The sequence below is a fragment of the Salarias fasciatus genome, assembly GCF_902148845.1.
Source record: "Salarias fasciatus chromosome 7 unlocalized genomic scaffold, fSalaFa1.1 super_scaffold_4, whole genome shotgun sequence".
Taxonomy (NCBI): domain Eukaryota; kingdom Metazoa; phylum Chordata; class Actinopteri; order Blenniiformes; family Blenniidae; genus Salarias; species Salarias fasciatus.
The window spans coordinates 18,144,580-18,288,758 of NW_021941229.1; the positions used below are offsets into that span (position 1 = coordinate 18,144,580).

Consider the following 144,179-nt stretch of genomic DNA (forward strand, 5'->3'; position numbering starts at 1 on the left):
TCACCCTTCGCGCCTGGCCCTCCGCCAGCTAATGTCATGCGAAGCGTGGCTCCGGGGCCGAGGTAAAGAAAGTTCGTTTTTAATGATTTAGCATTGAGTGCCTTTCTCTTTTATATTCCATCATCTCATTTCCATGATTTGTAACTACTTGGTGGCTGGAATTATTCCTCGGGGAGAATAATTCCTTGGCACAGAAGCAGACACTCAAATGAAAATACACACTGGCCAATTTTAATTTGAGAGGATACTGAAAAATGACCCATTTATTAAGCCTATTTGATAATCAAAGCTAATGGATCATTTCAATTTTCTTAACTCTGCAAATGCTAAAAGGCTGCTTGTGTCTTGTAATTTGGAAATATGAAGTGAGGTGATTTATAATTAAATGAAAGTCTGCGTTTTGTAATTAGAAAGTAAAATAGTCTCTGTTCTCTTACTTAAAAAGGAGCTTTTTTTGGTCGTAATAATTTAAATCGCTCCTGTCGTTATTGCACGTGTGCGTTTGTGCACAAAGGGACGGACGCGAAGCCAAAAGATCCGAATCTCTCGCAAAAATGTCTCAAATCTGGAGCGAACGCCGAGGGACCCCAAGGGCATTACAGGTGCATCGCGATGACGCACGCCACTCATCAATGTCCTAGTCCTCCACAATGTCATTCTAAAGTGAGGGAAAAAAAGGCCGCTTGTGGAATCTGCTCAGCGAGGCGTGCTTGTTTACGTTCTCCCTTTTCTTCCTCCTCCTAATTCTTTCTGGCATTCGTTTTCCTCTCGCTCCTTTGTTTTGATGGAAGCCGGCCGCCCATTGGCCGACGCAAAAAGACAAGTTGATTGATCAGGCTGGGGGGTATTGATCAATCTGATCCTCTGCCGTGACCCTTGACCTTCCGATTGACAGCAGCCTCTATAATGAGGCCTCAGCAAAGAGACCGTAGGCTAGGGGGGTTTGGGAAGGGCATCTGTGGGGGGAAAAAAAGAAACCCAAGGGGATGGGTAGTGTTTGCACACATAGCCCAATCAACTTGGTGCCATTGTTACATTGCAGTGCCCTCGATAACCCCAATTTGCATAATCGGCTTTTGCATTGTTTGGCCCAGACACATTAAGGTGCGGCGTTGCATTGTTGACTGCAAATCAGCACGTGCCTATTGTTTGCTCATCTCGATGTAGCATTATGCATTGTTGACTTATGCTGCAGCATGTGTTTTTCTGCTTACTGACTTTAGCATTGTCCGGAGCGCATTGTGCTGAACGCATTATGTTTCCTTTCCCAGCGTCGGGAGTGTTTACCAAACTGCAGCGCTTGTTGACGTAGTCCACAAGACGCTTTGATTGCTTACAACACACGCGAGGAGCACAAGGTATACGTGCTCTTTACGGAGCCTGGCACATTTTTGTTAGCGCTTGTTTACCAACCGCATTCTACACATTCCTGCCATTTTCTCTCGTTTATAGTCCACTCAGGGTCTCACATCCACTTTGAAATATCTCACTTTGGTTTTTTTTTTTGGCACTTTTTGTGTTGGTTCGCCCATAAACAGTCAAAGGTAATCAATAACATTTAATCATTTGAAGCTAGTTATGATCAGTTGCATCCGATAGCGCTCTGGATGTTTGCATGTTCTTAAACACACCACAAGTCAGGCATCTATTGAAAAGCTGGTCCTGCAGACAGGAGCGTTCATACAGCGCCGGCGCTGGCGTCACCGCGAGGAAAACAGCACCCAGTTTTTTTTTTTTTCTTTTATGTTCACCTCACTGTAAATATTGCCCTGCCAATGAAACACACAGCCTCAAAGGTGGTGAGTAACGGGGCTTGGTTGTATTAATGAAGTGAAATGTCTGATAGGCGTGAAGCTTTGAGGGCTGCACAAAGGGAGGTGTTGACTTTGTTGAAAAGTCTTTGTGTGGGACTCGTGCAGACTATGACCACTTTGTGCGTGTGGTTCTAATATTATATAATTCTACATTTTAAGTGTTGTGCAAGTTAGAAATGTACAGTAGTCATTGAATAAAATGATGATGTTAGTATTGCGAGAAAGAAACCCCAACAATAACTGGCATGAACTTCTAGCAGACAGTTCCTCCTAAAGGTAAAGCTCATTTTGACTTAAAGGTGTTAATATACATCACAGGTAGCGTGCGTGCCAGTTAATGCACACGCAGCTTACTGTCTTTCATGTTGCTGTCTGGAGGACGGAGTTTGTTCGTGGTTAATGAGGCATTCCGAGGAAACAGGAGTCAATATGTTTTAAAGCGGCGCAGCTTTTGGGCTAATGAAGTGTTGGCCTGTGAGCAGGAAACCGAGACAGCAGCTCCGCAACTGCTTCCAGAAATTTGAAGCGTTTTTTTTTTTTTTTCCCCTCCATCTAGAAAACATTGAGTATATATTTCTGTTTTCTCCTTAGTGGTTGTAAACTTTTTGGTTGTTGTAGTTGTTGAAGCTAAGTATCTTCACAACTCTTACTGTGTTTTGAGCAGATTTGGGAAATTTCAATTACATACTTGATACATTTTGTTCGAGTCACTTTTTTGTGACCATATTGCAATTTTCAAAACTGTTAAACCATTGAACAAACATCCAGTATTCGTCTGGCATAATACACCTTATAAGAAACTTTTTTTAAGCCCAAATAGCTCCAGTAAATTAGAATTTTTGTTTTCTAAATGAGTTGATCGCTGCTGGACAGGAACAAATTGTCCATTCAGTGCTTGTTTCCTGAAGTTATTTTCCTGTTCAGAGACCAACAGTAAAATTGTGGACTTTAAAAGCTAAATAATGATTTAAAACCATCTGTTGGTTTATCGTTCTTAAAGGTGATCTGATTCCATAAATAATCTGAAGAAGAATTTTGAGAATTTGGATGAGATATGTTACATTACTACCAAAACGTAATTAAAGTCGGTGTTGTACGTCAAATTTATATCTTAGAAAAGTGATTTATGCACCGAGTTTGAAGCACAATCATGAAAAACAACTTTCCCATTTGGGCTATTAGTTACAATTTTCTCACAGTATCAGGTTTCCCCAATTATCCTAAATCAGGCCCGGTCCGACCTCCGCTTGACCGCACAGGTGTTGAAAGGACTTACTGTAATGTGCTTTAATCTGCGGCTCTCCAAACGCCGTGCGTGCCCGCACAATACACACTCTATTTATTGCAGCTAAATGGAGGAGCGCTTGAGTTTTAGTTCAGCGAGTTCAACGTGTAAAATCTCACGCTACGAATTCAAGTGGCGAGAAACGGGGAATGGGTGTTGCGTCGATTCGGTCTTACCCTCGCCTTGCCTGAAAGCCAGTCTTTGGTCACCCTAAATGTTTTTTTAATAAGACCGAGCCATTTTTCTTCCAATGGGCCATATCCCATTCACCTTACCAGACATTTTTCCAGTCTTCCTCACCCAGATGGATCAGACTACCTCGTGCAAACAGTTGCAGAAATCTTCCAAGAAAATAATTTCCCTCCCTTATTCCTTTCTTGGAAAGCGTTCAGCTTCAGCCATCGTTTGGTAAACCGGAGGGGGGGGGGGGGGGGGGGGGGGGGGGGGGGCTCGCGCCAAATTGTTGTCAGTCCTGAGGGCTTGATGCCTCAACCTGGTTAATACCCGCTGCAGAAACCAGTCTACTTTGTGTTTTTATGGACAAGCGTCACTGCAACTGTATTTCAAGTAGGCAGGCTAATGAGCTTTTTAACCATCTCCATATGGAGGTGCTCTAAAGTCTAGACGGAGGGGCAGTAGTGGTGGTAAGCGGTGGTGTGCTGACTGCGCCGTACTCTGCACCCCTGCACGTATAATTCCTCCCCACAAGCGGCAGAGTTAAACCAAGGGCAAGTCTTGGTTGCCATTGGGGACCCGTAATGGGTTATTGTTTACCACGCAGCTCACAGCAGCGGCTAAAAATCCAGGATGCGACGATGATGAAGGAGCACGCTGCTCGTGCGCATTTACATATGTGATGCATGAGTCTGTATTTCCTGAAATGCCCAACTGAGGCGTGCAGTTTTAACTGTGGGAGACTTCTTAAGACAGAAGGATCAATTATTTTTAAGAAGACGAACAGTGCTCAGTGTAAAATAGTTCAAGAGTGTCAGAGTGTCCGCATGAAAAGAGACAATTTAATGATAAATTATTGTCCTGACCGGACTATATCATGCTTGGCACCCTTCCACCGGAGTTGCAATAAACTTGTACGTCTTACTCAATAAAATTTATTGGACGGCCTCATCAGTGGGAGCAATGCATCACGGCAGATAAAGTTCTTAAAAGCTTTTACAAACCCGAACAGTGCACTTCCACTCGTCAGCCAGAGACCAACTGTCTGCCACCTCTAATTCTCTAATCCATTCGTTTTTTTTTTTTTTTGCCTCGCGCTCGTGCGGCCTGACATCTGCGAGAGCGGGACAACGCCGCCGGACGACGACACCCTGGTAGTTTTTACCAGGTACAGCGGGGGGACACGGCACGGAGAAAGTCACAGTTAAAGCTTTTACCAGGAAAACCCGAATGACGTACGTTTGTCAGATGAATCTGGCCGTTCGACCACACAGCGTACCAGATGGTGGTGGGGAAGGCGCATTTCACTGCCAGCCAATGATTGAGTTTAATTGTAATGAAGACGAAGAGAGAGAGAGAGAGAGAGAGAAAAAAAAAAGGAAATATCTTTGGTTTGTTTTTTGGCATCGTAGTGAAGGCGGCAAACATTTCCATGATTATCTAAACATGTGAGAGGAAAACCTCCCAGATTGAAACTGTGCTTTCAGTCACATTTGTGTCCTTTTGTCTTAGTTGTGCAGAAAACCAGAGATAATCAGGAAATTACAACGAGGACGTGAGTCCTCCTAATTTAGTTTACCTCAGAGATGTCAAACTCGTTTTAGTCCGGCGGCCACATACAACCCAGTTTGACCTTACATGGACCGAACATTTAATAACATTTTAATACAATATTTTTGGTGACAAATACAGACATTTTCCTTTGTTTTAGTACAGAATGGTTCAACTAACTAATCAAGGAATTTACATCCATTGCAAAAAAAAAAAAAAAAATCTAAACAAGTTGAAGATGTTTAATCAAATAAATGCAATTATTTCAGTATTATTTCCTCCTTGACAATACTTCCTGAACAAAACACAGTAAAATGGCGAAAGAAACAAGTCCTCCATCTGTGGCATCTTACATGTTCAGCATGCATGTGATTACAAATCTACTCAGATTATATGACTTTATTGTTCATGCTAATTTATCACTGAGATACTAACTTTACCTGCTCTATCAGTTCAGTTGACCCTCCAGTACTACATATGAATATACTGATAAGAAGCAATAGTTACTTTGGAAAGGCTTAATTCTTAATAGCCGTCTCGAGACAATGTAAGGCTGAGTCAGTTGTATGATTAAGTTTGACTTAAGCACATCTCTTGGAAAAAAAAATGTGTGATTAAAATTGTTTAAAAATCGTGATTAATTACATTTTTCTATAGTTAATTGTGATTAATCGCATTTTGCATTGCGTGATTAAAATTTTGCTGTTTTGCATTTCTAGGTCGTTTCCAGTCCATAGCGTGAAGCATTCATCCGTTTAACAGTTGATCAGTTCATCAGTTGAATTTAAGGCGATTGTGTCTTGTTTGGGAATCGAACACGGAGAGAGAACTTCCTTTTTTACCCTGATTGATTTTCTTTCAAAATAAAGTCCTTGTAGACCAACTCAATGCAAAATACAGTTTTCAAACGGAAAAAAAACACCTTAACAGTAATTATGTGATTAAAAATGAATCTTTAGTCAGCCTTAATAAGAATTTTTGCTTTGGTAGAGTTTTTTTTTTTCTTTTTTCAACTGTGAAGTTGTGAAATACAATGTCCTTTTGATGAGAAATAACATTTGCTTTTTAGGATTTCCACTAAAAAGTCACAAAAAGAAGTTTAAGCGACACGTGTGAGTTGAAATCCTCCATTTGTAAATACTTTCTCGCTGCTGAACAGGGAAAATATTAAAACTGCAGACGGACAAATTATATGACAAGATTACAGAGGCCGGATTCTCTGTGCTAAATAAAGCTACCAGTATGTGTTCCTCGCTCCTTCGGTTGTCTGGAAGCTCTGACAGACTGTTAGTTTTGCACCAGTTTGACAGACAGGCGTGTTTTGCAGGACGGGGATGACATACATGGAAAAGTAAGACTGGAACGTCATATAGCACGCTGATGCAAATGCCCTCCGGAGCGCCGATTAAATTACGGATACAAAATTAGGATACAACCATGTGCCTGTGTTATTTTGTGAGTCCATGTGACCGTCTGATATTTCTGTTGTAATCAACATACAGCGGTATCAGAATGTATTATCCTTACGTATCGCACCAGATCGTAATCTGACCGCTCTCGGCTATAAATAGCACTTCATATGCCTTTCCCCCCCCCCCAATACTCTGATTATGTTTTCATTACCAAACCACGACACAATAGCGCTCTTTTCTGTGTCCATATACAGCCTGGCCCGGCCTTCGATGCTAAGCGCATATAAATGACAGCTGTCATCAGCATTAGGAGAGATTAAACCTGATTTATGCGAGAATATACATTTTCTGTAATCTTCGCGTAAAAGTAACAAACAACACCTCCGTCTCGTTTGGCACGTCTCTTCATTGGGAAGTGCTTCCCCCTTCAACCGGAAAAGCGTGTGCGTGCCAGTTTTCGTTGGATCTCTGGAAATTCGACCTGCTATGTGTTTGTAAGGTAGCGTGGGATTATACTCTTAATGGCTTTAATGGGGATTCTGTAACGGCATTACATTCAGAAAAAGCCGTCACCTTAGAAGGTTCTGCACTCCATCGTGGCGTCCCACTGTTGCTTCATCTTTTATTTCCGCCTCTTTCGACCTCTCAGGATTTCCCCCAATATTTACTGCAAACCCAATATTCCTTCCTGTGTCGAGTGTGTGTGTATCTATCAGTATTCTTCACATTTCATCTGCGAAATCTGAGGCAACAGCATTTAGGTTTGCACTTTAGAAGAGCCACAGTCACAGATTAAGCTGGATGCATTAATGGATTAGAGACAATGTTTTTTTTTTTTTTTTCCCGTTTGACTTCCACTTCTCTGCAGTCGCTCAGATGACATAGTGGGATTATTGTACAATGCTGCAACCACTTTTATCCAAACAGAAGTCGGCGAGGGCCGGCGAGATGGCGAACGGCGGGCGAAGTTTGAGGAAGGCAAGCATTTGCAAAAGCCGAGAAAAAGTTGCAGACGTTTCTTTTGAGCGTCGGCCTCTGTGCTCATATTTTACCCGCCTCACCAGGCTGTTGCTTTCAGACTTTGCAGATTTATTCTCGCAGGGTCAACAGTGAGTGGCAAGTGAGGCAGAAAAAGCCAAATACCATTTGACTGAATGTAGATCATCTTAACAGGCTGGCTGTTCCAGATTTATATCCTATAAACCTTCTGTGTATTGTAAATATCACAAATTAAATAAATTTATGTGTTTGTTTATCAGTATTTAGGAGGCTGTTGCATTACTTTTTAGTCTTAAACTTAAAAAAAATATGCAACGTTATAATCATCTAAAGAAAATGTTCTTTTCATGTGGCCATTTATGCACCGGTTCTTCTTTCCCGCTAATTTGACATGACAGTGCCAAAGGTCTGTGTTTCAGTCACAGTTGACCCCGGCTGATCTAAGCATGATGCCTCTCTGAGAACGCCACAATGGTTCCTACTTTATGGACTAGCTGAGATTTTCTGTGGGATTTGCACAATAGCGCAGGGCCTCTGTGACACGAACCATCACAGGTCATTAGGTTAAGATGGGATGTTGCCTTTCTGGACCGTCAAATCCAGGAATGACAGGGAATCCGCCTGTTTTGAAAAGGAGAGCTATTGTGGCGCTCTTTCCCCTTGACAAATGGCAGATCCGGGGAGGCACTCGGTTTGAACTTAGGGAGCCGCGATTGGCCCGTTTCCCGCGGGGGTCGAGCTGGCGGGTACAAGCCTATACTAAAACAATTCAAGTCGATCTTCTTGCATAACTGAGGAACGGTGAATGACCTTTATGCGAGCAGGTTTCACACATAAAGGTCATTCGGCATCTCCCTTCCTCCAAAAAAAAAAAAAAAAAAAAAAAAAAAAACCTCCTCCAGTAGTCTGTACATAGTGTGCCGACCACAAAGGACGCAGACTAGAAGACATTTAGGTCATCTCTTCGAGCTTCAGCACTCATGTTCCTTTAGAGAAAAAGGAGGGAGGGAAGTGAGGAATGTAATTACAGGAAGTCTTTCACCTTCTGATATGATACATTGGTGATGGGGAAGGGGGCTTGCTTCATCATTTCATTTTTTTCCTCAGCTTTAACTCGTCGCTTTTTGCATTTTATGCAAATCCGCCCATATTGCAGCAATTTTGTTGTGCTTTACGTGGTCGACTAAGTCTGCTGCAGGAGAAACAGGTGCAGGTTTATAACAAGTTTACACAAACTGTATCAGAACTTTGCAGCCTCGTGGGAAAAACAAGTTTTTCAGGCAACCTACCGGGCAACACCCCCCCACCCCCCTCAAGAAAAAAAACAAACAAAGAAAAGAAAAAGTTGCCATACAACCAAGTCTGACCAAAGAATGTGTCGTAACAAAGTGTTGGACCCTGAGTTATCTGCTGTCTCCTCTGAAAAAGTTTCAGATTTTTAGGTCCATGTGAAACTCGGGCTTGCAGCAACTTTCAAGGTCAAATGCCTTTCAATATGTCATCCCCCCCCCACCTCCGACAGCTCAGGGCACAAAGGGAAATATGTGACCCGCAGTCGCAGCACCATCTGAAGAAGAGAGCAAATATTTAATGTTTGTTCCCTCTCCTCTTTATGGTAGGTGGCAAGTTTTGGCCGTCTAAACACACATTTACAACAAACAAGCGGAGGAGGATGGAGGAGGAAACGCCGGCATTCCAGCTGACTGTCTCTATGGAAAGACGTCCGACGGTAGAGTCCGTCGCTGTGTCAGAATGTTCTCGCAGTAACCGTAACGCTGACCAGAGGATTGTTTTCATTTCACTCGGCTAAAGACTTACGAAGCACCGAAGGCTGACAAATCTCAGCCGAGTGTGTGGTTTTGAAATTCACATCCATCAAACGCGACGGTCAGTAAACATTAGTATGTGTGAGTCAACTTGAAACCTGCAAATCCCTTAAAGTTTTTTTTTTCTTCTTCTCACATCAATCCTGACCCAGAAAAGAAAAGAAAAAAAATCCTTGTGTGGTGGAGGTAATTTGGGGGGAAAAAGACTTAAAAAGAAGTGAGCTGAGTTGGTGGTATCTTAATAAACATCATAAAGCGGAGTCACATCAGTGCACTTATCGTCACTTTGCAGCCGAAAACATTAAACTGTGGCTTCAACATCAGAAGAGGAGCAGACACATGATCCATCAAATTAAGTTAAGTAAATATGGAAGGAGAACTGCAGTGGCTCAGCCATTGTTCTCCCATTACTACTTTGATGTATCGCTTACTTTATTTTGGAATTGCCTTAATGGGAGACACGACTTTGACAGGACAGTAACGTTTATAAAATCCATCATCTTTTCGCCAAAGTTACGACGGAGGACTTTCCCAAGTGACTCCGCAAGATGCCAAACAGTAGTAAATTTCTTTTATTTTTTTAGCACTTCATATCATTTTATATATGGGTCTTTTTTTTTTTTGCACTCAATATACACACTCACCACTCATCCACTTCATTAAGTGATCCAGAGCAACAGCTCCATCATAAATTCTGCCTTCACAAATGCCATAATGTCCAGCCTTCCTAGAGATCATCGAAGAAGTTTTAATGTACTCTGTTTGAACACATTAAATTAAATTATAAAGTTGCACTTTATTTCACTGTTGATTTTTTTTTTTTCAGTTATTGCACTGTTAAATTCTCAATAGATATTAACTTGAACGGCAAAATGTTTAATTTCTGTTTACTTTCAGGAGGAGTTTCAGTCATTATTAATTGTCATGATTAACTTTTTTCTTTTCAGGTTTGGGTTTTGCAGGGCTGCTTTGGGCGGAGAGGTGTTTCTAACATCTCTCCCATGACTCCAGACTTGCCTGCTTATGGTCCTGTGTTGTGGACTCGTGGAAGTGTGGGATTGTTTTAAACAGTAACCGCTAGAGGGATACACATATACGGCTTCCAAACTCCCGCAAACACCATCATCCTATCACTGCGTGCCATGGAGAGAATTACCGTCAGCGAGAGTTGCCTACCTGTGTGTGTGACTTCCCCACTATGAAAAAAAAAAAAAAAAAACCACGCACACACACTCGCTCTCACACACGCACGCACAGCCCCGGAACATTTGAAACATGACTTGTTCTTTAAAAGACTTTGAGAGTAACTGCCTCTGAAGGGGGGGTGGAGGGGGGTGGGGGGTGGAGGTGGAGGGGGGGGGGGGGGGGACGCCGAGCTCCGACTTCTCCAAGTGTGTGTGTGTGTGTCTGCTGCTCCAGGCAATCAATGAGGACCGCGATGCTTACTTCTGCAGCGCCCTGTCCCTCTGCCCGTCTCTCGCCTCTCCAGATATTAGAGTGCATTTTCAACTTTTGTGCAGGCACACAGGGCTAAAGAAAAAAGGAAAAAAAAAAAAGAGGGAGAGAGGGAGAGAGAGAGAGAGAGAGAGAGAGAGAAAGAGAGAGAGAGAGAGAGGGGGGAGAGAGAAAAAAAAGAGAGAGGCAAGTTTTTTGGATTTTATTCTGGATCACAGCTCACCTCTTGCTCTCTGTAATAAATATGAGAGGTCGGTTTGCTGTCACTTTTCTTTGGAATTTAATAGGCTGTGTGCCATTTCTTATGCTGTTTTACGGGTAGGATAAAGGAAACAACAGCAAGGTAATGACAAGAGCCTGGCGGACAACTGTGGATTTCTGCGAGTAACTCCTACCGTCCAGAGGGGATGAGGGGGGCATCGGCCGGACCCCCCTCTTGATTGATTACTTATTAGTCATCCCTTTGGCTAAATGGGACCCATTGAAAAGGCACCGTGGAACACATACATGAATCAAATATTCCTGTGTCCCCTGAATGTCTCCAGAGTAGTTTTGCTTAAGAGAGGGGGTCGTGGCTTAGCATAATAAAGAGGGAAAAACAGCATAGCTTTATGGGTTTATTTAGACAGTTTCTACGCTTTGACATTCTACCGCTGTAAAAAGAGAGAAGGAAAAAACTCGAGAAGATCCCAAAGAGAAGAACATTGTGGACATATTTTTTTCTACTTATTCCGTTGTTTCTTTTATTTTTATTTTTCATTTTTCCTCTCCTATTTCAAATATTTTTTTTTCTTTTTTTTTTTTTTTTTTTTTTTTTTTTGCCATTTCCTCTACCGAAAAATGAAACTTTGGACATCACCCTGGGTGTCTTGCCTGGTTATTCTAATCTTGTGTTTTGGATCAGAGTGCGGGACAGTCCGGAGAAAGGGGAGATCCAAGAGGGAGTTGGTGCGCATTAGGGAGGCGAAAGCCACCATCCCAGGGGCTTGTGCCACACGTCTGCCCCGGGGCAAACGCTCTTTGCCCGGCTTGGAGCGGCGGGTGCTCCGCCAGCGCCGGCGCTCCTCTCATGCGGAGGAAAACTCTCCAGACCGGGGGAAAGCTGTCTATTTTACCGGCAGGGGAGACCAGCTCCGGCTGAAGCCCGGCGTGGAGATACCCAGGGGGAATTTCACTCTAGAGATGTGGATCAAACCGGAGGGAGGTCAACGATCGCCCACAGTGATTGCAGGTAGGAAGATCTGTGCATCCTCCATCCTTTTTGTCAACACAAACTCCTTTTATTAGTCTAACTCCAGAATGGGGGAGATAACGAGAGCCAAAGCATGAATAAAAAACAACAATAATCCGTTCATTATTTCATGTCAGTGATGTGCAGTGTGTCAAACAAAGCAACATGCAGTTTCAACGAGTTGAAAACGAGTTCATCTATCAGACTAGACAATGATGTAATGCTCTGAAAAGTACAGCGGATATTTTAGGTAGTGCAACCATAGGGTCACTGAAGATTTTGATCACATTTAAGTTTGCCACCTTGCAGGGAAGGGGGGAAGAGATGATCGCTGCGCATAAAATAAATGGAAATATTCACGTGCCGGTTTAATTCATCCACACACTTTTTATAAAGACGATCCATCTGAGTTCTAATCACATCATCTAAGTGGGGGATGTGGGCAGCGGATGAAGGCTCCTGCATCACTTGAACGGCAGCTGATGTCACCGTGCGTAAAATGTAATTTCTCTGAACCGACTTGGCTATTTTAAAGCTATGATGTAATGGCCAAAACTTTGTGCGCGAGCACGTCACGTCAGGCACAAAAAGCGGGAGAGAGAGAGAGAGATCCGCTGTATATGTGGAGGCGCTCAAAGCTCGCAGCTCAAGTCGCGAGCTGAGTGCCCCCCCCCCACCCTCCCAAATCCCCCTTCCTTAAAAAAAAAAAAAAAAAAAAAAAAATCGACACCTTTGGATTGGCTACTGGAGTTACGAGACAGGAGAGATCCAGGGTTTCCCCTCTCGCGCGGAAATGTGCTGCTTGTGTTTGTGCGCTTTTCAATGGCGCTCGGTTCAGTCCCTCCAAAACGCAGACGCTTCTCAGTCGCCGCCGCCGCCGCCGGTGGCGGCTTCCTAATTGAAGGCGCAATCAGATATAGTGGTGATGCGACTCTGTCTGAGCCACATGCACGCTCACTCCATCCCCCAGGAAGGCTGGAGACTTTGGCGTCTATGCGCACTGCTTTTTTGTCCTGCCCGATCTGCAGCCATGCGTAAAAGGAGCTCCAGAAAGGCGTCAAAACTGCATCATGCGTTTTGACCAATAGCGCCTTTTTGTGCATTACACTACGAGATGCCTCCCCTGCTTGTTTGTTGCTTTTTCTTGCCGATAGGGAGCGTTGCATACACTACCCATTGCTTACTACACTACTTTAGATGCCTGCCTTTGAACTGAATTGAACTCAGTTGTACTCGCTTCTTGTATGCCAGCCTCCACGTTTTGGGGGGACTTTGCTTAACAATATAAGTCGATTTACTTGTTTCGGTGTTTTTCTATCTGCCGGAGTCTCTGAAAACTGCCCCATCCCTCCACACACATAAATAATCACTTGTATGCGTGTGTGTCCAGATACAGTGCTCTTTGAGGTAGTGCTCGCCAGTTGGCAGCCGGACACGCTCTGCAAAGCCAATCCCTTGTAAGAGTCTCAGACAGGAGGAGATGGGGGTGAGAGGGTCTGTCGTGACCTGAGTGACTCTTAAAAATTCAAAGGATGGACACAATAACAGAAACATCTGTACAATATAACGCGATCTAGTACGACAACAACACAAACGACAAGCTCCGGTGACCGCACAGTTGAATAAACACATGTCAGACTCAATCCCCGCAACAGATGAACAGTCCAGCTTTTCACGTGTCTTATGGGATCACATTTTCCAAAGGTGTTGTTGTTGTTGTTGTGGTCAGGACCCTTCCTCGCGCTGCCTCTGGAAGATTAGTGCTCTTGCATAATCTTATTTGATTCTTATTCAAGATTTCCTCCCATCAGTGTCGCAGGGAATGAATGTAAAGACAACAAATATGACGATCAAACAAATTCACTTGAGCCTAATCTTTTAAATCCAATTCAGACCTCAGAAAATCCCAGTGCCTCTAAAAATGCTCCATCCCCTTGTTTTGATCCCAGCAGTGTTGTTTGCAGCAGTTGTTTTTTTTTTTTCTCTGCTCTCCTTACTGTGTTGTTTTGGTCATTTCTCTTTATCTCGTTTGGTGTTCTTCATGCATTCTTTCTTTCAGCTCTAATCTGTTATTTCATGAGGTGCTGCTTTTCAGTTTTAATGTCCTAATTAAGAATGCCTGATGAATAAGAACTAGGGTCCCACGTTTGCATTCAAGTATAGTCCAGTTTTGATGTGTAATTTTGAGCGCTCACTCCCTACTGGGTTGTTGGACCAAACATCCCAATTTAGGAAAAACAGATGCAGCTTCCTAAAATTAAATCAATATGGTATAAGGGAAAGCTTCAATTTGCTGGCAAATATTCCTGCATTTATCCAATTTTTTTTGATTTGACAAAGTAAAGCTTGTTTATTTTTATTTTTCTAAGAAACAGGACAATTTTCCATGAGTGCCGTTTATTCTTATTCTTTCAACTTCTCATAGATGAAACATAAACACCGAAAACATAGTTATCACGCATATGGTTTTCCCCTGGTACTCCGGTTTCTTCCCATTGTGCAAAAACATGCAATTCAAGGTTATTTGATGACTCTAGATTGGATGTAAATGTGAGAGTGAGTGTTTGAGATTGTCTTTGATGCATTGATGATCTATGTGCAATCTGGGGTCCCTGCTTTAGTCAGCTGGTATTGACTCAAGTGCCCCGCAGTCATAAGCTGAATAAGGCAGTATAGAAAACGGATGGATGTTTTTCGAGGAAACCATGGGTACCTTGGACATGCCTGTGCATTTTCCAGGCCTCAGTTGACCCAGAAGGCTCCTGCAGAAAACAGGGCTGTCATATTGTTGCCCTTTTTCCAAGTTGGAGAGGCGCACGTGGTCCGAATGGATCCCAGACTTAAAAACCAAACCGTCTGACACAACCTCACCTGACACATGCACACCCCCACCCGTCCACGGTGACGCCTGCAATCTCACAATCAGAACATCAAGTTCTGTGTCCAAATGTTACGCAAACTTTGCTGTGTCCGATTATCCCCCGCATCCAGGTCATGTGGGGTTGTCTCGCAATATAGGAAGAGGAAAATAAATCAGAGGAGAAATGGAGACAAGACAATTATATGCAGAGGGTGGATTGTGTTTTTTGGGGGGCATTTTTGCTTATTGGAGTGGTTCGTATGACAATTGTTGAAATATTTTGGCTCATCTTGGGGTTTTTTATGGATGACTAAGAGAAAGGTCACAGACTTATTTCATTAAAGTCAAATATATAAGCAGGACGTGCAACATTTTATACAGATTATAACTAACAACTACACAAATGACTGGAATATAAAAGATTTACTGAAGACTCTGCTTAATGCTTATCCTCAGCAACTCCACTGTGCCCCTGAATAGGAATACTAAATACCAAGCAATATTCTCAGATTTAATGGTAATGTTTTTACAAGTACCAGCAGAGAAAAAGGTGGTTTTAGTCTTTGCCACCTCACATTGAAAAACAGGTTTATGAGCAGCCATTGGCAGATCCTTTATGACTCATTAAAACCAGCATTTAGTTGGTTGATTCATAGTGATATTGGGCAGTCAAGTCAGATGTTTGAAGTCAAGTGTTTTAAAGTGGCCTGGTGACATTTCTTATAATTAATGCCGTTGTTATGTTCATCAGGTTTGTTTGTGAAATATCGATGGGTTTTTCCATTGTCTCCTCCGGGGAAATTTCTGGCGGTCACTTTGGTGTGACTATGAAAAGCGCCTTTCTTTGACCTTTCAGAGCCAGAACAGTTCAAAAGTAAACGGAGTCTTCATTGTTCCCTTCCTCCCTGCTTTTTATCAAGCCCTTGTGACATTTTTCTTTGAGTGTGTATGTGTTTTTAAACTTTTTCTTTTTCTTTTTCTTTTTTTTTTCCTCTGAGTGTGTTTTCATAGAGGAAGACAAATGGCAAGTGCGAGGAAGGTTGCTTTTGAACCCGAAAGGAACAGTGCTAGACCGTTGCACATGCAAATCCCTTTGTCTGCTGCGTTTCTGCCCGAACACAAACCTGAACTTCAGTGTTTCGGTTTGTCTGCGCGAATGGGTGTGTGTGTATTTGTTCATGAAAATGTATATATGCACCTTGGCGTAAGTATGTGCATGTGTGTATGTGTGTGTGTGTGTGTGTGTGTGTGTGTGGGTGTGTTTGTGTGAGTCCCAGCGGTCACAGTGTTGGGTCTGGAAAAGTGTAGCGTGTTAGATTAATTGAGCATGGCAGAATTATGACAGCTGTTTACACTAGGAGCCCTACGAGCATTTTAGCACACCTTTTAGCCTTGAGTGCACTAGCTGACAGATGGAAGGCTTTTTCCTTCCAGTGTAGTGGAAAGCCTGAAAACGTCATCCAGTGAAGGACTGACCTTGATGCTGAACCCAACCCTCACTCTTTGAACATTAGTCCATTGAAATACCAAGTTAATGAATGCACACTGCAGTGTGCATCTAATTAGACGCAGGTCAAAGTTAGCAAGATGTCTGCGCAATTACCATTATCCAGCCACTTACTGCAGGCTCAGGTAGCCTAATCGATTTGGAACAAAGGCATCCAAGTGGACAAGTGTGTTGAGCCAGAGTTGTGATCATCACTGTAGCAATCAGCTTTCAGACCATAATAAATGCAGCAGAGGCAGCTGTAAAGGGGTATGCGCAGGATTCTGATGCACACATCCCACTGGAAACGACGAAAGGCTTTTCATACCAATGATGACAGTGTTCTGGGCACAGATCGTCTCTTTGTAGATATATGTTTTTGCTCCGAAAGCACATGGAGTGCTACCCTGACGCGAGCAGCACTAGAAGTGAGAAGAGTAGAGTCCAGCTTTATCACCTGTGAATGAGCAGTTTTCCACATGCTGAAATGGAACTTGTTTGGTATTTGAAGGCACTTTGGAATCTTTGCATGCTTTTTGCCTAAATTGTTTGGATACATACGCAAAGTCATGAATGTGCAATAAGCAAGCACACATGCACATATATGAACGTGTGTGCCAGCGCGCACGTACTTTGACAAGCGCTGAACAAACAAACAGTTAGCATTCAGAGATCCCCTAAGAAGTGAAAACACATTACCATGCTGAAGCTGACATGCACAGTCCAAGTGAAACAGGAAAAAGGTGTTTTGGTACCTCTACAAAAACAAGGCTTTAGCAGAAAACTAGTCTTTTCTGGCTACCCCACTGGCAAGAGGCATTTACACGAACAACTTTAAATGTGCTCAGTGTTCACTAAAGCCTATACATGGAGATTTCCATGGGGTCTCCCTTAACGTAACATGCACTTCAACTCACATTCTTTAACAAGACACTTTTGGATGTAGAAAGAAAGTATCTTAGGCACATGGAATCCCTTTTCTCACCCATGCTTAGAGTTTCCCTTTAAGCTAAATAATTAAAAGTATATAATGTAATGCAATTGCTGTATCTATCATAAATTTATGTCACAGGCCTCTTCAGGGGCTTTTATTTTAAGGGCATACCTGATTAATTAAAGGTTAAATGGAAATGAAATAAGTTGGCTTGACTGCTTTATAATAATTTATACATGATCGTTGTTAGAAACAGCAAAAAAATAAAAATGTTTAAAATTGTTTTCATGCATCCTTGATAGGCCTCTAAAAAAATGCTGTGCTTACATTTTTACCTGTCAATACTAAAAACTGGGAATGATGACATGCTGTGAAAACTGACTTTGTTCATTTTGTCCACAGGTCTGTATGACAAATGCTTCTATGCCTCCAGCGATCGAGGCTGGCTGCTTGGCATCCAGGCGGTGAGTGAACATGGGAACCGTGAACCCCGCTTCTTCTTCTCCCTTAAAACTGACCGTGCCCACAAAGTGACCTCCATCCACTCCAATGCTCATTACGTACCCAACCAATGGGCACATGTGGCGATCACATACGACGGCATCTACATGAAGCTTTTCGTCAACGGCGCTCAAGTTGGCGTTAGTCGGGAGCAATCGGGCGACGTCTTCAGCCATTTGACCAAAAAGTGCAAAGTGCTGATGATCGGAGGAAATGCACTGAATCATAATTACAGAGGGGCAGTGGAAAGGGTGGGTCTTTGGAGGGAGGCCCGAGGGCAGCGGCATATTATCAGGGATATGCAAGGCCACGAAGACCCGCAAGATCTACCTCAACTGGTCATCCGTGAAACATTCGAGCACCCGGGCCGTAAGTGGTTGACTGTAAAAGACGGTAGCTTTCCCCAGCCTGACCAAGGAGGAGGCGGGCGACTGGGATTTCTCGGAGGTGATGGAGGACTGAGAAATGCCGAGGGATTACTGGACACAACCCTGGAGCCTCCAGCGTGTGGTCAAACTGTCTGCGACAACGTTGAGGTCATTAAAAACTACAACCAGCTTTGGACCTTCCGGCGGCCCAAGAAAGTTCAATATCGCGTCATAAATATTTGGAATGATGCAAGGACAAGGCCAACTGTGTCAGACCACCAGATCAGCCTGCAGCACCAGCAGCTCAATGATGCCTTCAGCCCCTACAACATCACCTGGGAGCTCAGCATTCACAATGTGACCAACTCGTCCCTACGCAACCGTTTGATTCTTGCTAACTGCGACATCAGCAAAGTTGGTGATGAAGTCTGTGACCCAGAGTGCAACCATCCACTGACTGGCTATGACGCAGGTGACTGTATGTCAGGGTATCGAAGCAACTGCCCCGAACATAAACAGGGCAATGGTGTGTGTGATCCCGAGTGTAACTGGGAAAATTTCTCCTACGATCTCGGCGACTGTTGTAACCCCAACGTGACGGATGTTACCAAGACGTGCTTCAACCGCTCCTCTTCACACAGGTAAGATGATTCCCCTTTCATTTTGCATGTTTCATGTTTTTTCTTTTATTTTTTTTAACATTTATAAATCTCTTTTTAAATTTTTTCGTAGACATACGGCATTGTTGTACAACATCAGCCATAAAGACTCAACAGCAATCTGTGTTTAATTTGAATCTTTTTTTCTAGCTGACATGATTGGACTATTTAAGGAAATCTACTCCAAGCTATAGCCTCACATGGCTTGAGTAAATCAAACAGCCTTTCTTTCCATACATGTGTCCCCGACGGAAGGTTTTTTTTTTTATGTCTAGTCCTACTGTTTCCTAGGCATTTCGGCTGAGGCTGAGTGTAACTCAACTCCCAGCCTGTGTGGCCCGGGAAATCCTCCGGGGGCAGCTAGTCCAATCTAGACTTGGCCTGGTTCAATCAGTGTTCCACACTTAAGCAGGGCAAAACAAATGCAACCGGATGACTTTCCCGGTAGCAAACGCACAAAGCTGAACCATTCATTTTTGTTTCCAGTTTTCAACAATTCTTCCCACCTTTTTCTACTCTGTCTCTCCTATACCCAGTGGTCTTAATTAAGCTGCCTTGATTGGAGAGGGGAGTTGGTTTGGAAAGAGTGACGTTCTAAACAGAGCACGAGGGCAATTAGAGGTCAAAAAGAAAGTGCAGTATAGTTTTGTTTTGCTTTTTTTTCCCCCCTTAGCAAAGGAAATCATTTCAAAGACAGACCCCTCTTGCATGTGTCCTGGGCTGCTAAATTAGCCTGTAAGCATGGGTGCCTGAAAGGATTTTCCAAGAAAAGCAGTAAAGAAAATTTCTCTTCACTTACATGTAAATGAACCAGTGTTACAAACTTCCGTTGAGCTGCAGGCGTACTATATAAGACTGGGTTTTTATTTCTTTTTTTTTTTTTTTTTGTATTTTTCTATGGTAACTCGAGAAGAACACAGAGAACTCTGTAAATGCATGAAAATTTTTTGTTTTTGCGGTAACCTCACTGTGGTTGGTAGATGATGAGTAAAAGCTGGCAAACAGAGCAAATCTTTGGAATTTTCTGTAACAAGGTTTATGCCAGACCTCCAATAGCTGGATTGTTTGTTTCTTGGTACGCTGAAACTCAACACAGTAGAGTGAGACATTTTTGTGGACAATGCAGGAGGTCTTTATGCCTGCACCAGAAAAAAAGAGACAGAAATGACCAATGTTTGTCGGTATTCGCTGCCACTGTCATGTGAGGACAAGTGAAAGGGAGAGGAGCTGGTAGACCTTGTGTGTGGGATTGTTTGGGTCTTTATGATAGCATGAATCAAGGAGACAAAGCTGTTTTCGATCACGGTTGAAGCTGGAAGCGCTGTCTGTTTGGCACTGTCCCGTTGTTTAAAATGACTGCTAAATAGCTAAATAATGACATCTAATTAACAACATCAGAGGGGAAAAGCAGGTGGGCTTGCCTTTGCTTCCATATCTCAGTTCCCACCACATCCTTTCCAACTTAGTCATCGTTCGGAACTCATTCATCAAGCGGGGCCTAACTATTTTAAACCAACGGCAAAAGGCTTGCCAATGCGATGTTTGATTCATCCTTTGGGCCATTTGAGTGACCGGTTTGCAAATTGAGTGCACCAGATAGAGGAGAAGAATGGAACGAATTGAAAAAAAAAAATACAAATATGTCTAAAAAATAGATCTAATCTGCTCAAGTGGTTGCTTATTTTGCTTTGATTATGGTATGTCTGGAGAGCCGTGCAGAGAGCTGCACTACAAACAGTTTGACATTCCTCCTTAATTATGGAATTCTGGATGAACAATGTACCGCGTATGCAAGGGAACAATGGTTGTGAGGTCCCGCATTTATTTTTGCAGCATTTGCGCCTGTTACCACTTAGGTGTAGTGTTTTCAAAAAATCTGGCAAACACGGGACACAAGCAGCTCTGTGGGATTGAAGCAGTCTCTTTTCTGAAAATACCATTGATAATAACTCCCCCACTTTTTCTTTTTCTCAACTTTTGGCGAAGAAAATATTTTGCATTGTTTTCACAGGCTTGGCATTGTCAAGGGCTAATAGGTCATCTGTTTTCCTTCGGCCTCCGTTTCTCTCCTCCTCCTCCTCCTGAGTCAATACCTCTCACTGTGGCAGCTTAATGGATGGACCACCTTATGTCTTTCATTCACTCCCTCTCCCTGCTGTATTCTAACTCATTGTGGGGAGCTAATCTCCAGGGCCCTTGACTTGGGTGTTTTACAGTTGGTCGTCTAAACCTTAAGCCCCCATCCCATAAAACATAATGGAGTGCTTGGGCGTAAATACCAGGACTTTGTACTTCCCCTTTAAAGCTGTAGCACACTTATAAAAACACCTGTTGTCAAGGTTTCACCTGTGCTCTCATGGGGGCTGGTAGGAGTCTCGACTCAAAGTTTTTGCAAAACCAGGGGATTGATGGGAATGTAGAGGAGGGGGGACTTAACTTGGGCCAGTGTAGGAATGCGGGGTAGTTGCATCTGGCTTTGACAAGATAATATTTATCGAGATACTGTTGGAGGTCTTTTGAAAATATGACACATGAGGGAATTCGGCTGATTCTACATTGGCAAGGTAACTGTGGTTCAGAAGGGAAGGAGGGTGCTGATGAAGAGGTTCATACTTTTTTTTTTTTTACACCTAATGCTCAACTTCGTACTTTTACTTTTCGGTTTGGATGCATTTGAAACATCTGATTGGCCATTTATATGTCTCCAAATTGTGCGTCGGCAAAATTCATGGAAGTTCTTCTCCACATGTCTTCCTTAGAAGGGAATAATAATCAAAGGACTAAGCTGGAAGGTTAAAGAGGAGAGTGCAAGTATAGTAATAAAGCCTGAGATGAATGATGGGTTTAGGGGCTGTGGTGTTGACCGACCTGATGACAGAGGAGCTAAGCCCCCCCCTCACCGCCCCCACTCCAATTTCAAAAAAAGTGTTCTTGGCCATGAGACCGTCACTGCCTCGCCAGCTCACCCTGGCTTTCACACTTTGCTGCCCAAGACATATCTATATGAGTCAAATTTATGGGCTTATATGAATTATACATGGATGTAAATGGATGAAGTCGTAATCCCCCATTTAGTATGTATCAGATATAAACGCGTTAACACGACAGTTTGGACTGCCTTGTGTACCCCCTGATCTCCTCTGCAACAGATGCCTGCAGTGATGACTGATTATAGAAAGACTTGAATTTGTGCTTTCACCTTACCTTTCGCTTCTTCCTTTGCTCAATTTTCTTTATTTGTGCCCTGTCTGTGAATTTTTGCAATGTTGTTTTCCCAGGACATGTCTGAAAAGTGGTGTGGTTAAATGCATGGAAAATCCTGTCCTTCCCTAGTGGCTCATCTTTGCTAAAAAAAAAAAAAAAAAAATCATGATGAGAGGCAAGAGTGGAGAACAGGGGCTATGGGATGGGGAAATAGTTGATTTTTGTGTGTGTGTGTCTATGTGTGTGTGTGTTGAGAGAACGAGCCTCGTGTATGGGGTAAAGCGGGGTAAAGAGTTGTTGGCAGGGAGGTTTGAGTAAGATGCGAATAGACAGATAGAAAGACAGAAATGTCTAAAAGGTCCAAACTGTTCTGACTACAAACACCCTTATGGTGAAGTCATTGGGTACGGATTTCCTGCAGTGGCAGCTTCCCAAAACCTCCACCAGATCTTCACCACCATGTCTTTAGAGACCGTGTGGAATCAGAAACACGCACAGATGAACATTGACATGCAGAAACACAGAACGCACACTAGCCCCTTTTCTTAAATAGAACAGTTTGGTTTTGATTTGATTCCACCCCTGCATGTTACAGGACTCAGGGTGCTCTGAAAATCAATATTCTATAAATTTTTTAACCCAACAGTAGAATTGTTGCTCTTTTCTTCGCTGAGTCAATCATTTGAGCACCAAACCCTTCTGAACCCTTCCTCCCTCATGCATGTCCAAAAAACTCTGGACAAATATTTTCTAAGGAAATAATGAAATTCCTGAAATTATGAGGAAGAGGGTCCTTATATCATCTGTTCTTTCGCTCTGTCTCTCCATCCCTCTCCATAGACCAGGCCTCAGCAAGTGCCCTATGTTGCTCTCCAGTGGCTTTGAAGAAAGCATGCGCTGCCCTTTTATTTGAAACGTCTGTTTTGAGGGAACACTGAATCTTCTCTAAGCAACTCCTTATCTTTCTTATGATTTGAGGCATCAGGCAGACTTAGGCGGCAAATGTTGAAGAGATGTTATGAAACACGTTGTCTTGCTTCATGTAGACATTGATGGAAACTATAGTAGATTTGTCTTGGTGGAAAAGTATCTCGCTGGTCTCGCTGCCAAACACAGATCTTTAGTGACTTTTAAATTGCTTTCTCGCGCTACGGCAGCGTTTGGTGCAGAGGTTGCATTTCTAGCGCACAGTATTTAAGTTATGACCAAAATTGGAGGAAAGGAGCGCGCGTGGGTGCATATGGCCACATTTTATGACTCATTTCGTACATTTTAAAATGTCACGATCAGAGGAGATTATGTCAGTCTAATAACGTAGCTGAACGTTCTAGTCTAGACACCATGGACTGTAAAATGGTCTAATAAGCATTAAACCTGAAATGGTTTAATAAAAAAAAAAAAAAATAACAGCAAGGCCAATTATAATTTATCTCATACAGTGAATAAATACGAGTCTATAAACTGGCGTAGTCTCACACGGTACCTCTTCCAGTGGCAATCAAATCCTCTGCCGTAATTCAGCTGGAAACACAGAAGAATCGGTTGAAAATACAGTTTGTCAGAAAATATTTAATGGCTATAAACACGATAGTGAAATTGCACCTTAGCTATCAATGATATGAGTTAAAAATAAACGAGTGTCTTCATCCACTGCAACTCTACACTGCCACGCGACTTCAGAGTGCGTCAAAACATCGTGTAAATATACCTTATTTTGAGTAGGCCATTGAGTGGTAGAGTCAATATAAATAGCACACTCCTGAATGTGTGCTTCACAAAGGAAAAGGCTTTGAAATTTTTGCTTTTATCTTTATATTTACCTGAGTTCAGTTAAGTGGGACAAATGGCATATGGATGTTAAGAAGCAAACAAAGAATGGTATTTACTGTTACAAAATGTGATTGTCGGAAAAAAAAAAAGATTGGCTGAAGAAAAGGAGAAATTTTACAGGCACAAATAGATCTTTATGAGGTTATGAATTTTTGATGTTGAAACTTTATAGAAATTGTATGTTTTATAGCAATAGTTTTGAAAGTGTGAGGTCAATAGAATAAAAAAAGTGTAATAAATGATACCTTTTCCCAGCATTGTTTATTTTTATGTATGTTTTCAATGTTTTATTGAGAAACAGTAAAAAGTAATAGGTAGTGGGTACAACTATTCATTATTATCTTTTAAAACACATTTTGAGATTTTAATTTACTGGATGTGGTATTAGGAATATATTTTTTAAAAGCACAAACCTTACTACACTTATTAGTTTGTACAATGACTTTGTTGATAATTTTAATTGAAAGGAGAAGAGTTATGCTTTGTTCAACAACAGCCTTTCTCAATATTTTAATGTGAAAGTCATATGAAAGTAAGGTTTTCAATAATAAAAAAAAAAAAACCCCACTACCTGGCCTGAGTGTAATGTTTTTTTTTTTCTGTGACGGAGGGTTCACTCCCACACTATTTAAACTCCTTTAATATGGATCTTAAAGCAGATATATATAGCCCTGATTCTGTATGTGATCATGTTAATTAGTCTAAATCTTCACTTGTAACATTACATCAGTAGCATATTGGCTGTCCCCAGATATCGGCCTCTGTTGTTCTGTCATTGTGTTCGCCTAAAATCTTGGATATGGTAGATGTTTACATATGTAGTTTATTCTATCTCGAACTAACTCATTAGGTGTGTGAGGCTGAGAAGACCATGATTCAAACAGCTCACCACACCTCTGCGTTTGAGGAAATGCTTCCTATAGAGACTCAGTTGTAGTACATGTTTGTTATCCTAACCTCAGTGTGCACAACATGCAAAATATGAACACAACATATCACATATAAAGTGGGTCACTCAAACTGGGCCAAAGCATCCGAAGACCTAATTTATGACAGTAGGACCAGTGTTATATTTTGATTCTGATAAAAAACTCCTGCTTCTGTACCCGTTGTAGGGCCAGAGACTGAATAATAAACTAAAATTTCAACATATGCAACAGATTACAGACTCTTCCAAGAGATGACTGAGCTTGCTGATGCAGTTTGCCAGGACCACCAGCCAGGCCCATAGAGAAAAATATGTTTGATGTGTTCATAAAATGAATGACAGTTTCACTGCTGGAAAGATATCTCATTGTGCTGAGTGATTGCAGTCATTAGTACGGCTGCTCGTACACTGGGAATCTGAGAAAAAACATTATGTCGAGGATAGGGAGACGTCAGAATACCTGAGCAATTAATTGACGTCTCAGGCTGCCTTGATTGAGCCCAGGATGTCCAGTCAGATCAAAAAAAGAAATGAATGTGTAGGTATTTGTTTCATGACCGCAAATGCTCACACGCATTCTTCATTATATTAAAACTACTTTGCAGAATTGTTACATCAACTATGCATATATGACAGCCAAGATCAACCTTTAATTTGCATTTATTTTATTTATTCAAGAGTCCACTTCAATAAAATATATTATAATTTCTTGCTGCTTCTAAAACCGAGTTCCACCAGCACCTGCTTGACTATTATGTGGCTATGGTTTACATATTTTGTCGTATGTTGAAATAAAGAAGACAGATGCCTAAAAGAACTGTGAAAGACGAACAAACTCATGGAGAAAAATGTTTTATTATTCTGGTTATTGCATGATTCACTGTGGGCCAACACAAAAACATCCACCATCATCAACACAAAAACATTGCGGCTTGTTTTTAGCAGAAAGTGGGAATTCCACTCAAACGGTACTATATGCCCATAGCTGCATATTTGGGGTTATTGTACTGTTTATAGCACTTCCTAGGCAACAGCATTAAAAACACAGTGTTTATTGCCCTTCTGTTGCACAAGTGTAAGTGAGAGTGAACTGCAGCAACGCGAGCTGGAAAGGGAAGGAATTGTTTGATTGTTTCAACGCACACCGTAAAACAAAAACTTGTTTACCTCAAATCAACACCTGCCAAGACCACAGGCCAGGTGTGCCGCCCAACTAACAGCAGACTGTGTGGAGCCAAAATTTAAACACTGTTTTGCAACTGATGTTAAGGGAATGTGAAACAAATATGTACTTTATTCACAAATGCAAAGAAATTATTTATTAAGTACGAATAATGACAAGTTACAGGAAGTAGTAGTAGTGGCAGTCTCATTTATATTGCACAAAGTGTAACATAAATAAGTAAATAAACATAAATAACAAAAAAATCCTTAAAATTCAAGGACTAAACTTCCAGCAGATTTAGATTCGAAGGCGGCAGCTTTCAGCTTGGGGTTAGGGGATAGCAACAGAGATAAAGATAAAACAGCAAAAGCAACAAACACGTTGACTTAAGACATAAGCTTATCCACTTGCTGCAGACTTGATGTGAGATGTAGGAAGCACAGTTCAGAAGCCTTCAGGTCCACAGCCAAGGGAAAGCAAAAAGGAAGTGGGCAGACAGGAGAGCACAGACTACAGGAGAGACACATGAAGTTGATAAATGCAATGGAATATGGGAGATAATTGAGTGCATTAACGAACTTCTTTGAGCAATCTAACGATCCATGATGTCCCAGGGTGAAATGAGCCTGCCCTAACTGTAAGGTCTATTGAACAGGAGAAGTTAAAACTTGATCTCAGACTAGGTTAGCCTTAATAATTGAGGGTAAGAGCTGGTTCAACAAGAGAGGAGAGAAAAATGTTTTCTGCTGGTGAAAGCTTTGAACTGGAGACAGGCCAGTTCAACATCCAGACTTTTTGACCGTGAAGTCATGCTGTCATGATGGATGCAGTATGTGGTCAAGCTTTGTTCTGCTGAAGCACCGAGTTCTTCTCCCCAAAAGAACAGCTAAATGAGAAAATATGTTGTCAAGTCAAATGTCATACTTGTTATCACTGATAGTCCATTGATATTACATTATCAGATGGAAAAGTACACTAAAGACTCCAATGCAACCCCTTTTTGCAGGTTTGTGATTTATGTACCAGAGTGGCTCGTTTTGGCGCTTTTCCACGAATCTCCACTTGGCCCTTCTCCGCTCGGTTCGGCCCTGGTACCCATTTGTTTGTATTACAGTTTAGTTTTTTATATGGCATCAATGGTTTAGTGGCTCATACAGGTACTTTGATGGTCCCTGCTGGTCCCTGATCGGCCGAAGTTCCAAGCAGGCCAAGCAGGGTTTCTTTTGTTTTAGGAAAACAATTTAGATTTTTTAAAATCCTTGAAAGTAATGAAAAATGAATCTGCACTGAAACTTTGTAAATTGTTAGAGCATTTTATGTTAATGTAAGTCATATTTTGATCCCTGGTAATTTCTGTGTGGATATGTTATTGTTATTACATAACTTAACAACAATTTTCTTAATTTTTAATTTATATTTTTTCTTTTCTTTAGCGACTTAATTTTCTGTCTGTATTGATGTGTTCAACCTCTGTAGATGATATGATGAAGGTGTTTTACAAAGTTGTGCCTGAGGGGGCGCTGAGAATGTGACGTCGGCAGATGCCGTCCGCTGATTGGCCAGAATGTGACGTCAGTAGTAGAATCGGGAAAGCGCCTGCGCCAGACTCACACCCGCCATTTTTAAAACCCCACAACAAAATATACATATGTGGAAACAGCAATCTGGAAATATGCTCAAAAATCGACCTGTCTGAGGAGTGACGAGGTGCGGAAATGTGCGGTGGCCAAGGAGAGGATTCAGCGGGAGCTACACGGAGCGCACTGCACCGGGACAGTGTAGCTGGAAGCCCCCGGTGGAGGTGGTTTAGCCATTTACGGCCGCAGACAGGCGAGCAACAGCAACTAGAGGGAGAATGGCGTCAACTCGATCACGGCCGTGTTGGGTTGGTGAGTATTTGTGACTTAAAACGTTTTTTAATGTTACTGAAGCAGCAGGTTGTAAACTCACAAAGAGCAAAGATAATTTGTAAGTGACGTCGTGGTCTCCCGTGTGCGTGTGTAGGCAGAGCTAGCTAATTAGCCACAGCTAGCCGAGGAGCCGTCGATGTAAACTACTTTCTCCGTTTGTGTTTTGCTTTTTGCTGGAGCATTCCTGCTGGTTCCCAGTGTCACCGCTGCCCCACTGAGGAAGGAGACCAGACAGAATGCTTCCTTCAACCAAGTTCTCCGTAGTGTGCTTGGTTGTGTGGAGTGGAGCTGGAAGTGTGTTGGTGTTGTAGTACTGTGTGCAACCCATTTCCCCGCTGTGTCTTGCTCTGTCCTGGGGGAGGTAAACAGTACTGTACACACTTTGGACTGAATAAACATCTTTGTGATTGTTGAGAAATGTGTTCTGTCTGTTATTGCACTGGTGGGGAATCGGTTTCTGTAGCATAAAAACTTGTAGCTGTACTATCTATAATGGGGGAAAACGACCAAGACCGGCCAAGGCAGGCCAAAGTGAACCATGCGAAGTAGGGCCAAGTGAGGACTGGTGGAAAAGCGCTCTTACAATCCCAATTTTTCAAATGTGTTATAGTTCTTTATGGCTTTATCTATGGCAGGGATGGTGGAAATGTAACTACTGTATTTATGGATTTTGCAACAAACTTCTCACAGACAGTGACTTGTGCTGGAGCTCTTCAGATAATGCAGTGATTACTACATAATGGAGCCTTCTAATGTGGCCTCAGTCATGGACCTTTGGCAAAGAGAATTCAAATTGTTTGAATCAGTTAATGATATGATGTGCTGTGGAAGTTGGAACCATCAACAACTTCATTATGTTATACAACATACTTTTTTTTTTTTTACTTTTTTTTTCTTGAACTGTCTGAAAAATCGGGTAAAATATCTGTAGCTCAGTCAAATCACTGAGCTGTTTCCAAATAATCCAGTTTGTTTTAAATTGTATCTTGAGCAGTTTTAGAATTTTTCCAGTCTTTTGTTGTCACTCTTCAAAAATTTTGGAGATTTTTCTTCAAATATTGTCTACGGATCATTCTTCTCTAAGCATCAGTGCTTTCTTCCATTTTCACTTGATAGTGCACTTATAAAATATACCTCAGCTCAACGGGATCCTTATTCAGAGCAATTTTTCTCAACAATAACATTATGTAAGGTCTTTTTTTTTTTTTTTTTTTTTTTGCAAAAACTGATTTTGTTATTTGTAAATCGCTGCTTTGGTGAATTCAATTAACTCAATTTGAAATACAGATTTTCCTCTTGTTTTTCAAATTTTCCAGAGCATATTTGGATGTGAAAGAGCTGAAAGAGATTCTGCATTTGGATGGCTCGACTCACCTGAATGTCTTCTTTGCCAATTCTTCTGATGAAGATCTGGCAGGGGTTGCCACTTGGCCCTGGGACAAAGAGGCCCTCACACATTTGGGTAGAACACAAACAAAAACGCATACATGCATGTATCCGCACTCTCATTCCCACACTCATGTGCATGCACACATCCCGTCTTTGGCAGCCCTGATTGTTGATTTTGAGTAATTACAGTTCAAGCCCCAAGCAGTTTCTGTCTTCATCACAGCTCTCACAGGGAAGGAGGTGATAATGAAGCTGAGGAGGTCCATGAATAATGCATTGTCTGAGTCTTACTCCACTTCCACAATTACTTTACGCTACATTAGAAATAGGCATTTGTATATTGTGCGTACTCACTTGAGTGTTTTCATCATGCATATGAGTGACTTCCTCCTCTGTGTTTTTTCAGGTGGAATTGTGCTGAATCCTTCCTTCTACGGTACATTTGGCCACACCGACACAATGGTGCATGAGATTGGTCATAGCCTCGGCCTTTACCATGTGTTTCGAGGCATATCGGAGATTGAATCGTGTAATGATGCGTGTTTGGAAACTGAGCCCTCAATGGAGACGGGCGATCTCTGCGCGGACACAAACCCCACTCCCAAGTACAAAGGCTGCACCGATCCTGAACCGGGCAACGAGACCTGTGGCTGTCGGCATTTCACGCACACGCCGTTTAACAACTACATGAGTTATGCAGGTGAGACGGGGCCTCTCGAGTGCATTTTGCTACTTACCGGGGCAATTTGAAGAATCTCCGTCTGTGTGCACTTCGAGACAGGTGTGGAATTTTGCAGGTTAAATAGCACCGGTGAAACGTAGCTGGAGACAAATCTTTTTATATCACTCGCTGTTTGCCAAGGGCAGTTTATTGCCTGAGATAAGTTGAAGAAAATAATGTTACAACACATCAACAGGTGGCTTGGATTTGTGAGGCGCTTTCTTACTTCATTTCTTTTCATTTCAGCGATTAATCCAAAGTACTATCATCACCCTGACCGACTGCCACTTTTGTCTGCAGATGATTCTTGCACAGACTCTTTCACACTGAACCAGGTGGCGAGGATGCACTGCTACCTGGACCTCGTCTACCAGACCTGGCAGCCTGTCTCCAAACCACCTCCAGTACCAATGGCGCCCCAAGTGGTTGAGCAGCATCATAATTCCATCACCCTGGAATGGTTTCCCCCAATATCCGGACAGTTTTACGACAGGTGAAATTAACTACAGAGAGGTTGTTAAGCAGAACTTCATAAAAGTTATATTAATATACCGGTTTCACACTTTTTTCTTTTTCTTTTTTTAAATTTAGATTAAAACAGGTAAAATTCCATTAGTACCCAAAAACATAATGGAACTCTCTGTACATATCATACACAAAATCACTCTCTATACTGTTTCTGTTCATCACACATGACTCCTTTGGTCTGTATCTAAGTTGGTTGCTGTGCCTCCCTGTTGGTTTCCTAGAGAAGTGGGATCAGTGTGTGATAAATGCACAGAGGGGAGAGTTCTCCTGCAGTACGCCTCCAATTCATCTTCTCCACGGCCGTGCAACCCGTCTGGACACTGGTCCCCACGAGAGGCTGAAGGTAAGCAACAACTTTTAATACAATGGTTCCTGGCACTGCACTTAGCCATTTAGGACGCTTCTCGGGAACATGCAGCCACTGCATCCGCCTCTCATCCACAGTTGCAGAATAGGATAGCAGGGTTTCAGGCTTGCCTGTTGATATTGTTCTAAGTCAATACTGAAATATCGGTCACAGACTCAACCTCAAAGTATGTGAATGACTAACTGCATTCGTGACTTGAGTGCCGTGGGACAACATGTAAAGATCAAAGAGGTTGATTCCCAATGGATGGATCTTTATGGTACCATGGCCTCCAGGACCAAACCCCAGGTTAAAGATCATGTCGGTGCAGTTATTTCCCATTTTTGGATGCAGTTTATGAGGTTTGCATGTTATTGATGTGCTGTGAATCAAAGTTGGAGCATAAATGGAGACATGTCACCTAATACCATTACAGTACAGTTATTATTCAGTAATTAGATCTTGACTCTCCTTTGTGTACCTCTTTTCACTCCATTGTTCTGGTATCAAGCATTTTCTGGATTTTATACATGCATGTGGCTGGTTGCAGCTGTGTGTGCATGCTGTCATGTTTCTTACAGTTTCTCATAAACATTTTAACACATATATGAGTTCTTAAATCAAAATCAGTTACACCAGGAACACACTTGCACCATGCCTTGCAGGCATGCATGTACTGCTGGAGCAAAGTTTTCCATTTTTTTAAATCTGAATTTAAAACACTTCTTCATGTGGAAACTATACAGCCACAGTAATAAATGTTAAGTCTTTTTTTTTTCTTTCTTTTTTTTCTTGGACCAGCTGTATTAATGAACAGGCCTGTTCGAGAGCATTTTAATGCTTCATTGGAACTAAATTCTGCTTGGCTTTCATCTCTGTCTGTTGACAATGTGTTGTGGTGAAGTTGATCGGCTCAAAATGCTCTGAGTTACTTTCTGGAGGTGATTTAGTTGCTCCTACTTATTCATAGGACTTTCATTTCTAATTAGCAAGGAGCATCTTCTCAAGTCTTAGCTGCACGAATAGAAAGAACTAAGGTTACAGGAAGTATGGTGTCACAGTAATAGCTGAAGGTATAGAGCAACCACCTGATAGCTGAGAGTAACTCTTTCAATCTACATTTTAACTTATGTTACGTATAAGTGAGTGCTTGCACATTACATGTAGTTTATGCTTCCATTAGTTTGATTGCAATAAAACACTGTAGATATTTTGCTTATGGATTACTGTGCACAATCAATAAATAATGGTGGGGACTTGGTACTAGTTTTAAACTCATACAGGTTTTATTACCCAAATCTACAATTTACTTTTTCCCTTTTAAATTTAAAAAGCTGACAGCTAGAGTCTAGTTTTTTTTGTTTTTTTTTTAACAACTGCATCTTCTGTCTGCATGTCTGTCAGCAGGCACATTGACAGCTGTGAAGACATTAAATTGAAATGAATTGACATTTTTTGACCTATGTATGGTTATATATAGAGAATAATGATGATTTGTCAATGACAAAAATTAGAATCACCATGCTAACATCGAACTAAAGTGGTGCAGTTCATGCAGTTTTCATGTAGTTTTTACTCTATCCCATATTATACCTATTGGAATTGTATCAGTAAACACATTTCACTGTATATATTTTCACCATATTTCACTTTATATTTCACTGAACTTGTCTCTGTACTCATAGTGTCTCTACCAGGGGCAAGTCTGGGCTTGCCCGTCCTGCTGTGTGTGTGTAAACTGTATTTTCCCTCTTGCAATAGGCTCCTGTTTGTGGCAGATCTCTATTCACTGTAAACTTGACTTCAGCCAGCGACTCACCGGATACACCAGATATCATAGCAGCTGTCCTGCTGTGACGATGCATATGTGTCCAACAGTTACACGTATTTTGGCAAGCTGCAAATTCAAACATATGGCAAACAAAACTGTTTGAATTTTGACTATTGACTTGCTATTGTCTAAAAAAGAAGATGAGCTTATGCATTCATTTGTGTTCATGCATTCTTGGCCATTGTGATCTAAGGACATGCGAGCTGTCTCTTCTCACTGCTTGGCTGGGAAACACTGGTGTGGCCGCTCCGAGCCAGAATGCCTCTCATAAATCTTCACTATTCTTTGCCCAGGAGAAATACTGCTTCTGTAAAAAAAAAAAGAAGGGAGCAATAATGAAAAAAGAACAAAAAACACAAAGATATAGATTTTGAGGGGGTTATGTTATGAGAGGAAAGGTGGGTCAAAAACACCAAGGATAGTTTGGGGAATTGCATGGTCGGAGGATCCTAGATGGATTAAAAACAGTCTTGTGGATGGACCAGAGAGTCTGCCAGCAATGAGCGAGTAGATAAGAGGCTGCTTTTACAAGGCGATGTCTTTAGTGTACATTTACAATGAATTGTATAAAAGAGGTGTAAATATCTATAGATTTACTCAGTAATTCTTAAAGGCAGCTGCATGTGTGCCAAGATATAAGAAACCTAATTAAAAAAAACAATTTAAATGAAATATTGTCTCCTCAAGTCTTGTTAAATTTTCATTACATTTACATTGATGCACATATTTTATATACCATTCAATCAGATTCAGTAAGCCTGTCTAGTCAATCAAAATACTTTAATTTCCGTGATGAAGTTTCAACATTTATGGCATTCATTCACTTTAAAATCAGTTTTGGCCTTGAATTCATTGGTGAAATAAGTTTTGCTCTTTCAAAATTGCAAGAAGAACGTGAGTTGTGAGCAATAGCCTTAGTTTGCATTTCAATAACTCTCCCACTGCTATCGTTCCAGCTCAGATTAAGTAATGTGCTGTATATCGCTTATTGAAAACACGCAATTGCTAACAAACAGCTGTACACAGCAACAACTTTCAGGGAGGAGAAATTATAAGGCTCAGATTAATCCAAGGTAAACTGTCTTCCTCTGGAAAATATATTAGCTCAACAGTTAGGAAACATTTACCCTTGTTTTTTAGTTACAGGATATGTTTTTAAATCGTCTGGCCTCCTCAGTGGAAAAAAAAAACCAAACAATAATCTGATAGTGATGTGTAACACCTATACCATCTGCTCCACGCTTAGGGGAAAAAAAAAAAAAAAAGGTCTGAGAGCAACGCGTTGTGACATTGATTCCCAAGCTGTAGAGTGTCTGTTGCCTTTGTAAAGTGTGTCTCTGTGTCTGCAAAGTGTCTCCCTGTTTGTCTGTGTGTCAGGGCAAAAAGGGTTGGAGGGGGGTTGATGTCTGCCTTCTAAGCGAGGAAGTGTGTAACAGCGTGTGACAGTGAGTCATCGATAGTGAGACTCGGAGCCAGACGCTTCTTAGAAAGCATAAAGCGTGCATGCCCGGACATATCCCGCTTTGTTTATTCACCGTGCTCTCTGGACTTCTTGAGGATGTGCATGATTGTCCAGAGCAGAAGAATTATGACTGGATGGTGGTCGGACGCCGGCATCTATCTTGGGGTTATACCTGACCTTATTATTCTTTTAGCTTATCTCTCAAAGTTGTGTCAAACAGCGATTGTACGAGTTTCAAGATTTTTATTTTTATTTCCTGCACATGAGAATAATTGGATTCAGGCGGCTAACAGTTTTACTAATTATAGAATTTAATGTTTTTTTGTAATTTATCACTGCCATAAAATGGGAATTCTGGCTCAAGTGATTTCAGGTCATTTCTCGTGACTATGTGAGTGTGTGTGCGTGAATGTGACCGATCATGTTAACCATTTTAAAACATGCAATAGAAGTGAAATCCTTTTACCATTTATGATTAAAGTACTTATTAAGAAGGTATTTCATGATTGATTGCTTTTATTAGCAGTAAGTTCACGCACCGGTTCACAATCAGGGGATACAATTCCTTATAAAAACAGTAAAATGGACTTCAAGATTAGAATAAAACTGTGTTTAAATTAGCATCACTGCTGCATGAAAAACATACCCTCATCCATCCGTTGGAGTCCATTCAGTAAGCTTAACACAAATAGGTCTGCTAAGAAAAATTGTCTTACAAAAAAAGTGGGACTACTTTGAGTAGAGCGCCATTCATCAGGACGTTACATTAACAAGCACATCTTTCTTTATAGATTACTTTAGTTGCAAATTTCTGCTGTTTTGTCATTTAAATTGAAAATCTGCTGCTGTGATAACTTTCCCGATCTGTAAAATCTTGTCTGAGAGCATTAAAAACCCCAGGCAGGATTTTGGCGTCGGGCTTCAGACACATCCATTACTCCAACTGGACTTTGGAGAGTGGGGCTTTTAATCACCAATGCAACTGCATGCAGTTTTAAAATGCCGACCTGTTTCTGCGGTTTCTGCAAACTGAGCAATTTGGACAACAAATTGCCTCAATCACTGTCATGTAAGCACTTTTACTGTTGATGGTTTGGACATTTTTTTTTTCATTAACACAACAAGCATTCATTAATTTTTCTTACCAAAAAAATAAATCTTTATAGGGAAAAAGTTGACATACTAACCTATAAATAATTCCAAAGCTGGGTTTTAGTGGACAGAATTCTGAGTAATATTCACAGTAATTATTTCTAAGTTACGAAACAGCCTGAGATGTTTCCAAAAAAATAAATACAAACCTAATTAGCAGTGTCCAGATCAGTTAAGTTTCTGAACCTTCGGTGTGTAGATATTTGTACTGCATGGCTAATGGTGCTAATCATAATTTGATTATATTAGGTTTTTTTCTGTCTCGTGTTTCTGAATATCATAGTTTAGTTATATTTGTTACCGTCATTCAAAAGTGTCTTTGAGTCACTTATTTATACATGGTTACACTCTTCACAATCACATGGGCTCCAGTGAATCCCTCACAGACCAGTTTTCACCTGCAGGGAATTGTTTGGCAATGAAGTGTATATATATAAAAAAAATCCAAACTTGAACTTAAATTCAAAGACTCAAGTAAAACTTTGCACCAAACCAATATACCCACACTGCATTTCAGTAATTCCCCTTAGGGTTTGTGTCTCTGTAACATGGTATTACATAACTAATGCGCTGCAATGGGAGCCAGTGTGTTGCCCACAGACACCTGGTTACCATCACAGGACTGTAACAAGTAGCTGTGATGGAGGAGTGATCTGTCCTGGGGGTACCCATAGCCAGCAGGGATCAAATCCAGTGCCCTGCAACCACAAGGATGGGTGGTTGAATCGGTAAATGAATGGATGGATGGAAGGATGATGAATGGATCGGTGGATGGATGGATGAATGGGTTTACTGGAAGGAACAAGAAGCCCCCAAGAAGCTTTTGAAATTGTTTTCCGATTTTAAAAAAAAGATTGATGATCCCTGAACACAATGTACTGACTTGTATTCTTGGCGTAACATTTCCTCTTTTAGAAATATTAAATTAAAAAAACATTTCACAAGTGTACCACAGTTTGATGGAGACCCTATCTTCTGTTTTGAAGTTTTAACAATATCACAACAGTTCCCTGATTTTTTTTTTTTTTTTTTTGTTGAAGGCATTTTTTACCTTTTGCAAACAGATGATTATTTTACAATTAAATTATTATGATTATTATTCTTTTCCTTTTTCCTTGAACAGATTGTACTGCCAATCATGGATGCATTCTTCATGTTTGTAATACAGTTTATATCAGTGTGAGTTACACAATGGATGACACCCGTACTCTGTCTCCTCTTCAATCTCCGACCGCATTAGCGGCAGCGCCAGAGCAGGAGTGAGGCCCATCATAACAGCTGACATTACAAAATATTTTCAGTGGCTACAGTTCCTTTCTTTGCAAACTTAATGAAAATGTACCCAGAAAGCCAGGACTACATGAGCCGAGCAAAGCCAAGCTCTTGGAGTACCTTAGTTCATTCTCTTCCAGCCCCCCTGCCTTACTCCCTCTCTTTTCTTTTTCTCTGACTCTCTTTCTCTTTTCTTTAATTCACCTCCACAATGGCCACACACACACACACACACACACACACACACACACACACACACACACACACACACACTTACAGTACAATAATAAATGTGTTGAGATAATGTGGCTTGGAAACCATATTCAGTCCTCACTTGATTAAACACTGGAATTTTGCATGGTGCCCAGAAATGAGGTTAGCAAATGGCTTCGTTGGTTGCCAGCTTGGAAATGCACAAAAGGAAATCGAGGGAGAACATAGTGTCTGCCGCTTGCTGGCTTCTAAAAGTGCTTGATGAATGTTAGTGTACGTCACTTGGGATAATGCGAGTTAGCTGTGTGTGGACTCCAAATATGGCTGGAGTGTGACTGTTAGAGGTTGTAATGACTGTGTCGAAGTGAGAACCCTGCACAGGGCCCCTCACAGAAGGTACACACCTCAGCTCTGCCTTTCCTCTTCAGATGGACTCACAATGAACTCTCAGTTTCACCTCGATGTTGTTGTTGCGAAGGCTGTTGATGCACTAAAAAAAAAAAAGAAAAGGTTCCCTGATGCAAATCCTTTGTCTGTCAACACTCTGATGAATGCAGTTAGTCTTCATATTGGTGTCAGAAACTTACCTGTTAAACAGACAAATTAAGACTCTGCAGCAACACATAGAATTATATTACAGAACTGTTCATGTTCAGCATCATGTCGTCTGTTCTGTGTATTAGAAGTCTCCACATTGTTGACATGTTGTGTACTTGTAGATATTTATTTGTGTTTGTCTCGTAGGCCCTCCAGATGTGGAGCAGGCCTGCGAGCCAAGCGTCCGCACCTGGAGCCCCAACGCGGGGGTCGAGCAGGGCGCCGTCGGGATGCCGGAGTGCCCTCTTCAGGGCTGCATGCTTCAGCTGGAGTTCGCCCACCCGCTGGTCCCGGACTCCCTGACCGTGTGGGTCACCTTCTTCAGTCCCGAGGAGACGGCGCTACCTGCCATCCACAACATTTTGCTCCTGACTGTCAACGGGAACAACATTTCACTGGGCCCGAGTAATGTTTTCTGTGACACCCCACTGACTCTGAAGCTGGACATAGAGGAAGAGGTGTACGGGGTCCAGTTTTACACTATGGAGCAACACCTGGAGATTGACGCCACTCTCTTGGCGTCCAAGCCAGACTGCGCCCTTTGTAGGCATTGCCAGCCGCTGCGCTACCGCTTGCTGCGCCAGCCCGCCTTCACCCACGCACCACATGGTCTGATGCTGAACGAACCCACCCGCCGATACACAGACAGGTGAGTGACCTGGTAGGTGGATTTTTTTTTAAAAGTTTTTTTGGTGAGAGCGCAAGTGCCAGTCCTCCTTCAGCACAGCAGCGCTGTGTGTAAAACTAAGTTCTTTCTGTTTTTCCCAAATGGAGAAGTATGAAAGAAAAACAAAACAAAGCAAATCAAATAACTGTTTGGTCTTCAACCATTCTTCAGTGTTAGAGACTGAAATGATTGCTTTTTATTAGAGATTTTGCTGAGTGGTGTGATCTTATTTGGGGGTTTAGAAATGTCTGCATAAGGTATTTATTTATCTGTGGAAACTCTCCACAAAAATATGTTCTCATAATACCAGAAATACCAGATATCCTTTTCAATGCCCCCAGGACTGCGAGCAAAGCCACCACTGCTTCTGCAGTTTCAAATCAGTTGCCCAACATTTGTTTCCTAAGTCACAGGTCAGTTGTTGCCCACATTTGTTTTTTCCCATGTTCCATGAAGCAAGGGCAAATAGACAGCTTGTTGAGGGTATTATCTACACACTGCGGTGAGAATTTAGTGCTTTGCTTTCATGGAATGTGCTGACTTGATAAAAGTGTGCTGCTGTCTGTATACATGGCACTGCTGCGTGTTATGCCATCTCACTATCGTGCTGTCAGCGTGGTTCACATGAGAAGGAAAGCGCTCGATAAGAGGTAAAAGGGTGAGTATACGCATGTTACGCAAAAACGGAGTGATGACATCCAAGTTCCACAAAGTGTCTCTGCACAACTTCCTACTTGAGTGACAATGTCTGTGGAGGGCTTCCTGCTGTAGGAATGTATTTATGTGGAGGTTTTGGCACACTTCAGTGATTATTGATGTACTGTAGGTAGTTTTACTGCTGTGGTGTATTTCACTAGCTGTGGTTGCATTCCAGTGGTAGTGGTCAGTGGCAAAGGCCTTTTTTTTTTTTTTTTTGCTATGAGAGCATGTGGGATCTTGTCTCTGTTCAATGGCATGAGAAGTGTTGTAGCACGTAAGTATGTTCATCCTCGCCATCAAAACCATTATCTAATCTAGCTGAGGGATAAATGTCACAAGAAGAAGAGAAAAAGCCTTTCGAAATGGACAATGCTCTTTTGTAACAATGTTTTGTGCTGCTCCTTCATTTTGGTCAAATCTGATGCTAAATCCACGATGCAGGCATCATCCTGAATAAGCAGATAAATGAAATCCTGGTTTATTTCACTTTATTCTTCTACTAATGAAAAATATATTCTGAGATTGAAATAGATCATTGCCACAATGGATGCTTGTCGGATAACTTCAGTTTCTTCTTCAGTGTGAGTCTGGTAAGCCGCCTCGCTGTCTTGTCACACCCGCGGTTTCACAGCAAACAGAAAACCCTGACTTGTTGATGAATGAAGTTCACGCCGATGTTTTGGCACGCCACAAATCTAATGTATAGTGCCTCGTTGGATCGCCGAAGTCCAGCTGCTGAAAAGCTTTTGTTGACCACACAGAAAGTTTCTTCTCGCATGTTTCCGCGGGGCTGGACGTGGAGGGGGAGTGATTGACCTCCCGCTGTCAGGGCACTGGCCTTCTTCTGAGCCGGGGCAAACCGAGCAAGAGGGGACGGCTGACATCTCGGCTTTTTTGGCTCCGTCCATGGGTGGTGATTTGTTTGGAATGGCTAACGACTGGGAGGTCAGGGTGACAGAGTAAATTATGGTGGCGAAGGGTGAAGAGGAGATGCAGGGTGGGAGGTTGGACCAGTCGGGGGTAAATCATTGCTAAGCTTTGGGGGGTTAGGTGGTGGGTGGCAAAGCGTGATGAAGGAGAACATTAGGAGGTCAAGATAGTATGAAAAAAGAGGGTAGGAGACACAAACCATGAGAGACAAAGGACAGATACCATGCTCTTTTGTGACTCTTTCCCAGCTCTACATCACTTTTATGCTTTGTTTTTCCAGTTTGTCCCAGTCAATACATTCTTTACAAATATATTGATGCTTCTGAACTCAGGTCAGAATTTACTTTGATATACTTTCTGGCAAAATGTTTAAACTTAACGCTCCAGACTCAGTGTCCATACACATTTTGTAATTTTAGTTCCCCCTCCATACACCTATTTATGTTGAGTTGATGATGTGTCATCTCATGCAAAATGAAACTGCAAACTGTATCGACACGTGGCCCTCAGCAAAAGCATGACTTTCCCATTAGGCATGACCTCCTCTTTCCTTTAAAGTATCTCTCTTAATTCTAAACATGTAGCACAGGTTGTTGGAGGTATTGTGGGTGTTAAATTAATAGCAGTAAAACTTCAAATGCGTGTCAGCTGCCAAACTGATAAAAGGAGCAGAGCTTTGTTTGTTAATCTTGCAGGCTCAATCTAAGTTTTCCTTCCCCCTAAACTTCCTTATATTTATCTGTGTTTCTCATCTGGGATCTTTCAGCCAAGAACAACATGGCGCTACACAATGGAAATACATCCATATGCATGCTCACACATAGGCTCAGCGCACACACATCGGTGGAGGCAGGAACGCACACACACACACACAGACAGATGAACACAGACGCTCTTCTTGCGCTCAGTAGCGGACATATTTGTGCATGCTTCTACGTGTAATCACCGGGGTCAATCGATACCATGTGGCTCATCTTTACAATAAGCCACATTAGAATCTATGCTCCTGCAGGGGGTCCTGAGCAGAATAGCTCATCAAAGTAGGGTGAAATAATGAAATTTTATCATATGACACCTTCACAGTGTGTGGAATGAGTTTATTTGTAATACGAGTTGCTTCTCGGATCAGTTACACATGACGTATGATCATTTACAGATGAAAATGTGGCTTTATGAATTTGAGATGTGATCCGGAAATTATCTGTATCGGTGAATGTCATCCACTGCACATGTGTTAAATTATTGTCTGAAGTGAAACCTAGAGCTGATCCTTTTACCATTTTGTTAATGACCTCATGAAGAAAAAAAAACCTCAACTAAACTCACTAAAGAAATAGAAGAAATCAGTTAAAATTGTGCCTAATCTTTCATTTATTCAGTCATTCATTCCCTCACTGCTTCGGATGTTTCATTTCGGCTGTGGTAAATTCCACAAATGTTTTTGGTTACACCAAGTGACCCAGAAGAGATTATATTACTGATGCATTATACATGTTTCAAAATGCTTGCTATTTTTATTCAAAAAGACGATGATCCATGCAGTACTAAATTCTCAAGTTAAGCCATGAAACAGGTTTTCACTTTTTAAGTCTATAAATCCAAATCACATTGACTGATTCACTCTTTGCGACGCATTGCTGAGAGTTTGACTTGGTGGGCTTCAATGAATTGGTAGACTCTTAAAAATAATAATAAAATGATAAAGAACCAACCGTCATTCAATTCTGGCACTATTGTCACTGTCACCAAGTCATTGTCTTATAGCTGTGGTTGCTCGAACAGGTTATAAACAGTTTCCCACACTGGTGACGTCTGAAAAATTGCGCTTTCACTGTTTAATCATCTGCGTTTGATAACACTGTTATCTGTAGTGTTACCAATTCTTTAAGTGGCTTCAGTGCGTGAGGTCAGGGAGAATCAGCCACGCTCATAATTGAGAACAGGTTGATCCCCGCGTTTAAGCGGTTGTTATCGTTGTTATCACGCTAAGAGGAGTAGCACTCCTGACCTTCTGGAACCAAATGTACATTTTCACATCCAGGAAACATATGTTCAGCACAGCACTCGATGTGGAGACACTACTGGCGGAGGAGGTTTTTTTGCTATGTGGTTCTTGGATCTTTACATATATTTTTAAAGACCTTCAACCCGCAAGCTGACAAGCATCTTCCTGAAAAAGTACACTGAATCTGATTATTCAGTTGAGCAAGAGCAACGTGATCTTATTGGCCCCTTTTAGTCGTTAGATAGTTCTTGTTCTAAAGTACTGATGGGTATGAAGAAGCTCTTTAGCGCCACCACAAGAATGAGCCATCCCAACACTTTGAGAAGCACTGATCCAAGTACTACACCAGCTTTTCACTGAGGAATATTGTGTGACGTTGTTAAAATACAATGCGTATATCAAATTGCTGAGATAGATTGATAATCTCCTCAAGAGACTTTTATTCTGTTATTGTGGCAGCGTACCAACATTACGTCGCTCCACCTTTGCTTTTCTAGAGCTCCTCTTATCCCTTCCAGTGAAAAGATGCTTGTCAGTAAGATGTAAACATCTGAAGAGTGCTGCCATTTTCCTGCCGCTGTGATCTACAGTGAGATGAGCCCAACTCATTCAGCGCTATTGGGAAACCACTATTTTGAGTCTAACTATAGACGTCAAACACCCAGTGGGGAAGATAAAACTGACTGAACCAAGGAGGAATAGATGACCTCATGTTTTCCACTCAAACCCCCCGTCTTGTACCTTCTCCACAATCTAATCTAGCGATCACAATATGCTCCTCTATTTTTCTTATCTCCTCTCATATTTTCCTCAATGCATTTTCCTCGGCTTTGTTTCCCAGCACTCCCATACTCACTTTCCCCATTTTCTTGTGTACTCGCATGACCTCTTCTCTCAGTGTGGCCCGATCAAGCTTTACTTTTACATACAATGGGGTTGTGTAAATTACGCTCTCCCCAATATCTGTTCATCCAAAAAAAAAAAAAAAAAAAAAAAAGGGATCCGTTGTGTGCTTACTTTCAAAGCAGTGTCTGTTACCCTCCTCTGTCCATCCACTCTCTGTGTTTGGTCTCCTCGAAGATAAAGTCTCCAACAGATTGACTTTTCCAGGGGCTAAACTAATTCAATTAGAGGGGGCATGTTTGAGTGTAGCCTGGAGTTTCACCAACATGAGCCAACACTACAGGTCAGGATATATTATTGTATAGAGCAGAGTCTGTCAGGTCAAACATTCTGTGTTGATAATAATAAAGCCAACAAAAATATTTCATCCCAGGCAAAGGTTTCACAGTGGGGAAATTCATTTTGTTACTTGATCTTTAAGTCCTGCAGTTTTCAGATTTGGGATAGAACAGCTAATTTGAACTTGGTCATCTTTTGTCCGCCGGGAATGTGATGAAGAAATACGAGAAAAATTAGGGAATTAACATGGGGTTGAGGGGACCATATCTGGTAGCGTGTTGAGGACAGCACTTTAGTTCCTGACCTCTCCTATCCCTGCCGATTATGAAAATATTTCATACAAATCCAAGTGGAGCAGAGCTTCTTTCGCAGTTGTTTCTCTACCTGCACATTGGACGTGCAGTATCCATTTCTTTATTGAACAAGGGTGTGAGCTCATCCTCGCTTTGTTGTCCAGTAACTGTGTAACCGAGCTGTTAACGCTGCTAATCAGAGGTTATGCCTGTCTTGAATGAAACTGAGAAAACTCCTTTGTTCCTCTCGCGGCTTTGATTGGAAAGACATGCTCCTGGTGCTTCATTGTAGTCACACTGATGATTATCTTGCATCGTTGGGGCACGAGGTTCATGCCTGTGCGCTTGAGGTTCAGTTTGAGAGACTTGGTCGGCAGACAGTATGCTGTCTGTATTGTCTGTGCTGTGTATGTGCTCACTTGTGGCTGCGTGTGTGTGTGTGACATGCTTTGAGTGATGTATCCAATTGCTGAATGCACCGTTGCTCATTTGAGAAGTACAGTATTCCTGCTTGCATGTCACTGCATTCAAGAAATTGCAGAGGGCATTCTCCAATTAGGTCTACAATACTTGATGGTCCACGTGAAATAATCTATGGATATCCTATTGGTCCTATTTACCCTCATTTATCATGCTTTCCCCCCCCCACCCATGTGCATACATAATGTTTGCCACACACTTGGCTCATACTGGTCATGATTATACCAGACAATCATGCATTCCTTATACACACAATACCATAAGGGCACATGTAGCATGCATTGCACTCACTAATATTCTCCGTTATCAACTTAAGTCTACTTTTCAAAACAGAAACAATAATAAACAATATTTTTAAAGGTATGTTTATACCCACCAGCACTCTTCCACACTCTTCTTTTAATAACATGCCATTACATATAATAAAAAGCTATATTAAAACAATAAAAAATGCACATAACTTTAATTTTCAGTTCAAAAATATGGAATTTTGCATGTCATATTCTCACAAAGCCTACTTCGGTGGATAAGGCACTATCGACTGGCCGGCATCTCTCGCTATGGTAACATTTCAACCCGCCGCTGTTAACAAGTAAACACTGACTGCACTATTGAAAACATAAGTATAACGAACAAATATACTGATTGACAGACAAAACAACTCTACTGGGATCGTCTTTGCAATATAACACAATAATCACCTCCCACAATTGTAGCTATTGTTGTTTCATGACACATAAATTTAAACTGTGGTGTGTGCGGGAAGCTCTTATGACAACAGTCCCTATATGCGTAATTAGGAAACTCGCATGAGAGCACTTGTCTCAAGTCACAATTACACACAAAGTCAGTAATGTTTCCATCATTTCAAAATACATTGCACTGACTTACATATTACTTCATTTGTTGAGGACTAACCCTAACCCTGAAATTACCCCGCCCTCAAACCGAGACTTTCCCCTAAAGTTTAATGGTTTGTGTCATAAGAACTTGCTTTTTGTCCCCCGAAAGGAAGTCAAATTCCCACAATGTGACTGTGTAAACAGATTTATGACCCCAAAAATATGAGTAAAACACTGAGCTAGAGACACACACACACAGACGGCCAAAAACTCTGAAAGCCAAAAAGGAGAACCATGAATGAGAAACCATAACCATAAGCGACAAATCAAAACTAGAAATGAGAAACCAAAACTGTAAGCAAAGAAAAAGAAAGAAAACTGTAAGTGATGCAGTTGCAAATGAGAGTGCTTACATGAAATAAGTTATTCTGTTTTTATTTTGTTATCCTTTTGTTTTTTTTGTTTTTTTTTGCTTGCCTTTACATGCTATTATTAGACTTGTTCTCAGTCCCATTTCCTGTCATGTGGTCAGAATGAATCTGAAACTGTAGAATAGACATCTTCTGCTTAGTTTGTGCAATTAACATGGAGTTAAAAAAAGATGACCAGCAATCAGTATTGTACTTACTGAACATGTAAAGGCAAACAAAATGTATTTATTTATTTTTTTTTCATAAATTAAATAAAATCAGAATAATTCCCATCATGAAAGCACCCTCGCTTGCGTCTTTCTTTTCCTGGGTTTTGTTGCTTTGCTCATGGTTTCTCATTTATAGCTTTGATTTTTCATTTTTTTTTTTAAATTTTGGTTTATGGTTTTGATTTTCTCATTTATGTTTTTTTTTTTTTTCCTTTCAGACTTTTTTTTCAGACTTCCTTATCATGGTGACTCAAGAAACCATCATGGCGTCTTTTCACCGACAAAGTGAGTAGTCCCCCAATATTTCTCCTCTCCATTGTGTTTTCAACCACGATGGTTTCCTTGAATCACTATGATAAGGACAAGGACAATACAAAGAGAGAGAGAGAAAAAAAAAAAAAACTAAGCTGGGTCCGAAATGGGGAAATTCAACCATTTTGGATGTGTCGAGACAGATGTTTTCTGATACTGAACCACACACACATACACACTCGCCAGCAGAGCAAACAGCTGTTCTTTGGACTCTGCAGACCTGACCTGAGATCCCTTCTCAGTCCCCCTTCCTTTTTGTTTGGCATCACCTTGAAACCTCATCGTAATGTAAGGTTTTATCACTTTCTCCAGGGATGTGGTGCCACATGTCGCTTACACCTACCAGGTCCAAACGATCTCCAGACAGGGTGAGAGCGAACCCTCTCCGATGCTGGTGCACGAAGTTGGGGCGCCTTACTGTGGAGACGGACGCATTCAGAGGTGACGGGTAAACACGGGTCGACGCCACGTTGCACTCGTGTGTGGTTTCTGAATTCTGCGTTTTGTTATTTCAGCTCCAAAGGAGAGGAATGTGATGATATGAACTCCATAAACGGGGACGGTTGCTCCAGTCAGTGCAAGAAAGAGGCTTTCTTCAACTGTGTCGGTAAGTCAGATACAAATAATACCTGGAGTCTACATGTGAGCTGCAAGTTCATTCAGTATTTTTTTTCTTCCAATTGTAGAGAAGAAACATACTCCAGATACAAAACTGCTAAGATATCTGCTTCCCTATCAGCAAGTCCGGATTTCCAAGTACATGCATCTTTGATTAAATAGCAATATCCCTCACTTGTATCTATATTATTTCACACACATGCACACACACACAAAAAACCCAAACTGAAAACTTTTCCGCAAGACTCACTTCATGAATGAGCATATTTGACATCTGGGTGTGCTTCAAGCACCTCAGTCCTCCCTGAAATGGATAGAATACCAGAGTATATCATAATCACTTTGACCTCATGCTAAAAAAAAATCTGGAAATCATTATTTTTAATGGGTGGGTGTAATCTTATTTTACATAGTTGAGTGAATGGCATCTCCTACTGTACAATGTTTTATTTTATGAATAGATGAATGGTTTCCTGTCCAGTCTCCTGCTGGCTCACAATCACCCCCCCTTCCCTCCTTTGTGATTGTGTGTTTTTGTGCATGTACAGTACATGCATGCATGGACACACATGTGTGAGCCTCTCCGAAGTGGCCACTTAATCCCTCTCAGATTGCTGGATGACTGCATTGGCTGTGCTGTTTTTCCACCAACTGCAGTGCGTGTGTGTGTGTGTGTGTGTGTGTGTGTTTGACACTTTCTGACATACATAACTTAAGTTTTTGCACAGAAATCTGACACCATAATGACGGGACCTTTCTGTCAATCTGTCAGAAAACAAAAGCAACGCATACGACAGGTCCGTTGGTCACTCACAAGATTGATCCAATTTAAATCTGGAAGTTGAAAAGAATTAAGCTCTTTTCACATGACCTCACACTGCGTTACAATTCAGAGACGATGCCTCGGGAGGGATTTAAGACAAAAACACAGGTGCAAAAAGTAAATCAGATTTTTCAGGCCTTGTCCGCATATTCACACTATCGCTCAAGATTTGGAGCCAGTTTTAAATCATCTTTACTCTTTGACATGCTGGTCAAATATGTGTTGGAGTAGTGTCCCGAAATCAAAACAGAGCAAGGGAGGCTTATCAGTTTCTCTACATTTGTTTTCCATTGCTTCCTGTCTTTGTTCATCTCGTCAGTCTCTTTTTTCCTCACGTTGCGGGTCTTTCTTCTTTTTTGCTCATGCACTCAATCACCTTCCCCACGTTTCATTATCAGTTTATTCTGTCCCTTTGTAAAGTCAAACACTGCAACAAATACACGCCTTGCTTTCTCCCATACCTTCTCTTCATCTTCTCACATTCTACCTTTTATTTCCTGCACCTTTAACAGACCACCGTTTGAACTTCCTTGTGTCTCGGGCTCCCTCCTTCCCTTCTTCCATGCCTCTGTTCCCGCTGAGTGAGTGGCGGGAGCCTATTCTATATGCCCCCTCAGTAGCCCCTCGTTTTACCATTGCCAGAGCACAGAACTGACTTGAGCTTTTTGGCCGTGCTGGGGATGGCTGGAATTTCGAGGAGGAGGCCCCGGCCAACTTGGCACAGAATGCCGCCTTTCCCCCTAACTGGAACCCCACCGGCTGACGCTGCTTTAGCTGAGAGCTGAGACCAATGAGGCCCAGGCAGCCTCCCTGCTCCGCTCCCCTCTCCCGTCCATAAGCTTTCAGTTCCAGACCTTAACTCCGGGTGGGATGTCTGGAAAAAATACTGCTGTATCTTTCTTTACCCCTTGACTTGTCTGCACCCCCACCATGTCCTCCTCCTTGTCCTCCTCCTCTTCTTCCTCTTCACTCTCTCCCTGTCTTAGCCTTATTTTATGATGCTCTTACTTTCATTTATCTTTTTATTCTTTTCTTCTTAACCTTAGCATATTCTCATGTCCATTTTTATATCCTAATTCGTGGAAAAGTCTTTCCTCTTTATTTCACTTTTTTATCCCTTGGGTGCCTTCGCTGCCTTTATTTAGTCGTCTCCTAGTTCACCTTCCAAAATAGTAGAAATAAAGTTAAAATTTGTATCCCCAAAGATGGCTACTAAAAAACAGGAATGAACAAGAGTGAGTAGTAAAAATTGATGTGAGTGAAAACGAATCTTTATTGCTTTGTGAGAATATAGCAAGAAACCAAATCCCAAGTTTTATCCCTTTGTTCTTTAAAACCTTATTATTATATAACAGAACACAACTTATTGGAAAATCCACCTTTTTTGTGGTCTGTCTTGAACTGCAGAGGAGCCCAGCATGTGCTACTACTATGACGGTGACGGTGTGTGTGAGGACTTTGAGCGGGAGACGGGCGTGAGAGACTGCGGTCTTTACACCCCGAGTGGTTTCCTGGACCAGTGGGCTTCCAGCGTGGATGTGTCTCATGAAGAAAAGCCCTACTGCTCGGGCGAAGTGGCTGCCGGATATCCTGCTGTCACTAAGGTAAGACCCCCCCCCCCCCCCTTTTTTTTTTAATTTAATCTGTTTTGCTTTCTCATTGTTTTAAAGGACATAATAGTTTAATGTAACAGTTCCAAACAGACTGGTCCCTTTAATCCAAAGTGTTGTCAGAGTACAGGTGGGGGCGTCTGTTTCGCTCTCATTAAAATAATGCTTATTGAAGACAGTAGAGGAAGCCATTGATTGCAGCTAAGCCTGGTAGATACATTGATCTGTTAGTGTTGAAACGCAGAAAGAGGCTGACTACCCAAAACATTAAGGTGAGAGATACATGCGCGCGCGCACACACACACACACACACACACACACACACACACACACACACACACACACACACACACACACACACACACACACACACACACACACACGTCTATCCCTACAGAGGACGTTATTGACTTACATTTCTTTGAGGATATGTAACCTTACCTTTTCCTCATGTTAGGCTCAGCACTTTAAATTCAAATCAATTTTTCAGGGCTGTTTTACATCTTGGCCCATCATAGTTGTCGTCTTATAAGTAAAGTTATGCGAAACACAGTTTGAGAGCGTCCATTATCACCCAATTTCTTTATTGACAGTAAAGGACGAAATCTAAATCACAATTCTGACTTTTCAAATATTTATTTGTTCTGATCTTACAGTAAAGTTTTTTTTTTCTAATGTTACCCACACCATAAAGAAAAGGTTGCGCCACTGTTATAAAGCAGCTTTTTCTAACATCGTATGCTCTTCTGCGCCAATGTTTTGATTATTCAACACTGAACATTTTCCTCATAAAACACTTTCAGTCTTTTGAAAGTGTTAATTCCTCAACACTTGTTCTGCTTGGCTTAGCATTTACCACCAATTTCTGAGTTTGGTTCTCTGCTGAAGCGGCAGTCAGTCACACAGACCGACAGTTAACCTGCATATTAGGTAACAGCGCTGCTGCAGTGAACTGGTAGTGGTGGCTCCAGTATATTGTCTCAGCATTTATTGTATTCAACATACAGGAAACATACATTTTTCAGATCATATCAATGATCTGTTGAGTCAGTTGGTCCGTTGTGACGCCTAACTGTCACCTTCATTCCAAACTTAACCTTATCCTGAGCTCTTTATGTGAAAGTTACATGATTTGATACTGTGGGAGGTTTTTTTTGTCTTTGTACTGCATCCAGCTCTGTGTCCCCACAACATGAGCAACACAAGTACACACACAAACATGCAAACATGCATGTTCACACACGTACACAGTCAAAGCTTTGGACACATAGAAGTGCATTAGCCTCAATCCCATTTAATCTCCTCTCCTTAATATGGATGGTGAAAGCTAAGGCATGTTGTTGACGTATACTATCTCTTTGAAAGCCTGTATTTATTATTTTTATTCATTATTGTCTAGTTTCCTAAACTGACTTGCATGATTTTTCTTTTATTTGATTTTTTTCTCAAGCCACATGAAACTGCACTGCCACGTCTCACTCTGGCAGGTTTTCACTTTTAACATCGAATTTAATAATTTTAATTCAACCCTTCAAAAGATGGGCCTCATTTCAAAGTAGAAGAGCTTCCAGCTCTGTACTGACCTTGCTCTTTTTTTTCTGAGGTGTGATCTGGTGTAATTGGAGGTAAGTTCTGTTGGTAGAGCTCGTTCTGACTGCTGATGAGGCATTTTAGAAGGTCCTTGAACTAGTTGTTCTTAAACACTGTGGTCAGGTGTCTCGCACACACAAGGTTAGGAAATAAACTGACACCATTTCATGCATGTGATATTTATATGGCACCACTTCTGTTTGAGTTAAAAAAAAAAAAAGGGGGGGGAGTGCAATCCAACCAACAACGCAGCAGATGTTTTCTTTTCTCGGGGGATTGAGACACTAGTGGAACATGTCCATATAACCATAGAAAAAGGATTTCTCTTGCGAAGGACACATTGTTCATACAAAGAGGACTTTAACTTTGAAGAACACACTGTTCCCTGAGGGTCATATGTGATGAGATCACCTTGTTCCAAGGCCACTGAAACACAAGTGCACGTGTGGAGGATATCCAAACACAGGTTAACAAAACACTGTGGTCTTGTCACTTTCCCCTCTCCACAGATTCATCGCTCTGTTACAATCTCACACAGAGTTGAGAAGGTCTTAAGTGCATCGCGGCGTCCAAAAATCACAGCCCATTAGTTTTAACGTTATAGGTTGTAATAAACACTGACATGTATTCTTCTACTGCTGAACAGCTGTATAAAATCTCAAATTGTAATTTATTTAGGATTGTGTTGCAGGCTTGAAAGGTATACACTCAAACAAAAGGGGAGAAAAAAAAAAAGAAAAGAAAAGGAAATCTTACTCAGACATACCAAATGCAGCCAGACTTGAAGGCATATGGTTTTAAAAGCGTGTTTGCTTATTGGAGCGCCATGGAAAACAACGATAACATAATTTTGCCTAGAATAACTGAACTGTGATTCACTTTAGTGGTATTCTCCTAAGCAGTTCTGCAATTGCACGCATGTGGCTATGGCGACTGTCCTGGAGGCTCAGGCCACAGATGAAGCATGAAAGGACTGATTGTGGAGATGAAGAGCAGACAGTGCATTTGCCTTTGTTTGCCAATCCAGCTCAAGTGTAACCACTTCAGGACATTATATAAAAATAAATAAAGCCTGCACGGAGGCTGTTCAGTACCCAAACAACACTTTAGAAGACTTTTACCTATTCTGAAGGAACGTGTGATGTCCAGCCATGTGGTGCTCTAATGGCTGTTTTCACTGACGATTGCCCTCGATGCCAACCAGGACTGAGCTGGAGAGTGCCCACTGAAGAGTCATTCCTTGGACATCTGGTTCTTATTCCCTAAGTAGACTTCCTCGTCTTAGTTTTTCTCAGTTGTAGGGTGTGTTTGCAATTTTCCTGGGTGACTTTGAATATCTGTTGATAGAAAGAGATTTAAAAGTCCTTTTGGCATTGACTGTGATATCACCCAAGAAATCTGAAATCGCCTCTCAGCAGCGTAGTTACTTATGATGCGATGCTGTTGAACTTTAACCTCTGTGGAAATTTTGATGTGCTTTTTCAAAGCAAAGTCTGCCAAAAAACACAGTGGCTCTGCTGAAACAGGCTCGCTTATTGCCCTTGACATGGAGTTAGAGAGCTGTTGCGGTAGCGGTGCCAATTGCTTGGCAACGTTTAGGTGACTCTCATCAATATTAAAATGGTGAGGTTTGAGAAATGATGGGTGCTGCTGTGGTGCAAAGCTTTTTTTATGTACTCAAAGAAGACAAAACTGAATATATTACCTCTTATGCACTTAAAAGATGATTGTGAACTCAGTGCATGTGGCCATTTTGTTGTAGCTTGTTCTTAGTTTTCCTTTCTGCAGTCTCTATCATTTTTATTTTTTTGATCAAATTCAGAATTTTTTTGCTGTAACCTTCAGATATATTTAATAACTTCCTGCGCTAACACGTCTAATTTCATGGTATCGCATTGCCAGGGGTGCAGTCGGTAGGCATGCACAACAAAAATCAATACTGTGTAATGTCAATTAGGTCACCGCAACACATTAACACACACTAACTTTGTTTTATACGAGTGTTTCTGACTGAGTAAACTAATACCGAGGCGCCTGAGAAATAAGACGGGTTAAACAGACGCTGCTGACAAAAAAGTATTGGATTGCGGTGCGAGATGCCACTCACATCCACATCTTTCAATCAAAGCAGACACGTTATATACATCCTCAAAGAACATCAGTCATCCTTTGTTTGAGAAACATGAGAAAAGCTAAACACACATTTCCCGGATCGGCCTACATGGAAGTATAGTGGCTATAATAGATGTAGGGATGTATGTAATTCAGCCAGGTTGGAGTTGGCTGAATTGTGGGGATTGCTTTTGAATAGATCTGAGGACATGACAAAACCGGAGCAGGAGATTGTTTACACTGTGTCCGGAAACGGGGACTTTAACATCGGATTTTCTCGGCCTGATTGAGCTGTGTGCTGATCGCACTGCTCAGAACATCAAAGAGGGGCTGTGAATCTTTTTACAGGAGACAGATTTGGACAACTGCAAATCAAAGTTGGCCCCTGCATTGCACAGACGCGGCTGCTGTCAATGTCAGTATGTAACTGTTAGCGGTGGAGAAACGCATAAACATCATCAGTGAGGTTAAACTGCCGCTTGCTCTGCCTTTGGACAGCTGCAACATGTGAGGGAGGATTTTCTCATCTCAGCGTCATTTAAAAAAAAAAAAAAACAAGCTTAGATCTCATCTGTCACATGCACGTCTCTCAGCCCTGATTTACATTCACCTGTTAAAGAAGACCAGAGCTTGCCCTAAAGCCAGCCGTTAATCTGTGGATGCAGTCAGCTAATGAGAAACCAGGGACGGAGACGTGCATCTGCAGCATCTTCATCATCTACCAATGCAGGAAGCTGAAGTAGAGACAGTGAAGGAGACACAGGGGAGGATGGGAAGGAGGGCTGTACTTATTAAGACCTCATTATGTATGGAGTGAGTACCGAACATCGTCTCCTGGCGCTCATCTGAGCAGCTCACTCAAAATGTTAGATGCACCCTTGCCTCTTACATTTTGTGTATGTATTGAATCATTGCCTTATCTGATCGCTCCATGGCAAACTTAAGCAAACCAATGCTGAAATGACAGTTCAAAACTGAAAGCACAGTGCGTGTTACCATGCATTTTAGCATTCTTTACGAAGGATCTTGGTAAATCAGACCTCATCAGTCATTCATTTGTAGAAAAAGAAACCTATTTCAGCATCAAGACACTTGAACGCCTTCAGTCTTTCTTCATATCAGTATTGACACAGAGAAGGAGCAGCTTTGTAAGAAATTACATATTGTAGTAAAATACTTTATCATTTCACCCAACCATAAAACTTTTTAACAGTAAAGTTCAACACTTTTATGATTCCTTTGAGTTACTTTATTTTGAGAATGTTGAGAATTATGGAACAAATAGTAACAGGAGAGGGAAATAGGACTTATTTGCTTACATGCTAATTGCATAGCGAAAGCTGCAACTGCCAAGTGTGATCAAAGGCTTTAAACCAGATCACCACAGTGCTAAACGTTCAGAATATATAAATCTAAAAATGGATAACTTTTTCCTTACAAGTAGCGAGTTCTTGCCAATGTGGCAGGTGCTTTGAAATTCAACCGCACACATTAGTCTGTGCGAGGGGTTTTGTTTTCTTTCTTTAATCAGAAATCAGCAGCGCATTACCCTGCCTTGTTGAAGCTAATTTTAGTATTTGTGTTTAATTTACTGATGTTTCCATATTCATGGTTCACAGCCCCTTGCTGGAGTTGAGATACAGATGAACGCCCTGATACTGAACAATGCTGAAATTGAAGTTGCTTTGTGCGCGTTTCATTTTTTCTGTGCTGAATGAGTGTGTCGTTGGATGGTGGAGTTGATGGTATCGTTTCCTTCTGATCTAGTAAACAATTTCTGTATTGGCTTTGTGTGTCACTTCTGTTTGATGTCTGAAGACATTGTTGATTCTCTCCGTGTGTATGCGTGACTCTGTGTGTGTCTGTATGTGTGTGTGGAAGAGAGAGAGAGAGTCTGAGTGAGACGGGTAGCAGTGATACGGATCTTTACGGATGCAAGAAGACAACAACAGCACGAGAAGGCACTTGAAGAGAGTAACCAGGATCATGTATCTACACGAAATCTCAAGTGCGATGCGGTTGTGTGTGAGAAGGAGAAAGTGCACGCTTGCACAAGGAATATATATTTCTCCTGCAAACCACACGCAACAAAGATACATATCCATTAAATGTCACTCTGAATGATAATCACAGTAACCAGCATAAGAGCCGACTTTTTTTCTTATCTCCTTCACACATCGGAGCTAAGCCAAGGAGAAGGATGGGTGAATGCTCCCACATTTACACTGAATGAGGGTTCAGCAACATGAGAATAAATGGTGCGTGTAGCCATAAATGCATACTACCCATTTGTACACAATAGTTTAGTGGTCACTGATCTGACTTGCCATCGTGTGTGTCACATTGATAAATGCTGACTCCTAGCACTGCCATTTGAAGTCAGCTATCACTTTGGGTACAAAGTTTTATCTTGCAAAGAAAGTACAGCAGCATAAACAACTATAGGAGAGGAAGTTATATGCTTATTTGGAAAATTTAGGTTTGTGAATGAAATGGAATACTAGAGATAAAACCAACAAAGTAAGCAAGAAAAGAGAAATAATATACAAAGATAATGACCTGGGCAACATTTGAAATATTGTTAGAACGCAGGAATGCCAACGGCACATGAAAGATGAATGGAGACATGGTGAGAAAGGTTCTAACTGGAGGTAAAACAATAAGGAAGTTGGCTTGACTGACATTCTGACAACATATAGAAGAATAAAAAATGCTCAGCAAAAACCATTGTAGAAGCAGAAAAATGGTCCAAACCTACTCTAGCGGGCCATTCCTACATTTAAATGTCCTCAAATTAGTAGTGTGATCCAAACAAAGTAACATATGGACACCAGAGAATGTATGGAGTTAATAAAATTCAGACATATTAATGATTACAAAAACTGCCAATGTGACATTCCTGCTAGGTTTAATAGATGTCTTGTTTTCATATTTTTTTTCTTCAGTGTTTCACATCCACACTCCACTGTAAGACCCACTGCAAGCTGTTGTAGTAGACTTGATAACATGACGTAAGCGCGTTTAAAAGATCCTCCCAGCTTTCTTGATCAAACTCACACACAGGTACGCAGCCAGACAGAGACACATGAGCAAACATGCACAGACACACTCGCAGTGCCAACTCCATACAGGATTATAGGGCAGGTCCATAGGGGACTGAAATGTACGACTGCTGTCTATGTGGAGCAGAACATAATGTTCCCCTACCACACCGTGGAATATGGTGAGCCAGCTCAACTTGCTTGAGGGGAATTGGAGTGGAGAACTGGCCCTAGCAACTAACCTTTGAGTGTGAGTGTATGTTCTTGTGTGTGTGTACATTTCCCCATATGTGCACTCATAGGTCTGTGTCTGTTTGTGTGAGCAGCATCCTTGCCTTCCTTGTGTAACCCAGGTTGTGCTCGTCTGGACTGCGTGTGTACATTCAAAGTTAAAGATCAAACAGTGAGCCAGGTGATTTCTCCAGAGAGCGCCGCTGCCCAGGCAATCTCTGACGTAACCCACGGGCACCCCTGGAGAACACTAACCTTAATTATACATAAGCAACAGAAGGGATAACGTTTTAGTCCTCTCACGCTGCGAGGAATTGCCTGCAAGTTCGCCCATCTTGAGATGTAAAACAAACATATGTGCACGAGGTCTGGAATAAATAAGTCCTACCACATTCATCTTTTAGGTAAATAATGCTTCAGAGGAAACGGGGGAGGGAGAGGGGAAGCGCTGCAAAAGAAATGATTCTGGTTAGTGAAACAAGGATACCAGGAAGCAATAACTGGCCCAGATCTGTCCCAGGTCCCCCCCAAAAAAGCAGGCAGTGCATGTTTGTGTACTTAACTGGAAGATGTATGCATTCTGTGTATAAGATAATGCATTACATGTACACATATTTACACGCACTTTAATTTACATGTACTTACTGATGCATAAGCAAACTAAGAAATTACTCTGACATTGTTGCATAAACTGGCACACATTCTGCTTCCGTGCCTTTTGAGGACATTACATTGACATATATGTATTTTATTCAGAGTGACAAACACAGCTGTACATATGGCATCCATAACAACACCCTAGAATTTGTATTATATCAAAACTTCAGTGGTTTCCCCTTATAGTCAGTCCCAAATGGTAAGTGTGCAATCAAGCTGTCGCTACCAGTGGATAGGAACAAGAAAACACACGTTTTCCTGCATCCTGGGGATATTGCATTGAGTCACGTTTATTTACTCACTCCTAATTCAGCCATAATTAACCGGCCGTAAAGTTTAACGTAAACCCCTCTCTCTCTCTCTCTCACACACACACACACACACTCGCCACAAAAAGAGACAGCCGTACAGTAGCTGAGCAGCAGTGCAGTGAGGCTAGCTTCTCTGGCTCCGTCTCCTTCACCAACATTCCCCATGAACCGCAGAGTCTTCGTCAGGCGGGATGCCAGTGACATAAGCGTGTGGTAACATTAAAAAGAAACCTCTGAGATGCTGTTTCTTTTTCTCTCCTACTTTTCCCCTCTCAGGTATTATTGTGGCTCTTCCATGTGGAAACCTCATTGAAGGTTTTTTTTTTTTTTTTTTTTGTGGCACTGATGACCCCCACCCTATAACATTTTCAAGCTGTTAATATGCAGGGTTTTGGCACAGTTTTATTGAGCATGGGGGGGGGGGGCACTGACTGAAGGACATTTATATTCTCCGCAGAACCATCTGTTTTTAACTTGCTGGCATTGTACGCTCACCAATCCCTATACATTAGATTGTGGTCTGTGTTCCTTGCCACCCAGTCACTACTCATGTCTGTTCTGATGAGACCGGGATAGGCAAACTGCGTAATTGCACCCTCTCACCAACTTTTACAGCCCTCTTCTCAGTAGGCCAGAGAAGTCTCCCGTCATTAGCCGTGGACCAATGGGAGGGCGAGCCTCGGTAGGTATGGGTGGGTCTGGGTGACAGGACATTACCTCACACACCAGGCGCTCACCAGCATTCCAGTAAACCATGGGATGGTGCTTGGAAACTCATACTAGTTTCTCTCTGTTTCTCTTTCTCTCCTCTTGCCACAAATGCCTCGCAGATGCTTACCACTGCTTCAAATGCTCAGACTGCAGCCCTGTATGTGCCTTTAACAAAGACAGACGGCGCATCAGAGAAAACAGTTATTGCATTGATTGAAACACTTTAAATACTGTGTGTGTGTGTGTGTGTGTGTGTCGAAAAATTCAAAACGTTTAGCATAAAACAGTGGGTCGCTGCAGGTAGGACAGACTCTGAAGCAAACAATAAACACTGACATGTGGGTATCTCTGTTTTCACAATCTTTGTCTTGTGCCAAAGCTGAAAGTGACTCAGTGACATTGAGTGAGACAAATGGATTGACTTTTCATTTGCATGCTGTGTTTACTGCTAAGGTTACAACCCGAAGTCAACAAGAAATGCTCACCCTGGCAATTCATTTTTGGGATGCTGTTTTGTTTTTTGCTGTTTTGCATCTTTTAAAGAGAGTATATGAGAGAAAAAAATGAGCAATACACAACCAAAGCCACATAACCTCTTTTCATATATTAATTTCCTGCATAAAAATGGCTAGCAAGGATGAGTTCTCCTACATTCATGCATCCTAGATAATTGGCTTCTTCACATTTATTTTGCATGATGTTTGTTTTAGTAAATTACATTTTAGTTTTAAATTTTCCTTAGAGATGAGATACAGGTAGGGTTGTGAATTGAGAACTGATTCAGTGTTTCAATTACTTGGAATCATTTGCAAATCTTCCGAATGTCTAACTTATCGATTCCAGTTCACATAAATGACGTTGCCACGCACGTTGTGTAGGAAGTTACACAACATGCATGGCGACGTCATTCACCAGCACAGGAAACATCTATTACTTAATCAATGAGAGAACACATCAGGACTAAAAAATGACAGCCATTGCACTTAAAAGAAAATAATTTCTTCCTTGCTTCCTTGTGGTCTGTTCACAAATGTTCGAGGGAAATGAGTGCAGTGTCTGACAAAAGTCATGAAGGGGCTCAGGCTAATACCCTGGCCCAACCTCTTTCCGCAAGCTCCTGGGCCATTTCCTAGTATCTGGAAGATATAGAGAAGACCTTTACCGGGCCTCTAAAGGGTCTGATATTACTCTGTCAGGAACATATGGCCCATGTTTGTGGCTGTGTCAGCGAGGTTTATTGATTTGCATCCAAGTTGGGACATTTTGAAAATCTGAAGGCTTTCACATCACTACCCAAGCCAAGGTGGGAGTAGCATGTGTACAGCATGTGTAAGTGTGCATTTGAGTTGCTGTACATATTTGTACGTGGATAAGTGCTCCGTGCAGGCATCCCTACACAGAGGTGACCTAACCTCCCCCATCACCAAAGGGAAAGACTGTTGAGTTACATTATGCTATTAGAGCCATTATTATTGTCATTATTCTGCCTGTACTAACAGTTCCCCTCTTTGTTTCCCTCTTTACAAGTTTAGCTCTACTGAATGTTTTCACGGTTGAGTCATATGTTTAAAGTAATGAATCTGACGGTTGCACTTTCCCCTTCTCCTCACCTTTATCTCTGTCGGTTTCCCCCACAACTTAAGACACTTAGCGCTCCTTTTATCTGAAGTGGTGATTTACAAACACCAGTTTGTGTCTACAGACTTCGGCTGGCTGTTTTCTGCCAGTCTGACTAGCCAGCTGGTAAATATTAAGACCATGTGTGTAACTACGTGTGTGTGTGAATTGTGGAGTTAAGGAGCTGAACTCATCTTTAGTGGGGCTTTGATTGTTTTTCAGGGATGGTGAGAATCTGTTTGGTTTCAGAGAAACGGCTCAGCATTTCACTTACCTGGAACAGCAGCCTCCACATATGCACAATAAATCTCCTGTGGCGAATGGATATTGAAGCTAAAGTGATCCAAACCAGAAAATGAAATGTTGTTAATTAACATGTTTTGGCGATTCACAGGCGTATTGACGCTGAGCATATGAGTAAAATGTTTGCAGACAATTTATTTTCCACCAAAATAGCCGATCCTGCATGGTAATAGCCATTTGCTGAGACAACAGTATTCTTCAGTTGTTTTCTGTGGTTTTCTTTAGGAAGCACATGGATGAGTTTAGGGAAAACTGTGGTCTGCGTTAATACAGAAAAGGTCCTCAGTGACTTGAGACACAACATGTTTATTAACATTCAACCGAAACCTCAATCTTCCCTGAACCTTAACCAAGTCGTGATGTGAACTCCTGGCTGTGCTCCGCTGTCGCACTCGTTTGGTTTGTGCGCGCTGCACATCGGCTACCAAGCCACTCAAGGTCATTGTAGTGTTTCATTCATTGAAAAAATTTTAACCCCTATTTTCTATTGTGAAAATGAGTGAGAGTTGATAATGCTCCCCCAACCACACCCCCCTTTTTAAAGGCTGCACAGACATTTTTACCCCTTTGCTCAACAGCATTAATTTCCATTTACAATCAGTTAATCTGCAAATATCTTTAATCTACAGTCCCTGCTGAGATACTGAAATTGTATGAATGAGTTTTTGTAGATCTACTGACAGGTGGAACAAACAAGAACAGGTTTGAGTTTGAGTACTGTTGCTTTGTCTCCTCGCTGTGTCTCAGGGTTTGAATGAGTGGTGATTTAATGTGCGCATGTTATGTTTTAGGGGTTTGCCTCCAAGTGTTGTTTATGACCTCCTGTTGGCTTTGCTCTGTAAAGTGATGCATTGCGAGTGAAAATCATGGGAAACACATACAATTGATGCAGTATCAATTTTCATGATTGTATTGGTGTTAAATCATGCACGGATGTACATGCTTATGCAAATGTTTGTTGTCTTTCTTCTTGGCATTGTAAATCTTTGCACACAGAGGTCTCTGCGTACCACCGCTCACGGAGACACAGTAAATAAAACACACAGTAAATACGTCACCTCAGACATTATTTGCATTTCCCCCAAATGCAATTCAACAAATCCAGTGATTCAATATTCTTAATATTGAGGGCGGTCTGATTAATAAGGCAAATCACATCTGTTTTTTATTTGGTGTTATTGGACTCAGTCGATGTATTGGCAATAAAAACATATTTTTGCTTCTTTCTGAGATATATTGTGAAAAAAGGAATTGAAAATGACATGAAAAGGAAACAGAGTTGTATTTTCAGTAACTGGCGCGCTCTTCACTCTATAAACTATTACTGGGATGCTTTGTGGAGATGTTAGAGGAACAACAGTTGCTAAATTGTTTCAAATAGTTTTCATATAACGGCAATTGGAGCCATATATTGAGAACTTCCAAATTCCGTGGAAAGCGATCAGGTTAGGTTCTTTAACCTGTGATTGTATAAGTACCATCACTGTTTTTCTGATTGCGTCCATTATGCGTACTGCCGGCATATTTATAAACTTTATATATTTATACACCTCCCTCTCTGTGATAACAGGGGAAAATACAGCTTTTCTGAAACACTGCTGCTGCACATGTGCACCATGGCCGTTGTAAATTGTTCTTCTACGCATACAGGTATGGATAGACAATAACTACAATGTTGTGTGGATGACTCAGTCAGTATTCTCAAGGGACAATCCAACTTCATCATCGGTTCATACAGATGTCTGTAAACTGGGCGTTTTTGTTTACTGGGCCTACATGAAAACTACATCATTTTCAAAACATTGCTGGGTAAACACAAAACAAAGCAGCTAGTGTGAGATTCACTACTTAAAATATAAGTAGTGTTAAAGAATATCATGAAATCCTGACACTACACATGAGCATATTCCGAAATTATCAATCTAAGTCCAAACTGTTGAGTTGGCTCCTAAAGTTGCACGGCTTTTCTTCCCCTCCTAATGTCGTCCAAGGACACTTGGGCGCGATCACTTGGTGACTCCCGTTTGCCCAAAGGTGAAAAAGTGAAGGAGGATGCTTGTACATCTTAATGTGTCTGCCTTGTGATAGATTGGAAACCTGCCCAGTGAGTATTAAGCTAAGCTCTTGTCCTTTATGACCCCAAAAAGAGTAAAGGTTTATTGATGGATGGATGAAGGAATAAAATTTGAAAGTGTGAAAGTAAAGTAGCTTCGCTTGGCTGCATATTCAATAGGTGTAAAAAAAAAAAAAAAGTGTGATGAGCGCCGCCCTTCCCCCTACTTTTAATGACGGAATCAAATCAAAGCCAAATCTGTTAAGGTTTCCTTGAAGGTAGCTGTTGCGCGGGGGGTTGGTTAGCGGCGTAATGAGTCAAGGCAAACTCGTGAACTGCCTCCTGCTGACGTGATGCTCACAAAGGGTGGCGGTGGGGGTGGGGAGTGTTTGCTTGAGGGCAGAAAAGGATGAGAGGAGGAGGAGTGTGTAAGGAAGGCATAGCTTGTGCCACCTACAGCATGTGTACACAAAGGAGTCATCAATTTACACAAGGAGAGGGATTTTGTCACCTGCTCTGCCTGGGAAGAGAAAGCAGAGGATATATTCATCCTTGCATCCATCTTTTATACACTCTTCATCTTGAATATGGCTACAGGGGGCTGAAATAGTTAACCCCAGATGAAATGCAGGGTGCACTCTGAAAAGGTCAACAGTCCATCACATGGTTTCAGTTTATTTGCATACGTTTAGACACGTATGAATAATTCTAGCCAGGGAGAGTTAATGTGATCTCTGTGGAAAGCTTTGCCTTAATACAATAAACCTTTCTAATCAGTTTAGTTTCTGAACTCATCTTTGCTTTCAAATTGAGGGAGTTGCTTTATTTTATCATTAGACTGTAGTTACACAAACCTGCAGCGGTGGTTTGAACCGGAATCTACACGATTGCACTCAAACGGGGAACAAACTCTCACTACAACTTATCTCAGGTGTTTTTGTCACCTGCATTTCTCATTTCTGCTTTGTCAGCTCTGAGCTGAAAGGTCATGTCAACAGATCCAGGGGACAGATATATGAAGAGATAGCTGGTCTAGCCAGTTGTACACGGTGGCAGGATCTTACAGTAGCTTCTCTAGCAAAACTCTCATGTTACCGGTGTCTCATTTCACTAGCTCAGGGCAGCGGGCGAAACTCGCCGTCCTTGGGTATGTGTCCTCTCTCCCCTTTATCTGTGTTCATCTATTCCTCAATAGTCTTTCAGCATCAGTTCTTCTTACTTTTTCACCCTCATTTCATTACATTTTAATGACAATGAAAGGTATGGTGATACCCTCATGTTTTCAGTTCTCTCCGCATTTCATATTGTCGTCTTTCTTGCCATACTTTAGAAACATGGTTGACAAACCCCTAAAACTCTTAAAGAGGTGGACACACGTATGACAGATTCCTCAGTCCATGTGGTTTCTAGGAAACACTTTATTGGAAAGTACAGTTTATCTTGGATGTGCCTTTGAAGATGCTATTGGTGTCATATGTTTCACCTTAATGCACAAACTCACTTTTTGAAAAATGTAAACAGTATTTTAAAAAAAAGAAGATTTTTGGCATTGAGTCTTAATATTATGTAAGTCAGAATCCTGTTGTTTTGTAGGAAGAGCCACAATTCAATCATACAAGTTTTATTTTGGGTCAGGTGTTAATTTGTTCCAGATTTTCTAAACTTCTTACATTATATGATTTGAGGCTGATTTACTGATTATTTAAGTTTGTGAAAAAGGGCATAAACATGATATTATGCAGCCCCAAGATTGTGTCAATTAGATCTGTAAAGTAACACACACGGTCCTTTTGGCAGGCTTACCTTAACAAATATGCAACCACCCACATAATGCACACAAACTGAGAGCACAATGTAATTCTGTGAGCCTGCAGTTCAGCACGTGTTGTGTTGAATCTTAGCAAATCAAGCCCATAATGGCAAAGCGGTGAATGCTTACCAAGATCCCATGATTTGAATTTTCACCAACAAATGTAGTAATAAACATGTGTGGTTTAAAGCCATGCAGGTAAAAGGTGTCACATTACAGTCAGCTCAGCGAATCAGTCACTGCAACAACACAACTGCACAAGTTAAAAACAATAAAACCAATGCACAAGTTAATTTTATGTTTACTAACTGATAAAGGGACTTCATTGGTTTTTTTTTTTTTTTTTTTTTTTTTTTAAACAAGTAGCTTTTAGCTGTCATTAAAAACTGATAAAAAGCACAACGCTTGCATTCACAGAGGAACTCTACAGCGTGACAGCATGTAGCCGGAGTCATAAAAAAAAAAAAACTATGTTCAGTGACAAGGAGAGCAAGGAGTCATGCGGCAGATGGCCCGGCCGTCACAGAGCTCTGATCATTCAGTAAGACTGGGATTACACGAAAAGACAGAAGCAACTGAGACAGCCTAAATCCACAGTACAGCTTTGGCAAGTTCTGTAAGATGCATAGACCACCCCACCTTTGGTTCCATTGATTTATTCTTCTCATCTCATCAATGTGTCTACTTTTATACACTGATGATGAGGTTTTTTTTGTTTGTTTTGTTTTTAACAACACTGAGGAAGTGTATGAGAAAAATGTAACATGACAGAGTTTAAAAAAGTCAGGACACTTGTACAACGTTAAAGAGGCTACAAACAGGAACCAAACTCAGATGAAGAGGGAGAGGGACATGGGGCACGTGACACACGACGGGATGCTGAGTTTGTTGACAGGACACAAACAAACAGTGCTGCACACAATGCACGTCAGCCGCACGTCATTGCAAAGGGCCCACAAATAGCTGACAGTTGTGGAAAAAACAGGGGTCACAGCATTGTCAAAACCATAATACTTGAAGTAGATGCCAGCTTTTTCACGGATAGGTACAACTGGTAAAATGCACATAATGAGTTTCTCTCCTCTTTCCAACAAAATTGAGGATGAGCTCTCAGAAGCATTCCGCCAATGTGAACATTTTACTGTTTTAAGTCTAATGTGATTCTTTTCCACTTTCAAGGAATAGCCACAGAGCACAAAGCATCAAAAAGTGATGGAAACACAAACTTCGCCCTGTTAATCTAATCATAAGTAGTCATGTAGTAACTAGAAGCTGGCACATGCTTGACATTTCTTTCAATGATATCAGAGGGAATGCTCATTTCTTTTTTGAGCGGTTATAAATCTGTTATAAAGCTGTTATAAATCAGGGAACTACAGATGTCATATTGTAGTAATACTTTTATCTCTTGTTGGAAATTTGAGTTGCTGAAATAAATGCATTAGTTTGTTTTATGGGCCTTTTCCTCACTGCATTTTCCTTATTTTCTTCAATGGATGCTAAATTTGCATGTTCTCCCTTTTCATGCATAGGTTTTATCTGGGTACTTTGGTTCCTTCTTACTGTCAAAGAATGTGGATTTGAGGCTATGATGGTTCTAAATTTCTTGTAGTTATTCTAAATTCCCCGCAGTTGTGAATGCAATGGTGTCTTCAGGATGATGTGATCTGCCCGAGATGTAACCACATGGCTTTTAGTTTGATTTCTGTTTCTAAATGTCCTGTTACGGGTGGATGTATGAGTGTGCCGGTGCCTGTCTCTCTGTATTTGCCCGGTGATGGCCTGGCAACCTGTCCAGGGTGTGCACTGCCTTCACCCATAAGCTGGGATGGGCTCCAGCCCTTTGCTACCTTAAGTTGGCTAAAGCCGTATGGATGGATGAGCGGAGGGATTTACTTCAAAGCATACTTCTACATACCCATCAACTTAAAGTTGCCAACCTCAAAACGTTTCTTCTCTATTTTTCATGTTTCCATAGACATGTCAGTCCAAGGTGTTTGATCTCTCTGATGGAGTGTCCCAGTATGCATGGTTCCCCTGTCGTGAGGCCCGGCAGACATCCTGGGTCTATTCTACATTTTGGCTGAAGGTAAGATCGATAACTCATTGTGACTCAGCTGGCTTCCGAAATACATTTTTTAATGTAATATTTAATTATGTTTCAGTACAATTAATGTCAAACAAATGTCCTGTCACCCGAGTCTGATTTAGCTTTTGGATGTCAAGTGAATAAGGTGTCTCGTTTATGAGATGAAACCTTAGTTTTATGTTTGCCTTTGGTTTTCATTTCAAGATGGTCGGTTCTGGACTTGACTAAAAGATCAGATTTCCAGGAAAATACTTTCAGTGGTGTGAAAGGGGGACTCCCCTACCCTGTAATTTGATTGCCTTCATATGCCTTCCTCTAAATTGCCATTAGTTCCATGGGCTGTCAATCTCTGCGTAAAGATGTCACCTGTCATTCTGTGATAAAATGCCAATAAAACTGAAATCCGAAGTAATCTGATCAGAACGTTTATGGCTCCGCTAATTCAGTCCTTGAGTTCACTTTCAGGATTCTGATGGATGTTTTCCTCAGTAAAAAGTGGAATGAATGTTACACTTTGTAATACTTGACAACGCTGAAATAGTTTTCTTGCTGCGCACCACCGAAGCTGCTCAGGATTCTGTTGAATAGATTACTAATTTTATCGAAGAACCAGATGTTGAAGAGAACAATATAACCAAGAGGACATGTCCAACCAAATATCAATGTTGACAGTGGAAAATGAAGAAATCATATGCATCCTCTTTAAAAAAAAAAAAAAAAAAAGAAAAGAAAGAAGTAACTGAGCCAATAAAACAAGATGAGGAAATAAATACGCTAATTTAATAATTTACGAGTGTCAGCATTAATTTTCAATGTACCCGAATGATCTGGATCCATCCCTGAGAAAATATTAGTGCCAAGTTCCTTGATAGAGGCTTTTCTTTGTGTGTGTGTGACACTATTTCTCTACAGTCAATAACAGCAAAGCTCCGGTTAACTTTTGTATTCTATTGATGCTTTCCTTTATTTGTGCACTCACTTTTCTAATATTCTTTTAATTCCAGGCAGGAGCATTTGAAAATAAGAAGTAGAGGATGCTGTAAACTGTACTCAGCTTAATGGTCTTTTTTTTTTTTATTTTAAACCTCATTCAGGCCTACTTTTCTCACCCAATGGTGGCAGCAGCAGTGATTATACACCTGGCTGCAGATGGGACCAACTACATTGACCAGACTCAGTGTAACATCACGGTTCAGCTGGTGGACACCAAAGAGGGCATCCACAGTCTGGGTGAGAACAGTGCTACTATTTCAACCTTCAGCCACCCTACATCTTAACATTCATCTGTACATCCAACCTGACTGTGCTTGGTTTTGTCTTTTGCTCCAGGTGAATGGCGACTGAGCTGCCGCACTAACCCTCTGGTAATCCCGGTGAGCCACGACTTGTCGGTGGCCTTCTACCACACCAAGGCCATCCTCGTCATGTTTGCCTCTGATTATGTGGCCATCTCGGGCGTCGGACTGCGCTCCTTTCAGTCTTTTGACCCAATCACAATAAGTAGCTGCCAAAGCAATGAAATCTACAACCCAACAGGACAGAGGTAAGCTCGAGAAATGGGAGAACATATCAGGTGTTTTCATGCGTGCCAGTGCCTCCTAAATGTTGACTTTAAGTTGGTCGTCCGGCAACTTTGAAGAATCCCAGGGAAAACAAACACACAAGAAGAGACAAGCCATGCTTCGTTATGGTCCTGCATGGGTGTATTCAGACTGGAGGCACCGGCGAGTATGCATCCAGTCATGATGCCAGCAAGCTGTTTAATCTCAGACATCTGCCCAAGATGCAGCAATAATGAGCAAAATCTGGGGAATTTACAACTAATTTGGACCTGTTGCAGGACTTTGCAAATTTGCAACAAAAAAGCCCTCCAGCACTCTATCTTATTTACCTCCCAGTTTGCTCGGGCTGAGCATGAAAATAACATGCTCTTCCTGTATTGTTAAACAGTGCACTCAGGCTGTTGCTGATTCGTTTTAACTTAAAGTTGTTGATTCAGTAAATGGTCCATGGCTTGAGTTTATTTTCTACTTTCCTGCGTGACTCAAGCATCAGTTTATCAGTTTTTAAATTTGAGATATTTAATAAAACCCACTGAGACTTTAACTGTTATTTTTTCAGCTGCGAAATCACAATTGAAATTGTCCTCCACCTTTAATTTTAACTACTGACCACATGATGTCATTCCTCACACACACACACACACAGAAACCAGACCACACACATACACACACACACCAAGAACCACAATTTACCAATTTCCACACCACTGTCATGCATGAGGCAGTTCATAGGGACGATGCTCCCACCCGCCTTTCAACAAGAAATGCACTAATAAACCCCACAATACAAAAAGAATGGATGGTCAGTGGTTCTGTGTGGAGAGATAGAGCTGTTTGTGGCTTTTGTTGTGTGCCAGGGAGACATCCAAGAGTACCTAAATAGATTAAAACTGCTGTGTATCTGCATCAGCCAGGAAATTGTTTGTTACCACACACACGGACGTAGTCCGCTTTCTCCCGGAGTTCTTGCTGACTTTTTCTTTCTTTCATATTCCCTCCACTTCATTTAATTTCTCGAGGCTCCTGAAAACCATTATGCTTACATGAAGACAAGCCAGCGAGTCAATCCCACTTATCCTCAGAAGTTTCTGAACATGCTACAAGTTGAATTTCATTATAATAGTATAACAATCGGCTATTATTCAGTGCCGTGACCTTCCAACTTTTCTCCAGAAACCCAGCTGTGTTTCTCTGCTATCGATCTGTTTCGTTTCTTAATAAACTGTAATTAATCATCTCCTGATCTCAACAGATCACTTTCCAAACCATTCTTTTCTCTCTCCTGCATGTTGCTTGGCTTTGTCTTCATTTCCATCCCCGTCTCACCCCCTGCTTTTCCACATCTCCCCTCCTCCTCCTCCATCATAGCTGCTATCTTGTCCTGTCCTCTCATCCTTCACTTTCACGTCATCGTCCTCTCTTACTGACTTGCCATTCTCCCCCTTTTCTGTGCCTCCCGCTCCTTCTTTCCTTCTCTCGTTCTCCTGGGCTGAGCAGCATATTTCCCGTAATACTCTACAAAACACCACATCCCTTTTTCCCTGAGTTGTTAACAACAGGAGCTATTAACATGACTCAGTTTTATGTTCCATGCTTGTCTGCAAGCACATGCACATGTATGTTTTCCCTTTTGTCTCAGCTTTTCGCACCTTTTGGTTCTCAGTTTACATTTATTCCTTCATTTTTTTTTCTTCTCATCACCTCTTCTTTCTTGCAGAACTGCTCAGTTTTGGCTATTAATCTAAGAGTGATATTCAGAAAGTTTTTGTTCTGGTCTTACTGTCCTGTTTTACTCTCCTTTTAGTCATACTATTCTCTTGCGGTGGGTACTGTATTCTCATTTGCAGGGGAGGGGGATAGTTTTCCAGGTAGTTAATTGTAATTTATGTCATAAATTCCAGAGCGACTAGCAGAAAACCACAAAGAGTTTGTTCAAAGCCAAAGTGTCCACCGAGGAGGTTTCTAGGCTTTCCTTGTCCTCAAGGAGTCTAGACATAAGGGACTGCTACTAGTGTGTTTTATATCACCAGTCTTCACCTGCTCAGCTTAGCTTTCTGTCAGACACAGCTAGAGGGACAGAAGGGTAGGAAATGAAGGACATGTGGAATAATATAAATGCATAAGGTCATTAATAATCTGGGGGGAATAATGCAAAGAAAGTTAAATATTATGCTTGCTACAGAAGTAGGGAAATGAATGGCTGAAAGGAGAAAATAGCGACTCCACTCTCGCTGGGGCGAGTTTAACAATGTTTCTCCAGACTTGTATTTTCTTACATGCTCTCTCTCCCTCTTTCTCTCGCTCTCCCTCTGCATCCTTCTTCTCCCTCTCCTTCATGAGGGGACCTTATACTGTAGAATGTGGACTGTAAAAAGGTGCCTTGGGCATCCAAACATTCCAAAAGCATTAAATGCCTTCACCATCAGGCTCTTAACATGGAGCTGTGGCCAAACTCTACCACTCTAGCCCACACATAATCCATCCTGTTGCTCTCAATTCGCAAACTACGCGCACAAAGACAACCCCGTTTTATGCACATAGCAAATATGGCAATCTTTCCTCCATGTGGTTTATTGATTTGATATGTTAAGCAGTCATTGATGGATGGATGTGGTTGACTTGATGCGCAGCTTGTCTGTTTGTGAGAAAGTGTGCTCCGATGTTTGGAAGTCTGCAGTGTTATTTTACTCTCAAAATTTATGGCTGGTTGTAAGTTGAAGTGTTTTTAATCATTTTTTTTTCTCTCTTTTCTCTGTTCCTTTCTCACTTTCTTTCACCACCACCCCCCACCAACTGCCCACACACACACACACACGCACCCGCACACACACAATCCCTCGTAGTTGTGTACATTATTCGTGTGAAGCCATTGACTGCCAGGAACCCTTAATCCGCAATGCAGAGCTAAAGTGCAGTAGCCCTGGCCGCCACTTCTACAATGGAGACCGCTGCACCATCTCCTGCAACTCTGGATATGTTTTGCAAGTCCACCAGGATGATGATATCATCAAGAGCCAGGTGAATGCACACACACACACACACACTCTCCAGCCCACCTTTCAGCACACGCACGGCAGCACACATGCAAACACTTAAGTGCAGGGGAAAAAAAAAAAAAAGTAGCATATGGAACACGCATTCGGATTTGTCAACGTGCACATGAAAATGCACCGGTGCAAAATGAAGAAGTGAAATTTCCACAAGCGAGGGTCCAGGAGAGTCTGCCTTGTCCTCTGTCTCTGCATTTATTTTGTCACCTGCAAAACTAGGCTTGGCATGGCGAGCCACCAGGGAGAATGACATCATAAACATCCAGGTAGATGAGTGCTGCACTGGGAAGTGGAGCCCGAGTCTCCTCCTCCTCCTCCTCCTCCTCCTCCTCCTCCTCCTCCTCCTCCTCCTCCTCCTCCTCCTCCTCCTCCTCCTGCTCCTATCTTGCTACACATACGAGCAGAGAAGATGCACATACGCGCGCATTCACGCGCCGCATGTATGCAGACACGCACGCTCCCACGCGCACACGGAACACACGCGTGTGTCCTGCTCTACAAGCGGACATGAAAGTGTTTAGCGTCTTGCTGAGCACGCTGCACCATCACCTCAAACAGTCACTTTGTATTGCTACTCCACCGGGACGATGACATCATAGCATAGTGTCTGCTCCCTCTCCCTCGCTCGCTCGCTCGCTCTCCTCGCTCGTTTTGCACACATTGAAGTCTCTGTTAAAGGGCAGGTTTTTGCTACTGCGCTCACGAAGCGGCTCACGTTAAATGCTTTCATGTAGATATCAGTGCGTACATACAAGTGCACGCACATGCGCACGCGGGATACACACACACAAAGACAGCGATCTCTCGCATAGACAGAACACAGATGCAGACAGATACAGTATACACACACACAGATGCATGCACATTACAAGTAAACAAACAAACAGGGTAGTTGACACCACATCGTAAACCTTCTGGATTGGGGCCAAGCTGCTGTAAAGGCCATATAAACGCTTTATCCTTCTCCCCGGTTTTGTAAAGCTGTCTGCAAGACAATCTATTAATGCTCCCTGAGAGAGATGGGACTCTCAGAAAACAAGCTGAATTTAGTTTTTATGTGTACTTCAGTTGGAAAATGCGTGCCTGTGTGCCGTATCTGCGTGTGTTTGTGTTTTCATATGAGGCTGCGTGTGAGTTCAGATTAAGCAAAGAGGCTGGCAATGGAAAGACAATGTCGTGCAGAAATGAAGGCTTTTAGTTCCGATGTTGACCATCACGTTACGGTCTGCCATATGTGATGTTTCCACATGGTTCTACTGTGATGGGTGTCTTGGAGTGTTTCCAGGACAACAAAGTCAGATGTCTTTTCTTTCCAACTAAAAGCCCAAATCTCCTCGTGTACAGTATATCCACTCAAAAAAATGTGCATCTTGTATGTGTATTCCAGGGCTGGAGCCAGCATGACTTTTACAATTATACAAATTAATTTTTATTAAGGATGCACAGAGCTCTTTTTATTGCACAATTTGATGGTTTATGTTCACTCAACAATAACTTATCAAATCTATTTTTTTTTTTTTTTTTTTTAGAATTATATTTTGTTCACATAAGAAATCAAACGTCTCACTTTCATGGTGAATACCGTTTAACAAAAAACTATTAATCTGTTCCAAACCAAAAATCTTTTTTCAGTTTAGGACATTTTTGAGCTCTTCAGATGTTGTCCCCCGATGTATGAACACCAAGGCCAGAGCTGTTAAACTTTGACATAAACCTTTCAGTGTTTTGAGAGTTGAATGTAACTTTTAGCAGCTGTATTTGTTGCTAGCTTTTAAGTCCAGATGTGGACATAACTGTGATCTTCCCTGAGCTGCCAACTATGAACAAAAGACTAAAATTGCTGGAATAAAAGAAGTCTTCACTTAAAACTGCACAAGAAACACAATTTAATTCCTTATCAAATGTAAATACAGTGTTACGTTTTTCAGTTGATTAATAGAAATGATCCGAGGATGTCATTACACCCTCAAGGAATTAAAATCACAGAAGTAACCGTACTTTCAAGGCCGCTGCAACTCAGTTGTTAAGCGCTGGTTTTCTTCCATTGCAGGGATTGGTAGTTTGATTCCCATCTTGCCCTGCCAATATATAAAAGTCCCTTGCATGGCTGCTGTCGCCATTTGTTTGTGTATGAATGAGTCATAATTATGAGTCTCTTGGTCCTCTTTTTGACTCTTTATTTTATTTTTATGATTATTTTTTTTTAAATTTTATTTGTTCATTTTTCATTCAGCCACACCAGTCAGTACAGAGATGCACACTTCTCCACGCTGAGGTTGAAAAGTGCAGCGTAAAGCGCAATCTTGTCTCCTTTCATTAGCCAATTACATTCTCCTTTCAGTACTGTCAAAGTGGTTCTGGGAACACCACCTTCTTAGATAATGCTATCTAAGGAACAAATCTGTTTCCCTCACTTGCCTGATTTGTATATGTGTTTTTTATTGCTGTCTGTTTTTCCTATCTGCCTCCCTCTTTGAAGTGGTTAGGGAACACTGAGTGCTGGCGCAGAAAAAGTCACATCTAACTCTCACAGACTTTTCCTTTAAAAAAAAAAAAAAAGAGACTATGGGCTTGACAATTGTCCACTAAACAGCAGCTGACCAAACCACTGTACTGTAACTCACTGTGACCACATCACACCTTTTGGCTGCTTTTGGCTCAGTGATAACTTTAATGTACATATAGAGGAAATGTGAAGGTAGAAGTTAAAATACTCTGTCCACCATTAACAGGAACTGCTGATGTACTTATATAAATTCAATATGAATCTATGCACATGCGTCCAGCTGGAGTAACTCATCACAGTGATACTGTTACTTTTTAAGTTACTTATTTGAGGAGTGATTAACTATAATTTGTTTGTAACTTGATTAAACCCTGTTGCATCTCAGAGGATTTCATTCAAAATGACGCATAGTTGCGTTTTTTTTTTTTTTTTTTTTTTTCCTGGTCGGAAGTGTGCTGCCAGGTACTTATCTGAAAATGGAAGGAAAACTTTATTTTTGCAAACCGAATTTTGTCCGTGATAAATTGTCGCTAAAACAGTTGTGCCTATTTTAGGCAGATAAAATCTCCATGTCAAAGTAAATCATTTTCTAAATAAGAAAAGAGAAAGCTCTGAAAAGTGTTTTTCCATGAAATCTAGAATATGATAACTACTACTACAACTGCTACTGCTATAATTGTGTATTTTGTGCTAAAGGTAGAGGGGGGTGATAATATTAATAAGCATTGTTCATAAAAGTCGAAGACCTCTAGTTAGTGCCATCAAACGTTACAGTAATTTCCCCTGAGGTTGATTACTAAAGTATGAAAAATAAACAGACATTTTTAAACTGTGTGCCATTGCAGTGCCTGTGTGTGTGATTTGGTTCGCATGCCGTCCAAACATATTCAGGCTTCTAAATTGAGAGAAGAAGCTGTCAGTGGCGTTGGTCGATGTGTCTGTTGTTCTGTCTGGTTTGAATTAGCCTGAGTAGCCAGAAGCTGTTAAGATTGCTACTGGAAGAGAAACAGTCAGCTGTAAAAAGTTTTTAAGGGAGGAAAATTCTCACACATTTACACACAACTATTCTATATACTCACTTCATGCAGTCTCCTTCACTCTTCGGTCATGTAACTGTGTTACAGACAAAATCTCACATGAAAAAAGTTTCCTCCTTTTTTTAACTCATCTATTTTCCATAACTCACAATAACAAAGTGAAATCATATTTTTTAAAGCATCCATTCTTCTATCTTTTATTTCAAAGAAGGACTTTGTCTAAACGCAGTCCTGGAGCCCGTCCGAGCTGGCAATAAGTGAAAGCGAGAAAAACCCTGGACAGATCACCTGTCCATCACAGGGCTAACACTGAATGACAGACACTCATGAGTCACACATCAATCTCAAGCATATGTTTTCGGACTGCGTGAAGAAACCTGAGGATCCGGAGAAAAGTCATGCACGCACAGGGAGATGCAAACTGGAAAGTATGATCGCTTTGTTTTCAAGCTTGACAGCCATTGCAACCCTGATGCTTCATTGGTGAGTCTTGTTTTTGGTGCACTGCCATCTTTGAGTCCCTCTATAGATATTTCATGAAGCTTGTATCTGTTTTTCAGCGGGTCATTCGGGGGCAGTTAAGATCTTTACCTTAAAGCTGAAGGTTACCTTTCACCCCGATTTCAATTCATGTCCCCTCTGGAGCTGGATTTCTTTGGGGGCGTCTGTTTATTTGGCTGCATTGATTCTTTCCTCGGCTCAGTCTCACCTGCCTCTGAGCAGTCCCTTCATATTGTGTCACTCCTGCCATGTTTCACTGCAGGGGTAGTGTCTTCCAGGTGATCAACAGTGCCTGTTCGCATACTATTTGGATCCTCGCCCAGAAGGCTTTAGAAGTTGTTTTAGATCAGACAATCTTTTGTCTCCTGCTCCTAGAGACCTTTAAATCTTATTTGACCCACTCCAATTGGCCTCTCGTCTGTCTTTTTAGCAAAGCGTGGCTTGTTTTTAGCCTAAAGATTCAACGGAGGTGCTGCCGAGATGATCATCTGAGATTTTTGTGTGAATCTGTCATCTGTGATTCCAAACTTCCTCCCACTCAGGGGTTGCGAGTATAAAAATAAGCACAGATGTGATAAGTAACGTACACTGGAGATTTGATTCTTTTACTTACCGTAATTATGATTTGTCTTCCGGATCACACAAAATTATGTGTGAAGTTTACTCTTATCAGTTAAAGTACACCAATGTGTTTGATCACTTCATCCGCCAACACGTCCGACTCCATGGTCTCACGTTTCATTTTGCGCTTGTTGGGACTCGGACCTCCGTCCAGTCGTTCCCATGTGAATACAAGCAAATGAACTGTTAAGCGACACAGTGTCCAGCAGGTTATTCACACAAATGTTCCTCGTGGAATCCGATCACTTTCAAAAAACACACAAATGTGCACAATGAGCCTATTCACTCAGGCTCTTGAGGTTAGAGAAGTGGACTTGTGATCAGAGGTTTGCATGTTCGAATCCCACTGCTAATCAGTCACCGTTGTGGGCCATTCTTAAACTGTATACAATCTTTATAAAAGCAATAATATATCACACAGATAGATAAAAGAATGTGCAAAAACAGTCCAGTGGCCCTGCTACTCTGAATGGGATAGAATGGTGACGAAGACGGATGGATGTATATATTCTCATGTTTTTGAGAGCAGTTTTTTTTTTTATGTGAATTCCCTTCGGCCACAGTTTTAAAACAAGCATGTTTAAATTTATAACCAAAACCTGCACATTGCAATCTCACATATGTACCTAATACCTAAAGCCACTATATAAACACCATTACTTCCATAAAGGCTTTTTTCAAAGCCTCTCGTAATGACTTTCTCAACACTTAGTCAAGTTATTTTTCAGAAGGCTGCGCACATGCAGTGCATATGTTACTTTGCTGGAAATCCAAAATGTGAAAAGAGCTTATTTGTTTTAAAGGAATCCGATACTGTTATGTGATGAGATATAATGGGATCAAGATGAAAGATAATGGGAAGAGGGTGCAGGTTATGAAGAAAAAGATACATAATGCTAAGTGAGTCCAGCTTGTGCAACCTTAAAATTTGGCCTCCTTTTAAAAAAGATGTGCGTCATTAAAGTCAACCGAAAAGGGTGTGCTGGGTAATTGATGATGAAAACACAGGTTTGCCTTTTATTGTTCTCCAAAGGAAAAGTCAAGATGATTGAGCTTTAACAACACCGCTGTTAGATTTATTGGCAGAGCCATCAGTATATGAATTCCCGTTGCGCCGTGCTGTTTATTGGAAGATGACGAAAACATTTTTGAGGTTTGGATGATGCATTTTTGTGTCATCTCTGGAAATGTAATGGAAAGAACCAAATAACTTACAAGAATCAGAGCTTTTTAATAGAAAATTGACATAAGATGAAAGTTTTTGCTAATAGTTTGCTATTTTGAGACGGAATGTTTTGAACCATGGGAATATCCAATATTCTGCTTCCAGGACCTCATTTAACCGAACATATTTTGTGTTTCACACAGGAATCAGTGATCATCATTGCACTCTGTGATTTAGCACAAACACAGCCAAGTTTGCACACATGTTGCACTGTCTTGATACATCAAATGGAACTAATACAAAATGTGTTTTATTCACCGACAACAACACAATCCATGCAAAAACATGCGTCATTTGGAAGTCTCACTCAGGCTACAGAGGACTTAAACCTGTCTCAGTAGACTTTTATTACCACTTCTGGGATTGACTGTTGAGTCTTTTCCATGCGTGGATTTCCTCCAGGTACTCAAGAGTTTACCAAAATTCCAAAAACAAGAGCGTAATCACTTCGGTTGTTGCACTCTGTAGGCTTGCAAACTTAAGGTAGGCTGTCCTGGTTCTGTAAACCTACCCAAAACGAGAAGCTGAAAAACTGGCCTTTTTGCACGAATATACTCTAAGAGATTTACCATATATTTAGTAAAGTAATAATTGTGTAGTTACCTCTTTAGTGCCCTTTATTCTCTACTTTGATTGTTTACTCTCTGATAAACATTTCTGTGGTTAATCTTTTCTCAAAGAGAAAATTGTTACTTACAAAAAAAAAAAAAAAAAAAAAAAAAAAGAACATATGAGCTCTGCTCTGACTTAAACGACTTTCTCAGTATTGCTGCTGCACAGAAACGGAGCGAGGAGAACTCGGGGATGTCGTATAAATCCCAGGAGGTGGTTATTCCAGTCGTGAAAGATTGCCCCCCCCCCCTCTCTCTCTGTGTGTGTGTTTCTCAGAAGCTGTCACACGTCTACCAAAGTCAATCTGTTTTGAGTTAGGGCTGATTGTGCAGTTGTTGGATATCAGTTGTCTGAGTGGCATGACTTGACCTTACAAATGCTATCAGCAGTTACCTGAGCTGCTGAGTAGCCTATGTGGCTTACTGACATACAGTAAGCTAAGCCTCATCACGCTTTGTTGGGTTACACACTGATTAGAAGCCTGTTGGTGCGAGTGCTGAATTGCTGTCGCCTTTTTTTTGTGAGGTAAACATTTATAGGACATCAATCTGACACACCAGTGTTTAAATTAGAGCATTCTTAGGCATAATGTCTATTTCAGAATTGTTCTGTCTTTCTATTTGTGACACTTTTCCCCTTTTTTTTCTTCTTTATACTTTTTTTTTCCCCCCAGTCCGACTCGTCTGTGACTATAACCTGTGCGAACGGGAAGTGGAACAAACAGGTTTCATGTGAGCCGGTGGACTGCGGCCTTCCAGACAAATACCACGTTCACCCTGCCAATTTCAGCTTCCCAGACGGCACTACCTACGGCAAGAAGATCACTTTTCAGTGTCGGGAGCCGGCCCAGCTAATAGGTGAGTTGGATAGCGGAGCATGGCAGGAAAACTTTTTAGGCCTCTCTTTTCTTGTGTGGCGTCTTTTTTTTTTGAGTTGCTGATTAGAATTAAATGATCATTCTTCAACTTTCCTACTCTCCTTTTCCCAACCAGGAACAAACAACACTCTCACATGCCTTGAAGATGGCCTGTGGTCCTTCCCAGAGGCCCTCTGTGAGCTCCGCTGCCCGGCGCCGCCTCCTGTACCCAACGCCGTGCTGCAGACCAAGCGCTGCAACGAGACAGGCCTTAAAGTTGGCACGCTCTGCAAGTATAAGTGCAAGCCAGGCTATCACGTCACCAACAAACCCAAAAGGTAAAAAGAATGAACTGGAAATGGTCATTGTTTAATTATCTCGTTTCAGCAAAGTAAAGGCTTGAAATCGATTCCATTAATCATCTCCTTTCTCTAAAAGGCGAGCTTTCAAGCGCCAGTGCACAGAAGAAGGCAGCTGGCTGGAGGGGGCATGCGAGCCGGTGACTTGCGATCCTCCACCTCCCATCTTCCACGGCTCCTATCACTGCACCGACGGCTTCCGCTTCGACAGCGTCTGCAGACTCAACTGCTCTGATCCTGCCGGTAATACCGCTATCGCCGCCACAGGAGGCTCTACCCATACGGTGAGGCTGCTTCACGCTCCATGCAAGCAGGTCTGTCCATCTCTCTCCTCTCTTTCTATTCCCGCTTTACCAATGTTCTTGTCTTATTTTTCTCACAAGTAAAAACCCTCCAAAAAAGTAGTGGACTTTCTCTCTTTCTCTCTTCTTTGCTTTCTTACTGTTACCATGTCTTAATTTTAGATGTTACAGTTAGGATGAACATAATCAATGATCATTCAGCTTGCTCATGACAGCTAATAATAAACTGCATGTTTGATTAATTGAGGAGTGAGTTTTCTCCAAACACACAATGTATTATCACTGTACTTTTTACACTATCTTCATAATGCTTGTTTTTCCTTCTGTCTCCCTTAGCCCTATTCAATTTGACGCCATGCTAATTAGATTGCTATTGATTTCCAGAATAGCCCTGCCACCACAGACTTTTTGAAATGTATACACCTTTTAATCTGTTCTGCCTCTCAGGCGTTGTGGGTTGGATGCCTGATAAAAATTGGATTGTATTTCCCCGTCTGCTATGGGAAGCCATCTCAGTGTTGCTGGCTCTATTGTGTGTGTGTGTGTGTGTGTATGTGTGTGTGCGCCTGTGTGTGTATAACTATTTATCGGTCAATACATGTGTTGTTTTCAGGGGGCGGGACCCAATGCGATCCGCTGCAGAAAGGATGGAAACTGGACAGGGTCATTCCGCCTGTGCCCGAACAGTAGAGGCCAGTGCTCTTTACCTCAAAACCTCCATTTCAGCCTGCAGTACTCATGCAAGCGAGGACACGGCATAGGTTTGTAAGCACAAACCCGCTTTTAGACAGCAACAATTTATTTTATGACTCCTGACATCATCTGTTGTTGTTCATATTACTCACAGCCGCCTTTGTTACTCATTTTGTTATTCATCAACGTCCGCATTACTCACACCATTTCAGTTTGGACTGTTTGCTCTTAATGAACATCAACAGAAGTCACATTTGTGTACCTTTGAGTTACTAATGAGTTCACAACTTCCTGATTTATAGTATTCGTGCCATGGCTGTGCTTTATGCGTTCTTTCATTGTTTTGGAAATGTTTGTCACGCTCACAGGTGAGGAGTGCGAGCTGACATGCAGGGAGGGTAACAATGACGTGGTGATCCTCCCTAGCAACATGACGGTAGATCGTGTGCTCAGAGAGCACTGGAGGAACCCGCATAAAGTCAAAGTAAGTCCGTGCATGCGTCCGAGTCCGCCTCACAGCCCTGACAGACGCACTTCACAAACTTCTGCCATCCACAACTCTCATGCAAGGAATTTCACATCGAGCGCCTACATCCTGACTCTGTTCCCCACAATACAAAATACCAGCCTGTGACTGTCTTTGGTGCCCATCGCCGTACAAATATTTGTCAGGAAGCATGGCAACCCTTTAAACGCTTTATTCTATTCTTGACAGCCACTATGAAAACATGCTGCCTCCTTCTTTCCTCCCACTCCGAAATATGACTTGACAACTACCTCTGAGGACGAGCAACAGCATGTAAAAAAATACTTTGGGAATTATGCATTGTCGCTACACCGATGAGTCGGTAATGTAATCATTGTGTTTGCTGCCGTAATTCACTCTCAAAACAATGCATTTTCACATAATTCCCACATGACTTGTAAACAGTATTATGAACTCGCTAGTCATCAGCAGTAACCTTAAGTTTTCAAACAAAGCATTTCAAAATCTGTTCGAATCACATTTTAAACTTAAGGCTCATCGCATCTCATATTGCATTGTTATCGCAAATCTTTGGAAGGTAATGCTGATGCTATCAGGAACATCACAATATGACACACCCTAAAACCAGAGGTCAGAGGTTATGATGAGGAAGGTCACTTAACACACAGCTGTACATTTTGTCCCTGAGGAGGTGCAAGTCACAGCCGCTGTGTCATTTGAGAGTTTTATGAAGCTTGTTCTGTGGGGTCAGGTGGTTTGTGTAGTCATGTGGGGCTGCTGCATGAAGACAGTACTAGACTGTACCCAATCTTCTAATTTTACTCTTCCCCCCTCTGACTTGATCAATGCCACTAATGTGCAATTTGTTTTGAGGATTTTTTTTGTCATCTTAATGCCCTTTTAGCTGTGCAGTCGGAGAAAGAGCTTACCAAATGACATCGAGTTTGGTAACAAGAGCAGGAGAAATGAGAAGCCACAGCTGAGTAAAGGAACACATCGTATTTCTGACTGTATTTTTCACTTTTTTTTTCTTTTTTTCCCAACCTTACAACATTTGTTTCCTTGTTTCATAGTCACACTGAGTCAGCAACTTTTTGCACTGGATGTCAGAGGAGAGGAGTGGGACGGGCCTTATGTATATGAAATGATCTGTTTTTCATGGATTATTTGTGTAATTGATATGATTTGGACTCCGTGGTAATTTGAAACTTTAGGCGATGCTGCTGGGGGGCAGTGGGTTGCATGAAAGAAGTCTGTGAAGCAGTGGTGGATGAGAGGGGGTTTTAAAAGCAGTAGCTGTAACTTTTTACAGCTATGTGTGTTTTACTCATTGCTACCTGCAGATAACTGCAGATATTGTTGCTTGTGATGAATATTGGCACTTCATTACAGTTCCAAGTTTCCAATTACATTTTAATCGTCTCATTCAGTCAGGATGCATTCATACTGCACACAAGCTGGATTGTTGTCGTGTTACTGTGACACATGAGCTAAGCTGTCAGCGCTGTGTGGGTCAGCCCGATGATTGATTCACTCATTAAGTTAAGCTGAATTCACATCAGTTTGTTGGAGGGAGATGCTCGATAACGGGAATGTTAAATGGATAAATGGCTCATAAAGTAACAGGAAGAACAAAGAAACTAAACATCTGAGATGAATGATAATGCCAATCTATTTTAAAAAATATAAGCCGAAGGAAGTAATTGCACAAATATTCCCCTGCTTCAGGTTAGTATTTAGTACATGCACTTTTGGCTGAGTTTGTGCAGATGTGTTTCAATCATGCTGACACGTCTGGTGGATGAACTCTTTCTTTCTTGCAACCCATCTCAATCTCTGTCAGGTTCCTCAGCTGTTGGTTTTTGGGTTCTGCCTCAGATTATTATTTAGATTGAGGCCTGAGCTTTGTCTTCAAACCATTTCTATGTAGCTTTTGCTGTATGCTGGTGGTTTTTTTTGGAAAATAAATATTGCTCCAAGTTGTAGATGTTGTTCAGGCTGAGTCAGTCTTTAGCATGATGCTGCCACCATTCTCACTACTGGAGATAATTTGTTCATGATAAAGAGTTTGCCAAACACAACATCTCATTTGATGGTTTAAAAGCTGAATTTTCAGCTCAGACCTAAAAACCACCACCACTTTCCCTCTTGCTAGGTCAACCCGCTTAACGGCCAAACATCTTCTGTTACCAAATGATGGATTTAACTGCTGTAGTTTCCTTAAGTAGTTAATTTATCCTCATGTTGCCACTTTAACAGAAATACTCATAAACCCAAGGTGGGGCCTGACAGACACAGGTGTTTTTGTATCTACAAGTACTTGACACACATCTACTGTACTTAGCTGATCTCCATTTCACCAGCTGTGACACTGCTGGTATCAACTCACCGGACTCCTGGTGAATTAGGTCAGTCACTTCAAAGTGAAACACTTACTCCAGACTTCAGTAGTTGGTATAAATGTGTTTTTACTGTGATATTAAAGCTTTTTTTCTTCCAAATGTTGCTGTGAGACAGACTGAGTGAGTTGAGTAGTAATGAGGCTCAACTCCTCCTGCAAACAGGACTTAAGTGAAATAACAATCACTCTGGAGCTAGCAAATTGCGTGCAAGTCACATAATTCACAACGATCAGTTTTTTGCTGACTCAGCAAAAGTAATAAAGTACATTCAGGAGTATTTTTTTTTCCTGGGTTGCTTATTTTAAATTGGCCCATTACTGAAACACTTTCAGTTTTTTTTCAATATAGTGTAAAGCATTACATCCATCACAGTGACGTCTAAAGGATCCTTGATTGTCGAACATGAGATTGTTTGTTTAATAGTCCTCCCAGATAAAAAGCCCAGCAGGAAAGGTGATAATGCCAAAGAGGTAAGCGAGACAGACACATACAGCGGAGTCATAAAATATGCACAGGGCTGTCACCAAATGGTATGAAGAGACAAGAGCAGGAGGAACCTGCAGTGGTGGGAAAAAAGTCAGTCCTGACAATGGCTGACAGTTGTATTAACATCAGGATTCTGTAAGGGGGAATCGACATCAGTAAACTTTTGAACTGTCCCTGGAGGATGAGATTCTTCATATGGTATCTAAAAGAGAATTCATGTTCCTCAATGTACTTTTTGCTTCTTCTGCGCTGATCTGGAGGTCAACCGTGCCCACCTTAATAAGTAATGTTGATTTATTGCCTTTAAACTGGTCTTATTTTGGTTCTTACTGTGACCCACTTAGATTTCTTTCCTGCTTTCTTACATCCACCTCCTCCTTTTCTTTTCCTTGTCTCTCTATCTCTGATGATTCTGTGCCCCCAGCACCCTCCTCCCCCTTTATCAGCAAAATTACCCTGTCGGGCTTGCTGCGGAATTAGTCATTTTCCATATGACATGACCTCGTCTGTGGTGGCGCTGAGATAGGGATCTATTTTTACGTGGTATCAGTGCCCCGGGGAGGCTTCGGAGGGTGAGGATCCCATACGTAGTGAGGGGTGAGGCCAGGCCACAATCATGGATTATCATGATTTACGGCCTTGCTGTGAGAGGGGAAAAGAGAGAGAGACAGAGAAAGAAAGAGAGAGAGAGAGGAGGAGACTTTCTGGATGACATCATCACAGCAGCGCATGTAAAAAAAAAAAAAAAAAAAGGATAAAAGTACAGCAGTTGCAAAAAGTCGTACCAATGATGTAATTGCAAAGCAAAATAATGCGCTAACTCCTCGACAAGCTACTCTAACTCATCTGCGCTGAACACGTGTGTGCAACGTGCTACAAACTTCATGCATGCATGTTTTCTGCTTTGCGGCGCCACATCACGATATTAAAGCCATAGGACGTAGAGCGGCTTTGAATTGTCCTTTTATTCCATAGTTGTTTTTCTCTCCACCTTCAGGCCCAGCCGTTGCTTTTGCATTGATTTGCTGACAGCACTGAAATGAAAAATACCTTACTTTGCAGCAACAAAAACAAAAACCATGTGAATTTTCTGAGGTACTGGAGCACAGCTGGCCTGAGAAATGGCCGATCTAAGGTCGACCAGTCTTTTGCAGTGGACGCCCTTTTGATCATGCTACTTATTCATTTAACACCAGGGTAATTAATTTAGCGAAATCTCTCAACCGTATATGACAGGTGCAATCATATGCAGTGTAGCCAATGCCTGGCAAACTCGGGATGAACAGAAATATTGTCCTATAGCTACATGCAGCGTGCACATACACGATAGTCATTGCACTTAAGGGTGGACCGAGCAGGTCACTTTTCCTGTGCGCCAATGTTTTCTGCAGAATTTCACTGAAGTTCGCAGTGGGAGAACAGGATGGGATTCCACACATACTGCAAAGATATCTGAGAAGTTTCTCTCTCTTGCTCTCTCTTTCTCTGTTGCTCACTCCCAGGTTTTTAAACTCCCTGTATATATGAAGTCTTTTCAGAATCAATTTATTCAGCTTTGTTCTGAAGTGGAAAAAGTTCAATGTAAATCAAAGATGGCTTCCCCAATAAAGCTCCCATGAGTAGCATATGAGCCTTTTTGATAACTTATTCTTATGGGTGTGCCTGTGGGCAGCAAAAAAGGTCCCAGTGAGTTTAGTTAGGGTTCGGATTTTCTAGACTGAAATCCAGGTGAAAAGAACAAAGTCTCGGCGAAAGTAACTTCAACTTTCACCTAAAACAGGGTTGTCCAAACTAGAGCGAGCAGGCCAACAGTGGCTTTTGATCCATTTCTAAGTGGCTCACAGCAATTATCAAGTGTTACATCTCATTACTACAAGTAGTTTTAATAGTAGTCCACAGTACAGTATCCCACCTGTGGATAATAGCACATCCATAACTATGCGTGTGGTTCTAAGTCAGAACCAGTGATTTAAGAGAAAGATGATTTATAGACATTTCTTAGTGGCTTAAACTTGTAATTCTCTAATCATCTTCCAGAATATAATCTGCACAATGGGGCTGAAATGGTATCCACACCCAGAGCTGCTGCACTGCATCAAAGGATGTGAGGTAAGTCCTCAATTAGATCGTGATTGACATTTTATTTTATATTTCAGGACCAATGGCCTCAGCTTTCACGCAATACTTTAATAAACTTATCCACTGACCCTGCTTGACCTGAGATGCATAAAATATGGAATATAAAGTTTTATTAGCTTGCCAATGGAATAGACAGACATTGAACTAGCAGATGCCGCACAAGTGAAACGTTCAGACCATGAGGAATGATCTCTTGTAAGAATATCTCATTTCATTTAATTCTGAACAGTGTCAGATCAGGTTTTGATCAGCAGCTGGCTCTTCTAAAGCCTCCTGATATTATTTTAACACATTACCAAGGAAGTAACGCCACACAGATGCTTTTTTTTCTTTCTTTCTTTCTTTTCTGATTCTTATTGCTGTAAATATGGCAGAATCTGTTAAGAAAAAAGGAAAGAAAAGAAAAACATTCACAGACACACACACACACACACACACACACACACACACACACACACACACACACACACACACACACACACACACACACACACACACACACAACCACTATTTGGGTGTCTCCCATCAGGCTAATAGATGTGGCTCATTAAAGCTTATTAACTTAATTTAATCTGATGTAATTACTGATGTATTACCTCCCTCAGTAATTGCTGCACATGATCACGTCGTGCTAAATCTGTCCTTCCTCTACATGTAAATGCAACACGTGAAAGAATTCCACTCCACTTCATGAAGGGATGATATCATCTACTCGGTTTAGGCCAACTGGATAACCTGATTGGTAATCCAAGCGCAGTGGGAGGGGCCAGCCCAATAAATCACCTTACTGGAGCATTTTGTGCAGTGAATAGTTTATGGTATCCTCACTTTGATTTACGGCTCTGGCGGACTGAGGGCTTGAAAAGTCGCATTGAAAAATGAGGAAAATTTAATGTATCAGATTCATCAGCAAAATTATCCACGGACTTCTGACGGCCTTGAAGTGCTCAAGAGAAAACTGGAGCAAAAAAGACTTCCGGCATCTTCTGGGTAGCAATTGAGAAGGTGGCACTTTCTCGGCTCAGTGTTTTTTCTAATTGCTGGGCTCTCTTTGCTTCGGTACAGCCATTCATGGGAGACAACTACTGTGATTCAGTCAACAACAGAGCCTTCTGCAACTACGATGGAGGAGACTGCTGCCAGTCCACTGTCAAGACCAAGAAGGTTAGTGCCATTCTTTTACTACAAAAAAATGAGGTTTGAAGTCATCACATTGGTAAATGTAGAGGTAGGAATACATCGCTACTCTGATATGTGAGGATTGTTTTTCTTTTTACCTGTGTTGAACTCACTTGGACACTTTATTGAACTCTGGATTTTCCAAATATTACCTTTTGAGGTATGTAGGATGGAGATGAGAACACAATAACTACTGAAGACGCCCGTATCTTACTTCTTGGAACATCTCTAAACACCTTCTTTCGCTCTTTGTCTTAAATCCAACCTCAGATTACTGGTAGACAGATCATTGATCCCACATCCAAGAGAGTGGGAGTTTTAAGCCTCGTCTTTTTCATCTTGAGGTATTTTGTTTCCCAGTGTTTCCCTATGTTAATACAATTATGCAAAATGTGAGTAATAATTTGAATCCAATCATTTTGGGTCTGGCTGGATAATAGGGGAATTTACATCAGTTATCCAAATTTGGATAATAATTATGAGGGGGGAAAAAAAAAAAACTGTTCAGCTGCTTTGGCATGAAGATGTACATGTCAAAAAGTTTTCTCATTCTATTGGTATTGCTTCTCTGAATCCAGGGAGGTGTTTCGTCTGGCTCAGGTCAGCCAGCTGCTGGCTACAGGTCTGATTGGAAGTGTATCGCAGCATCTGCTTCTTTGGCCTGGTCTGTTTCTGTGAATCTGGCGAGGGACTTTAGTTGTACTCCTGAAATATCCATCTGGCTGGCTGGATTTATATTATAGTCTACACATCTCACTGGCTATGTCAGTGTGTCTAACTGGATTGGCCTCTTCATTTCCTTTATGGTGGAAAAAAAAAAAGACATACAAAGTAATTCTTGACTATGCAGACATCTGTCTTTGTACAATCAATGTTTTTAGTCTTGGGACCAGTCCACCTTCGCTGAGTATAATTATGATTATTTTTCTCTTAGGTCCTAAGCCATGTGGATGACAATATTCCCCCTTTTTCTGAATCAGTCATGGCACAGAGCAGTGCTCTCGTAACATGGAACTGTGGTTCCCAGCCTTTCTGCCCCAGAACTCCACAGATTGCCTCTGAGTACCAATCCAATAAATCTCACATTTTCAACGCCAAACCCGCATGTATACACCCACTCTCACAAATGTAAGAAAAGAAGGGGGTTTCAGTGTAAAAGCAGGTTCCCAGGTCTGCCTACATTCATTTTTAAGAACTTCAGAGCAGGCATGATGTCCACGAACATTCATTTATTATTGGTGGAAAAGGTCTTCTCCTGATGTCAAGGTTGGGGGTTCGATATCAGTTGCACCCTGTCTTTGTGTGGAAATGTCCTTGAGCAAGACACTCAAGCTCCTAACTGTGTGCAAACGTTTTCCTTGGCAGCCACCAACATCTGTATGTGAGTATGTGTCTGTGTGATAGTGCAAGCAAAGGGATAAGTGTTACAGACCATGTAAACCAGACTGCACAAGCAGTGAAATGTGGTAGTAAAGCCTATTCAGTTATCAAAAATGTCTGTATATCTTGAAAAATAACTTGTTTCAGGAAATGCTCAAGAGGTCAAACAGCTGGTCTTCATTTATTTTGCTGCAATCGGCTGCTCAGATACGAACACACTTAATCTGTCTCCTACTACACGGAGGGCCAGAGGCCCATGATTTGCTTTTGTGCTTCATTCATACGTTTACTGTCAGAGAGATGCTGGTATATCTAAGCTGAACAGCAATGGAAAGTCAGAGAGTAACCCTCTGGGAAGTGACCTCACTTCTCGAGTGGGCTTGCTGATCTTGATTGACGCTATCTCATCTCCACATCTTCTGACCTCAATCTAGTGCAGGGGCCGAGCCAGAACTTGCATAATTCACTTTTACTGACAGACCCCAGGAGGAGGATGGACTCCATTAGGCACCAGCAGAAAGACGAGGGTGAACTGGGTGAGAAGAGGGGCTGTCACAGATCAAGGCGGAACCCGAAAAACAGACTCATAAGATTAATATACCTCAAAGAGTTTATTGAGGAACCAAGGGCAAAAGTATCTGAAAGGTAGTCCTACAAAGTCCAGAAACATAAAATGTCTAAACACGAGAGATCTCAAGGGAATACAAGGAAGTTTAGGGATTTTGTGACTCAAAGGTACAATGGCGATCTGATGCATTAGGGGAAGGGGTTCATGTACAGTGAGGAAGGGGAAGACTCAGGTGAGATGCATGGACATCATGAGACACAGAGAGAGGGGGCAGACAGAAGGGATCAAGACAGATGAGCGTTAAAATAAAACACAGGAGGAGGCCAGACAGGGGCAAGACGGTGAGAGTCGGTTGGAAATCAGAAGAAGGTAGACTCTAAACACTTCATGTTGGAAAGTAAAGTAACAAATCGAGCCATTTAAAATGAGATGTGTTTTGAGGATCATTTTATTTTACTTCCCAATTGAGAAGCCTAAAATAGGAAAAAATAAAAGAAAGAGAAGAAAAATCTGTTTTTACTCGAAAAGTACATTTTAAATTCAACTAACCTCACATGTTATGTTTCCTTGATCTTCAGTGTACACGTTTTCCAGGAGAATAAATGGTCTTGTGTTTTTCTTGGAGAAAAATAATCAGGAGCCTAAAGGGGAAACTATTTTACTCCGTGTTTTTATAGTTTCTACGTTGTGGGCTCTATCTTTACATTTTTATGTTTCATCACTCAACAAAACCTTCTCCCAGACCTTGATTTACTCCTTATTTTAGCTTTCACAAACTCCAAGCTTTTCTTACTGTTATATCAGGATTTTGCATCCAGTGTTTCTCGATGACTGATAACATTGATATTCTGACAGAGTTAAAATGCAAATATAAACACAAACCAAACTTGGGGTGTTGGGCTACAATCCAAATCCTCAATATCTCTTGATTTAGGTGCACTGTGCTGGTCTATATTCTTTACTACTGCCTACATGTGTGGCCCCTTTAAAGCTACAGTGAAAGTTTGTTTATTTAGACTCTTTCCCCTGATGGGGCTCAGCCTGCCAGCTGTGGTTAATCAAATATGGACACACCTCTCTTCTAAGCTATTTGCTGAAGTTATTTCGTACTTATATACAGAGGGCAATTTGCTGGCTTACATATTTTTTTTTTTAATCAAAGGGTAGCGATAAAAATCTGTCTTTCTCACACAGTGATTGAAGATACCTCACCAGCAGACCGGACGAAACGCATTAAATGCTTGTATTTAGAAATCCAAATTAATCCGGGCTTTCGAGGATCCAGAGTGAAACTATTATGAAGCTATTAACTCTAAAATCACTAGCAGCATTATTTGTGTCATGCTGTGATTTTGCAGTATAGTTAGTGGATTAACTGGAGAAAACCCAATGCACACAGGGAGAACATGCAGGGAGACTGTCTGCACGTTTGGACCGAAACCTATGAAATGTTCGCTATGGGGAAGCAACAATTGGACTATCTATTTATATTCATTCATAGTATTTCTGGAAATTTAAGTGGACATTCCGGTTATTTAAGAGAATTCGGTTGCTTAACAATATAATTAAGTTTATTCATTTATCGGTTATTTAGGGGGAAATTTTGGGCCAAGACCCTAGCATAGAATGTTATTCCCAACATTCCTGAAAACCATGATTTGGTTTATCAGCTGCCAGAAGCAGGCGATTAAGGAACAATCCTGCGTGTGGCTGAAAAACAAAAACAAAAAAAAGGAAACGCAAAAGAATTAAGGTGAGATATGAAATTGATAAGAGACCAAATCTAAACCAGATGTTTTAACCCTCAAACAAACAGGACTGGAATATAAGGTGTCAAAAAAATAAAGAGTTTAAAGCCACTTCACTAAAATAAACATGGCCACATAATAAATGCATATCATTGGAGTTTTATGAGTTGTGAACCTCAGTATGCATTTAATAAGAAAAGGTCAGGCCAATCAGTGACCTGTTGTATTCAATTCACTTAACTGACACGTTCGTGTTTTAATTTCATTTATAGGGGTTTTTAAAATGAATGCATTAAAAATAAATAATTTAACCAAATCTGTATCCATTACAGTATCCACACCAAAGCATTGTTAAATAATATTGTAAATAGTCTTTAAAGTATTGCTCAGTTGATGCTGTTTGCGATCACATGTTTAATGCTAATGTCATTGTTTTTTATCATATTTATTCAAGATTTTCAAAAAACTACTTCAGAAGAAAATGTCTTTAGTACTACCAAGAGAATCATTTTTAGATTGTACTCCACATGTCAGTCCCCTCCACTCTTCTTTAATTCCATTATATTTTATTGGTTGGTTTTGTGACTTCAGCTACGATGAATGAAGTTGTTTATCATCTCTTTTCCTCTTTGCAGCCCTTGTTTGATAATTCCAGTCAGGTCAGAAACAAGATAATATGCACATGATTTTGATTTTGCTCAAACTAAATAAATGCATGTCAGGTGACCCCGAGATGGTGATGCATGAAAACTTCTAAAAACAAACATCACAAGAACAAGACAAAAAGACACAATATATGACAAAGAGGATCTGTAACTCATTACCGCTCTGAGCCGCTGAGCTGAGTAACTCACTGGCCGGGTGATGAAAACAGGGAGTGTTTTTCCTCTTTGGTGGGAAATCTGTTTTTGTCCAGACCACAAGTGAAGCCTTTGTCCCAAACACTTTCAATCGTTTTCTCCTCTCGTTGTCACAGATTTTGTTGTCACTGTTTCATATCCTATGTTGTATTCAGCTGAAACATAACGTATTACTTGTCTGATGAATTTTATAGCAATTACAAAGAGAACTGATATTTAAATTTTTGATAGATGTTTATGTATTGTTTTAGTATATATTGTCTAATTCTTAATAATTACTTTCACAATTAGAAAAAATTGAATTTATGTGATGAAGAAATAGCTCAGATATCTCTAGCATGTGATCACATCCTTGTGCGTAATAATGGTATCACATAAAAAAAAAAAATCCCATAATATAGTTAAGTTAATTTTCATTCACATTCTTATTGAACTTATTACCCTAGTGCATATTCCAAATATCAATAAACTATTACAAATAGTGATGATGATGATGGTATTTTATCTCAGCTATTGTCTTGCTTTTCGTTCGTTCGGTAAAGTGTATGACTGCCTACTTTTGTTTCACATGTGCAGTGCAGAGACTAAAAATGACCAAAATAGCAAATGGACTGAAAGCCAATAATTTGATCTGACTTTGTGAATTCAGCTGTAATGTCCCAGTAACCTAATAGTAATACAGCTTCGTGCACATTTTTAAACCAGTTCAATAAAGAAAAACGATCAAGTGTAAAACACCGAACATTCATTTCAGTTTTTGTAACTATAAAATCAACTCCAGTACTTTCTAAGGAATCAAACTTTTACAGTTACTGATGAACTGAATAAGATCACCTCCTCTATTACCATAGTTAAAAAAAAAAAGACAGAAGAAAGCTAACCTTGTGTAAAACAATATTGTAATCTTACAAGATACAACAGTACGATACAGCATTGCACTCCCTTCCCTCCCTCGTGCACACTGTCCTTCGTGGCTTCGATATCATTAAGACTTTCCCCCGTGCACCCAGTCACAACCTCTCCCCCCGTCCCTCCGTTCTTCTCACAGCCTCATCCAAACAGTGCAGCAACAGACACAACAGTCACCACTTGTTATTCCCACTTCTGGTCACTCATGAATCTTGCTCAGTGTTGTTGTCCTCACTGAGCTGTGACACACAGCCCATGAGAACAATGGCCTCTTCCATGAAACCACACACAAACAAACCCTCTCATCTTTTATCATTAAAGTGATTTGAAAAAAACAGGGCAAAGTGACATTTCAGATCAGACTGTTCTCTTTCATTAGCAGAATCTATAATTTATATATTCCACTCTAATTAAAGACCCAGAGAAGAAAAAATCTCAGCTCTATATGTTTACAGTTACCCCAGACCAAATGTTTGTAGTGCCATTATGCATTTAGCCCTCTAAATACAACATGATGAAAACATGAGCTCGCTCTTGTTTGAGTGACGTCTTACACTGTTTATTGTTTTCCAACATCAGCCGCTCGCATTCAAAATGATTAAAAATTTGATGTGAATATTAAGAGAGTTTAGAATTTGATTCTTTTTTTTTTTCTTCCAGATGCAAAATTTTTTCGCCATTTAGCTGTTTCAAATACACTAGAAAATATTGCAGGAATTACTTTGTTTTTCTTCAGTGAAGGTTTCCAGACCTGTTCTGTTTTTCCTCTTTCCCTTCTCCGTGTCAGTCCTGAATTTCATCCTGATAAGGACTGGATTTCAAATGGAGCATTTCTAAAAGAAAACACTTGTTCATTCACCCCTTTGCAATTAATGATCTCATAATTACTTTTTTCCTTTTTAATTGGGAACTTTAGTAGCCATGTGCTTCATGAAATGATTAAACCAAGACAAACTAACCATCTGAAACTGAAGACAACAAAACAGCAACACATACTTACAATACTGTTAAATATGTGACAGCTGAGAGCTTTATCTACAAAATAATTGCATGTTGAAAAACAATAATGCAATTTACAATATTTCAAACAGTTTATGGTGTAAATGATGGCATCTGGAAGTGCAGATCAATAGAATATAATACAAAAAATAAAAGCTCATCAGTCCCCCATGCTGATGGCAGCTCGGTTGGGATGAAGGCCCGGTACATCCTGGACTTTTAACGGAAATCAGACAGGTCTAAAGACACTACACCACTAAACATGGAGAAAAACGTATTGTCATTGAGGTGGGAGTGCACCAGTCAATCAATCAATCAATTAAAATAAAGTTTTGATAAAATTACACTCCCTCAAAAGCTTTCGGCAAGAGAAATGTTTAAAGCCAGACGGCGGAGAGCGTGTCTCGTTTCAGGAGGCGCAGACCTCCATAATTTGGGATCTCTGACTGCTGTCATCTCATGTTTTGCTAGAGATTTGCGTATTAAGGAGTTCTGGATGACTTGCCGCGTATTGTTCCACCCCAGGAACTTTAAAGGTGCAAGAACTGGCTGCACATAAGGTCACCACAGGATTTCCCCCTAATAGTTGCAAGCTGTTGGCTGGATTTGGAAAGGCAGGGAGGAGAGGAAGCGCGGGTACAGAGGCTGCCTTTCTGAGGGTTCCCTACGTAAGTCCCTTTCTGTTGCCCCCCCATCTCGTTTGAAAGGAATTCCTTTCTTGGATGTAGATAGCCGCTCTTAAGCAACCTTTTTTTTTTTTTGTTTTAAATGAATGTGCCTGTATGTTTTTCTGAGTTGAGTTCTTGGGTAAATGCTTAGATCCTTCCCAGTCCCTCGCTCCCTGTTTACAGCCCACAGTTTGGCAAAAGTATGCCTAATACGTGACTCCGTACGTGTCGTGATTGATGTTTGTGATACCACAGCAGACCGCGGACCTTTCTGTCTGTGCCGGAGACTCACGTAGACAACGCTCTTTGTTCCCATTTTGAAACGTGTTGCCGGATTTACCAGACTTCGCCGTTGGATCTCGTTCAAAATGCATAAATATAAACCCTATATTGGGTTTATCAGCTGTGACCAGCGTTTTACTATCTGGCCGACCATGTTCTGCATCAAATATTCACTTAACTCACATAACTGGAGGCAGAAAACCATGCACCATCAACAGATCTTTATATTTTAAATGTCTGAAGGCAATTAGGTAGGCTGTATTTCTCAGTGCCAAGGCTCTGCCAGGACAATTAAAGGGGGAGGAAGGGGCAAAGGCACAGATAGGAGCAGTTGCCTGGGCATAAAGAAGAAATGACTCTTAGTGCATTAAGAAAAGCTTTTTTGCTTTCTTGATTGCTACATCTTTTGTCAGGTCACTGGCCAGTTTATAGAAAATCAATAAAAGAGCAGCGTGGTGCCACGGCTTCCTTTAATCTCTATTTTTATGTTTATCTTCATGAGGGCTTTAGACTGGAATGGCCGAAACGCATCAGAGAGAAAGGGGAAGCACATTGTGGAAGGAGCGGGGCTTTTCCACGCAGATGAGCAGTAGTTACACACCAGGAGGACACACTCCCTGCCGTTTTTAAGGGCTTCCACTGAGCTTGCACGCATTTTGCTAAACTTAGTCATGTGTGCATTTTCTTTCAAAATAGTTCCTTCTCTTTCCCGACATGATCTGTTAAAAGTTGACTTTCCATCTCTCTCTTTTTTTTTTATTTTTTTTTATTTTTTTTACATTTCTCTCATTCAAGTTTTGTATTTGTTGTATTTTAAAAGGTTTTGCTCACAAAGTTTTATTTTCTTCTTTAAAGTTACTTTAGGTCTTGCAATATCCATATGGAATATCTAGAGAAATATGAGTTATACTGTAAATGCTCATCAGTAATATATTATAAATGATGACAGATGTAAAACTATTTATATACTGTTGATGTTTGGCAGGTTCACATAACCTGTCAGTATCTGTATATATAGTGATTTAAATACAAATAATATAGTTCATTTTATACTTTCTTGCACAATACTTTAAATAGACTTCATAGAAAACTTACAGCAGTTTGACAGTTTTAAAATGTTCATAGCTCATCTTTTCAAGATTGTGCAAAATTTTTATTCATCTCAAAGGAAAGACTCCAACCAACAGCTGAAAGGACTCAGTTCCTGTTTTTATTTTGTTAAAAATCCTGAGTTACAGTAGGCATCGATGTGTCCCATTAATCAGACCTGCAACACAATTCCAATTCATCCCAGGAAAGTTGTATTTTACAAACTTTTTTTTAAAAAAATCTGCGCCGTAGGGAGGAAGTGAACAAAGTAACAGACAGATTGATGCCCCTCACCTCAGGTACAGCTTCTGATGCTGGTGTTTCAGTGCCTTTGTGTCGCATGTTAAGCAGCTTCCAGCCTCCTGTTCTTGGGTTGCCAAAAGCTGCTGTCATCAGTGAAGTTACTCTTTCACTGAACTCTTGTTAACTGGAGAATGTGCAGCTCAATAATCCTAAATCTAACTAAATAGTATCCTAAAGATGTCCAACTATAAGCAACATCAGCATCGGGCCACGTGCACCGTGCCTGGGATGCATTAGCAGTTTGCTCCTTCAGCTGTTTTTTATTAGCACCACTTACTTTTCTGGCCCTGGTCCAACTTTTAGGATATGTTGTTGCAAACCAAACTCACAATGAGCTAATACTTTTCTGAAAATCCGTAAGCTGTCTTCCTTTTCCACAGAGTGTGTGAAGCATGGCCCCCGTTCTTGTTTACACTTTACACACTGTCCCAAACGTTTTGGAGCCGGGGTTGTGTTACATGCTAATGAAACGTGTGGGCCAGTTTCCCTTTCCACAGCCGTGTGCCCCTTGTACCACCTTCTTTCCTTTAAGCACCGGTTTACACGCACACACTGCTCACACAGAAGTACAGAGGGGAACGCTGTGTTATTTTGACCTGTTCCTGAGATGGAAGGATGGGGCTCTGACAAGGTCTGCGTTCTTCAGAAGGGCTTTCATGTTGCTGTTAGTGGGTGTCCTTGCTCAGCCCTCCTCTGGCCTTGGGACATGGGGCAGCATGAGGGCCCCAAGGCCCACAAGGCCCAGTCAGTCCTGTTTCCCAGCCACCCTGAGAGAACCTTAAGTCAAGGCCAGATGTGGCAGCTGGCCCAGTCACCCTAGGGGTCAAGGTCAAAGGAAACCATGTCAAATTTGCCACCCACCATCATTCTCTAGATAGAGAGATAAACAGAAGTGGCCTTGAATGGGAAGTGGAGTGCGCGAGAGAAGTGGGCGCTATAGAGGGGAGAGTGTGCTGTGAAAAGAGGGGATCAATAAAGCAAGGCGAAGTGAGGAAGGCACCCTGAAAGAAAAAAAAAAAAGAGGCGGCGAAACAGAGATATTGTAAATAAACTGAGACAGACTCAGGTGGGAGCCTGGAGCCCCGTGTTTTTTCGGCTTCAGATTGCCACAGAGAAAACCCCGGTCATGCAGTTGACAGCTGTTTCTGAAGTGTGTCCGGCCTTGTGCTTGTAAAGTCGTCACACGTAGACCTCATTTTCTCAGAAGGGTTTGGGCACTGCCCACCTGGCCCTCGCATTAGGAGCACCACCCCCACACACAAACAACTTATTTTATACCCCATTTCAAAGGGGAAGCCTGCGTCACTGCTCCTCAGCGACCAGCATGCACCACCCCCTCCCCCCCCACCCCCACCCCCTCCCCCCACCCATGTCATTCCACTGACCTGCTGTCTATAAATCCCTGATTCTAACAAACTATTGGTGCTGTTTCCTGTGTGTCACATTTACCACCAGCAATATAATGTTTTAAATTTCAAGGATTCACTCCAGACTGCAGACTTGAGCTCCGTTTTGTTACATTCTGTAAAATTTTTAAGCTATTTGAAGCAAATAATTATAAACTTAAACATAAAATGTGCAATTGTTGTCATATTATATATCTTAGCAACTCACAAAAGTTGTTTGATTTTATTTCAAGCATGTATCAGTAAAAAACAAGCGTGTTCTTATTTTCGGAAAAGTTGGAACACTTTTGAAACTGTCATTTAAATTGAAGAGAAAACATGAAAATAGCGTAACACAGCAAATAAAATGTTATAGAGTAACACATATTAAAATAAGATCACTTTGAATTTGACACCAGAAACATTTTCCCAAATTGTTAAAACGAGGGTGGCTGAAGTTGTGTGGCGGTAAAACATCTGGAGGAAGTTCTTACGTTTCATTAGGTTTGTCAATAATATGGTTTGACATAACAGAAGCAGGCCACAGAAACACAAGGTGCTCAGACATTTACGTTTGTAGATGTTTCCTTAAATGCAAATACATTTCTTACTGGACTATTTTAATGCCTTTTAATGTGCTGTGATCGAATTTTGCTAAAACTATTGCAACTATTCAAGACCAATGTTTCCTGATGTTAAATTGCAACAATGATTTGGTGTTTCCGGCAACAGAGAAATATTTCTGTCCATGCTACCAAAACCTTGCTGAAGTATGTTTATGGTCTTTAAGTGGTTAGCTTTCTCACTTAACAGCCAGAATATTGTCTGTTAGTTTCAAGGCTTGGGGGCCGTTCCGTGGGGAGCTTGTTTTCTGTGTGTGTTGGAACTCTCGTTTCCTCTTACAGTCCACAGTCAAGTGTTGCTGATGGATCGGTGTGTCTGTGTGTGGTTGTCTGTGTTGTGTTAGCGCTGTGACGATGGATGGATGGAGTCACTCATGCTTGCTCTTCTACAGTTGTTGGGTTTTTCTCTGTGACAGTGTCTAGCAGTGATAGTGTTGCATTTGTGGTTCTTTATAGCTAAAACTGAATGAATCGAAAAAAATGAAAATCATGTGGGCATAAACTCAGAAACATGCATCTTGCCATTAAAATCTATATGTAAAATCATATATGTGGAAACTTTACTTGACAAATGTGCTAATTTTGTGATGACATCATTCTGAGGACATCCAATAGCTGCTTTCCTTACTGAGGAGTTGGCAACACTGTGTAAGACACTTGGCATTTGTTGTAATGACGCTGTCAAAGATCCAAAGGTTTCTCTGAGTATTAATCAAAATCGAATGGGACAAGCTTAGTCAATCGCTGGCGGAGCGAGCCAGATTCAGCGAACCAAACTTTGAAGTTGATGGTGCACTTTGCAAAGACCGCTGTTGTTATGAATGCATCTTTTAGTGGATGAGAAATTCTAATTCCTCGGCCATTCTTTGCCAATGCATTCAGTAATTACCTAACTAACCCTTCAAGATGGGATTAGCTTATGATGCAATTTGTAAGATGACATTACAGAAGTAGTCTGTGTAATTATACAACAGCTACTCCATATTGACATTACAGCACCGTGACCTTCCCCTGAAGACGGCTCCGCCCCCTCAGCAGCAGGGCAGCGTTCTCTCACAGCACTAAGTGTTTCCTGTAACACAAGGCACACTGTTAAATAAATACCTGCGCCTGTTTTGTTACATTAACAATTTGAAATGAGATCAATTGAGGGAGGAAAAAAAAAAACACTTATTACTAATATACCTTTAGTTTTAAATTAGGGCTAAGTGGACTGCAGCCAGATCCTGCCGCGCCCCCCCCCCCCCCCACGGACTGATAATATTATTCACCAGGAGACAATTGCAGACATGTCCTTGGTCTGAGGCCGGCCCTCCCCGACTTGGTGCACATGTGTTTCTGGTTTGGCTGAGTGAAGGGGGACACATTCTGTGTGCCCAAACAGCCTAAGCAGGCCCCCCAAGAGGGCGAGCAGATGAGGCAGCAGCAGCAGCTGGTCCCGGTGACACATTGCTGATTATCTGGTGACGTCAAAGCCAGGGGCAACGGCTGCGGATCTTCCGGTTCTGTTTCCACCTACAGTGTTTTTACCATCATCAGATCATCAAAGATGCGGAGCTAGTGATAGTAATATGACACCACCGTGATGCGGCGCAGTTCAGCAGTGGATTGAGCTGTCGCCTTCAGCAGGAGCGTCTCTGGTTTGAACCCGCTGGCCTCTCCGCGTGGAGATTACAGGCTTCCTGTGTGCTCACTGTTTTCTGAAGGCACTCCGACTGCCTCACACATTTCAAAGTAGGTTAGTTAGGCAACCTACCCATGATCTCCCCTGCCTCCTGCCTCTCTGCTCTGGCTGGGATAATCTTTACCAATGGTTGGATGCATTCTGACTGCTCTGAGTGCAACCGCAATTCTGAAAGTTCACGACATGACAATATTTTTCAAACTGTGTGGTCACCGACATGCTCTCGTACGCTGGCATAGTATATGACGTTCTCAATTTAGATATTTTTTAACAATCAGTATAAATGGTTGTTGCGTTAGTAGCACCGTGGAGGTCACATTTAGCCCTGAGCTTAGGTACACATTGTACCCAATACAAAATGAGACAAATAGCTTAATGAGAACCTTACCGAATGAATTTCAGATCTGTTTGATATTTGCAAAAATCTGGTCCTCATCAACTATAAGCGAAGAGGAGAGCAAGCTGGGTTTTGTGAGTGTGTGTGTGTTTGTGAACAGACAGGAAGGAAGATATGGCTGAAGTTTTGGTAAAACCTTTTCCTCCAGAAAGAAGGTATTCTGAAAGCTTTACAAGAGCAATGACAATAATAGAAAGATGTATTTCTTGTTTGATTGCATTTTCGTGGCACCAACAGGTTGGATTCTTCTCTTCCAGGCTTTTTTCTCTTTGTTTTCTCTGAATCTGAGAGTGTCTCTCGATCCTTTTCCAGGTGATTCCGTTCCCCATGTCGTGTGACATGCGGGGCGAGTGCTCCTGTCGAGATCCCAACGCCATTGAGAACAGAAAGGATGAACGTGTCCGCTCCCTGGGGTGACCGACCCGAGGCGGAGGGGGCAGGGGGGGCCTCAGTTCAACGTCCCAGGACCCTTTCTCCCTTTATGATGACCCCCTTCTTCATCCTCCTCTCGGCCTCCAGTTCCCCCACACATGCTGCTTTAAAAAGGCATACCTCTCCATCCATACTGCAACTCCAACTAGCTGAAACGTCTCCGCCTCCACATCACAGAAAGATCTGAAAAAAAAAGAGGATGGGACTCACGAGACTCCACAGAAAACTTCATTTCTCAGCTACAAGGAAAGTATTCCCTGCAATGCCATTAAAAAAAAAAAGCATATATAGCAAAGAGTTAAAAAAAAAATACATAAAAGAGACATTTTTGAAAGAATAAGAAAACAAACAAAAAAAAAAAACTAAAGTAAAACATAACCAAGCCTAAGTAGCATGCCTTTTGTTGAGTTTTGTGCCGGCTTCAGTGTCTATTTTAGTGACCTTGCTCTACAATCACATGATTGAACCAAAGGTAAATCAAAAATGTGCAAGTCGGGGGTTGTGTCGATGTTGGTTCTGTGTTTTGCAAATATGAAGGAAATTAGAACAAATGTTAAAAATAACTCGCAGACACTTTGAAGGCATGTTCAACACCTTTTTTTGGGAGGGGATGGAAGTTTTTGGCTTAAATCATTCCTAGTTTCCAACTGGTCAGATACTCTGTATCTCTGTGTCCTTTTCAGTAAAGTGTGTTTCTTCATAGGCTCGTCAGACGCTATGGAGGGTATTTCTAGATTGGTGTGGAATAAGACAGCCATATACTGTATACTCTTGAGTTTCAAGCCACTGATTCAACACTAAAGCCAAACTCCACTACACAAAGTGACATTAAATATGTCTACTAATTATCGACTGACCACGCAGAACATGGTCAGAGCAAAGTCCTGAACGTGTGACTCAAACCATTCGGGCTTTTGCTGCTTCCATCCTCAGTTCATAATATCTACTAGGGTTAGACATGTTTGTCTTCCTTGCTGCTTACAGTACCTCTTTATAGCATTTTCTCACATTCACACACGATACTGTCATCTCACGGTAAACGGAATACATGTTGACGACGCAACGTATGAAATGCACTAAGGACTTTATGGAAAATCCAGAACCTCACTTGTCAGTCCCCTCACACCTGTTTGCCCAAGAAAAGTACAACATACATTGATCACGACTTGAAGAATGTCATCAATAACACCTCAATTCCGGTTGGGGTGGGTTTAGTTTCAGTTTGAACTCCTCCCTTAAGGCGTCTGATAAGAGCGTTCTTATCCTTAAGCCCTGATTCATAATGTTTAAACTGAAAATAAAAGCACCCCAGCCTGCTCAGAATGTAATCAATGCTTGTCAGGAGTCTGTGGCTTTTTTCTTTCTTTTCTTTTCTTTTTTTTTTGATTGCACAGTTCTGCACAGCACAGTCACACAAAGAGTACAGAAACAAAAGAGCCAGACAGAGTCCCTCGCCCTCGGTGAGAATGAGTACAGGTGGAAGTACGTCGTATCTGCTCACGTACTACTCCCCCCAACACACACATGCACACAAAAACACACACTCACAGACTTGTCTCACTATCTTTCTGAGGTCCTACTTTTGAATTATTGCATGTCCCAGCTCACTAATCTCAACCATTGCAACTTATTGTAACTTGAGAAAAAGATGATCAAAAACCTAACGCAGACACATCTACACAGGTGTGTGGTTGTTATGTTTAAAGGGGGGGGGGGCTTCCCATTAACGTGGAGCTTTTCACAGCCTCTTAACCGTCACAACTGGAGCTTTAGCGCCAACCGAAAATGTGACTGCAACCTGAGCTCCAAAACCACATTTCCGCTCCTGAAAACATGTAAAACTGTTGCGAGGCCCTGAATTTTGGACCCCACAGGATAGGTGATGCTCCACAGTGTGCAACGTGAGACACACAAGACCACACACACACGCATACATATCTCATTCTCACCCCTCCCGGTAGTATTGAACGCTCTGCTGTTGCTCTGCAGGCAACAATGTTGTACATGAAAATGACATTTGGATGTATATGTCAACACAGCATTTGCAGTCACTAAATGATCAGAGCTCTGTAAGACTCTCTGCCGAGCCTCTTTCAAGCATTTTTAATTTCACCATCTCTTCAGTACAAAGTGCACTTGGTTGTCCCGATCAGCACTTTTCAGTATTTTGAACTTGGGTATTCTGTCCCCCACCAACCAACCACGTCAGACCGTATGGCTGCTACAGTACAATCATATTTGGTTACTCCTCATCCCAAACACACACACACACTCTCGTCAGATTTTTCCTCATGCACATTTGATAACGAAGGCTGCTTGGCGTATTGGTCCAAAGTTTGCTGCTACTGTTCGGCTGCAACCATAGTCATGACTACAATCGGCATGATTATGACCTTTCTTTTCTTCGGGCCTTTGAGTAGGTCCCTCCGACTCATATTTGGCTGCTACTGCATTCCAGATCATTGTCATGATTATATGAGTCTTACAATGTACATGTCAACATAAGATTATTTTCGTGTCATTTTAAGATCGACGTTAGTGAAGAATTTAGACAATACCAGAAATTGCAAAGAGAGTGAAAAGGTATTATTTTCCACCAAATATAAAGGAAAAAAAAAATCAAAAATATCATGTAAATATCATGTTCTTGATGGACAGGAGTGTTGAAAAATGTTTATAGTTTTTTTTTTCTTTGTTTTTTTTCCTCTGGTTATCATGTATTTCTTTTCTTTTTTTTTTTTTTTAAGAAAATGTCATATTTAATCAGTGTTTGTATTATTGACCTCAGTTACTGCACTTTCTAGTTGTCATGTAAGAAGAAAAAGTATATATCTTTCAAAAATGTTTAGAAGCTGCTATTGTCAAAATGGTGATCTGAAACAAACTGTATGATGCTCGGTCATTTGACTCGCTGTGTTGCATTTAGCTTTTCCGTCTTTAATGTTTTGCTCGTACCCGACCCTTGATATTCGGGGCTCATACTCCTTCCCAAACGAAACTGATTTGGATGTTATAAACGAAGTCGGGAGGCATTGTTGCTATAAAGCATTTATCCACTTATGTATCAATTGAGACCCAAAATCCCAAATATTCAAATACATATCAGTGCTTTTTTTTAATATATATATATATATATATATATATATATATATATATATATATATATATTGTCATATTTTAAGTTGAGCAAAGCTGCGAGGTTATTTTGCTTTCCTTGATTTTTGTATAAATGATGATTTCAGTTTAAACTTAGAAATGCTGGGCAAGAAACCAAGAGATGTTATGGGAAACAAAGTGATCATTGTAACTTTCATGAAACATAAAACTTTGTGGGGATACCCTAAAGGATATATCGTCCTCAAGGATTGCATTTAACACTTTATATGAAATCTATATAGCCCTGGTCAAAACAACTTGTATTATCTTGATATTATCAAATTATATGTAATATTACTATTTCAGATACTGCTGCTTTACATAGAACTGTTACCAGTGAGGAGAGACTGACCTGCAATCATGACATACAGTACTGTGCTGGTCCAGCTGTTGGCATGGATAAACCTGAAAACTGCTATTGGATCCTCTCCTTCATGGTGAAATCTGAATTTAACACAATCTCTTGTTGCATACACACATTCACACATTCAGACGTAGCACAGAAAACCTCCTCTTCATTGGTTGCTTGCATAGCAACTGATTGTTGTCCTAAAGAAAGATGGCTACCCATAATTCATAGGGGAGGATGCAATCGATTGCGCATTGGATGAGGACGCCTCCTCTCTACTGTAGTCACCACAGGATCCCTTGCTGTACCTCATGCCTGTAATGTTTGCTGCTTCTATATTTTTGGTATTTTAGTGACATTTTTGCGTCTCATAACAATGGTGTAAATAGTAGAACTATTTATTGAGAGTGTTATACTTTTTTTTTTTTTAAGTTATATTTAATGTCCATGTAAGTTATTTTTACATTGTTCGCATAAACCAACACATTGTAGATTGTGAGTCAAAACCTGTCATTTTGTTTCTGTCGTCTCATTCTCACGCGGTCGAGTCCGTCGAGCGCCGATCAGACAAATACAGCCCCAGTTTCTGTCCACATCCATAAAAGCAACTCCTCTCATTGGTCATTATGTATAGACTGATACAGCTTTCATGCAATGAGGATTAAGTTCAAAACTGACTTTTCCCCTTTAAAAACAGAATGTAACATCTTCTTTCCTGATTTTTTTTTCAATGCAAACTTTATCTTTACATACAAGAACCATTGAAAAGAGATGTAGATGGTAGTGAAGTACACAGATCCATAAATCAATACATGTTTTTTTCTATAATAACCATAGCTGATTGCTGAAGGCAGGAGGAAATACACAAGTGGCAAAGAAAGGGACCCAAGCAGAGGAGAAATGAGTGTTCCTGGATGAGGAAAAAGCAGAAGGTGTGCAGGGAGAGAGGTAGGGATGGGTGGGCTGCTTTTCCTGGCTTGTCGAGCTATTTGTCCAGGTGTGAAAATGTGTACTCATAGAGGCTGCCCCTTGGCCAGGGGTGGCCAGCCTGACTGGCAACAAGCCGAGGCCAATGAGTCAGAGTTTCTCCTGGGGGTGGCAGCCGTCCCTCTCTGGGACTCCCACCATCCCCTGCCTCCCGCAACTCGCTACCTCCACCTCCTCACTCTTCGACACACTGCCTCATCTGTCACTGTCAGGTATGCCTGCGCGGGGCGGCCAGGGTCAAGCTGGCCCTGTGAAAATGAGAGAGGATGTTTGCCCAGCTTACCGAGCCTTTTGAAGTCAGGCTGAAGGAACACAGTTCTTCTCACCTACAGCCTGTGCTTATCACATACTACGATGTGTATAGCAGTCCTGTTTTTTTTTTTTTTTTCCTTTGACAGGTTTTGATACCTCTCCAATTTTTCCACCAACAGTCGCTCCTTTGTTTCTGATTTAACACCTTGTTTTGTATTTCTTGTTCTAAAATGGCTGAAACTTTTACATCTAACTTGTTATAAAGCAACGGGGGAGTGTAAGGAAGAGTGTCTGAAGCCCTCAGAATCTATGTGGAGAAAAATACTGATGTGCCATCTTGTTGTAAGACATTTTCTTTGTGTGTTGTAACACATGAAGTACCTCTCACAGGCCTCTGGTTATAGAATGCTCCTCTTATGTCTGTTTCCTAATCCTTCAATAAATAAAAAATAAGGTGAACTGTCCTTTTTTCTAAGTGGGAAGTACAAAAAAAAAGTGTATTTGCATATTATGTGGATATCTAGTGGTATTACTGCGATGTTTCGTACCCAATTGCTCAACAAATATATTTTAAGATGTAAATAATATTATATGATGATTGTATTTGCAAACCATGTACTAACTGTTTGGGACTAGCTCTTGGATTGATTTTTATCATAACTATTATACAAGGAAATGATCCGTGAAATGTTGTGCATTGTGTCAAAGTATCACCTGCAAGACAGAAAAAAAAAAAGAAGAAAAAAAATCTGTGATGCTTTACCACACCACTTGCTGTCAGCATTTATTTGTTCATAATGGCTTAGTGCAAGCACTGTTGTCAGTTGTCTAAACCATGAATTTATCCATTGAGTCATAAATTATTTATTTGTTGTCAAGATAAATAAAATCATACTGGTCATTTCTGGGTCTTAGAAGTCTGTTAAAATTGACTCTCATGAAGAAAACGTGTGCATTGACTCACAGCGACCTGCAGCTTTCATTTCATTTCATTTCACTCCATACTGTGCATTGTTGAGTCTTATCCATATGCCTTTGTGTTTGCTGAGAATTTCACCAACACTGTAAAGGTAGCCATCAAACTCAGTAGTTCCTCCCTCCCTCTGATGGCCTCCTCTGTTTTTCGGTTCTTACACAGTATGCACTTTTTCAGGCACATATACAAACAGAATGGACTTTTATGTTTTCAGTTGATGTCTCTCTCTGTTTTCACAGTTGCAATTATAGATATTTTTGGTGCTCTGGTACATGGCAAAACATGTCTGATGTGTACTATATTTTCATAAGGAAGAGTCAGATGAGTATCATGTTCATTTTGCTGTCATTTATTGTGTAGAAATAAAACACTGGTTAAAGTGAGCATAAACCGGAGGTGTGTGGTCACTTCTTCAATTATTGCAGAAATCCTGCAACTGTGCTGAATAACGTCATTTGTTCATTTTTGTGGTCTTGTGAGCCTCTAAAAAATAATTTCAGTTGACTTCCAAACAGCCAAAATCTTTTTTTTTTTTTGAACAGTCCAGTAAAAGTGATGGCATGATGAAATTTAACAACCCCAACTTCTCATTTTCTTCTAAATAACCCCAATTCTAATATATGCATAACAAGAAGCACAGCTATGATATTCTGACATTCTTTACAATGGTTCCCAACAAAAAAGTAAGCAAGCAGGCGTCTAGCATTCCCTTTTGACGCTGGTCTTTCACTCACGAGTGATACTGCCATCTTGTGGTCATTCCTGGGTGTCTCACATTACAGTAGTGCAACCTCTCTCTGTAAAAATTAGAGCAGTTACATTCAAGGAACTGTTCAGTCGATAAATTATTTGCTACTATTACTCAGGTAATAAGATTGTCTCCCTCTCAGAACTGCCACCTTAACGTGGTGGGGGAGTTTGAGTGCCCGCATGATCCCAGCAGCCATGTTATCAGGGGCTTTATGCCCCTGGTAGGGTTTCCCATGGCAAACAGGTCCTGGGTGATGGGTCGGAATAAGAGCAGTTCAAAAGCCCTTATTAAAAGTATAAAAGCAAAATTCGATATGTTGCCCAGTATGGCCCAGCTAGGGCCCCACCCTGGAGTCAGGCCTGGGGTTGGGGCTCGTATGGAAGCGTCTGGTGGCCGGGCTTTTTCCCACGGGGCCTAGCTGGGCTCAGCATGAAAGGACGATGTGGGTCTAACTTGTGGTGGGCTCATCACCCATCCAGGGAACTATAGGGGCCAAGTGCAGTGTGGAATAGGTGGCAACTGACAACAGGGAGCCTGGCGACCTGATCCCTGGACAAAGAGACTAGCCCTAGGGACATGGAATGTCACCTCGCTGAAGGGGAAGGAGCCTGAGCTTCTGAGAGAGGTTGAGAGGTACCTGCTAGATGTAGTTGAGAGAGCGTCTCCCAGATTCTGAGGGATGTTGGGGACATTGTGTCCGAGTTGATCATGTTCTCCACCTCCATTGTCTAAGCAGCTGCTCGGGGCTGGGGTGGTAAAGAGTTTGGTGCCTGCTGTGGTGGCAAACCCTGAACCAGGTGGTGGACACCGGCACTAAGGGCTACCATCAGGCTGAAGAAGGAGTTCTATCAAGTCTTGTTGGCTCGTGGGACTCCCGAAGCAGCAGGTACCAGCAGACCAAGCAAACTGCCGCCCGAGCGGTTGTGGAGGCAAAAACTTGTCTCTGGGATGAGTTCAGCGAAGGTCATGGAGGATGACTACCGATCAGCCTCGAAGAAATTCTGGCAAACTGCCCAGCATCTCAGGAGGGAAAGCAAGTCAAGGACTATGTTTATAGTAAAGGTGGGGAGCTGCTGACCGCAACTGGAGATATTATCGGACGGTGGAAGGAATACTTCAAGGACCTCCCTATTCCCGTTGCCATGTCTTCCATGGGGGTAGCAGAGGCTGAGGTCTCAGAGGCGGACTCACCTATCAACCAAACTGAAGTTACTGGGGTGGTTGGTAAGCTCCTCGGTGGCAAAACACCGGGGGTGGACAAGATTTTCCCTGAGTAGTAAGACACTGAATGTGCAGGGACTGTCTTGGTTGACATGTCTCTGTAGTGTGGCAATCGGGGACGGTGCCTCTGGATTAGCAGGCTGGGGTAGTGGTTCCCCTTTTTAAAAAGGGGAATGAGAGGATGTGCTCCAACTATAGGGGGATCACACTCCTCAGCCTCCAGGGAAAGTTTATTCCAGGGTATTGGAGAGGATGATTCAACCAATACTCGAACCTCAGATCCAGGTGGAACAATGCGGTTTTCGTCCTGGTCATGGAACACGGGACCAGTTCTATGCCCTCCATAGGGTGCTCGAGGGCTCATAGGAGTTCGCCCAACCAGTCCACATGTGTTTTGTGGATTTGGATAGAGCGTTCAACCGCGTCCCTTGGGGTGCCTTGTGGGCGGTGCTTTGGTAGTATGGAGTCCAGGTCTTTTACTAAGGGCCGTCCGGTCTCTGTATGACCGAAGCAGGAGTCTGGTTGGCATTGCGGGCAGTAAGTCGGACCTGTTCCCGGTGCATGTTGGACTCTGGCAGGGCTGCCCTTTGTCACCAGTTCTGTTCGTAATTTTTATGGACAGAATTTCGAGGTGCAGCCAAGGGCCGGAGGGGGTCCGGATTGGTAACCATAGGATTTCATCTCTGTTTTTTGCAGACGATGTTGTCTTGTTGGCTTCATCGAACCCAGATCTACAACATGCACTGGGGCGGTTTGCAGCAGAGTGTTAAGCAATGGGGATGAGGATCAGCACCTCCAAATGGTCCTCAACCAGAAGAAGGTGGTCTGCCCTCTCCAGGTTGGTGGAGAGACCTTGCCCCAAGTGGAGGGGTTCAAGTATCTTGGGGTTATGTTCAGGAGTGGGGGACAGATGGAGAGTGAGATTGACAGCCGGGTTGGTGCAGCTGCTGCAGTGATGCAGTTGTATTGGTCTGTTGTGGTGAAGAGGGAGCTGAGTCAAAAGGCAAAGCTCTCGATTTACCAGTCAATCTTCAATCCTACCCTCACATCGAGAGGAGCCAGCTGAGGTGACTCAGGCATCTGTTTAGGGTGCCTTCTGGACGCCTCCCTGGGGAGGTTCTGGGCATGCCCCACCAGGAGGAGGCCCCGGGACCCCAGACTCCTCCCTCAGCTTGATCACCTCTGACCTTCTACAATCGGGCGCTGACCCTCCGGAAGAATCTGGGAGAACAGCAGGAGGAGTGCCGGGCTCTGAGACACCTGGTGGCGGTCTACATGGCCCTGGGAGACTATGTAGCCACCTTCCAGTGCTATGAGGGCCAGCTGGGTCTGGACCATCGTCTGCAGGATGCCCGCTGGGATATCCAGGTCCACGGGATCATGGGCATCACCAAGATGAACATGGGCGTGTTCGAGGAAGCCATCAGGTACCTGGAGCAGCACCTGGCCATGCTGCAGCAGCTGAGTGGGATGGAGAGCGTCCTGGACCAGGGACGGGCCTCGGGGACCTGACCAACTCCGGGAGATTATGAGGAGGCCATCCAGTGCTACAAGAAGTACCTGACGGTGGCTCAGAGTCTCAACCAGGTCCAGGACCAGGAGAAGGCCTACAGAGGACTCAGTGGCACGGACAGGTCAGCCAAGAAGACCAGGAATGGATTTAATCGTGGATTATTGTTTTGTGGCCCCTTCTTTGCTGTGCGAAGGCTGATTTTGAATATGTTTAAGATGTTTTGTGATTATTAACACTGATTTCCTCACTGATTTTAGATTGGGAATGCCTCTGGATCCTTCTGAAAGAGCAGGAGGAAGTGTCTGGGCATCCCTAAATAGACTGCTGCCCCCACAACCCAGTAACGGATAAGCAGTTGAAAATGGCTGGATTGGTGGATGGATGGATGAGGGTTGTCACAGTGGCCAGAGAAGACTCTCAGGTGAGCTGAATGTTTGACATCCTTGCTCTGAAGGGTGTAATTTCTGCAGAAAATTACAGTTGTACAACTGAGGTCTCTTAAACGAAATTGCTGAGGCGAAAAGAGGAACTTATTCTTTAAACCTGGACTGATACATTGGCATGGAACTGCGAGTGTTGTTCCTGGCACATCAGTGACCTTAACAAGCTAATTTGTGAAAATGATCATCAAGCTACTGATTTTTAAAGTACAGTTAATGTTGCATGACTGGAAAAGAAACTGGATCTGAGCTTAAAGGAATAGTTTGTAAAGGGAGGTGGAAAAAGAAAATACTTCCCAGCAGCTCACATGCAGAGGGGCATGGCCACCTTCAGTTAATTATATAAATTAGAGTAATTCATAGGGGATAGCTGTCTGTTAGTTCAATGACTGATTTCCATCCTTTCCAGCTCAATGTAAATATTTTTCTGCTGGATCATGTGGTAAACATGTGGCCGTTTCTCAGGCAATGCTGCCTGAGAAACGGCAGCATTGCAAAGCATTCTACAATTACAGTCATTTTCATCTGCGGCTCATTTTACCATCATCCTAATTAATTGTGATCCAATTATTGCTCTGATACAGTGCAACTTTGACTGCCGGGGTTGGCACCCCACTGGGTTGTTTTCCAGTTAGGTCCATGTCAATTTATGTGGGCCACATGAGTCATGTGCACCACATCAGGCGAGCATAACCATGTCAGACTGAGTAAAACTCTGAACATGAGAAAATCCCGGCAATCAACGCCACATTGTTTTCAGTGCTGATACATGCCGCTGTTAACGGGTGGGACTGTGTACTTTTATTGGCTGAGTTGACCTTATTTCTGGAAGTCAAATTGACTCTAATGACAAATACATGTAAAATCACACGAGGGAAGTTCTTATTTCGGCAAATTCATAATTGAAAACCGTACAGCCTCCATCTTCAACACCTCTGGAGACAGGGAGGTCTGTTGATATGTTCAGTTCTCAACTGGTGACACGATAACTTCAGTTCTTCTGGAGGTCACTGAAGTAGGAGTATACTTGCGATAGTTAACATCCTGAGATTTGCTAATTATCATAAAAACTGCAACCCTACATCATGCATATTGTGGTATTTACTCTGAAATTTCTTTTGAAAACTGCGACACAGACATGATGAGAATTGTAAAGCAACAAATTTCAAGCATTTTCAAGCATTTTCAAGCATTTCCACAGCTCAGGACCTTTGTGCAGCTTGAATATAAAATCACAAGTAAATAAACTTAGGTTATATTTTATTGTATCGACTTTGTTACACAGCAATATTTAAATTACCTCAATGGTGAATATCTGACTCTGTTAGCAAACCATGGATTGGATGACAAAAAAATAAAAAGATTATCATTTAATATGCTTTCTCATTTGCCATCACTGGTTTATTTGTATTTTTTATATGTGGAAACCAATTATTAAACTACCTACAAAAATGTAAGATTGAAAAAGTAAAAATTTCAAAATATTAACTCCATACCAGTGGCAGAGCTTTGTGTCCAAAATGAAACATTATCTGCAGTTTTTATATATTAAAGAAAGCTATATATAAATATAATAAGAAGCTGTGTCATTTCATTTCTCATGCAATAACATACTTTATTCTGTGGAAATTAGGTAACATCTGGCACCCTGAATGTGTGGACCAACATGGTCCAGCAGTGGTAAGTACTTGTTCTTCACAGTTCCTCCGAGAGTTGACCGGGCCTTTCTGTGTGTGGTTTGCATGTTCCTCCTGTGCTAAGTCCCTCTCTCTCACAGTCTAATGTGATGATTATTATAATTGGTGACTAAATTGCCCGTAGGCGTTGTGGTTGTCTGTCTCTCTGTGTTTGTTATGTGACGGGTTCGATGACCTGTCCATGGTGCAGCACTCTGTGTTTCACCCTAAGTTAGCTGGCGTAAGATCCAATCCCCCATGACCCTTGTCTGGATAAGCAAGTACAGACCATAAAAATATGAATGGATCTTTCCAAAAGTTGTTAAGATCTTTTTGGTTTGACCAAAACAACAGACTGACGTCAAAAACCCTCTTGTATTCTGCCATATGGAAAGACATTAACCTCCACGGCTGAATGCACAGGCAGAATGCATGACATGTGGCGAGGTACTGAAAGATACAGTGTTTTCCAACAGGCTTCATCAGCTGAGGACGAATTCACACGGAAAGCTTTGTAGAAGCACCACTTTCAGTTATACTTACTCGAACACCTTAAAGTCAATAAAATGCCCCACGGTTCATTGATTAAGCCACGAATACAACTGGATGTGGGTGTTCCAACATGTGTTAACACTTTCAAGTTTGAGCAACAACATCCCGTTCTCCGGCTCTCTTCTGATATGACGTAAACAAACCACAAAATGAGCAGTGCAGCTTAAACAAGGAAATGTGGTAGTATCAAATACCAAGGTATCCGATGGGCTATTAACTCACATGCTGTGACAATTATTCAGTCATCTATTTTAAGATGTGCAATGGCAGTGCGAGAGGTTTTGTGGTACGGAGACACATGTAAGCCACTTTCTGGTGTAGACTGGAATATATTTTGGCTCCATTAGGTAAAAATTGAAGTAAAGTCAAAGATATGTGAGAGTAAAGTATTTTAATAATGGCAAAATAAAAGAGGATAAGTTCCAGGTGGGAAGTGACTGATGTGATGATCATGCGAGTTGTGCGTATGTGAGGAAAACATGTGAAGTGACAAAGTTGCAATGCAGTACTTAAAGAGGGGGTTTCAATGACATTACCATGTGTTATGATCAAAACACTTGTAACATTCGTTAAAAGTAATTAAAATAATTTACATTTGTATATTTAATAATATGAAAGCAAATTAGATACCTTGAAATCCAAGTCTGGATTCAGCTCAAGCCTTCAAAAGTATCTTACAAATACAGTATAGGAAGTAATCTAGTATATCAATTGGAACAAAACCTTATGGGGTAAATGCTCCGTGCTGGAAGGCAGATAACGAGCACAAGAGGGGTTTTTCCAGTATTTGTTGAGATTTTAAAAATATTACCAGAAAGTTCCCAAAACTGGAATCAGTTGTCAGTCTGTGCTATTAAAGGAGAACTGAACGTGATCTGCTGCGTAAGAGGACATGTTATCTTTCTTGTATGTGGCGCATATATACCACAGTTTCAGAAAAACTCTGACTTTACTCTATGAAAAGATGGAGGACAATGTAACTGATTCTGTTATTAAAACATCTTAGATATAGACAAGTTTAAATGAAAAGGCATATGTTCCAACAGTTGCAGACTACATAAAAAGACACTAAGACCACAGCTTTAAAAAGTTTGTAAAATTTAACTTGAAGATACCTTAAAAACAAACAAGCAAAAAAAAAAAACATTATTTGATAGTTTGCTTTGTGAGGAAAAAAAAAAGCCTTCTGGTTTTATATATATTTTTTAATATTTCACATTCTTCAGAAAAAAGACAATCAAAGCCACATAATAATACAGATATCATTTTTTTACAATTTAAAATTTACAATATAATAATTTATTATCACAATTCATATAACATGAGATGAGCATATTGAAAAAAAGGCATTGTTTGTCTTCATTTAAACAATATCCATGGCTTCAAAGATGCGTCATTGGACTGAAAAATAAGGGAGTCAAAAGGACCACAGGGGACCCCGACAATCACGTATACGGCTCGACCACATCTCATCATCCGGCCTGTCATATTGTCCATGGCTGCATGTAAATGTGAGCAAAAAACTAACTTCTGCTGTGACGGAGGGATTCTCCTCAAAGCCAGCTGGTGAGTTTGAGTTTGGAGCTGATTCTCAGAAAGTCATGGGACTGCATGGTTTCCACATGGCGACTGCAATGTCAAGCCTCACATGGCTAAACTCACATGGGATTTAAGATGCACTGAATTAGCTTTTGAATATCACTGCGAAAGCACTGTCCAATGTGACACTGTGGGTGTTTAAATAACGGAACTCAAGCACCGATCTCACATGGCTGCAACGTGCAAGTGGTTGCAAACAGAAATGAATCACTTTTCTTAAAGAATCTATCTAAATGTGGCATCTCTTTCCAGATGCTGTATGAAGAACGGACTGGTTCATTTTCTTATTTCTCGCATTTTCCGGCTCACAGAAGCTAAACTGACAAGAGTTCAAGGCAGAGTTGAGCCATCTGTGAGATTCTGAGAAATTAAAGGAATTTAAAAACCCAAAGCGATACATTGACGAGGCCCTGTGAATGTTACATTTTATTAATATTATGTCTTATGTAAACTCCTTCACGGATCTGCAGCAGCCCAGTGAGATGAGAGCTTCAGTGTATTAATTGACCCATAATCACCTATTGTGATGCAGCTGTCACTCATCCACTTAATCCAGGAGAAATCCGTACAGCTTCATGGCTTCTATTTATTTTTAGATCCACACACCAGTCTAGGGTAGAATCTTCAAATAATAACATTAATTCTCTAAGGTCTACTGAGTCTGTTCCACGACCTTAATTATCCTTGTGGGAGAAATGGGTGGTCCTATTGGTTAGGTGGGGGGAAAAAAAAGCATTGCTTCCTTTTATCTGATTGCATATTTATGCAATATTCTTAAAATAAGTTCCTGTTTTTTGACAGTATTTGTCGAGGGGTTTGTCATTTTCGTGAAAAAACACAGGTAAGTGACTTTTACATTTTAGCAAATCGAATTAAAATGTCAATTATTGGTGAGGTTGAGTGCATCTATGCTGCCACCAGAATCTCACTCTGACACCTATTTTTCAGTCCTGCTACACTGCAGATCCTTTTCAGAGTCCTATACGAACCGACTACACTACTTTCTTATTTTTGGACCTTTTTTTTTCAGGTGGATTATTGTGATCTAGAAAAAACAAAACAACAAAAAAACAAGTGAATGGTTTTCAAATGGCTTTAACACATTTCAGCTTCTCCTTTCAAATGAAGGTAGTAAAGGCAAATAAGTTATACTATCAATTTATCCCTTTTTTTTTCTTTTAAAGTGTCCCAGGTAAGCTTAAAAGCACCAAAAAGGAACTACAATATTACATTCAAAGTATTGAAGCCAACCAGTTTTTTTTCCTGTTGGTTGAATAATAATTTACAAGTTCACACTGCAGGTTCTCATTGATATGTGCAATCACTGGCATTTTTGTGACAGAATGTCCACTCCGGGGATTTCTTCTTTTTTTTTTTTTTTTTCCTTTCTTCCCCTCATTATCTTGTGTCTTCTCATAAAAGCAGGCCACACACAGAAAAAAAAAAAAAAAAAACGCTTTTTTTGGTAGCCTTAACACAACGTCCAGTGAATTCTCCGGTTGTTTTTGGCCTCTCCTGGCAATACGACGCACCAGTCTTGAGAGAGACACTCGCTGCAGAGTGTACTGAAGAGGGACATCAATCAATGACGTCATTTTTGCAGGAAAGGAAAAAAAAAAAAAAAGAAGAAGAAGAAAAAGACGCGCTGCTCGTCTGGAAACCCCTGTCTCATCGGAGTTTGGTGTTGCTGTATGTGTTGCGCTGCACGGATATGAGCTTCTCCATGCACATGGTGCGACTGTCATGTAACGAGCCGTGCCACGTGTTGGCGGCGGGCGGCCGGCCCTCCTCGCTCCGGCAGTAGACGTACGCCATGGTGTCGGTGCGGCTCTGGATGTGGGTGCTGCGCAGGAGCGACCGGCAGTACAGGCTGATCTTCTCCACTCTGCGGAGGATCAGATTGGCTTTTCTGTTGAAGGAGACGAAAATATAGTTCATGTTTAAAAAAAAAAAAAAAAGTACAATCAGCTGAAAACACATATTATTGGACGCTACTGCTGAACCGTGAACCCCAAGATGCTTTCAATCAGTTGATCCAATGATAAATTATGGAACATGATGGGCTTCAAATGTAATCGAGGCATCTGTTTTGCAGTAATGTAACCTGAGATGATTCATTCCTCTCTGTGTGTTTATACGAGAAACTATTAAAGCAGGACGATTAGCAAAAAAAGAAAAAAGATTTTGGGCCTTTTTTCTGCATTTCTACTCAACTTTCTCAAGTTTAATGTGTCACCTGATTTCGGCACTGCCAGTGTTCTGATATTATTTCAGTTCAGTGTTCAAGGCTTCAGCAGAAGCAGCTGTCTGGAGTGAGTGAGACAAAGAATTTCGTCTCCAGGTCCAGAGTCTGGAGGAGAAGTTTACAGCATACAGGAGCCATCTGTCAAGTCAGCTCAATTCATGAAAAAAAAGTCTCTATACATACAAATATACACCTAAACTTTTCAATGGTGTTAAGCTCAGATGTGCCAAAAAAATGAGGAAAACAGAAAAAAGGCTAAATCCATTTGTTTTCAAAAGCAGTGTCTGCTGAGCATCAACATCTGTCTTTAGTTAAGTACAGAGTACAGACATCCTTTTCACTTATTTGCAGAAAAGAGTGGGGGGGGGGGGGGGGGGGGGGGCATTTTCTCATTTCCCTTAAATTCTTACGTCTGAAACAACAGAATACCAAACACATTATCGAGGGTGACTTGACAGCACGTGAGGCAGGGTCAATTTAAACTGGGGACTTTTATTTAGGGAGGAAAAACAACTTATAAGCAATAAAATAAAATGTTTTCTTTCGCCCTAACCTTTTTAATTTGCAGCTCCTAAATAAAGATTTATCTTTACGATTCCAGCTACTAAATCCTGATGACAAAGCGAGCGTGACTCAGAGGGGAATCCAAACCAGGAGTAAACAGAAGAAAAACGGGAGGGGTACGCAGATAATGGCTGCTGCGCTCGCAGCGGAGGTGAGGAGAACAATAAGCGCACGTCGGAGAAACAATCCGGTTATGACAGGAACTGGTGTTCGTTTGGAACGGCGGTGGACGTCCGAGGGGGGTCTCGGGATCCTGGAGGAGTGCTGACTGTGCTTACATTTCACTCGGCCATTCTGTTACCTTTTAAAAGGAACCACCAATAGAGGCGGCTTGTAAATTACCGCAACGAGGCTCAACCCTGCCAACTTCGGGCAGTAAATAATCCGCACTCGCTCATCCAAAAGCAACCCCCCCCCCCACCTCCTTCCAGTTGCCCACACACAAACATACCGTCCAACCGCTCCAACCCCCCCCCCCCCAAACCATTGGAAGTCTTGATAGCCAACCTGTGCCTCCCACCCCCCTTCACCAATCAGAGAGAGGCACAATCTTCCTGCAGACCAAAGTTATTCCTCAATTATTTTATTATTTATGGCTTGAAAGGAGTTCTTCCAGGCAGTGGGGGCTGAAAAACCAAAACACTGGGCTGTAACTTAAGATCTTGAGTCTCTATCATCAGCGCCGAAGCAACTGCCCTGCCAGACTGAAATGCATGATTTTTTTGAAAAATATTTTTGCTCTCTTCATTTTTTTTTCTCAAGTATCATTCATACCTCCTTCTTGCTTGTTTGTCAGTAAACTTCTTTATACTGTGATAATGTCTCACCGTCTGTTAAAAGAATTCAGCAGGGGGGGGGGGGGGGGTGGTACAACGTGGACACAGATGAACTTTTTTTTTTATGAGAAAGAAAAGGAAATGGAGCTGGAAGTGGAGCTGGTGTTAGCTGAGTATCACATTTAGTGTTTGGTTTGGCTGTCAAACCGTGTTTTGGCATCACTATGGTGATGTGAGTAGCGGCTTTAAACCCGGGCTTTTTATGGTGACCTTACCCACTTGCTTTCCAGCAGAAGCACTTTTTGGAAGTGTGCGAGTGTTGTGAAAAGATTCTCCGGCTTGTGGCGGCGGTGGCGGCGGCGGCGGTGGTGGCATGAGAAATGGTAGCCTGATCTGAATCTGGCAGCGCGGGCGCAGCAGATAGCTTTGGGTATTGTTATATAAGAAACCTCAGGATGACAGCAGCTGATCCCAAACAATACAATATCACCGTACATGATGACAACAAGACATGATGAATAGTGGCAAACTGGGAAGAAAAGGGTTTTTTTTTTTTGTTTTGTTTTTGAGAACAAAACAGAAAAAGACATAAGTGTGCATGAGAAGCGCCTCACCTGGGACCCAGCTCGTCCTCACTGCGCCAGACAAAGTCTCCAAACTTCTCGTAGTGGGAGTTGTAGTGATGCTGGACCCGGAAGAGCAGCGGCGGAGGAATCTCCATCAGCGTGTTGTAAGCCATCTGCTGCTCCTTGCCGCTGGTGTAGCCGTTATACAGGTTGTACACCTTGTCTGCTATTTCTGCCGGCGGAGAAGAAGAAGAAACGCATCGAGATGTCGATTAACAGGCAAAATATGATCAATTCAATGATACGGGATTGAATTTATTAAGTTCAGTGTATCGGCGAGTGGATGAGTTATTCTCTTGATATGAGAAGAAAAAGTTACAGAAGTTCCAAATATGATAAGAGCACTCAGTGTACCTGCCAGGTAGAGGTAGCGATACAGAGAGTGGATAAGAGCCCATACAGGTAAACTGTGATTATGCGAGTAGAACAGGTTGTGAGGCGGAAATAAAGGATGAAATAAGGATGTGTACCAGCAGGCACTGTCAGAAAGAATGACGAGTGAGACTACCTTCAGCTCGACTGTCATCCACCACTGGACAGGATGTTCGAACTGAGACGAAGCTCGACTCGGAGTGGCTTCCTCGACTATCCACTGCATAGAGAGTAAACCTGGAAAAACACACACACACAGAAAAAAAAAAAATGCTTTACAAATTCCACTCTAAATGATAAGAACGTGTGCTAAATTGCATGAAATATGTTGTGCTTTTGGTGTGTGAGTGTTTTGTGAATGATGCTGCTGGGAAAACGGCATCTCCACCAGTTCACTTCATGAGTTCACAACAGTTTAAACTGTCTCAACTTTTGAAATCTAATCAATAAAAACATACATAAATATGGCTTCATACTTAAAAAAAAAAAAAAAATACCATAAATACAACTGAAGTTTGAATTCCTGAACAGAGAATTTTCAAAACAAATCACTCATGGTGTTTTGCTTCATATTTTATCCCTGCCTGCTGATAATTGTGCGACTCCGGTTACATTTATTATTTTCCTGTTTTTCTGAACCTTTATTTTGGGACCTTGTTGTTTTCAAGTCGCGGGGACATCCATGGTAAACATTAGGCTGTGGCATTTTAATGCTTCCTGTCACATATGCTTTGTTTCCTGGTTTTGAGCTGCTTTGCATTAAGAACTAATGAGATGAAATGATTGTTTTTAAGCACAAATAAAATACATATGGCTCGAATTCACTCATCCAACCAAATCTCAATATCATGCTGATGTACAGGACTAGATTGTTCCATCCAGGTTTCATATATTCTGAGAAAGCAGAGTTTGAAACTCTATATTTCCTTACAATTTGTCAGGTTTGACACTACAAATACATCTAAGTGGTGTTGTTTTCTAAACTCTGAACGGTAACGACACTGATGACATGATAGTTCTGCTCGCCATGATTACACTGGATTGCATGTGATCTTAAACTGACATCACATCCTTTCTGAGAAAATGCTTTGTGAGGGAGAAGGCGGGGACGGTGGGATCTAATTATATTTCAAAATGAATGCAGGCAGCGCCACAATGGCAGAGGAGAAGGGAGTAAAGTGGCATCTGGCTTGACTCCAAGAACTCCATAAGGACAAAGTTCCTCTCTCTCAAAATGTCAAACATCAAAATGTTTTGGGTTCCCTGACAGGCATCGGGACCACTCAGTACCCTGATAAGATACCACAACAAACAGTTCGAGACATTCCAGGAGGAGATGAGACACACTGAGGGAAGGCAACATATCTCCAGCGATGTGGGACCACACAGCTCGGAATAAGAAACAAATGACCTTTACATGTCCTTTTTCAAATGCCAATCGGTGTACTTGTGATGATGAAAAAGTACAAGAACGAACTGGTCATACCGAAGGGAAAAAAGAAGAAGAAGAAGAAGAAAAGATTAGGGGATTCACAGATTAAACCATTAACCAAGAAATAGATGAAGGTTAAAAAGGAGACATTTCTCTGTTGCTGCATGCTTGATATGTTTTGACAAACACTCCATGGCAGAAGCTGAGCTGCTCGGTGTGTTTTTTTTCATATTCAGATACAGCGAGGATAGCTTTTCCTGGAATTGTTGCCTACTGCTACAGCTTTATATCCCTCAAGTTTCTCATTCAGCTCTCCTCCAGAGAACAAGTAGACACGTTTCCCAGCTTTTTTGAGAACCATAACATTAATACCATCCTCACACGACTTTTCATGAGTAAATCCACTTTTTATACAAGCCACAGCTGCGCGCCTTCCAAATGCACGGTGGACTCACGTCGTGAACTTTTAGTAGGTCTGGCTGGTTAAACTCCAGCTTCTTCTCACAAGCACAAAAACTTTTTAAGCTTTTTAAGTTGATTAGTGACTCCAAACTGTGTGTTCGACAGACCAAACTGGTGTGTACTCTAGCTTTCGCCTCTTTTCATCTGGAAACGTTCGAGCTCCAGTAAGAACACGGAATGATAGATTAACAAAGGGTGAGTTGGATCGCTCCTTAATTTGTTTGCTTGTTGCTCTCTGTCCTTTCCTTTTTCTCTCTTTCCCGACCAGGGCAGCAGAAAGTATCTCCGAGCCTGCTTCTGCCTGGTCAAAAAAAGGAGTTTTTTTCCATTCCTCCTCATGTGGAATTTTCTGTTTTTCCTCTGTGAAAAGTGACTTCAGATGACTATATTGTTATTGGCTCAATATAAATAAAATTCAACTGATATTGAGAGAGCATGTGCAGAGTCCAAATGAATGGAATCTGACTTATTTGTGTTTGCAGCCTGACCGAAAACAGTATAATAAGAGTGATGCACAAGATAAAAAGGCTTCCTTCACACAATATTTTTCATTAGTTCGCAGTGTGAACGATGCACAGTCATGGGGAAGGTTGTTTTGTGTGATTTTTTTTTTTTTTTTCAAATAAAGCAAATAAAGAATTATCCTTCGGTCCACATGGGGTGTTTTTCTTTACTGCAGGGGACTTTAAAAAAAAAAGAGAAGAAAAAAAAAAGGAATTAAACATTGAGAAATATGTGTAACTAGTTATGAAAAAGTGTAAGCTTTCAGCAGTGTTGCCACAGAGTTACCACTGTAAAAACAACACAGTGACAAAAAGGAAACCGCAGTACAAAGTGAGACAAAATGAACGAATGGAACGGCCTTCCAATGCTAACAACTTTCTGAAACAAGAAAATAAAGAAATTAGAGATGTTATTACTTTTATAAAAGTTTCTTTTCTTCCGAAAATCATTTGCATTTGTTTTATGTAATGCCTTTCCAGATCTTTTCCAGCGCTGTCAAATGATTGTTTTGTTTGTAACCTGACCTGTTTGGACATTGTTCACATAGTTTGTCTGCTCTTGTTATTCAGCGGGGTGGATGTGGTATTCCCCGAGAACCTCACAAAAGACGCACGGGCCTCTCTGGCTCCTTCTGCCCAGCAAAACAATGCCGGCATGTAACCGTCACACTGTTTAAATTACGCGGCCGCATAACGTGCAGATGGATACAATGAGGTGGGAGAGTGGAGGACGACACGGCGGGAGTTTTATCGCGGCAATTTGTTAAAAGTTTTGTTGGGATCTGGGATGTGAGCCGACCAGCCTCGTATTGTTGTTTTTTGATTGTTTAAATACTTGGCATCGATGATAGGCACGGTTTCTTCTTCCACGGCCCCCACAGCAATTACAGGATTGTTATGTAGAATATAAAAACACATTTGAGCCAGGGGATTAAGCCTCAACCTTAGAGAGGGGGCAACGTGTCCAAGGAAAGACACATAAATTTCACTGAAAATGTACCAACATGGTCACTTTATGAACGCAATCTTGCTGAGGAATTGCGACCAGAGATCCCTCGTGGTGCCATATATCATAAACGCAGCGTTAAAATAGTTTTAATGGACAGAGTATAGTGTCTGAGCTTAGTATAGGCACTTAGTGATGATAAAGAGAGAACAAAAGAACAAGCCACAGTCTGGCCTGCCACGAGAATGTCAAATCATCAAGAACAGAATTGGCAAGAAATACACAATGGCCACCCACACACGCACACACAGCACACTGTTTTTGTGCTTCTTGGGACACAGCTCTGACTTACATTCGTTTTGCGCAGAGTTATTCTCAAGTCAATCATGTCTCGCTGTGTAAGCTCACCCCGAATGAACCCTCACCTTAAAACAAGTCTTTTTCCCGAAATGTTGGGAGTTTTTCTTTGTTCGAAATTGACGTTAGAATGAAAACATACTTTAAACACCACAACAATAAATGAAAGAAACTTTAAATACAGATTTTCTTTTCACGCCCTCCGGGGACATTGAATTCTTCAGGACCCAGTCGATGCTACCGCTACCTTACCCTTTTGTTAAGATTAAACTTAACCTTTTCTGACACGTTTTCATCAAAAATCAAATAGTAAGTGGGCTTTCTTTTAGTCCCCATAAGTGCACTAGTACTCCACATTAACACCAAGCCCCATCTCTACACAGAGCTACTACTCCACCCTTTTCTACCCACGATGCTCGGCCTCTAATCCAGCGCCTCTGGCCGCACGCGACTGAAAGCCGTTAGGTATCGTCCACGTGCCGCGGTTTTGAAAGCTCAGCAAACAGTGAAGTGGACAAATGGCAGATTAATGTTTGTGTAAATTAACAATGCTGCCATTAAAGGAACCATTGTCCCCTAATTTGATGAGGCAGTGGAGAGATGGCCGAACAAGAGATGACAAGACTGAGAGCTTAGAGACGGACACGGGAGGAAAGGAATGAGAGAGAGCGATAGTGCGAGAGAGGATCAATTAGGGCAGTATTTTTGGCGTGCTCTGAGAAGCCAGGGGAAGCAGGGGATGCCTTTTCCATTACATCAGCATTTGGACATACATCAATTGAGCCTGTCCACAAATCAATCAAAGCCACGGAATTGTTTTCTCGTTGCCCGAGGAATTTGTGCCAGCTTACGGCGTCTCACGAGGTCCGCCGATCCTCCGGCCGGAGTGGCACTGAGCTGGCGGAGCGGCTTTAAATGAGACGGCCTTGGCTTTCATCATAAATTAGGAAAATGAGTCTGGCTCGGAGTGACCTCGCTCACAGATCAGCAAGATTTCACAGTCCAAAGTAATAATGACAACACCACATTAAGTCTTTCACTTTTAATAGCCGGAGCTTGACTCTCATTTCTCACCTTCAACGGGATCATCCTTTTAGGAAAACCAGCACCGGGGTGCGTTGCAACCATCGACAGCTCTGAACGCGCTCTGATCATCACTACAGCCTTTCTGCGAAGTACGGTGTTTGCTGACTTTATAGCTTCTTTCTATCGGCCACACATTTGGTCGCTTATCAAATGTTTCCAAGCTAACATGAAGATCATTAATCAGACATCACTTTTTTTTCCATAAACAGCATAGCTTGCTTGTTTTTTTTTTTCCTTCCAGCTCTGAAATTTACAGACTGCGTAGCGTCGCTGTCTGTATCTGTGCACGGTCAGGTTGTCACGGTCAAACGGTTGCCAGTTTGCTATTGACTGAATGTGGAACATCAATAAGGCAGATACCAGAGACCGAAAAAGAAGGAAGGAAATGAAAATACAAGAGAGCTGGCGTGCAGCCAAGTAGTAGGACTGATGGATAAATAATAGCCCTCCTGATGTGTTTTGATTTGCATTCACGTGGAACCCTTTCATACAGTAAACCAATTCCAAAACCGTGAACAGTCGGGCGTGTGGGACGGCCCAGAGCGATGCTGGTCGCGGTCTCAACACTCAGTCAAAACAGGTGGAACAGTGGCAAACGCAATAGGGGCCCGACCGGGACCCCACAGAGGGGCCGTTTACACTCGGCCAGTCGAATGACGAGAAAATAAAACGCATGCGTCAACGACGAAATCAGGCATTCTTTCTCGCTGTTTGTAAATTTCTCTTTGTTGATCGATGGCGGTTAAGTCGAGGCAGGTGCTGCGGGCACGCCAACAGAAATAAAAATACGAAGCGAAGTAGTCGATTTAGGAATTCAAGCTGGCAGACACGTGCATGGGATGGCAGAGGAAATCAGACGAACCCGTCTGACTGACTCGGTGTCTGGAGACGCGGGCCTTAAATAGTCGAGCACAATTAGAAGCAGCTGAGGAGCAAGCGGGAAGATGCGGGGCAGCTGGGACTCCACAGATGTAAAACGACTCAAAGGGTTGTGGCGTGAGTCCTGAGCAAACGACAAAACGATCACTGAAGACAGGATGGAGTGCAATATGAATGAAAACATGCATATCAAAAGAGGACTGCAAAAATCACAATAACACAGGTTGTGATCATATTCCAGACTGGATGTTATCCCAAAAGGGTCGAAAATATAATCCCTTATTGTTTTAACCTGTTATTACCAATAGGTTGTGACACAACAGCACTCTGTGGCGAATTAGCGACCCGAGGTTATGTCTTTAAGTATCATCTGTTGAGAAATGAGTTTCTAATTTACCGGCAAGCATTTGAGTTCCTAAGAGCCACAGCAGCTTTAGTGCAAATCTAGTGAGAAGTCAATACCTTTAGAGGACTTATCAGGCTCCTGATTAAGACAAGTAAAGCTGGCTGTAAACAGACGAGTCCTCAGACGTAATTCCGACGTAATTCTGGTCTTATCAGAGTGAAACCTCACTGTCGAGAATGCGTAAACAGAGATAACAGCGCTACAAAGTCAAAGACTTGGTCTTCACAACGGTTTTTGTTAATGGGAACCTGATTTCTACAGAAAAAAAAAACAAAAAACATTGCCGTTCCTCACTGCTAGGTGCAGTCAAAACTTTGGATTTTCAACTGAACTTACTATAATGAATCCTGATGCTTCTACTGGTGTTTCAATCAGCTCTAAGAAATGTGACCGGTGGCTTCCTGCCTCCGTTACTGGATTCATCTCATTCGCGTTTTAGATTCTCGGACAGTTGTGAATAAGGACAACTCGGCTTTTCTCTGAGCGGTGGTTTTTATGTGAAACTGAAAGGTTCATTAGCTGCTGACACACTCGCTCAAGTTTCTCATTGCTTTTGTTTCTTTTGGAGAGCAAATGTTGATGTTCCCAAAACAAATCAAGGCTACCATATAGCAAGACAATGAGAAACAAAACCTGAGACGAGAGGGGGAAAAAAGAGAAGGCAGAGAGTGTTTCATGTGTCCAATGACAGCCACAACAACATCTGGGTCCTGTCTGTCTCACCCATTATTGTTTGCCTTGCAACTTTATTTCAAGATGTAGAGGGAGAAGAATATTGCTCGTAAGAAAAGCAGATCACAGCAATATCCGCTGTGAAAAAAAAAAGGAAGACAAATGTATTTCTAGTATGAAATGCCCTTCTAAATAGCTGACCACACAGATAGAATAGGAAAAGAAAAGGAACTTATGATTACTGTTGTGTCGTTGTATAAAAACAACTCAGTAATTAATGCTGCTTCTTTTAATTGCCGTTGACAGAGACATGGTGAGTCAGCTCTGGAAACCTTTTTTTTTTTATTTTTTTTTTTTTATTGTTATCTCAAACCATCCTCACATTGAAATAATGCAAGAGGTCGATTTCTACGGTCTTCGAGTATAACATGGGGACATTTCAACTTTCCTCTGTAGGATTAGTAAAGGCTCACACTTGGAGAATAACAAATAAAAGCAATATGACCATAGAAATTAGCAGTGCTTAAACTTCACTTGGCAGAGGTACAGTCAGCTTTAGGAGATATTTATGGTTTTGTTTCAGGAAATGAGTGAGGAAGTTATATAAGCTGTATTGCAAGAGACATTTTACATGTGTAAAACACATTTGATTGTAGGCTATATGCTGAAGATCCACAGTAGTATATGCAAGTAGGGTTTGCTCTTTGTTAGTTTATACACGTGTCTTTAAGTTAGTAATCCACCGTTGGAACTCTTGGAGGCATAAATTCAATGAGAATAACTGGTATTTTAGCTGAAATTGAAATGTAGAGAAAAATACCAAAATAAAATAAGACTGAGAAGAACATGGCGTGAAGGACTCTTAATTTTTTATGGTTGTCCTACTGCAGTAAAATTTTCCATCGCTTGACAAACTCTTGTAGACGTCATGGACTGAGGTGTGGCCTGGAGCACAACACACCGTGATCCATGTTTTCCATGATACTCAGAGTTGCAGTGATTGGCAGGTAAAGTCATGAGGAGGCAGTGGTTCAGGTGGCTGATTCTGTTTTTTAATGGAAAAGTTTGTAGTTCATTTCCTGTCTCCGTCTGTCCATGTGAATAACTCTAATGAAGACCAAGTAATGCCCAACTTCATCACCATTGATACGTATGGAATTCATTATGTGTGGATTATAGTGTAAAGTCATTTTTAGACTTCTAAAACTGCCACACCTGACAACAGAATGAAAACACATCAGCTTCACACTGTTTCCTTCAATTAACCTGAGAGGTCAATAGGTTACAAAAAAACCGAAAACAAACAGATAAAACTTAGACTACATTTATCAAATAAATAAAACACAAGTAAACCACCTCCACGCAGGTAAAGCACAAATTCTAGAAAGAGGCTGCATGTGGCACAAAGTGCAATGAGAAAGTTTCCATTCAGAGGCAACAGCAGCCCCTGTCTACCTGGCTTTTCTCCTGTCAGTTTTTCCCTTCTGTTGTAAATGCGTGATGTGTTAGAATTACGGCCATTATGACTGTGGCTGCATCAACGACCTAAGGCGAACTCTGTCTTCTCGCCAAATATTCGCCCAAATCTACAAAGGCACGCAGCGTGATTAATTTGTTCTTTGAGTTTGAGCAATACTGTCTCTTAACAAGAATCCCTCTGTATTCACTCAAACCTCTGACCAAAGAGAACATAAAAGAACGGAAGTATCCACCACGTTGGGACTGAGTATGCTTCCCTGGTTAACTCAACCCAGCTGTTGTTCAGGAGAAGGTAACAAAATTCACCCCCTGAAACAAAATAACATCTGTAGCTGGACGTGTAGACGACCAGGGGAGGATGTGGGATCGCTGATATGTGCCTATTGTTGTTTGGGTAAGTTGCAAACATGGCCACAACATCAAGTTTAATGAAAGATCTTTATATGGTAATGGGAAACACTCAACATCAGACAAAAAGGACCCAGTCCAATAGGCTGCAATAAATTGTGAACTTAGGGCAACAGGCAATGTCACGAAATATTGCGAGTAAGTAGGACATAAAATTTTAAAGGACTGTGCTGTCTTGATGAAATAGTGCATCCCTGATTACCTTATAATTTCAATAATAGAGAAATAATTCCAAACAGCCTAAGTCTGTAGTAAATTTGCATCAAAGTCTAATCAGTCAGCCATGCGTTGCTTAGTTGATTTTATGCTGTCTGGATGAATGAAACGCTCCCTCCGGTCTGTTTTCATCAGAAGGAAAGGGAGCCACCACCCTGCTCTGCCTCCTCACAGACACGTTCCCTTACATGACATTTATGAGGCAGATCATCCTGCTCTGCCAAAACACATCAAGAGTCTTTTAGCCTACCTCGACCAGAGTATTAGATGGGCCTTTTCCCCAGCTACCTAACTCAGCTTCGGTTTGGACTATATGAACTGTGTGATTGTTACTTCCGTGACCCAGGATGTTTTATTAATCAGATATACATTTAGCAAATTGCTTTCCCGAAGACATTACCAACAAAGTCTCTAAAAGTTCTCTTTTAACGTCAACCTGATCGTTTTGCTCCTGTCGTGGAGACGTTCTTCAGCCTTCTGGATTTAAAAAAAAAGGCAGTAACGAGTGCCATTATGGGTCCACGCACTCCAATGAGATTAAATAGACAACAACAATAGACGTTTGCCGACTTACTTGTAGAGGCTGTCTGGTTCCAGGCACTTGAAGACCACAGAATATAGCACAGAGTGGGAATGGTCTCCACTCCTCCTCCCAGCAACAACGCAGGATGAACCCAAACCAGAGAACAGGTCATCCATCAAGCTCAGAACCTCACCTGGAAAGAGAGAGGAGAGAAACAAAAAACAGGGGAGGGTGAACGAAAGGGAGAAGCTAGATAATAATAATAATAAAAAAAGGAGTCCATTCTATTCCACATTTCAAATAATTGTGTATGTAAATAAACCACACAAAGTGACATGCTTTAATTCCTTACAGAGATAAACAGTAGCACACAGGACAACCAATCCAAGCGGGATTTTCTCCATGTATTATAGAAAGCTGCTCCTTTGTTATCAGCGCTTGAGCCGTTTCACTCTGGTGCCGTGAGTTTCACCCCTGCCTGGTCTGGCGGGAGCTGTTCCTCCAGCGCCGGGCTCAAAGCTAAATTAAATGTGACTTTTTACTGGCAATAACCCACATACACTACATTATAGAAGTGTAAGAAAAACAGGATTTCTTTCCTTTATGGACACGGGGTATACGCGGTACTATTACAGTGACATCCAACTGCAGCCCGCGTCTCACAAAACACTACTTCACAAGTTGTGAAATATCTTTCATGTCAGCTTACGGGAAAAGGCAAGCGACACACAGTTGTTCATTTAGACACAGACACACACAACGCCAGTTTCCAGTGCTCGTGGGGGTGATGGAAAAAAGAGGGACCTGTCAAAATAGTTTAAAAGCTCTCAAATGGTTGGATTTCCAACTATTTCTACATGAGGTAAAGGGCAGCTTAGTTTTAGCTTATGATACATGGGCCAACTTATAAACACAGGGAGTAAGTCTGGCTGGTAGGGCACAAGGGGATGGTAAGAAAAGGTTGCAGAAGAGAGGAAAAAGAACTGCACGAATGAATGATTTGACCTTTTCACAGAAAGAGCTCTGTGTAAAGGAGGTTGCCCCCAAACACATTCCAGCACTGTTACAGGGTTGCTCTTTCGAAGGTCCTACCTTTTTCTAAACATGACTCTCGAACTGTATCCATTTATACTGTTTAAAAAAAAGAAAACACACACACACACACACAGAGGGCTGCAGAGAAGCTTTCAATATGAATATCTGTTACATCTGCGTTCGGTTGGAAACGTTCAGTATCTCCGGAATGATGTATTTTAACATGGAATTGCTCTTCACCTTTTCACATAGTCAGCAAAGTAAATATTTAGCTTGAAGTGCTAAATGCTAACTGGGAATTGAGTGTCCACCAGGTCAAAGCAATTTTTAAACACTTCCCATAATTGTAGGTTTTTCGAGATTGTTATTGTGGAAACAGACATGAAATGAATTTGCTTTGCTTCTAAATGTTTATTATGTTCCTTCTTACACTGCTTTTATTAATATAAATAGGCCTGTATTTTACAGGTTCCATCTGTCGTTTGTGAGCTGTGATAATGACGGTTTGTAAGGTCTGGATGTGGTTAATTTTGAATTATTCTGGCTGTAAATACACTTATCCTACTATAAAACCTTTACTAAGGGTGATAACTTACTTCTTTGATGGGAAATTGAAAACAATTTCAAGCAGCCGGGCTATTCCTTGAACAAAAATAAAATCCTAGAAGATCTGAGTTTGTCAAACCAGAGAAAATCTTTAAAAGTAATTACACTCTTGATAATTGCACGCAAGGGAACAAAACCATTTGAAACAAAAGTCTGATGAATTATGTGGAACTGCTGTTCGTGCAGTGGTTTTCTGGCTCAGTATTTTTTGCGTAGCTTCATTTCGGTTGTTATAAATACGTTTTTGTATTCAAGTTTCTCATTCTAGAAATTAATGCAGAAGTGATGAGTCTTTTCACAGAGTAATCACTATTAACAGTCATGGATTTTCTCCGGCCCTATACCTATTTCCCCAAAGCACGAGCAAAAATATGGTGGTCCATTTACGACTGAAAATGAGCTCGATTTGAACTTTATGCTTTCGCTCCAGCTTTTATTGGAAGCAACGATGACAGGGACGTCATTAAACGAGAGATTTCTGCCACTTCGAGCCGTCGGAAAGAGCTCCAAACGCAGCATGAATGAGCATCAGCAGAAGTCAGAGGAGAAAGGGACAAACAATGAGAGAGTAAAATGGGAAGGGACATCGGGTGCTCTGATGTTTTACGATTTTTGGAAGAAGTCACGGAGAAGAATGATGTCAAGGGATGTTTTGATAATCAGAATAAATCAAGCAGTTGAGGCATAGCTTCAGCGTTCTCCAGCAGGAGCCACATGGCTGTTCTTTTTTAGGAGTTGCTCGATAATATATGTGATTATTATTGTTGCAATTATGATTGTGGGATGAAAACAAGTGGCAAATCTGCAGGGTATTCTTGTTTTGCATTGATGGAAGAGTGGTGGGTAATAGACTGAATGGAGTTTGATTACTGATGAGCTGCGAGTTTATCTGTTCTGCAGCTCTATGGAAATGCAATCTGGAGACAAATTTGCACAAAAATGTACTTTGGCAGGACAGTGAAGGCATCTCCCCGAAGATTTCAAATTACATATTTAGAAAAGCCTCTGGGATGTATACCTGTAAAATACATGATTTCAGCAGTAATAAGAGGAAACAGAAAATTGGGATATAAAAGACACATGTCTGGTTTGACCAACTCAGTGGAAGGAAAGGAAGTTTACCAGCAAGGTGTTGATATGTGTAGACATTTGTGTTAAATTGAGACAAAGCTGACTTCAGCTCCCAAATCAAGCCATGATGTTTTTCTTTTGTGACTGAACATTTAATTCTTTGTATAACTGGAACCATTTCTTGCGAGTCTGTTTATAGCAAAGCAAGGAGAGTCACGACTTCACGGTCTCATTTGAACTTTATTTGCTTCCCCCTTAAATATCCCAGAGTGGTCATAAATAAAAAAGACAAAGCAACTCAGTGATGGTTAATTAGAGACGCGGACGAGCAGTATTTATTTAGTAAATGTGTTGATTCCAGTGTTTATAGCATAATTCATTCGGTCTACCATGCTAATGTGACTCCAATAGAACATGATGTTATCTGTAATAGTTTGATACATGCTGTTTCCCACACGCATTCACAAAGCTAATAGCAGCATGACCTTATCTTGGTGTGTCTTAATTGGACATTATTTTACATGTACAGCGTGAATAGAGCCCTTCTGTCATTGACTGCATGAGGAAGTGCTTAGCTGATCCATCTGGAAGGCTAAACAAGAGACAAACGTCCTCGGTGCGCTCTTTGGTGGCTCTTGAGTGCCGTACGGTATAATTATCAATTTAAGGGCTCGGCAGGAGAACACAGCGAGTGTTTCGCTTCTTTTAACAATCATATGTGCTCACCTAGCGGACTCTACCCACAGATTCCATGGGGGAAACGCTCTCTAAACACGGCCATCTGAAAGCTGTAAATCGTTATTATGCAATTGCATAAATATAAGACCAGCATGCAGGCTTCATGGGAGGACGTGGTGTCCCATTATCTGCACGCGGCAAAGACACCAAATTTGTCAATCTTTACATGTAAATGCCAACTTTAAAATATGGAAACAGTGTGATTATTGATACAATCAATCATTCAATTAAGATTAAATACAAAAATATTTTAAAAGAGTGGGAAACAGACTATAATGCATAATGGTATATTGTAAAACAGCTGAATAAAATATCCTAAATCATTAATAAATTTAGCCATTTTCCAATATCTCCATCCTCCATTTATGCACATCATAAATAACGGCTGAAAACAAAACAAAACAATAATTTATTCGGCGTTTTGACACATTTCTCAGGACGAGGTGCAGTACCTTATTAACACCTCGCATTCATCTGTTTCGAATCCCCAGAGGACGGGTGCGTTCATTAACACTGGAGAATTGGATGTGAGGAGGAGTGGCTGGTCTGAACTGAAGGAGCGGAGACGAGGTCGATGAATCAAGTGTGTTCACACATGCAAACGATGGGATGACTCAATGGCTGAACTGGAAGTGTTTTTTTTTTTTTTTTTACAGGCCCTTGGCACACAACGTGGAGCTGCGTGAACGGGAGTGCGCTCATTTCTAGCAAAAGGAGTTTCAACGTTGACTGCCTCCATGGCGGTAGCTCCTAAGTGCTTACATACTGGAGTTAGGTAACGATAATCAAAATGTAATCCATTAACAGGAGAATATAATATTTAAACCCACCCAGAAGTCGCATTTATGGTTGTACCCTTCTGAGGGGTTCCTCATGGGTAGGCCTGTGGTCCGTCAGCATTTCTGTCAATACCAAAGCCAAAACAGCTCACAGCTGGCAAAAATTAAGGCCCCTGAAATTCTATTACGGTAAAAGCCATTTTGCATGTTCTCCAGCTTACATGGCGATTAAAACCTCATGGTAAATGCCAGGTGACCTTTTTCATAAGGGGAGAGGGGGAACAAATAATAGCAGAACATGGGATTGTGATGAGCTGTGATGACGGACAGCGTACGGAGAGAAGCGGCCTTTTTTTTAAAAACACGCCCAGGCCCTGTAACTATGGTGCAACTGCAAACAGTTCCAGCTAAGTTTATTTGTACAGACCAACATCATATACAGCGTCTCAAAGGGCTCTGCTGGCCCGCGACAGCGACAGTGCCTGACCCAGACTGGCCCAAATTCACTGATTACTGAGAAAACAAGGAATACCCCTCTGAAAAAACCCTGGCAGTCAACAAAAGACTAAAGAGGGAGGGCAGCGTCGGGGCAATGCGTAGGGATGCTTTCTCCATAGGCAGCAATGGGTGCGGTCATAGCTGTATATCAGGAAGACAATCCCATTTAAATTAAAAATAAAAAAGTATAGTTTTATGCAGACAAATCAGTAAGATTACAAAGCCGCATATGTATCGAATAAAAGTTCATGATTTATTGCCGCTGTGAAGTATATCTTCATGCACAATACTTTATTTGCTCCTCTGCAGTCAGATACATGGACACATGATGACATTTAAACGTAAGGCGGAAGCTGGATTTGCTCTACTGTTATCCCTGACATATCATTTCAATTACACTGCTGAATTCAGGCACTGTGTAATTGCCTCAGCCATTAGCGCTCTCTCTCTCTCTCTCTCTCTCTCTCTCTCTGTCTGTCACACACACACACACACACGTGTATGTGTGTGTGTAAATTCTCAAGGTCAGGGAGTTCACACATTCAGTAAGGTTTTTCCTTTTTTTCTCTTTGCTCAAAGAGGAAATTTGAGGGAAAGTGTCAGAGGAAAAAACACAGCAGTAAGACACTGTTAGTTTAGCTTAACCATGAGATTAGATTTGCAGAGACAATGTAATTCAATACTGAGAATTTGTGAATGAATACAAAATAAGGCAATGCAGTTATTGTTGCGAAATGCATACATGCATGCAAGCACGCACAGAAGTGGTATTGCAAATTATAACTGGCAGGATTTCATTTTTTTGGAATACTACTAGAACACAAAGTTTTATCTGTTTTTTGTTTGTGGGTTTTGCTATATATACAAAAAAAAGTGCATATAAAGTAAAATCATCTCTGTGATAATAGCATCGACATCCACAATATGTGGAAAGCCAAACTACCCAGTTGATCTCTTTTGTTTTCGCCGTGTTCAGTCCAGGTAAAAACCAAAGCAGCCTCATTTAAAGCAAACAAAACATAAGCTTTATATTAACAAACAAATCACAAGCTTTATATTTCCTGTGGACTGCCAAACCTTCTTGGGGCCTCTTCTGTTAAACTGTCAGCACTCAGCCCTCCACTCCCCTCACTAAGTCCACCCAGCCTTTCACACACACACACACACACACACACACACACACACACACACACACACACACACACACACACACACACACACACACACACGCACACACACACACACACACACACACACACACACACACACACGCACACACACACACACACACAGCAACGACTACATGCATATAGACAGACAGCACGGTTCCTAAGGTCAGTCTAAGGCAAAAAAGTCGGTAGAAATAAATAAAAAAAGCAAAATCACAGATGACAGAAAACACAATGTACAAATTTAGGTGTATGTGTGTGTGTGTGTGTGTGTGTTGGGGGGGGGGGTTAGAGGGAGGAACAAAGCACTGTGGGAAATAAATTTCTTCTAGCAGGTTGAGTTGCACGTAATTGTCCAAGTTTTTCAAATCAGATAGAGGGACATCCCTTTGGACAACCCTGCTGAGACACTGCGCTTGCACAAAGAGTCATCATTTATTTATGAAAACAAGTTTTGAGAGAGGGGAGGCTAAAATAGATTTCAATGTGATCGCTTGGTTGGGTGCAGCCTTCTGCAATAAAGTGTATTCTATATTTGTGTATTGAACGCCATGCTTAAAGTCTATATCCCAGAGGTCACTGTGCAATGATTATTTTTTATTTAATCTAATAAACTTTGAAAAAAATTAGTTACTCATTGTCTTATAAATACATAAATAATTTAAAGTATTACTATCAATAAGATGGATTCTTAGAACAATAAAGCAGGAGTGCCATCAGTTCATTGTAAGAGAAATATCTGTAAAAAAATGCAGAGTTCATGAGGCCCGGTCCCGTAAACAAAGCCAACATTTCGATGACCATAGGGGGGCCTCAGCTCACCTGAGCCTCACCATTCTCCTGGATCAAATTTTTACCAAAAACATATGTACAAAATATGTTTTCTGAAAGTACAAAACTGTGTAAATTGTTCATTGTTGCAAAGCAGGAAGTAAACCAATGTAAAGCACAGTGAAACTTATCTTGATAACTCGACATCTTGATAACACATTCATTTGCCAGGGTAAAAAGAGAATTACGTCAAAGCTTCCCAGTTATCTGAAATTAATCGAATTCTCTCCAGCTAATAATAATTGAGTTTTCACCCAGGTCACAGTGTAATCAAAGAAGAGATGGGATTTTTGAAGCTAAAGTAACATATGAGCATTAACGAAAACACAGTGAAACAGGTTAATGGCAAAAACTAATCAATTGTTCGGATGTTCCTCAGGAAATGTTTTAATGTTTCATTTTGAGGCTGTCTTGCCAGACATATTGTTGCAGCTCCATTAAAGGTAAAAAAAAAGTCAAATGAGCTAAACAAAAAAGTCAAATAGCTAAACAAAAATGACCACGATTGGCATTGAATCGAAACGCTCCCTAATAAATCCAAGTCCAGTTTTTTCTTCACGTCGAGCAATTCTCCGTCATCGTCTCCGCTGTAACGTGGCAGATGCTTGTCGGATTCTTTTGGTTGGACATTCCTGATTTTTACCCCGGAACTGTTTGGCACGGTGGACTCAGACAACCTGAAAAATGATGTTTTGTTTGGCAGTCGGCTGCCCGGCTGCCCCTGCCCTCTCTGCACGACAACAAATTGGGTCAGGTGTGTTGGTTTGTCGCGAACTAATGGCCCCCCGGGCCCGCGGCGGCCATTCTGAAGTGACCAGTGTGTGGTCTGTTTTTACTGCCCGCGGCTCCTTTTACTGCAGGTCTGTCTCCCACCGGGTCTGGATTTGGCATTAGGAGGAGAGCTCCGGTTTGGCTTGCGTCTTAGTGTTGTGCTGTGTAATGTATCGATAGTCTGACGTGCACAGTCACCCTCCACCTCCTGTCCGAGAAGACTGATGGGACGTGATGGCTTTGGAGTGCTTTAAAGCATTTGAAGGACACTTGTGTAGGATATATTCCCACAGCGAGGCCAGCAGTAACAGCGTGCGTTCTCAATGCACTGGAGAGTACATGTGTGGGTGGTGGTCACTGTATTAGTCAGGCCACTGGAGAGGCATTGTTTGTGCACCTCCTGCAAAAAAAAAAGTGGCAAAGCTGATGAATTTGAGAGTGGTTATCTATTGCAACGATCATAAAAAAGGTGTACCCCATCTTCTGGAAGCTAGAATACCAACGGCGACACTCCAACTACATGTGGCTCTTCAAGGCACCCAGCGGCTTTCACTAAAAATTGCATGGAATTAAACATTTCTCTTTCTTAAATTAGCCTAGTGGCTAAATGAATCAAATATTTGTAATAGGATAAAGCAACTAAAAAGGACTGAACTAAATACCAAGTGAATATAATAAAAAACTGAAAAAAGTTTAAATAACTAAAGTGGTGATATGGTACTTCTCAAATTTTAAAATGTAGCATAATCTGCAAGATTATGAGCTGTGTTTTCTTTATTCTGACGCTAAATATGTTTTGCTGCTCCTGACAAATTGATGAGAAATTGTCAAAAACAGTTTTACTTTTGGGGTCAAAAAACTATTCTGGCACATTTCTGAGGCTAAACTGTGTAATCCTAAACACCTGAGCGAAGGGATGTGGAAGTTAAGGGGCACTAACACACATAAACAGTTATAAACGAACTAGTAAAATTAAAAAAAAAGAAAAGAAAAGCATAGCCATCAATTTCTGAAAAGCGTCACACTGAAAGCACTATATCACATATATTGCAGTTTCTGAATGTGGTTGTTGTCGATCTCATCTTGCGGGTCAGAATTGCGCCTCTGATGTTTCGTTGTTGTACTGGGATATATGTTTGACATGTCATGCTGAAATGGTAACTGAGGAACGACAACTGGTGAGAAAGTAGCTGATAAAATCTCTGCCATGCTATTTATTATGGACAAATTTCCATATCTGTTGCTTTAGCTGAAGCACTGACGGGGATACTTTTACTGTTAAAACCCAAAACGTTTCCACAAACATCACTGCTAAGATAGAAATCCATGAATTTTACCATTTTTAGTTCAATGTTTGTGCAATAGTAACAATTTTATGAGAAAACATTAATATGATGTACAGTATATGTATCACACCCTATTTAAGAAGCTGCAAATCTTCTAGTAGTGATTATACAACTGATCTAACACTGAAAATGTCATTTTTTGCAGAAAAAATACACTAAAAGAAGACAGCAGAGATAAAACAAGCTGAGACACAAACGGAAGTCTCATGGGATTATTTATTATATATGTAATTAAATGGCAATAATCCTGTTCCTGTATAATGTGACCAGTGGGAGCACAGATACTGTATCAGTAGTAAAATGTTTCTTCCTGTAAATACAAGCTGAGCTATTGACCAATGCTTACATTAAAGCAAGTTATTCAATCGTACAGAGATATTTAATCCTGTCGTTTGTGTGTCCGCAATGCATTGAAATGCAAAACAGAATTTAATGCTTCGACACATTTTTTTAATTGATCTTTAGAAATTCGACAAAAATCAAGTCCTGGCTACTAAGTTTTGAAGTGGAGTTTTTATAGATGGCGACAAAAACAAACAATGATAAATGAGGAGGAAGACAGAGGCGGCTTCCTTATCTCGTCCCAGCAATGTTCCCATAATTCAACCGCAAATTTTGTGAGACTTTGGGAAAAAAAAACTGAGAGCTGCAATAATTACAGGGCGGTGCAAAGATGAAAAAAGGAAAAAAGAAAAATCGGAAAAGTCTAGACCTGTGGCGAAGACAGAGAGAATAACAATGTGTGTGTGTGAAGAGGCAAAATGGGAAAGGAAGCAGACAGGGAAAGGGACTGCAGAAAGCCCTTGGCCCCCTGCCTGCAATCTGCAATCTGCTGATGGCGAAGCTCGTGACGAGGAGGTGCACAGCGTCCATTTTTAGCGATGAGGTCATCTTTAATTAACAAAACAAAGAGAGTCAGCTGTGTCACTCCAATCTGTTATCTGCACCCATGCTCAAGGACACCGTTTATCTCCATATAATTCAATCTCTTTGAATGAGGGCTTATCGACGCATTGGGGTGAATTCTTGGTCTCAACCTATGATGGGGGGCTGTTACATAAACATGGGACGGAGGGGTGGGGGGGGCTGGGGTGGGATGCCATCGACTCCGGTCGCAGAAGAAAGAGGAACATGAGAAAAGAGGAGAGGTATGTGGAAGCGTGAGGTATATGTGATAGAAGAGGCGAAGGAAGATCCTCGTGTCACGTATCCAAAAAAAATAAAGAAATAAAAAGAGCTGACGGCGTGAGGCTGGACCGAGGAAACTGGAACTAAAATAAGGGCAAAGATCAAACGGCTAATCTGCTCCTCAGTCCAACAGTGCCAGCATGAGGTGACATCATTGCTGTGTAACCCTTCTGCCGCCGCCGCCGCTGTCTGCTTCCCCCTTCCTCTCCTCCACATCGTAGGCTCCCTTTCCTTTCCTCTTTGTCTCATCTTTCCAGCCCTCTTTTGTCTCTGTTCCTCACACCTCGCAGTGCCTTTTCACATTTTCATACAATGTCTTCTCACTCTCCGGTTCCTGGCGGACCGCGTCTCCCTCCTCCTCCTCCTCCTCCTCCGCCGCCGCCGCCGTGCCCTCGGCGGCTCTCGGTGTCACAAAATCAAGTGTAATCAGGCAGTGGAGCCACACGGAGGCTAACAAGTTTATAATTATCGCCAAGTGTTTGCATTTGTGTGAGAATTGAGGGAAGCACAGTGTTACGCTGAATGCATTCACAAAAAAAGTGTCACCTCAGCATATCTGTGATTTAAGGACAAGCCGACCAAATTAGCAGCCGATGAGACAATAGAGCGCATGTGAAAACGTGACGATGGAACCCAGAAGCGGTGCACATGCAGCCAATAAGAGGTACCGGTTAAGCCTTTTATCAGATGAATTCCATTGTATTTTTGGCACCTATTTTCTGGGAACTCCCTATTATGATATGGACAGGTAACAAAGCTACGGGATGCCAGACTTTATATTACCCACTGTTTAATGTTGCTTCTATTTCTTTACCGCTTTTGGTCGACAACCTGCAGTGCTGTAATGAGGTTGATTATTGCCCCATGGTAACTTTAGAAGAATATAACTCTATACTCAATACTGTAGACCTACTGATTTAAGTGAAATCTACTATCACATATTAGGTTGCAAACAGGCACTCCATTGACATGACTTACAGCTATCAGTTCTTTGCTGCTTCATAACTTCAAGCTACCTTTACTTATTTCCTTTTTTTTAAAAAAAACTACTGTTAAAATGTACTCATTGATTGTCTCTGAAAATTTCACACTTGCTGTGACCTATCGCTGCGGAGGAATGCTGAGCCCTACAATAAAATATCAGCAGGGTCTAGCTAACTCTGAAAACTGCCTCTGCCTTGGTGTGCCATCTAGAGGCCTGTGTGGGGGCCAGTGAAGTCACTCATGTGCATGCATCCATCACTAACGTGAGGGGGGAAAAAGAGGGAGTTAAAAACTCTGTAAAACAACACATAACTGTAATAAATGTAACAAGCCGGCTTTGAGTGAAAGTGAGAATGTTTATGGAGCTATTGCTGCATGTAGGTTTACACATAAGTTGATTATAACTATTATTATTGCAATGAGATCTTCTTCTGAAGTCTTTAAAACTGGGGGAGTTTCTTCTAATAACAGTGATCCCACTATCCATCTCCTGCATACACTTTCTCCAAGTTAGAATTGATAGTACCCACAAGATGGAGTGCACCCTGGACAGGTCACCAGTTCATCGCCGGGCCAACACAAACACAGAAAATCACCCACACACACACACACACGGACACCATTTAATCCATCAAGCATGTCTCTAGATTGTTGGAGGAAGCAGGAGTAGCCAGGAAAAACAAATAGGCAGAGAGAGAACATGCAAACCCCACATGGAGGCATCTCAACCCACATACGAGCCTGGATCGCCTCGCTGTGAGGCCAAACCACTCCACTGCCGTGCTGCCAGCGGCAATGGTAACTGTCAAATTATACTGGCAGGCTGGCAAGCCACCAGTTGGGTCTTTTGCTTCATGTCCAAGAGACATAATGAGACGGGGAGGGGCACAATATAGGTAAACGTCTTGTCAATTAATTAAAGTGCCACTGATGTTAAAGGTTTCTTTTATTTACTGTTCACTTTCTCACGGTCGGCGTCGGCGCTTAATTTCTTTCCTCTGTGGTCACGAGAGGTCACAAAAATATACGCTTTAATTTGCCATCCAGTCGGGATTAATTATGCCTGGGGACCGTGCAGTACGGCACCATTAAAGCTCATCTTTGTAATGAATGGTGTGAATTAGACACCCTCGGCTGATGTCGCTCCTGCTTCACCTGTTCTTCATTCCTTTGTCTCATGTGCCGTGCATGCAGCCATGTTTATGATATTGTGAACATACATACATCGTTGCCTCTACAGTTGCACACCTGCTACAAGAACTGACTTATTGAGAACCACCTCCGAAAGAAACGAAAGCGAATCGGCGTTTGATTGCGTCGCAAAAAATCAAAAGACTCTTTCTACGAATGCACTCAGCAATGCTATTTGTTGTGACTGGTCTTTTCAATGGATGGCTGAAGACTGAAGTTTGTAGAGCTGCATCATGGGTAAGACAACAGGTCCACTTTCTGAGGCAACGATCTCTTGCCACTAACTTCTCAAAACCAGACGAAGTACCTTTCTCCTGAAAGTGCACCTTGACAGGAGGTGGCCACGGGTCAGAACAGAAAGCATTTTAAATGTCAGGCGTAGCGCAGTCTTACATTGCGATGTTATGAAGAGCCAGATGTTGCAACAATACGAGAGTGTATGCTGGAAGTACATTTCTTTAGACCCAAGCTTTATTCAGTGGAAAAGACGGAGGGTGAACCGTGTACCCTACTAATGCATGTTTTTTTTCTTGTTTTGATTCAAACAACTTTTTAAAGAAAACACTGTAATGATGACAGTGAAAACAGCCTTGAGTGCAACAACATAACAGCAGATTCACGTGCAAGAGCCTTTTCTTGCATGCGGTCGTGGATTTATTTTGACATGGCCCTGGAAATAAACTTTAACGAAATTAGGAAAATTGAATTGGGGATTCTTCAAATGTTACATACTGTCAAAGAAAAGTGCACAATTCTCTCCTCGGTTCCACAACCGCGGCTATATGGGTCCCAACCCGAGTCGTGGCAGGGTCACTGAGGGCTTCCACTGGGGCATCTTGTCCTTATAAACAACAAGATATATGAACTAAGGGCTCCGCTGTTCTCCGTGCACATCAAAGCAGCAAATATCTTCCAGTTGCTGTTGACCTCAGAGAGAAGATTTGTGAGGGACCGGGGAGAAGCCTTCAAGAAAAGATCACTTTTTTAAAAAACAGTGCTGATAAGTTGGATGAGCCGAGGGAATTGGAGATGGATTGTTTGTTGCTGATGGTTTGTACAGATGTGAAAAGAACGGATGATTCAGCAAAATGTCTTGATTTAATCTAATAGATATTAAATAAAATTCCAAGAAGACACAGAGAGACAACTTTTTAAACTCTCATTTAAAAGTGCGCACTGCTTTGATTGTGATGTTATTTATAATGTTGCCAGCTTTATAACTAAATCATTTGCCTAGAAAAAGCAAAAAAAAAAAAAAACATGCTCCAGTTTCAGATAACATATCCACAGATCTCCTGTTACCAGTGAGGAGCAGAGGTGCAGTATCTTTACACGTCGCCGTGCCAGAGGGAGTCACATTAGCTACATTTGTGAATATTAGCCTGTAGAAACAGAAGAGTCACTGTGAAGATTTTCAAGGACTCCATGATTGCATCCATTCATGCAGGAAGTTGTTACAGATGAAAAACCTGAGCCAAAAGAGTGGCACATTACGTCATTCGACTCAGCTTATTAACCGTCTTCTGGGAAAAAAAAAAAAAAAAACTGCTTTACAAAAACAGAAATGTCTCATCTTTGGTGAAAACCGGAGTGAACCCAGATATTTAGCCTTTTGTGAACATGTTATCTCCTCATATTCCAACTAAAGTAAGGGTGAAATCTGCAAATTAGGAAAAGTTCAAAGTAATAATCGACCCAGTGAGGAAATGCACATAAATATACAGCAATCCGAGGTATTTTGATGTTTTTATACTAGATTTTAGATGGTGACATGTGGTATTACAAAACAGGAAAAAAAGAGGGAAAACATCTTTAATTGATATCACACTACCAGACTGCTTGAATGGCCTTGTAAAAAAAAATGTGTAACAGCAGGATAACACCAGGCAGTAAAGTGTTTTCCCAACAAATGACATCAGTATCAAGTCCCATGCGGAAACCAAATCTTTGCACCTATTTATTCTCACTGTCACATTCCTGACCTTAAAAAATAGAGGAATACTGTCTCCTCTCGCCGCGTCTAGACAGCACTGACATAGAAACATGGCTTTGGGAACCCAACGAGTGCCGGATCCAAGTGTCTGCATCTCCACACTGACTCTCCGTCTGCCATCTGTATGAGTGTGCACATGGCTGAATGTGTGTGCTTTGGGTGTGTGAGTCATACTCAGCACGGCTGAGTGTCTGTGTGCGCGCCTGTCTATCTTCTGTCTCTCTCAGACGCGGGGCATGAAGCAGTGCTCAATGGATGCGAGCGCAGCCGCAGCCTTGGCGGATGCTATCGCCGGTATAATCCCACCTCCTGGATGCAGGTGTTGCCTTTACCATCAGTTGTTGGCAAATTAAATCCTCCATCCTCACACCTCGCCGTGCTCGTCTGTTTCCCTGTCTTTTTGTTCTCAGTAATACACTTTCACTGTTTGAAATACTGTGCTTTTGCATCCTTTTTGTAAATGAAAACAGATTTCAGTCGGTCACAGATTGCAGCCAGACGAATGTGTCACAGTCATGTGTTAAAAGTGTTGACGTCTAATATAAAGTATTACTGTTGTCAGATGCCAGTACTGTTGGTTCTGCTCAATCCCCCTTTCAAAAACTGAGGACTTCAGAATAAATTGCTGAAATTGATCACACATAAAAACCTTGTGAAGCATCTTTGTGCCTCACGTCTTACTCCTGACTGCCTTCTTTTCCATGCCGTTTCTTTCTTTTTTTTTTTTTTTTTTTCAACGTGAAAACAGAATCTCACCTCACACTGTCCCTTTCTGCCAGCTGTCATCCTTGCCTTAAGCTTTGGATCAGGATTTTTCCTTACGATTGTCAAATATGGCTTTACTGTAATTCAGTCGAATAATCCTTTAGCGTGTACCCACCCTTACACGGTGGAGAAGAAGGCCTGACTGCACGATTATTGGTTCAAATCGTCACACAGCCTTGGAAAATATGAAGAGGGAAAATGAGAGAGAAGCACTTGCTTTCCAAAAAACCACCAAGAAGATGCCCCCGGGCAAAGTGTTTATCCCCGAGCTGCTCCATTAGAGATTCTGCCTGGCCAACACACTGGTTTCACTCTCGGCTTACGTCGGACAATCTGTTTATTTGTATCTGTCTGTGAGCAGAAGAGCTTAAAAAAAAAAAAAAAAGAAAGAGAAAAACTGATGGAGGCTGAGCTTTGCGAACACGTTCCTCCGGAGTTTGCCTCTAACCTGATATTTGTCTCAGAAACGTTCAGTTTCCTAGAAAGTGCTTGTGTGAGGGTCCTTAAATAAGAAGTCAGCAATTGGCCCAAAGGAGAATAAAACCCATAATTTTCCAAATAAATCAAAGTAAGAGTGAGAAAATCCTACTTTTCTACTGTGTGCAGTTATTGCTGAGTGAAGGGAACAGGATCTCGTTTTGGTAGTGAGGTAGTGATTATTTCATAAATCTATCGCAGCAATCTCTTTCAAGCCTCCGTTTTGGGAGAACAATGAGGGTTTTGAGTAACTCCACTTTTTTAGCAGTTGCCATTAAATCAAGGGAAAGCCAAACCATGATGCGAAGGGTTTCAAATGTTCCACATATGGTGGGCTTACGGCGTGCCAAATGACATTACTACTACATATATAATATCAACACTTCATCGCAAAACATCAATTCCGACTTTCTCCAGACGCGCAGAGAAAATTATATAGTTCCACAAAAGGAAAGCCAGAGTGACAGGCACGACACAATGGAAAAGTAAAAAGATGAAAACAATCACTTTTTCATTTGTTTTGTGCTCCGTCTTACAACACGATTCCTAGAGGTGACTGGCACATTGCAAAATGAGTCACCAACACCATCTGCCCCTTCTGGCTTCACCTTTGCCAGCATGTCTGCGTCGGGCTTTCTGTAACCTATCTTTCTCACTGGTGCCCACGATTCCGTCCTCCCAGGGGTGATGGATGGCCTGTCCATACCTCCCAACGTCTAAAGCCAGCTCATTCCAGACCACCTCATTTCTCCAATATTATTAAATCTTGCCCTTTTCCTCTGACTCACCACAGGCTCTCGTCACAAACAGGACCACTTCCCTGGCCCCACAGCACAATGGTCAGCACCATTTATGGAGCCTGATGAATTACCCTACGTCACCTTTTCTAATCTAAACTCCTGCTTCTGTTCTGTATCCAGATCAAAACTTCGTCATTCACTCCAAATATAATTTAGCTCGTCTTAATAACTCATTAAACTTCATTTACATCCATTAACTTGGCATTTCTTTTCTGCTCTCATGATCACTTTCATCTTCATCTCTTCCCCGCTGAAACGAAAACGGAGTTCATTTTGACCACATGCATGATCAAGTCAGGTCGAGCCTTACTGCACCCCACAGGGGCAACTAGTTCCATAGCCAGTGACATTTAAAAGCAAACAAATAAACAAACATACAAAAATCCATGATAAACCAGGTAATTTCCTCTGGATTCCAATTCCATCTTTCTTAATATAAAGTTAAAGTCACGACTAGTCAGTGCTTATTTATAGAAGCAAAGTCTAAATACGTCTAATTTCTGTATCTGTGGTTGACATTTAGAGTACGACCAAATATTGGAGAACAGTCCCCCTAAAATGACAAACATATAGGATGTCAGACAGACTGTTTTTCTATATAAGAACCATGGATGCATATGATCGATCACCAGGCAGCAGTCATCCTCCCGTTGGCTCAATTTCAAGAGACATCCTTTCCCCAGACAGGCCCAGATAGGAAGCACTTTCATTTAAAACTATGTAGCATGAAGACAAACAATCACTTCATAGGAATAATTTATTACCGCATTAATCTCAGGTTTGGAGTGAAACAGAACTCGTGGTGATATTATTTACCCTGAGACACTGTGATTCTGTTCACTGGGAGAATGAAAGATGGCTAATTATTGAAGGTAAAGGCTTCAGGATGTTATATGTGCAGTATGAACCCTTTCTGACATTTCTGATGACGAATGTGATTAAATTATTACACTCATTATTTTTGGAGACTGTAAATTAAACCAAATGTAATCTTGTTCACTATATGTCAAGAAAAAAGAAGTTCTTCTAAAGTACTTAAGTAAATTTTACATTACCAAATATTGCATAACGATACTGGTAAAAAATATATATCACAAGCCTTCTGTGCATGAAACAAAGGGTTTGGGAACAGATTAAACAAGTAATAAAGATGATCATCTACCTGTGTAGACCTCTGCCTCTGAAGGATCCTCCACTCGTTTATGTTGGATAATGTAGTCAGAAATCTTGTAGCCAATCAAAGGTTCCACATCCATCCACTCCAGGGCCACCATTGTGCTCGAGGGTTCCAGGTAAGGAGCGAGGCGCAAACTAAGAAAGAGAACACACAAATTAAACATGAACATGCTGCATGCCCTCTGTGCTTGGAAAAAAAAAAGGTAGAAATCTAAGTTTTGTATGGAGTAATTAATTTGGTATTGTAGTAATTGATGTGCTGAGGTAGAAAGTGTCCATAAACCTTGTAAACAGTACTGTCGCACTATATATCTGAGTCCAAGATGACATGACGCAGTCTAAACCAGAGATGTTTTGCTCTTTGCTTAATCATTTCAAATGACACAGCTGATGATAAACAATATTTACAGTGCTTGTTTTATCTGTGTGCCGCAGTAAAATCTGAAAAGTCACCAAATGATGATTCAGTAAATTCTTTTTCTGGCATTCATATGTGCCAAATGTTGGCAGGAAGTCAGCCACCCTGGCAACTGGAGGGCTGAAATGCACATGCTCAGCCAGAAAAGAGCACTTGAGGATATTCTCAACGGACTCAAAAACTTTTAGAGTGGACGAAATCTGAATGATTAACACCAAGGTTTAATTGAGGATTGAAACTTGGATGAGAAAAAAAAGCCACCGAAATTTGCATTTTCCCAAAAGTGCAAAGCTTTTAAATTAAGTACATTTATCATACACAGAGCATTTATCTTGTGGAGTTCAGTCTAGTCTCAAGCAATACATTTGTCTTTAGATGTCTGGTACAACTTCTGTCCAATAAACTTCAGAATTGACTCCTAGTTGTCTTTAGTCTTTTTTAAAAGTGCAAATTGTGCAGATTTCATCCACAAATTGAATTGGACTGAATTTGTGTAAAATTTGTAGTTATTTTTATTTTTTTACAGCTCAACTGAAAGCACTCTGTGAACATCAAATTCAGTGATGTGAATTTTATTGAACATATTCTTATCGGTATATTATAGTTTAGTTAGTTTAGTATGAACTTCTCTGCTATTTGACTGCATTTGGTCAGGCTGTCAGTTTTGACCAATCTTTTTCTTTTCTTTATTTTCTTTTTCTTTTTCTTTTTCTTTTTTTAAATCAAAGGATTTCAAAATGTTTTAATATCCTTTACTTGGTGAAGTATTACAAAATCTTGTTATGATCCCTGTTAGAGCTGTGTGTGAAAACAAACTACACTAAATCAATGCACGAAACAAAGGAT

At 41.4% G+C, this 144,179-nt stretch overlaps 2 protein-coding genes across 3 annotated transcripts in view; one reads left to right on the forward strand and one right to left on the reverse strand.

The window, feature by feature from the left end:
- Window positions 1–11,356: 11,356 nt before the first annotated feature.
- On the forward strand, window positions 11,357–103,643 carry pappaa (pregnancy-associated plasma protein A, pappalysin 1a). Of its 2 annotated transcripts, none has more exons than XM_030084476.1 (22): window positions 11,357–11,747; window positions 17,430–18,537; window positions 28,909–29,054; window positions 29,388–29,681; window positions 30,003–30,195; window positions 30,452–30,573; window positions 37,251–37,752; window positions 45,466–45,594; window positions 45,669–45,760; window positions 48,002–48,198; window positions 64,619–64,729; window positions 65,824–65,959; window positions 66,059–66,272; window positions 69,135–69,309; window positions 76,517–76,700; window positions 76,836–77,037; window positions 77,138–77,372; window positions 77,974–78,121; window positions 78,422–78,537; window positions 83,466–83,537; window positions 84,633–84,731; window positions 97,954–103,643. In XM_030084476.1, the coding sequence occupies exons 1-22, from the start codon at window positions 11,357–11,359 to the stop codon at window positions 98,056–98,058; spliced, it is 4,971 nt and encodes a 1,656-aa protein (XP_029940336.1). In that variant the 3' UTR covers window positions 98,059–103,643. The 2 variants fall into 2 exon arrangements, with proteins under 2 accessions (XP_029940336.1, XP_029940337.1); XM_030084477.1 differs by having other exon boundaries at window positions 77,138–77,342.
- Window positions 103,644–112,946: 9,303 nt separating this feature from the next.
- The window catches only part of astn2 (astrotactin 2), a 261,407-nt gene continuing 230,174 nt past the window's right edge, over window positions 112,947–144,179 (reverse strand). Inside the window, exons 19-23 of the mRNA XM_030085456.1 lie at window positions 142,902–143,050; window positions 125,549–125,690; window positions 116,265–116,365; window positions 115,745–115,928; window positions 112,947–113,454 (exon numbers count right to left, since the gene is read on the reverse strand). Of these exons, the coding sequence (XP_029941316.1) occupies window positions 113,214–113,454; window positions 115,745–115,928; window positions 116,265–116,365; window positions 125,549–125,690; window positions 142,902–143,050 (817 nt within the window). The 3' untranslated portion in view covers window positions 112,947–113,213. The remainder of the gene's footprint in view (window positions 113,455–115,744; window positions 115,929–116,264; window positions 116,366–125,548; window positions 125,691–142,901; window positions 143,051–144,179) is intronic.

Bases quoted from the DNA above. Each gene is read 5' to 3' on its own strand.
- pappaa (XM_030084476.1), top strand. From the start codon at position 11,357: ATGAAACTTTGGACATCACCCTGGGTGTCTTGCCTGGTTATTCTAATC. The intron at 11,748-17,429 runs GTAGGAAGATCT...TTTTGTCCACAG, and splicing joins ATCGCCCACAGTGATTGCAG to GTCTGTATGACAAATGCTTC. The intron at 65,960-66,058 runs GTGAGAACAGTG...CTTTTGCTCCAG, and splicing joins AGAGGGCATCCACAGTCTGG to GTGAATGGCGACTGAGCTGC.